The following is a 108,513-nucleotide window of genomic DNA, read 5'->3' as shown; positions in this document are numbered from 1 at the left end:
GAAAGAAAACCAGGAGTCGAGAAATTCAATTAAAGAATCAAAATTTACTAAAGAATAGTTTGCAGTGAAATTGGTAGAGCCAGGGACAAAGTCTCACGAGGAGATCGAAAGCTAACTCGTACCTTACACAAAATCTTACATCAATTATACCATTTGCAAGGACGTACATTCCATTATTTTACTCCTGATTGGCTAAAAGAACATAAAGTCACAACATATAGATAGTTAAATGGCCTATCAACATTAATCAGAGCACTTGTCGTCCGCGCCCGAGATTTACGTCTGAAGTGACCTCGCAGATGGTCGCGGGGTGTCTTCGAGTCGGCCTGGTGTGCATCCCTGGTTCAAAACCTAGGTAGAAGGTCAAATGCACACACAAAACACTGACGAACGACAGTCCTTCTCTGGGCACAAGACAGCTAGAGCACACATTATCAGGCCATTTAAACCAAAACAGAGTGATAAAATATTCACTCCTCGGGCAGAGGAGAGGGTTGAAATAACATACATTTCTTCCCTAAAGAAATAATAAATAGAAAATCACACTTCTACTATTCAGGTAGTATTGCATAGGACTTTAAACCATATACTTAATCATAGAAAAGTAACGATCAAACACAGAACATATGTTTAACATTCTCCCTGCCCCCTCTCATCACAGCTAAGCTTATCCCCAAAGGACCTTCAGACTACGTGCAGGACAGGGAGACTCTGGAATGTTCCTAAAAGAGACTAATTAACATTCAACACACATATGATTCAAAGTATATTTCAGTTATGCATAAAAAAAATAGAATTGATTATGTGATCATGCATATAGTTAATTCATCACTTTATTAAAGAAGTTAAGCAACAGAATATAGATAGATATTGATATAAAAGGATATATATATATGTATTGATATATCTGAAGAGACAAGGGATTTTTGACCCTCACCCTACATTAGAGACTATCTTTCCCTTACAGCCTGGTTTCATTCTCTTAACTTTCTCAAATACTGTGAATAAGGCTATTCTCATTACTGTAATGTGTCAAGACATTTTACTTTTATTATGCCTGTTGTTTATAATAATGATTCTTATTATTCTCACAAAGTATTTATTTTTTTATGCTATATAAAAGTGACTTCATATTCTATAGGCAGAATATAATTTCTCTCAGCACCAATGCCTAGATCCAATGCAATTGTCAGCAGAATAAAAAGCAGTAGTAAGTCTGGGGTATAATAACAGGTGAGAGCCCCTCCCTCAATCTTTTTTTGGGACACAAGTTTGGCCAGGATACAAACATTCATATAAATCGGAAAATGATGTTAATTTACAACACTTTAAACAATCCACACCATTGGAATTGAAATAATTTATTGAAACATTTTGTAAATCCAGTTACAAAAATTTTTTTTGTGACTTTCATCCTCTACACATATTTTGACTCTAAACTAATAATGAATGATGAGGCTTCACTCTTTGAGCTGACCAGCAGCTGACCAGATTCATTAAAAAGGAGCAATCTTGAACAGAACTTTGCATGAGATACCACAGTACTATCCTCCATTCCACTCCTGTTATTACTGTGTGTTATATTATTGATGAAGGGAGTCTGTATACATGCCATCAACACAACATCCATACAGTATCACTAACACTGAATAAATACCCAGCCCACCCACATTTATACACTCTCTTTTAGGCACACGATAATCATCCTTCAGATACATGTAGGCTTCGTTAAAAAGACAAACATCTCTCTTAAAAAAAATAAAATAAAAATACACACTAAAAGTATTTTTTGAAAGAATTTACAACTGACCTTTTTGCTTTATGAAATAGCACAAAGAGCATCACAGCTTTCACAAGTATCAGTATAGTTGCATTCCAGATACTATTTCCTGAAAGACCAGCCTCTTCTCTTGTTGCTATAGTAACCACAACACTGCACTGAATGTTGAGATATTGCTTATATCTTATGTCATCAATACTTTACTTGAGCTTAACCCAGAGTTCCTTATGCACAATACATGGGGACTAATACGGCAAGACATTAAGGCATTGAAATTCTGAGAAAAAAACGTTCTTTATTCTATTAACCTGATGAACCGGAGTGAAGGTTCTGTAACAAATTCCTTTAAGATAAACTGTAAAGAAAGCCACCTACACTGGTGGCCAAAGGTTTGGAATAATGTACATATTTTGCTGTTTTGGAAGGAAATTGGTACTTTAATTCACCAAAGTGGCATTCAACTGATCACAAGTATAGTCAGTCAGCACAACAAACACCTTATCCTTGAGTAATCATGCAAATTTGCAAATTTGGTACTAGATAATCACTTGTCATTATATCAAACACTGCTGAAAGCTATTTAGTTCATTAATTGAAGCTTTACATTGTCTTTGTGTTTGTTTTTTAGTTGCCACAGTATGCAATCGACTGGCATGTCATATAAAAAATAAATAAAATAGAAACAGCTTTCTCTAGAAACGCATCTGTCAATCATTGTTCTGAAGAATGAAGGCTATACAATGCTTGAAATTGCCAAAAAACGAAAGATTTCTTACAAAGGTGTACACTATAGTCTGAAAAGACAAAGGACAACTGGCTCTAACAAAGACAGAAAAAGATGTGGAAGACCAGATGTACAACTAAACAAGAGGATAAGTACATCAGATCAACACCAGTTTCATGTACAACAGTAAAGACAAGACTGAGGGCTGCAGCCTTATGGGACGAGTTGCAAAGAAAAAGACACTTTTGAAACAGAAAAACAAAAGAAAAGGTTACAGTGTGCAAAGAAACATTGACATTAAACAACAGATAATTAGAAAAGAGTGTTATGGATTTTAACCCCATTGAGCTTTTTTGGGATCAGCTAGACTGTAAGGTGCTGTGAGAAGTGCCCGATAAGACAGCCACATCTATGGCAAGTGCTACAGGAAGTGTGGGGTGAAATGTCACAAGAGTATCTGCACAGACTGACAGCTAGAATGCCAAGAATCTGCAAAGCGGTCATCGGTGCACGTGGAGGCTTTTTTGATGAGAACTCTTTGAAGTTTAAGAAGTTCTGAACATTTCTTTCAAATTGTAATAGTAATTTTTCACGTTATTAATGTCCTGTCTATACATTGTGATCAGTTGAATGCCACTTTGGTGAATAGAAGTACTAATTTCTTTCCATAAAAGCAAAATCTGTACATTATTCCAAACCTTTGGCCGCCAGTATATTTGACGCAGCCCTTGTACAAAGTAAGGCGGATAGGCAAGTTTTAACATTGCTCTAGACCTTTTAAAAAGGTTGCATTTACTTCAAGGTAATTAGTCTTTGAAGCCTCTTAATTTTTTTTTAGCATGTAACTTTAAAGACCGTGTATTGATCTTTTCACTTCAACACTTCAAAGAGTGTTCAATAAGTCTTGAAATTGTCAGACAGAAAACGGAAAGAAACAAAGCAATCAGGACTTTGAGGTATTGCCGATGAACATTTGTTGGCCAAGTAGCATTACACAATGTCCTAACCTGACACGATAAGATAAAGCAAAAATTGTTAAAAGCTATCTCTTAGGATGCATCCAGACTAATCTGTTTTTCATTTTTTGAACATCATCATTTTCCAAAGTATGTGGTTATGGAGAGTGTTTTCGAAAATCTCTGTTTTTGGTGGAGGAAAACAATGCTCTAGTGAGGGTGAGATACGTATTAGTGTGAACATTGCCTTAGTTTCTGTCCTTACCAGTGGCAAAAAGCGATGAGCGAAAGGACATAGTCCACTGTTGGTCACTTGGTTTTTATTTCTGTAATGTCGCAGTGGGTAGCCCCACCCACAGTGACATCTCAATGGTCCAAAATCCTGCTCCGCACAACTGTATATCAAACATCTAAATACTGTATGTTCTAATCACCTTTTATTGTACGTGTCACTTTCATTGTGAACAAACACATTTCTTGATAGAAACTTATAGCGCCAAGTTAGAATACTCTGTTAAAGGGGTGGTTGTTGACAAAAATTCAAATTATTTGTAAGGGTGAACAAACACATGATGTTTGTCCTCTTACTGGATCCTGTCTCTTCTCCTTTCATCTCATATATTCTTCAGTTCACATCCATGCTATTGAGTTCGTCCTTCAAAGGAAGGTCCAAAGACAGTCTTGTCTTGACAGTAATTGGATAGCACCAATCACCTAATCCAGTTGCTTCCAAAGCTGGACATTGATCGGACGCTACATCGTTTCTTCACTATCATGTTGATGTAGGCTTTCATTATTTTAGCGATCTCTCCAACCTGAAACAAAGAAAGTAAGGCAACTGAGAAAAAACAGAACACACTTATATTCAATGACAACAATCTTAATTTAAAGGTGCAGTGTATATTTCTAAATTGGGGGTGTGTGGGGCTGGTCGGGATGCTTAAACAAATGGAATGTTTTGAAAGTGTCACAGAGCTACTGTCTTTCTTCAGCAAAAACAAACAAAGATTTTTTCAGCTCTGTAGGTCCATACAATGCAAGTGAATGGTGACTAAAACTTTGAAGCTCCAAAAAGCATATAAAGGCATCATAAAAGTAATCCATTCAACTCCAGTGGTTTAATCAATGTCTTCTGAGGTGATCCAATCGGTTTTGTGTGAGAACAGACCAAAATATAATTTATTTTCACTATAAATCTTGACAGCAGTCTCCTTGGCGATCATGATTTCAAGCTTGATTACACTTCCTATAGTGCCATCTAGTGCTCTGCGCATGCGTCAAGCACTAAGATGTGTAATTGAGCTTGAAATCATAATTTTGTGCCTAGAGATTACATTTTGGTCTGTGCTTCAGAAGACATGGATTTAACCACTGGAGTATGATGGATTATATTTATGATGAATTGATAGCCAACATTCACTTGCATTAAATGAAGTGAGAATTTATGAGTGAACAAACCCTTTAACCACTGTCGTATGGATTACTTTTATGATGGCGTTATGTAGCTTCAAAGTTTTGGTGAACATTCACATGTATTGTGATGTAATTGTGAGTAAATGATGAGAGAATTAACATTTTTGGGTGAACTATCTCTTTAACATCATTAAAATTTTACACAACCATTAAAATGACAGGAAATTAATTACCTGTGGTGTCTCGAAGTACATGTCTCTACCATCAACTGTGATCTTGTAAGTGCTGGCGTGAGGAGCTCCAAAGAAAACGATGTGTTCATAAGGGAAAGTCTCCAGGGGTTTGGCCTCCCCTCTCTTATACACAGATACGTTCTCAGCACTTACGCTCAGCCAGAGATCATGAGTGAAACCACCTTCTTTACACTGCACACAGAGGAACACCAACAGATTAGCCTATCTACAACAAAGTACTTTGTATATTTTACAGGAACATTATTTTAGGATGTACTAGTAATTTAGTGGTGTTTGATATCATTGACGTGCACAGACCTTGCAAGGGACAGGGGCGGAAAGAAATGGACAGAGTGTGAAGAGAAATCTGCCAAGGACTTGAAATAGATAATGGTCCAATAGTTGCTGAGTGCTTAAATCTTCACGCTCTTAAAGGCACCTCCGCTTAAAAGGGCATCTTTAGATTTGAGAACGATAGGGGCCCCTGCAGCCCCCGTTCTGTGCACGTCAGAGCTTACTATGGAGGGTTTTGTTGAGGGTGTGTTTCCAAATTCAGTGTAATTAACAATTTAATGAATTACATTTGGCTCCAGTCCCCAGTGCTTACCTCCACATCAAATAGTGTTGATCCATACCCAGGCCACTCTTTAATGATGTTCATGTATTTGAGCATTGCTTGATGCTGATCGAGACCATGCAGCCGACTCCATTTCTCCATGACACTGGCCCTGGTGGCTGAAGTCTCTTCCTTAATCCACATTTCCAACATCTGTTCCTCCTGCAGGCTGCGCTGTTTCCTCATGGTGCCCGTCTTCAGCCCACGCCTCAGTGTGCCATCCAGGAAGCTCGTCCTCCTCCTTTCCATGGTATGTCCCGGTCCGGCCGCTCCTCCTACTTTAGTGAACTGAAGTATGCGGTTGCGCAAACGGCCGGTGGGGTAAACGCCATCCAAGTTCCAATTTACCCGAGACACGTCTCCATACAAGTACTGCAGCCGTAAAGCAGCCAAGTGCTGGAGGGTGTCCTCATGGGCAGGAAAGTGACCACTTATCAAACTCTCATGAGCCTACAGAGAAGGATGAGATATATTAGATAGCATGTGATTTCCTTTAATGCAGAAGTTTGAAAATTCCAAATGCAAATTTGGATACGATAACCTGGGATAATTTATTCACTTTCAACAGCAACAATGATTGGCTCTGTCCCAAATTAAGTCAAAATGCATCCTCAATACACCCTTTCCAATCCTGTCCTGATCCAGAATCCACTACTTAAAACTGTGGACTCTGTGGAAGACAGCAGGGGCTTATGTTGGCAATTGGGACAGTGCCATTGTGACCCTTACACTTCAGACCAACAAATTAGATTTTATCACATGAAAACCCAGTTAGAATACGACATATGATGAGGAATAAAATGGGCCCTATCAAGCTTGTCATACATTACCCTAATTTATCCTATTAGAGCTATAACAGTTCAACGGCAAAACAGTTGTGAGATACCAAATCTTAAGAACAAAATACTGCATAGTTTAAAAGATTAACTGGATTAGAATGGAATTGAATAGAACAGCGGTATGAGGTAAAACTATAAATTACTGACCTGCTCAAACATGAAGACAAACTCCACTCCTTCCTTGGGCATGCTCTCCACGTCCAAGAAACAATAAAGTTTAAAGTAAAGCTTCCATGGACCATCTTCCTCCACCTCACTTCCTGCCAGCCTGAGAAACAACCACAACAAATGTCAGTTTTTGAATATTTACAAAGTACCTCAAAATGATATTTTTCACATACACTTGCAGTCAAAGGTTTGGACACAATTTGTTTTTCATGATCTTACATACCGTTTGATTTAAAGGTTTAAATAAATGCTTGAAATTAGTTCTGCAGACGAATATAAATTGTGCCAACATTTGCATTTCTTCACAAAACATAAGTTTTATTGAACTTTTTTTTGGCCCAATAGTGAAGCAAAAGTAGGCAAGTGCCCATCCAGTATGGGGACTGCTTCAATACTCTTTAAAAAGCATCCCAGGTGGCAGAAAGTGTGCAGAGCTGTAATATAGGCAAAGTGTGGCTACTCTGAAGAAGCTTACGTTTACATAATCCCATTTGTGTTATTTGATGAATAATATTATAAAACTGTAATGATAAACAAAGAGTATGTGTGTCCAAACGTTTTACTGGTAGTGTACTGTAAGTTTTGGGGATATTAGGGGTGATGGGGATATTAACGACACACAAACAGTGTTTAATATCTGAGAGTAAACATGGGCAACTCTTTAGAGTCATTTCACCTCTCAAACTTGGCCAGCACATCAGCCACAATCACCCTGCTCTCCACGGCTCGGTCGATCGCGATGTTATGCTCAAATAAAGCAAACATGTTCCTGCTGTCCTCCATTGCCAAGCCTCGGATCAGTTTCTCTACCACCTACACAGGGTGAATAAATGATGACAGAATTTTAATATTTGGGTGAAAATTCACATTTTGCTATTCCTTTCACTTCTCCAATACAGTTATAATTGCCCCCTGTGTGAAATGTTCTGAGCATCAGAGGCTGAAAGCATCCCGTACCTCTCCTGCTGTGGTGTGAGAGTTGATTGAAATCTTGCAGGAGCCTCCGCCATGGCAGTAAACAGTGGTCGTCATCTCTCGTCTGTTCAGGAGAGCAATGATCTCCTCTTGGGAAGGCACAAACTCTCGTGTCTTTGTCTTCTTCAGTGATTCGCCAACGAAGACCGCAAACATCTCAATTTCTGTTCCAGGAAACAGCTCTTTTATCCTAATGAGTGATACATATCAGAAGATATTAAGGTCATAAATGTACAATGCCAGTACTTGGTTGTATAACCAAGCAAGTTATAATAAGTGATCAAAACAGCCAGTGCCACATTGCCGATGAAAGCGAAGTGGAGGGGGAACTACCCTCCCCTCCACCCTGGCCAGTAAGGGGGGGTCAAGGTGGGGCCCGACATGTGTTCTGCACTAGGGCCCATCAGATCCAAGTTACGCCACTGATCAAAAAAGTTCTATAATTGCCAAATAACAGTCAAACTTCATTAGTTCAAACCCTTGAAAGATTTGAAAAAACTTAAAATAAAGATCCAATGAAATTGTTTGGTGAGTTCTGTTTTCTTTCCTGTGTTTACATATTTACTTTTGAAACATGATGTTAGGGCATTACATATCGAAGGGCACCTACATTTTTTCCAAATAGACAATAGGCTTTTGTTTACATCACAGCCTTGAACCTTGATTTGCTACTTTCTATTGCTAGTCTGTGTCAGGTGGTATTAGGGGGAGGGACATTCTGATTTTACAGTGCAATTTATTAGACCAAATATTTAGGATACACCCATGAGGGCAAAATAATTCATCAATATTTTTGGTCCGTTTTCCAGGAAGAAAAATACAAATTTTTAAATGCGTAAATATGTTAAAAGATAATTTTGTCAACTTTTAGGAGTGCACTAGCATATAAATTACAGTACCTCAAAGCTAAAAGCCAAAAAAACTTCCATTTATATTTTATGGGGGTTTTAACAGTAACAAGTGGATGCTATTTTGAAAGAGTAGCTACAACACCTTTTCAAGTGGAATCTGAGGTATCTCAATATACCCCGGCTGGGCAGAAAGGTGCAGCTCATGCAGGTGAGCAGATGCCAGTGGGCGCAGTTAGCAGGGCTGTTGGGCTGAGGCACATGATTGGTTTGTTTGATCAGCTGACAGTAGACTTCATCTCTGAGTGGCCGCAGATCCTGACACGTCTGTAAGATGCCCTGAATGATGGGCATTGGGTCTGGCACAGCCTCCATCTCCTGTAATGAGTTAAAGATCTTCACTGCCTCATCTTGCAGGCTGGTGTAGCCCTTCTCCTTTTGTACTGCAGGAAAAGCAGAGAAAGACATTAAATCCATCATCCCAGAAAAACAAAGTTCATACGTAAAATGGTGTGTCATTATTGAACATAAATAAATAATCTTTAGAGATTGATCAAACAATGAGGCACAGTAAATGCACTGTATGAGAGAGTACATTTCGGGTCGAAAATTATAGGACTGTTCTGGGTTCAATTAAAAGTTAAGATCTTTCGACTGCATCTGCTGTCATTTATTACAGAAAATAGTTTGGTAACACTTTTCAATAACTACACAGTATAAAGTATTTGGGAAGCATTAGTTTATAACTAATTGATAATTTATACATTATTGTTCGTATATTATTAATACATTAATAGGCTACATATAAATAATGTTTCGCTTTTACTGTATAGTTACCGTAGCAAACAATATATCATTGTTTAAAGGTGCTGTAAGCGATTTTAACATTCTGAAGCTTTCACATGACTGAGCAGTTGAATTAGCCATGGCCCCTCATTCCAAAACCTCACCCTCCAAAGATCATTTTGAGACCAAAACAGAGCAAAAGAGCAGAATTGATTGTTCCTGTGGCTGTCAAATTCAACAGTAGCACAATAGTGCCCTCAACTGACAAACATAATGAATCATAGCCTCAATGATCCACTTCAAATACAACACTATGTGAACAAGCAAAATGATTGACAGGTGAAAAGCATCAATGTCTGTGGTCCATGGATACATTTTTGTTTGCTGTTTACAAAGTCCACACTGTCACAGAGGCCGGTGAAATATCTCAGGACACTTATTTCATTAATAGTTTTACAAAAACAGTTATAAACACAATAAGCATTAATATATGTCCAATTCACTGCACATGTAAATGTATAAATAATTTCTTATTAATTATGGATTTATGCATTCTTAATGTTTTTATACTTCTTTACAACTGGTTTGTATCAGCTGAGATATATTAGTTAGGTACAGTTAACAAGTTGTTTACTAAGGATGAAAAACCATTATCAAACTGCTTTTATTTATATGACCTTATTATATAATAATAAATGGTTTGCTACAGAATATGTACAAGCAATAATGCTTTACAAATACTTTCTACTGTGTAGTTATTATAAAGTGCTACCAATATTTTTTGTTTGTAAAAAGGTATTTGTCTTGAAATGTCAAGCATTGACAGCAGTGTTCTGCAGGGTGACATGCTATATATATATATATTATCTTAAACTATTTTAAACAGTATTTTCTTATTCTCATACGTCTTGTATATGCAGTCTTTAAAACCTCATTTACAGTGAAATACACTGAATATCCATACTCTTAAAAAATGTGGAACAAACATTAAAATACACAGCATTTCGAAATATTACAAATATTAACATGAGACTAGTATGATACAAACGCTTGCCTGCTTTGTTTGTGCAAAGTTATATGCAATGTTTCAACTCATAACCATGTCAAGCCAGTAAACCCTGTAATGTTTACATTATACAAGCAAGCCTAACAGAAAGAGGTCATCTGCCAAGAACAGTAGTCCCACCACTAAAAGGTCTCACGATTTAGACAACCTTACGTCTTAAATAATACACAATGGAAGAATGAATGTGCTTTAACAAAAATACAAGCTTAACATTTCTGCTTTTAAATCCTGTCTTGCCCCAAACACTTCCAAATATAAGTCAGTGCACTACTGTATGCAACTTATGTTTGTTGTTCAAACAAAATGATGGAAGAGTCTAAATAATTTTTTGTGGAATCATCAAAATGCCACAGATGCTGTCAACAGAGCTTAACTTGAATTGAACCCAATATTTGTTTAATCATAAAACTGAAATTATTATATATTGCAATGTATGTAACAGTCAAAAACAGCTTTCAATGTCCCCCGTTTCATTTCACAGGGAATGTAGGAATACAGCAGTATAATAGAAAGACTCACAGCTGACATTAACCTCCCCATATGGCAGAGGCAGCAGGGGCGAGTGTAGTGGGTGCTGAGTGTATCTCAGAATGGGGTTCCTCCAGTACATCTGCTCCACAGCCTCCATATTTAGACTGCTCTCCTGCACCATGAAAAGCAAGAGTGTATTAATGCTTTTATACATTCATGTAAGACAATGTATATCCACAGATCCCTGGAGGAGGAAACACAGCACACAAAAGTGACAAAATTATAACAGCTTTGCTGTTTTTGCCCTGCTGGAAAATCAAGTTATATCAGCTTAAGGTGGTCAAGCTTCGACCACATGAAATCAGAATTTGAGTTTTGTGGCTTTTAGGCCATATATATTAGCTTGGAGGCCATCACAAGCTAGTGTACTAACGTTGACACAGTTAACTTTTAGCAGATGTACACATTTTGAGACTTACAGTCTCTCTCTTTGGGGAAAACTGACTAAAAATATTGATGACTCTTTGCTGCACTACACATATTTTTGTCCAAGCAAATGCTCTCTTGAATGAGAATGTCCCTCCTGTAATACCACCAGCAACCAATTAGTAAGTAGAAAATCAAAATTCTAATCTGTGCTGTTACATTGGCTATTGAAATACGTTAACACAGGAAAGAAAAATGCGCTCATCAATCAATTTCATAGGGTCTTTGACCAGCTGGTAGTCCAGCTTATTAGCCACCTACACCAGCTCGGGTGAGATAGAAACTATGTAAAAACAGCTACCATCAGAACCTTATTCTAACTCGATTTTCCAGCATGGTTACCAATTAAAAAATGTCAAGGACAATTTGTTGACTAAATGTTGAACAAAGGCACCCAGAAATGATCAAGCAAATACAGGTTGAAACAAGAAAAATGAAGACATTCAGAAAGCAGAGAAAACAGGTTGATTGAATGCCACACAGAACACTCGTCCATGTACCTCACTTAACACTACAGTTTTTGACCCTGAGGGACTGCTGGGGTTGGAGAGGTATTGGCTTCCACAACTGAAACATGATCAGTAATAAAATAGAAAATCTGCTGTGATTATCCATGCCATGAATACCTTTAGAGTTACAATGTCATCTTAGGGTGATAGTACCTTGATGTCTCTGATGAGCTGCTGGGTAGGTGTTTCTATCGGAACCTTGTTGTCAATTGCCACCTGAATGGCTGAAGCCCATCTCATGGCTTCGTTCAGTAGCTTGGTGTAGAGACGGTAAGAATGCTTTCTTCCATGGACTATTATGTTCCAGTAACCTGTGGAAAATTGGAGGCATTGGGAACTGTCCAAAATAGGGTATGTCAACCAAACTAGGATCTCAGCCAACCCAGGGACCCCCTTATATATAATTGATGTTGATTATAGACATTTGAATAAATATCTCTTGGTCTCATTTGTGCACTCAAAAATCTCTTGTTCTTCAACAAATGTTTTAATTTGTGCAAAATAAACAACTTCATCCAGCATGTAATTTTCACTCACTGGTCTCCTTGAAGACCTTCTCATCTGGCTGAACAACAGAGCAGAGGCTGTTGAGAACCAGTGTGCCCAGTTTAGAGGCACTGCGCTCCGATGATTTGTAATAATCCAGTGAGTTGTTGGTCAGAACAAACCAGCGTTTCTTCAGCTTGAGAGAAGTGCTCTTCCCACTGGACTTCATCTCTTTATGCAGCCAACCTGGCAAACACATTGAGAAAGAGAAATCACTTAACAGAGCACTGTGACTCTTTGCCTATGAGCAGCAAGTCACCCGAAAATGATTTGACATCACATGAAGGAGATCAACAGGTGCAGCAGTCTCACTCACCTCTCACTATGAACTCCTGGCCATCTATTCTAGAGTCTCCTTTGGGTTTCTGCAGGAGGCCGATCCAGTGGTGCATCTCCTCTGGTGTTTCAGTGTTGCAGTGTATCACGCGATTAGCCGTTATTATAACAAATGAGTTAGGCCTGAGGGAAAGAGGTCTTATGAGTATTGGACAACACTTAGTTGAAATAGTTCACATAAAAAGGAAAGTTCTGTCATTTACGTTTCTGTCTTTCCCCTCACATAAACCTATCATATTTATCGAATTGGTATATAGCGAGTCATTTGGACCACTTAAAGGCTGATTTTTTCCCCCATTAAACAAGTTTTACTTCTAAAGAAATTCATTGTATTTTTGAAACATAAGTATAAAATAATGACCACTCACATGAGATGAGTACGCTAGTCATACCACTAACCTGTCTTATTCTACATGGGGCAGGGGCGCCTCATGGGGGCTGCCATTTTAGAATCACATGACCAGCCGAATACTACTCACTTAATCTCAGTAACCATCTTGTTATTGGACACTTTCACTCTTGGATTAAATTAATCATGGTTAATTATGAATAGTGAATTTCTATAATGGCATCTGTAACTGATAACGTTTGATTTTGAATGATGCTGCATCCACACCACAAGGTGTTACTGTAAGTCCAAGATGACACAAATAAAAAGTAACTGAGTGCACCTTTAATGGTACTTTTACGCCATTGTTTTGTCCTTTTTGGTGTTTGACAGCTATGGTGGCTATTAAATGTCGTTTTATGCAAAAGCGTAAATGTAAATATTAATAAAACAAAATTATTTTGTTTTTGTAACGGCATGGGGGTCAATAAAAGATGTTTTTGGATCAAATATTCTATTAATTCTATTTAAACAAGCAGAAATGCTTCTATCTGACAGAATACTAAAAATCCAGAAATAATAATAATACATTTGTATATAATGTATGTACTGTATATATATATATCAAACATGTTGTTTTATTTACACTGACATCACCGTGAAAATCGTTGGATTAGTGAGGCATAAACAGCATCAGTAAGTTTAACAGAAGCTTCTCCCAGCAGACTCTGAGCGAGACATGCACAGCAAGATGCTCATAAGTTATTAAAAAACAAATAGCTTATTCAAAAGCCAACAACGTAAGAATCCCGCGATTACAGGAGACTTAAATTATCTGCTTTTGACTTGAAAATGTAAACAACAACACTTGCGCACATGTTATAAGCAGGTAATAACGGCGGTATTGTGTAAAACTATTGCTATGCTATGCGATTATGAAATCGTGTAGTACCTGTCTGGGTTGTCTGAGGCACATACAGAGTCGATAAGCCCAACATCCAGTGTTCCCTGAGCATGACACATGACATAACATCATATGTAAATACAACAAACCACAGACCAACACATTAAACAACCCTTACAGTAAGTATCCAGCTGCATTATGAATGCATTGTGTATACAGTGGATATAAAAAGTCTACACAACCCTGTTAAAATGCCAGGTTTTTGTGATGTAAAAGAACGAGACAAAGATAAATCATGTCAGAAACTTTCCCACTTTTAATGTGACCTATAATGTGAACAATTCAATTGAAAAACAAACTGAAATCTTCGTGGGGGAAAACAAAAATTAAAAACTTTACAATAACCTGGTTGCATAAGTGTGCACACCCTCTTATAACTGGGGATGTGGCTGGGTTCAGAATTAACCAAATCACATTCAAACTCATGTTAAATATAAGTCATTACACACCTGCCATCATTTAAAGTGACTCTTTAAATGTTCTAGTAGGATTTTCCTGACATTTTCTTAGTTGCATTACAGAGCAAAAGCCATGGTCCGCAGAGAGCTTCCAAAGCATCAGAGGGATCTATCTCATTGTTGAACGATATCAGTCAGGAGAAGGGTACAAAATAATTTCCAAAGCATTAGATATACCATGGAACACAGTGCAACATCATCAAGTGGAGAAAATATGGCACAAAAGAGACATTACCAAGAACTCCAAGACGTCCCTCCAAAATGTATGAAAAGACGAGAAGAAAACTGGTCAGGGAGGCTTCCAAGAGGCCAACAGCAACATTAAAGGAACTGCAGGAATTTATGACAAGTACTGGCTGTGTGCTACATGTGACAACAATCTCCCGTATTCTTCATATGAATGGGCTTTGGGGTAGGGTGGCAAGACGGAAGCATTTTCTTACAAAGAAAAACATCCAAGCCCGGCTGAAATTTGCAAAAACAAACATCAAGTCTCCCAAAAGCATGTGGGAAAATGTGTTATGGTCTGATGAAACCAAGGTTGAACGTTTTGGCCATAATTCCAAAAGGTACGTTTGGCTCAAAAACAACACCCAAAGAACACCATACCCACAGTGAAGCATGGTGGTGGCAGCATCATGCTTTGGGGCTGTTTTTCTTCAGCTGGAACCGGGGCCTTAGTCAGGGTGGAGGGAATTATGAACAGTTCCAAATACCAGGCAATTTTGGCACAAAACCGTCAGGCGTCCATTAGAAAGCTGAAGATGAAGTTCACCTTTCAGCACGACAATGACCCAAAGCACACATCCAAATCCACAAAAGCATGGCTTCACCAGAAGAAGATTAACATTTAGGAATGGCCCAGCCAAAGCCCAGACCTGAATCCAATTGAACATCTGTGGGGTGATCTGAAGAGGGCTGTGCACAGGAGATGTCCTCGCAATCTGACAGATTTGGAGCGCTTTTGCAAAGAAGAGTGGGCAAATATTGCCACGTCAAGATGTGCCATGCTAATAGACTCCTACACAAAAAGACTGAGTGCTGTAATAAAATCAAAAGGTGCTTCAACAAAGTATTAGTTTAAGGGTGTGCACACTTATGAAAACCAGGTTATTGTGTTTTTTGTTGTTGTTTTTTTTCCTCAAAGATTTCAGTTTGTTTTTCAATTTAATAGTTCACGTTATAGGTAACATTAAAGGTGGAAAAAGTTCTGACATGATTTATCTTTGTCTCATTCTTTTACATCACAAGAAACTGGCATTTTAACAGGGGTGTGTAGACTTTTTATATCCACTGTATAAGGGCAGGCACTCACGACTGCGTTCTTGGGATTGGCCTGCTCGTGCTGGATCTGCAGAAGCTGTTCTGGAGTGGCACTGTGGACTCGACTCAGCACATTGAACCAGCCACTGCAACACAAGGTATCACATGAGTTATGTTCTACCACAAGGGGGTGCAACAGATAAATAAGAGAGTTTCACATCTACATTGTATTTATTCACACATATTCACTTAGTCAGATTCAGTGGCATCATCAAAATAAGTTAAATAAATATACAATTGATATGTACCTGGCATCCTCAGGGGATTCTGCATAGATTTGGTAGGTCCTCTCCTCCGTCACAATGTTCAGTGCATTCTCCTTCTCGTGGTTGTCCACAATCTCTCTGTGTAACAATACCACAAGCCGTCAGTGCATATACACAAAAACTTAGAAATACAACAGTAATGGTTGACTACTGGCCTCTGATAACATGAGGCATCTGCTAGTTGCAGCAGTTTTGTTATTTTAAAGATCCCATGAACTCAAAATTAAATTTTTGTGGAATTTAGTTAATGTCTATTACGATTAAAGCCACCTTATTATTAATGTCCTCCTAAGAAGTGGCAAAATGAACCTTAAGCCTATTTAAGAATATGAAATAAAGTCTTTCATGACTGGGAAAATGGGCCAAAAATATTGATGACTCATACTGCACTACACATATTTTTGTTCAATCAAATGCTCAAATGTTCAATCAAATGCTTGAATGAGAATGTCCTTCCCCTGATTCCACCTGCAATCAACTAGCAAGCAGTTGAGAAATACCTAAAGCCTACTGGCTGTATATATAAAAAAAGGAGATATGAGCCTTAATTTAAATGGGGAATACTACAGCACAGGAAAGAATATTACACTTGTCAAGTGATTTCATGGGGTCTTCAAAAATGAACAGCGAACACATCATCTGTGAACTGAGTTCTTACTTGACAGATCGGATGTCAATGGTTCCCTTCAGTTTGTCCTCACTGTCATTCTCGAAATACATGAGTTTGGAGTCTCGAAGGACGAACCAGCGCATCTTCCAGTTCCTGCGGGACAGAGTGGACATCCCTCCACCTTTCTTGTACAGCCAGCCTGACTTGAGAGAGTCCTGCTTTGCCCTGAACCACATGAAGGTCTCATCCTTCAAAACACACCAGCGCCTGCGCCATGGGATCATCAGCCCACCTTAAAGACAACAAATAAGAAACAGTCCAATTACATTGTCACTTTTTGCTTTAGTGTATCCATTAATATGTTCAGTTTGACCAATATTATCCAATGATATAGGCATGAATGAAGCAATTGGGAACAAAATAGTTAGAAACACTCACTCTTCATGTACAGGTAGCTGTGGAAATATGGAGGTCCACTGCCATTTAGTAGATGCACTCTACCATTTGACACCTCCTCGTCTGTGTCCACATATTCATCATTCTCCTCATTACTATCAATGAACTGTTGAAGAAGAGAGAGAAAACTTCAATAAACATAATTTTTTTATGCAATTTTATTTGATCCATTTGATGGCATTTTTTAACCATATGTAAACACAGTGTGCCGTCCATTTCTGTCAAATATTTCAATTCAATTAAGTAGATGAAATAAACTGATGGCTGAACAATGATGGCTGATAGCTATAAAATAAAATTAACATCAAATAGAAAATAAGCTGTTAATTGTAACGTAATCGCTACTTCAAGTTATGGAGTGAAAATATCAATTCATATTAGTGGCACATTCATTTCACCTCGAAGACAGCAAATACATTTGGTTCATTTGAAACTATTTTCATTGGTGAAATACATCAAATAATTGGCAAATATGTTTTGTATGAATCACAAGTTATTTAAAATTACTTAACACAATACTTGTTCATTGAACTGTTGTATAAAAGCAATATTACACTCGCAATTGTGCTGCTGTTGTTTCATAAATCAGCAATCTGTGAGTACCAGCAGCAACTTGGCACAACAGTACTATTGCTTGTGTGAATTTGCTTATATTTGTTAAATGTTATATAACAAATTTGAAAAGATAGGTAAAGTTTGTCAGACAAATTTTTATGTTGGCTTGACAAAGCCTGGCCTGAAAGTTTATAAAAGGTTTGAAGGTTTAACAGACCTTACAGTAAGATGAGACAGACAGACAGATAGATAGACAGATAGACAGATTTTCTGGCTCCACATTTTTAGTACCTGGGGCACTTATGCCACTTTCTATGATTTTCAACCCTTTCCCTGTATAATTTCAGACCCTATGATTTACAGTTGAAGTCATCAGTTTACATAGACCTTAGCCAAATACATTCAAAGTCAGTTTTTCACAATTCTTGACAATTAAGCAACGAAAACCTTCCCTGTCTTAGGTCAGTTAGGATCACTACTTTATTTTAAGAATGTGAAATATTTTAAGAATGTGAAATATCAGAATAATAGAAGACAGAATGATTTATTTCAGTTTTGATTTCTTTCATCACAATCGTCAGAAGTTTACATACACTTTGTTAATATTTGGTAGCATTGCCTTTAAATTGTTTAACTTGCGTCAAATATTTTGGGTAGTCTTCCACAAGCAAGTTGCTGGAATTTGGCCCATTCCTCCAGACAGAACTGGTGGAACTGATTCAGGTTTTTAGGCCTCCTTACGCACATGCTTTTTCAGTTCTGCCCACAAATTTTCTATCGGATTGAGGTCAGTACTTTGTGATGGCCACTCCAGTACCTTGACTTTGATGTCCTTAAGCCATTTTGCCACAACATTGGAGGTAAGCTTGGGGTCATTGTCCATTTGGAAGACCCATTTGTGACTGAGCTTTAACTTCCTGGCTGATGTCTTGAGATGTTGCTTCAATATATCCACATAATTTTCCTTCCTCATGATGTCATCTATTTTGTGAATTTCACCAGTCCCTCCTGCAGCAAAGCACTCCCACAAAATGATGCTGCCACCTCCATGCTTCACGGTTGGGATGGTGTTCTTTGGCTTGCAAGCCTCACCATTTTTCCTCCAAACATAACAATGGTCATTATGGCCAAACAGTTACATTTTTGTTTCATTACACCAGAGCACAAAAAGTAAGATCTTTGTGCCCATTTACACTTGCAAACTGTAGTCTGGCTTTTTATGGCAGTTTTGGAGCAGTGGCTTCTTCCTTGCTGAGCAGCCTTTGTGGTTATGTTGATAGAAGACAAATTTTACTGTGGATATAGATACTTGGCTACCAGTTTCCTCCAGCATCTTCACAAGGTCCTTTGCTGTAGTTCTGGGATTGATTTGCACCTTTCGCACCAAACTACGTTCATCTCTAGGAGACAGAATGTGTCTTATATGCTCCATTGGTTTTTATACTTGCATACTATTGTTTGTATAGATGATATTGGTCCCTTCAGGCACTTGAAAATTGCTTCCAAGGATGAACCAGACTTGTAGAGGTAAACAATGTTTTTTGACAATGCTTGGCTGATTTCTTTTGATTTTCCCATGATGTCACGCAAAGAAGCAATACGTTTGAAGGCCTTAAAACACATCCACAGGACCTCCAATTTAATACACCTCCAATCAAAAGCTAATTGGCTAATTGTCTAAAGACATAATTTTTTTGAATTTTCCAAGCTCCTTAAAGGCACAGTTAACTTGTGTATGTAAACTTCTGACCCACTGGAATTGTGATATAGTCAATTAAAAGTGAAACAATCTGTCTGTAAACAATTGTTGGAAAAATGTCTTGTCATGCACAAAGTGTATGTACTAATGGACTTGTCAAAACTACAGTTTGCTAATATTAAGTCTGTGGAGTGGTTAAAATGACTTCAACTTAAGTGTATGTAAACTTCTGAATTTAACTGAAAATAAAATGTATTTTCTTTACTTGTAACATACACGCTGGAGCACTGTGTGTTTGCTGTGGTAGGACATCTGGATCTCACTGTCTTTACCCTACATGTTAATAAAAATAAAAAGAGTATGACTTGGAAGGACAGTAAACGTCCTTCCAAATGTTAGCTGTCATGTCAAGTTTCATATTACACCCAAACATAACTCGAACTAGGTCTCTCGGTTTAAATATTCTCCAAGAGAAAACAATCAAGCTTTGTGGAATTGCGATCGGAGCAGGTGTGGATGGCACTGATATATGACTTAACATTCTCAGAATACCCTGAGGGGTAAAACACAATATATTTCAAATCATATTCAACTGATTCTCCCTCACCCTGCCATTGCAAATAAAACACGAGTAGCTAAATGAAATCCAAAACGATCAAGCATTTTGCAAGAGCAGGTGCATTAATTTCTGTATTATTACAAGTTTAAAGTTCTAAAGAGAATTAGTGTGCAGAGTGTTTTTGTTATGCTCCCAGCAACACCAGATCTCACTTCCCAGACACTGAACTGCATAACCTTGCCTACATGCAATTTTGCTTTCAGGTGAAATGTCTTCCTTATGGGGTGTTCACACAGACAATGATTTGCAGTGACAAAGCGACCAAAAGTCATTCATTTATAATGAGAATTGGCGATTTGAGGCAACATGAGTGACAGAGACTGTTGGACACAATGATGAGCACAGTTCAAACTTATGCAAATGTGAGGTGACTACCAATAAAAGAGCAGATAGTTAAATTCAATGCCTACTATCAACCAACAGTACAGGAACTTGGTGAATGGACTGTCAAACGATTAAATTCAAAGGGCATGCACACTGACATTGATTTGAAGCGTCAAAAACACTGGAAGTCATTCATTGTCGATGAGAGTTGCAATTTGAGGCCAAATTAGGGTCAGAGACCAGTGGAGTAACAAACAGTGTTGTATAAAGTATCCATTCATCATACTTAAGTAAAAAGATACCTTCATGAAAATTGACTCAAGTAAAAGTAGCTCATTAGAAAAATACTGAGTAAAAGTATTAAAGTAACTGATTTTAAATGTACTAAAGTATCAAAATTACAAGTAAATTGCATAAATTAAGAAACAACTAATTAGACCCATGACAACTTATTTGATTGGCGGTGCTCATCATTTACTCTCCCTCATGCCATTCCAGATGTGTATGGCTTTTTTTCTTCTCCTGAACACAAACAAACATTTTTAGAAGAATATTTCAGATCTGAAGGTCCATACAATGCAAGTGAAAGGTGACCAGACCTTTGAAGACCCAAAAAAGAGATAATGGCAACATTAAAGTAATCCATATGACTCCAGTGGTTTGAACCATGTTTTTTAAAAGAAACTGTTGGTTTAGAGTGAAAACAGACCAAAATATAACTCTGTTTTCATTGTACATGTTGCCATTGCATTCTCTAGGCACGATCATGATTTCAAGCTCAATGAGTCAAGATCATGAATTATACTTACTAGTTGAGTTGAGTCCGAGTCAAGTCAGAGTCTTTAAACAATCGAGTCCGAGTCAAGTCCGAATTAATCTGTTCAGAAATCTGAATTAAACTTGTAACTGTAAACTCAACATCAACATTTTTAGCTTATTTTAAACTTCACAACTAAGAAAAACAGTTTGTCAATATAAATGTAACAAAAAAACATGTTATGATTAGCATCATGCTGAACAGACTTCAAAGTGGTTTCAGAATGAATGCATATGCTTTAGGTTTATGAATACAAAACTGTCCTTCAACACACTTCTTATTGCGTTCTGTTGATATTTCAATTATTTGTTTAGAATAATAATTTGGAGTCATAAATTCAAAAGAATTGTCCTTCAAATGTGTCAGAGATATAGGCAAAAAAAGACGTGCATAAGTTAGCCAGTTGTTTACAATAATAAAAAAAAACATTCAAATAAAATGTCATAACCAACTAAATTCATCTCGTAACTTGAAGTTTAGCTTCATCGAATAATACATTTATTTTATAGTCTATAATTAAATTATAAACAAAACATTTTATTGCCCAAATTATCCTAATATTTTATTTTGCATAGTTGAATGTTGTGAATGGTGGACAAATGCTGTAAAAGAATGTATTTTAAGCAGCTCGTCAATGCTTTGAAAATAGTCAATCAATAATAAATAGGTGCCGTTTATCTGTTTAGAGTTGCTGTCTGGTTTAGCAATAACGCGCTCTCTTCCCCAGACTATTTAAAAAGCTACACAGTTAATTCATCAAACTATTATGAACCAGCTCAAGCTGACAACACTGCGTGGACCACAAGAGACTACAGAAGCCATCATGTGTAGATCATGCCTAAAAAGACTTAATATCCAGTATTAATATTAATATCCAGCAGGCTACGCAGCGCGAGTTTAGAGATTGCTGCGTCTTTGTTTTCACGGAGACGGGGCTCAGCGACAGAGTTCCGGATGCCGCTATTCAGCTAGACGGGCTCACCTCGTTTCGTGCCGACAGAAATACAGCTCTCTGCGGTAAGACTCGCGGTGGTGGCTTGTGTGTTTACATCAACACGGAATGGTGCAAGAACTCTATGCTAGTCTCTAGTTACTGTTCATCGCTGTTGGAGCTTGTGACTGTTAGATGCAGACCTTTTTATCTACCACGGGAATGCTGGTTACATAACCAGAGTTTACATTCCCCCCAGCGCTAATGCTAAGGAAGCGCTCTGTGAACTGTATGGGGCTACGAGCGAACTGCAGAACGCTCACTCCGACGGACTGTTTATTGTCGCCGGAGATTTCAACCATGCGAATCTCAAGACAGTGCTCCCTAAATTCCATCAGTATGTGGACTTTGCAACGAGAGGGGCGAACACGCTTGATCTTGTTTACACAAACATCCCAGGCGCTGCACGGGCGGAGCCCCGCCCCCACCTCGGCTACTCAGACCACATCTCTGTTATGTTAATTCCAGAATAGACCGCTCGTCAGACGCACAAAACCGCTTCAGAAGCAGGTGAAAACCTGGCCAGCAGGAGCCATCTCTGCTCTTCAGGACTGTTTTGAGTGTACTGACTGGCACATGTTCAGGGACGCTGCAACATATGGCGATTCTACCAACTTGGAGGAATACACAGCATCAGTGACCAGCTACATCAGCAAGTGCATTGATGTCACTTTCTCCAAGACCATCACCACACGCTCCAACCAGAAGCCGTGGATGACTGCGGAGGTGCGCACGCTGCTGAGGTCCCGAGACTCTGCCTTCAGAGCAGGCGATAAGGCAGCCCTAAGAACAGCTAGGGCCAAACTGTCACGGGCAATCAGAGAGGCAAAGCGTGCACACGCCCAGAGAATCCACAGTCACTTCCAGGACAGCTGTGACACGCGGCGCATGTGGCAGGGCATCCAGGCCATCACCAACTACAGGACAACATCAGTTGCCTGTGACAAAGATGCCTCCCTTCCAGATGCGCTGAACGACTTCTACGCTCGGTTTGAAGTGCAGAACGACGTGGTGGCGAGGAAGACCACCCCTCCTCCCAATGACCAGGTGCTCTGTCTTACCAAGGCAGATGTGAGGAAAACTCTATGTAGAGTCAACCCACGGAAGGCTGCTGGACCAGACAACATTCCTGGCAGAGTGCTCAGAGGATGTGCAGACCAGCTAGCAGATGTTCTTACCGACATCTTCAACATCTCTCTGAGCAGCGCCGTCGTTCCAACGTGCTTCAAGGCCACCACCATCATCCCCATGCCAAAGAAGTCTTCAGTGTCCTGCCTCAACGACTACCGTCCCGTCGCACTTACACCCATCATCACGAAGTGCTTCGAGAGGCTCGTCATGAGGCACATTAAGACCCAGCTGCTCCCCTCACTAGACCCACTACAGTTTGCGTATCGTCCAAACCGTTCAACGGACGATGCCATCGCCACAACCCTCCATCTGGCCCTCACCCACCTAGACAATAAGGACTCATACGTTCGAATACTGTTCATAGATTTCAGCTCAGCATTCAACACAATCACTCCCCAGCACCTGATTGGAAAGCTGAACCTGCTGGGCCTGGACACCTCCCTCTGCAACTGGATCCTGGACTTCCTGACTGGGAGACCTCAGTCAGTCCGGATCGGGAACAGCATCTCCACCACCACCACACTGAGCACTGGGGCCCCCCAGGGCTGTGTGCTCAGTCCACTGCTGTTCACTCTGCTGACTCACGACTGTGCAGCAATGCACAGCTCGAACCACATCGTCAAGTTCGCAGATGACACGACCGTGGTGGGTCTCATCAGCAAGAACGACGAGTCAGCATACAGAGAGGAGGTGCAGCGGCTGACGAACTGGTGTAGAGCCAACAACCTGTCCCTGAATGTCGACAAAACAAAAGAGATGGTTGTTGACTTTAGGAGAGCACAAGGTGAACACACTCCGCTGAACATCGACGGCTCCTCTGTGGAGATCGTCAAGAGCACCAAATTCCTTGGTGTTCACCTGGCGGAGAACCTCACCTGGTCCCTCAACACCAGCTCTATCACCAAGAAAGCCCAGCAGCATCTCTACTTTCTTCGAAGAATGAGGAAAGCACATCTCCCACCCCCCATCCTCATTACATTCTATAGAGGGACTATTGAGAGCATCCTGAGCAGCTGCATCACTGCCTGGTTTGGGACTTGCACCGTTTCAGACCGCAAAGCCCTGCAGAGGATAGTGAGGACAGCTGAGAAGATCATTGGGATCTCTCTTCCCTCCATCAAAGACATTTACAAAAAACACTGTATCCGCAAAGCAACCAGCATTGTGGACGACCCCACACACCCCTCACACAAACTCTTTACCCTCCTGCCGTCTGGCAAGAGGTACCGAAGCATTCGGGCCCTCACGGCCAGACTGTGTAACAGCTTCTTCCCCCAAGCCATCAGACTCCTCAATACTCAGAGACTGGTTTGACACAGACACACACACGTGTCCTGAGTTGCACTTTAATTACAGTCACTTTATAACTGTCTGCTACCTCAATAACTGCTATGTGCATAGAACACTATCTCATAGTATGTTATGTTTACGTTTTTAGAAACTGTCATCTTTTTGCACTACTGAGTACTGGTCGGCACTGCACTGTGTCTATTGTCCTGTTCATTGTCAGTAATTTGTTGTACTGTCCCGTACTTTGCACATGTTTGCACGTGCACTTTATATAGGTATATATATAGGTATTTTATATAGGTATTTTATTTCGTTGTGTTGTCTCATGTGGTCCTGTGTTGGTCCTTTGTTGTTTTTATGTAGCACCATGGTCCTGGAGGAACGTTGTCTCGTTTTGCTGTGTACTGTACTAACTGTATATGGTTGAAACGACAATAAAAACCACTTGACTTGACTTGACTTGACTAATACTATTTTTAAGTTTTTAACCACGATGAAACCGCAATTCGAGCACTGTCTTGGCTGCACAAATGGCACATGCAATTTTACCAGTTGTCAGGTCCCATGTTGTGAGAAACTGCCTTGTTTAGTTTCTGTTACATTGGATACATAGCGTCTTTATGATTTTGTCCTGCCAGCCAAATCGTTAGTCGATGTAATACAGTAGTTTCTGTAGTAACATTCAAGTATATTGGTTGACTGATGAGTTTGCCTGTGCACGTGTGTATGTGCGTGTTTGCTTAAGCACAGTGAAACAACTCTGGCTACGTCTACGACTTCTGGGGCTAATACAGTTGCTTGCAGACAGAGATGTGTTCACTATTTTCTGTCTTGTTATTTATTTTCATTGCATCACAAATGTCATGGATTCGGAAAAAACATCCTGAGTCCCAAGGACTCAATTCCGAGTCAAAACTCGAGTACCCCAACTCTATATCCTAGTGCTTAACAAAAGTGCAGAGTGCTAGATGGCGCTATAGCAAGTGTAATCAAGCTTGAAATCATAATTTCCAGGAATTAATGGTGAGCACCCCCTGCTGGCCTCCCTAATACCGCTTCCAGCAGCAATCTTAGTTTTCTCCAGGACGTCGCCCATCCAGGTACTGACCTGGCTCAACCCTTCTTAGCTTCAGTGGGCAACCGGTCTTGAGCTACAGCTTGATATGGCTGCTGTCAATATGTACAGTGAAAAAGTCCCTCACAGTCCAAAAAATGAGCAGGTTAAGTGAATTGGAAACTCTAAATTGCCCTTAGGTGAGAGTGTGAATGTGTATGTCTGTGTGTTAGCCCTGCGATAGACTGGCCACCCTCCAGGGTGTTTCCCTGCTTTGGGCCAAGACAGCTGAGATAGGCTTCAGCACTACATAGGACAAGCAGCTATAGAAGATGGATGGATGGATGGATGGATGGATGGATGGATGGATGGATGGATGGATGGATGGATGGATGGATGGATGGATGGATAGCACCTTGGTTAAATGTAAAAGGTAACTGCATTTGATTGACTTTTATATGAACAGGTTTCCTAGAAGGCGGGATACTGATAACACATAATTTCATCATTATTTCACAGCTTTCATAATGTTTAAGCCTAAACTTATCAAATGATTTTTTAAACAAATGTAAACTTTGGAATACACGTTATCTGGCACACACTTCACTTGTGATTTTCTTTTGATTAATCTTTTTGATCGGTTCAAAAGAATCAAATTTAATAGATTCAACTCAAATGGTTCTTTCACGAATCAGACATCACTATTGCTGATCTGCATGTATTTTTTCGCAAAAGTAACAAAAGGGTCTGGAGAAATGTATTGGAGTAAAAGTATCAATTTTAGTAAAGTACAAATATTGAAAAACTGTACTTAAGTACAGTAACAATGTATTTGTACTACATTATTATACACCTCTGGTAACAAAACAGAGCAGAGTTTAAATTTATAGAAATTAGTAATGATATAATGTGGCGACTGGGAATACAGACAGCAAAGCTCATGTGATACAATTGGATGCAGCAGTCAAGTAGGAATGCCTGCTAGCAACCAAAAGTACAGTACCTTTTGCGAGCTTGACAGACCACAGTTACTATTCACTTACATTATAACAAACAAACCATGCCAAGACTAGAAAAATTCACCTTTTGTGATTCATGGAAGAAAGAATGTCATATAGGTTTGAGAAGGCCTTTCACACCAAACGCGAATCTACACTGAGATTTTTTGCTGCAATTAACAGTTTGATTCTAAACAACAGTAACGAACATTCTCACCTGGAGCGAACATTCACTGCGAATCGCACAATGACAAAGTGAAGCTTTTTTTTTTTTTATTCTTCGCACAGCCATGAAATGTCACTGAAGTTACCAAACCAATTCAACTGGTGGTACTAAAACACAGAATGCTGTTTTGACCATCAACTTTAAATTCTGAAGGGTGAGTTAATAATGTCAGCATTTTCATTTTTGGGACACTAATTCCTTTCATCGCTTTCAGTGTGAATGCCCCTTCAGAAATGTATGGGTGCTTTGTGAACTCACCGAGTCTGAACTTCCCCTAAAGGACTCCATACTGTTGTAGGTACAGGAAGATCTACGTAGCACTTCCTCGTCCGTGAGGTGTCCGTCGTTTGTACTTCCTGCATCACCACAACTCCCCAATGCCTCCTCAAACTCCTCTTGGTCATAATCAGACTCAGTATCTGGTAGAATACTAAAGCTAGTCTCTTCCACTGGCAGTAAAATCTCTGTTTTCCTGGAGTTTTTATAAACCACTCTATAATATCCTTTGGTTAATGCTGGTGCTGGTGGAGGAGGGGGTGGAGCAGAAGGTGGAGGTGGGGGGATCTCTAAGAGTCTGTATTGTTTCATTGAGGAAATTGATTTTGGCCGCTCCATCTGTGCAAGTGAAGATGTGGCCACCAGACCTTCTGCAAAGGCAGGTGGAGGAGGTGGAAGACTGGAGAGAATCTCCTTGTCCAGAGGAATGGTAGCAGCTGGGGGGGGGGAATCACCGAGTGGTATGCCCTCGTCGTCCGCGTGGAAGCCTTCGTCCACTTCTTCCTCTGCCAGAGGTGCAGTGGTCTCAGATGAGTCATGAAGGTTCTCTTCGCTGGAGAGCGACTGCTCCAACCCTCCAAAGTCTAGCATCTCCAGGAACTCAGTAGCCACGCGTGAAGCCTCTTTCTCTAGGCGGTAGATCTCAGCGTCGCTCTTCTGCCGCAGTTCGTCTCTGGAGCTCTCGTTCAGCAAGGACACACCTTCGTCTCTTTGCTTCTGTAGCCGTTCAATCTCTCGCTCCAGCCGCAGGATCTCCTCCATCTGACGGCTCTCCTCTTCAGAGGAGTACTGACACTGGCTGTGGGACACTTCCTTCTGGAAAACAGTGAAGATATCTTTGATGTCAATAACCCACTTCAATAACACAAATCATTCTGTCAAATTTCTTTTTAGCATTCTTAACTATCCATTCAAAAAGAAACCTTGTAATAACATGTTTTTTGGACATGGTACCATGGTAATACCATTGTTTTTTTTAACTAGTACCATTGGCATTCTTTGAAGTATACAAATGTCATTCTCTACCTTGTTATATGGTTAGCTGATATGAAATATTTTTGGAAAGTTGACATCTTGCGGTGACACGTTATAATCCATCCAAAACTATTTTAAACAACCTTTTCTAATTTTAAATCATTATAATGCAAGCAGCTTTTATGACTTGATATTTATTTGAGACTACATGGAATATTTGTACTTTCAAAAATGTACTTGTCACATTGCAGGACAATTTAAAACTTATCAAGGAAAAAAGGTGGTAAGAAATGGTAAAAAACTTATAGGAATGTCTTGGGTTCAATACAAACTAACCTCAATCGACAGCATTTGTGGAATAATCTTGAAAACCACAAAGAAAATCCATTGTTCTTTGTCTATTAACTCTTTCCCCGCCAAACACGGAATTTTCTGTGTTTTATGAAAAAAACGCTTCCCCGCCAAACACGGAAATTTCGGGGTTTACGTGTTTTAGGTGTTATACGGTAAGGAAGACCCCTCCGCATGTTTTGAAAGAGTACGCAACTCTTTGATCAAAGAAACAGACTGCGATCGTCTCAAACATGAAGAAATGGAGTATGAGAAGCTCAAAATATCAGACATAAACATGCCTTTTCTCAGCTTTTTGTCTGAAATGTTGTTTTTTGACAAAACCGACCTCTGTTCAAGTCGCAATAAAAAAAGAACAAATGAAGATAAAATAAAATCGTTTTTTTTGCCTAAAAGCAGAGGCTCAGATCTTTATTGCGATATATAGCATCTTCATATATTCATGGAAGAAAATATTCTGCGGGCCATTAAAGTTTAGCGAAAATCGTCAAAAACCCTGGCGGTGGCTGGCAACTTTTTTTTAAAAACGCTGGCGGGGAAAGAGTTAAAAAAAGAATTAAAGGGATAGTTCACTAAAATTCTCTCATCATTTACCCACATGCCATCCCAGATGTGTATTTCTTTCATTAGCAGAACACAAATGAAGATTTTAAGAAGAATATTTCAGCTCTGTTGGTCCTCACAATGCAAGTGAATGGTGTCCAGAACTTTGAAGCTCCATAAGGCAGTATAAAAGTAATCCATAAGACTCCAGTGGTTAAATCCATGTATTCTGAAGCGATATGATATGTGTCGGTTAGAAACAGATACAAATTTAAGTCCTTTTTTTCCATCAATCTCCAATGTGGAAGAGAAAGTGTATATTTACAGTTAAAAAGGGACTTAAATATTGATCTTTTTCTCACCCACACGTATCATATCGCTTCAGAAGACATGGATTTAACCACTGGAGTCGAATGGATTACTTTTAGAAACCTTTTTTATTTTATTTTTATTTTGGTCACACATTATATACACAGTTTTTTGCATATATAAAGTGAAATGTATTAGTTTTCACATATCCCAGCTAAGCTGGGGTCAGAGTGCAGGGTCAGCCATGATACGGCGCCCCTGGAGCAGATAGGATTAAGGGCCTTGCTCAAGGGCCCAACAGTGGCATCTTGTTGGTGCTGGGGCTTGAACACCACTGCCTTAAGGAGCTTCAAAGTTCTGGAAACCATTCACTTGCATTGTGAGGACCAACAAAGCTGAAATATTCTTCTGAAAATCAAAATTTGTGTTTTGCAGAAGAATTAAATTCATACACATAAGGGAAGGTAAATGATGAGAGAATTTAAATTTTTGGGTGAACTATCCCTTTAAAGAAAGGCACTTACAAAATAAGTAAATGGGCCAGTCCATAAACATTAAAATATACACTGTTTTAAAGAGTATAACCACAAGACGTAAACATTATTCATGTTAAAATGATTTTAGTGAGATAAAATCAGGTATTTACCAGCACTCCAATGTTTATCAAATTACAGGTTCACCTGTGTTACATCATTATGACAATTAAGTTGTAATATTTGATATAACTTTACACACACAGCAAGGTTTGTTAGCGATTTTATCACACTAAAATCATGTTAACATGTATAATGTTTAAGTCTTGTGGCTATACTTTTGAAACAGTGTATACATGTACTTTAATGTTTATGGACTGGCCCCATTCACTTCCATTGTAAGTGCCTTAATGTAACTGCAATATTTGTATTTATTTTTTTAAACAAGGGATGAGTCGAAATTATGGTTTTGAAGGTGCCGTAAGCGATTTTGGTAATTCTGGAATTCCCAAAAGCTGAGCCGTTGGATTATCCATGCCCCCTATTTCCAAAACCCCACCCTCCAAAGATACCAAATGAGTTTATTGAGACTGACACGAGCCCTCATTGAAAAACATGCCATAAATATGGCATTTAAGGCTCAATAATTCGCTGCAACTACAATACTATGAGAACGCCAATACTTATTGACAGAAAGGGTCAGAGACTATTGCCAGTGGACACATTTTTGTTTGCTCTTTACAAAGACTACAGCTGTCACAGAGACAAAAATCGCTTAAAGCACCTTTAACTTGTATTCAATTCTGTAAAATGGTGACCTACTATTGATGTTGACAAAAAAAAGTCTATGGACATGTTATGCATCAGTTACTCATTTAGTAAAGTACCATACCAATGCCATCAGATACCATCACCATAACTGCCAAGGAGATTTTGTAAGGGGAGAGTTAGAATTAGGACAACAAAACAGACATATTCTTTCCAGAACAAGTCTATTTCATATTAATATGTAATAATAATTAATACCTTTTGACTGTGATTTTTCCCCAAAAGATTCCTAATAGGAGACAAGCAAGGGAAAATAATTATTTTTAGACAAGGTAGATTAAAAGCACAACCTTGCAGCCACATAGACTTTAGTTGACCTAAATCAAAGCAAAATATTTGGCCAGATTGAGCTTTACCTGCTATGCCCTGCCTCTCTGTCCTCAATCTCCTGCAATATCTGTAAGCTTTTCAAATCTTCCTGCCTCCTGTTAAACTCTTCCTCTTCCTGTTGTATCCGCAATGCTTTCTGTTGCTCCTCTCTCCTCCTCCATTCCTCCACTTGAAGCCTCTGTCTTTCCTCCTCTTTCTTTCTCTCTTTCTCTTGTCTTCTTCTCTCTTCCTCAAGCCTCCTCAGTTCCTCTTGCAGTCTCCTCTCTTCTTCCTCCCTTCTGATTCTCTCCTCCTCTTCTCTCCTCTGTTTCTCCTCCAGGAGCTGGCGGTAGAGCTGGCGAGCGAGCTGTCCACGGAGGTTTTTCTGGAGGACGACAGCAGCACAGCGGAAACGCAGGAAGACTTGCCTCCAAAAGTGAGCACGGTAGTTTTTTTGAATTGTGATGGTGCTGGCACGGACTTTATTATAGTGTTTTCTGTGAGAGGGACATCATAGATTAAAACACTAATTACACATTTGAGAGCCCTCAAGGCTTTGTATTAATGATTAGTTTATGGGTATATTATAGTAATTAATCAACATAATAGTCTTAAGACTCATTTAAAAAAGCATTTAGTCACACAATTCATACATTCAGAATCTCAATTGCATTTCAGTCACTATAATATAAAGTACTCTGGCTAGATTGTTATGTGATTGTCATAATGATTGATATTTGATCTATGAGAGCAGCTGTTCCTTTTCAAAATTCCCATACATTTTAACCAGACCACCCACAGGCTCATGTCATCCTAGATATGTTTGACTTTTTTTCTTCTGCAGAACAAAATTGAGATTCTTAGAAGAATTGTTCTGCTCTGTAGGTTAATACAATGCAAGTGAATGGTGGCCAGAATGTCGAAGGTTCAAAAAGCAGATAAAGTCAGCATAAAAGTAATCCAGAATCCAGTGGTTAAATCTTCAGAAGTGATATGATAGGTGTCTGTGAGAAACAGATCAATATTTAAGTCCTTTTTCACAATAAATCTCCACTTTTGACCAGCCCCGAACAGTAGGTGGCGATATGCACGAAGAATGTGAATCGGCAAAAAAATAAAAGAAGAACAATGCCAAAGTGGTGATTTATAGTAAAGAAAAAGGACTTCAATATTGATCTCTTTCTCACCCACAAATATTATATAGCTTCAGAAAACATGGATTAAACTACTGTCTTAATAGGCTTTTTGTAGCTTCAAAGATCTGGCCACCATTCACTTGCATTGTGAGAACCTACAGAGCTGAAATATTCATCTGAAAATCTTCATTTGTGTTCAGTAGAAGAAAGAAAGTTATACAAATCTGGGATGGCACGAGGGAGAGTAAATGATGAGCGAATTTTCATTTTTGGGTGAACTATCCCTTTATGAAAAAATGGTTTGTTAGTTTATAAATTATGTTCAAAGTTAAGTATTTGGACGCTTTCTGGTAGTCAAATGTTAGTGGAACAGGTCTATAGTAAATGTGATGAACTACACATGTGGTTACTCTGCTAAGGCACTTGTGTGAACTTGAGGGGAACTGACTTCACACATCCACTAAATATCACTTTGATGACAGCTAGTTAATATGCATTGCAAAATGGCAAAGAAAATAGCATTTTTTTTCACCCTGAAAACAATTTGTTTCCAGTTGCCACTTGCTTTGATACTTTGCGTTAAATTAACTGACATTCAGACATTTTTAAGTGTGACATTAGCATCCAAAAGTGTCCAAATACTTTGTGGCCACTGTAACTCATAGACCTATATAATTTTCAGTGAGCACTAAGCTTCCAGGAACCAAAAGTGTGTCTCAGTAGACCCTGTATCCACAAACAGATATTTTGATCTTGCTGTGTTTGATTTACCACAGCATAATCACAGAATCACTAAAACTAAATGTTGCATGCTAATAGCCCACTAAACTTGCAGGAATAACAGAAAGACTTATAAAAAAATTATTCAAATTTATTAACATTGCATGTGTTGATAATATTGTGCAGCATTTACTGTGGAACAAGAAATTTCTCTCTTGCGTGAGGATGTACAAAAGACACTTTTCATGGTAGAACACTAATTTATTTCCCAGCACTTTCATAATGAATGTAAACTGCTAGGATTTTATCTCAATACACTGATTCAATCAGCACTGGTAACCTATTCTGCATTGCAAACTTAAAACAGCACTCACATATTCGATTAGAGCAATTCAGCCAAAACTCAAAACAATAAAACGTAACTAAAGTCACTTGTCTTAGGTAACTCACCCAGCCCCATTCAACAGATCATGTTTATACACAAACACATACATGAGGTACTGTATAAACACACTCCCGAGACAATCCCAGACATTCATTGAAACCCACACACACATAAAGCTGTACTAACCTTGCCACATAACTTAGTATGTGGGCCCGGATCACCATTCCAGCCGCTGTGCGCACCTCCTCTCGCTCCTTCTCCAACCTTTGCTCCAGAGCTTCCTTTAGGAACACCTGCAGAACATGCACCGAAGAAGAACAAGAAGGAGAGATAGAAGAGGGCAGGTTTAGGTACCTTATGTGTAACTTTCCAGGCAGTATGAGCACTGCTCTAGTGTTAGGCTCAGTAGGCTACAGGCGAAAGGGAGCTGAGCTGTGGAGCTCTGCCATTGTGCTGAAACCACAGCTCTCTGATTTCCTGTTACTGCTGCAGCCTGGGCTATTCCAGACAGACTGATGTGCATGAACAGAGAAAAAGAGAGAGAGAGAGAGAGAGAGAGAGAGACAGAGGGAGGTGGGGAGGAGGGAAAAAAGTGGCTCTCCTACAAAGAGCAGGCCACACCCTCAATCTCTCTCTTTCAGGGGCAGGAGACATGAAAGTTTAACCCTTTACTGACTGACATTGACTGTCAGAACAGAGCCCCCAGGATCAGAGTTTAAAAGAAGGGATGTAAAGTTGATTATATGCATAAATTACTTTGGAATGAATAAAATTAATGAATTAATGCACAGTCAATACGTTTCCATTCACTTTCAAATTTCAATTTCTGTCATTCTAAAACAAGGATTTGACTCTTTTAAAATGCCATGAAAACACTTAAGTACTACCAGTCCGAAAGCCAGATTAACTGACCTACATAATTTGATTGTAGCTCTGCTTTGTCCAGTATGTGTACGCTTTAACCAGACTAAAACTGTTCTCGCCATTGTGCGCAATACTCTGAAAGACAGTAGTGATATTTAACATTTATATTTATGTATATTTAACACTTCAGCTGACATCCTTCCTTCTAATATATGATTACACAATGTGTCATATTTAATGGGACAGACAGATGAAGACAGTAGCTCGAATACCCCAAACCTGCCATAGCTTGACTCTAACTGCGAAATCTGCTAAACACAAAATTAAGATTTTTTAAAGAATATCTCAGCTCTGTTGGTCCTCACAATGCAAGTGAATGGTGACCAGAAATCTGAAAGTCCAAATATCACATAAAGGCATCATAAAAGTAATCCATAAGACTCCAGTGGTTTAATCAATGTCTTCTGAAGCAATCCAATCGGTGTTGGTTGAGAACAAACCAAAATGTAACTCCTTTTTCACTGGTCGTCTTGCCTTTGCAGTCTCTAGGCACAATCATGATTTCAAGCTTGATTACTTCCTAGTGCTTGAAATCATGATCGCCAAGTAGACTGCTGTCAAGATTTATAGCCATCTCTTAAAATTAGTTAAGTAGTTAGTTAATCTTAAACAGTATCCAAAAAACACAAAATCTACTGGTAACCAATGCTGGTCTTGTTTGTAGGGACAGCTAATATAAGTACCTGTACATGGTGGTATAAGTACCATTCCATCAGACTATGAGGATGCTCAGTTAATTTAGACGGTCACCACAGAGACAAGAGAAGGGTTCTATCAATTTACAGCAAAACACATGCTCTTGAATACACATACATACAGTATACACACAGCATTACATCTGGCCTCCCAAGGATTTTTTAAGCCCATTGTGAGATTTCCCGGAACGTCAACCCAGATGTTCCTGTAATCACTGACGCACAGCTGTACACACACACACACACACACACACACACACACACACACACACACACACACACACACACACACACACAGAGAAGGAAGTTTCCTGGTCCACATCCTTCCCCCATCCCACGCAAATCCAGAGCCTCGATCTAGGGAACAAACTTCCTCAACACACAATCGGCATGGATATAATTACACACAGATTGTTTCGAGTGAGAAAACACAATCCCAGCCCCCTCTCTGATACCCCCCTTCCCTCACCTCCACCTCAAATCTCACACTCACAAAAACACACATACAAAACCCAGTGTTGCCACTCAAGAAAACATGAGAAAGGCGAAAACACACACGTGCGCGCGCACACACACACACACACACACACACACACACACACACACACACACACACACACACACACACACACACACACACACACACACACACACACACACACACACACACACACACACACACACATTCATAAATCAAGCCTTGAAAGGGTTGTCACACCTCAGACCATGATAATAACCACAGCAGATTGTCCAACATGTCCAGCAATGGCAGACAGTCACAGGTCAATATTCCGATCTCTGACTATCAACTGATATGTTATCCAGATATTCATGGATTCAATTTAAACAACACTAACATGTTTTTAAAAGCAGGAATACATTAAGCTGAATTTACAAGAGAGTGTATTTATATAGCAACATGAAACACATATTACACATGTGGAACATATGGGTAAACTCTGATCAAATAACTAACATACATCTCCGCCTGGTCTTTCGTGCGGTGTGTTTGATCTTGTTCTCATTACTGCTTATTTCACTTGAAGTTGCCCTTCCAATGACACTGGTCTTGACTGTGATTCTGTCATATACTGTACATATAACAGATCTCTTGTCTTTTCTCTACATTTTGTATGGATTAAGACAAAGAGGATTCAAAGTCACTGAAGAGGGAAGGAGGACAACGCCGGGCTGGACCGACACACACCCGGTCCCCAATCAGCCTGATGGGGCACGCGGAGGATTAAGGGCAGCTGAAGATGACAGTTTGAGTGAGAGAGAATTACAGGCAGCTGCCCTATGTGTGGTTATGTTGATTAACCACATGTTGTTTTTGGTTAAATTGATCATTCAAATATTATTTATATTGTTAAGCTAGTTCTCGCCTCCTGCTTTCCCTTTAACTGTATTACAGTCACCAATTCCCAACCTGAAAGGAGAAACCAAGCAGGATTCAAATGCTTTTACTCAAATTTTAGCTTTTCGATGCGAGTATGGGATAGACAATTGTGCCAGTCCTCCAGAAAATACCAGATTAGCCTGTGCTAATCCAGGCTGGTTTAAACTGTGTCCTAATCAGGCACGATGCTTTGAAGTTTGCTTTGAAGCAGTTGGTATGTCCACACTAAACGTGAAACTAATGACAAACTATGATCTATGAGCGACTGTATTTTGCCATAATATCTTTAAAGATATCTACCAGTAAGAGTCAGCATGGAATTGTTCATCAAGCCAGCTTCTGTCATGAGGTCACCAGCTTTCAGTGGGTCCATGGCTGTTCAGATCAGAAGGTTAATTATCAAGTACTTGAGTATAATGTATGATGGGAGTAGTCTTGCAGAGCAGTGAATGTTATAGGTTAAAGTAGCTGACCTTGAGTACACTGGTGCTCTGATGCGCTGAGAACAAATTGGAGCCGGTCAGCCCTGTCCCCTCCACAGAACAATCAGGCTATTTTACAGCAAAACTATTTGTAAAGCATGACTCTATTCAGCAGTGTGCATATTTGAATTAATTTATCAGTGTCTTTATGTATGTGTGTGTGGGAGACAACAAGAGAAAGTGACATTCTAGCGATATATAATTTTATTTATGTATTCAAACCACCTACTGAGACTGTGATGAATGCTGATGAAAGGTATTTGCATTGCATGGCACTTACATATGATTTTTATTTTTTATGGCATTACTATTTCTATGATATTACTATTAAATTGCAGATTTGTTTCAGCAGTACCCATCCATACAGATATACTTTCTGAATCTATTATTACATGCCTCTCTGCAATACTTGATTCTGATTGGTCTATCACTGCATATTGCATCAAATTTGAATGACTGTTAAACTGTATATTTGACAATCCTAGGTAACTGATTTCCTACATAGCTGTGCTAGTTTCATGACTGTTCATGTTTCTTCTCACAAAATTAAATAATTTTAATTAAATCAATCAATCAATAAACATTTACATTCCATATCAGTATTTCCATTTGTTTATTTGGTCTGTAGGTAACCATGTAATAAGCAGGAAATACAGTATAATATACAGTCAGTAATATACAGTAATTTACTCCACTTTCCTATCAAACCAGCTTTGGTTGGTTAAAGCTGTAATGGGGAAAAAAAATAAGTTATTTTTGCAGTAATGACCAGCTGACTGCACGTTATCCCATTATTATTAACACTTTACAATGAGGTTCCATTTGCTAACATTAGTAAATGCATCAGGTATCATGAACAAACAATTAGCAATATTCTTTACAACATTTGTTTATCTTTGTTAATGTTAGTTAATCATAATGTTTGTTAGATCATAATGTTATAAAATACAACTTCAGATTTTTAAAATGTTAGTATATTTTGAAATTAACATTAACTATTAATTAATAAACATTAATAATGCTGTAGAAGTATTGTTCATTGTTAGTTCATGTTCACTAATGTTGTTAACAAATGTTAATTTTGTAAAGTTTTCCCATTATTCCTTACCATAGCACAGCTTTTTAAACATCGATACTGTGCATTTACAAATCCTAACTGTGTGCTGAAGTCATCTCAATGTTCAGTTGGAATTGCCTTTCTTTTATAATGACCCACGCAGTATCTCATAACCGCAAAGAGCACCGACAGGTCATCACTGTCCATCTCAAGTTATTTGATTTATGAGAGATTTTCTCTGCTCCAACAGACCAAACCTAAACACACACAATCACGGTAACAATGCATTAAGTGACCATCAAGCTAACAATGCAAACCCAGATAAGGAGATATCTAAACTAGCTCTCAGGAAATCCAGAACCCACAAAACCCTGACGGAAATAACACAGAGCATGCTGGAATCAATTAATTTAAAGAAAAGTGGTCTGAATCAAAGGACAAAAGAATGTCTTTTATTTACACTGCCTTCCTGTTCCTGAGAAACCTCAGAGCTCCTCTTACTGTAAAAACAGCCCGAGTGAACTGCTGCACTTAATGTGTGGTAGAGACTGACCAAGGAAAGTGAATAATTGACTGATTACAAGATAAGAATGAATGGACACTGTTGAACAGAGAACAGAAAATGTTATTTTCAGAGCGCCTGTGCTCCTGTTGCCAAACGGCCTTAAAGTGCTCCACTCTCATTTCAGGCCCGGCCGATCGGGATGAGTCATTTCAGTAGAGTAAGGGACCGCAAGGCAACCAACCAAGATGTGGAGGGTTTTTGAGGTGGGGGATGGGAGCCGTGAAAGAACGAGAAGGATAGAGGAAGAATGAGGAAACAAATGGAGAGAAAGAGACAAAGAAACCAGCAAGAGATGGACAAAATCCTCCATTACAACCTAAAAGTGTTACCATGTAATACATTTTGCCTAACTTGACCTGATGTTGGCTTGACAAAGCCTGGCCTGAAATTCACTATAAACCCACATGTTATTTTATTTTCATTCCTCAAACAAGGGCATTCACATGCTAAGCCTGTAGGGGAATTTAGAGAAGATACTGTAACAAGCGCTTGGAGAAACAACTGTACTGGGAACATCAGATAGGGATGTGTTACACTGGTGTAACAAGGCAGAAGTTGTTTAGGGTCAGTATTAGTTTTACTCACTACTGTATGTCTTACTATGGGTTAAAATCTTTTTAACCTATAGGGTTGAAAATTGGTTGAAAAGCCCAAAAGTCTGTATTGCATTTTCTTGTTCCTTCTCATTTACATTAAGGCTTTCAAATCATTCTCAACACATTAAGTTACTTTAGTTTAAAATGTAAAAAACTGGTGGATGCCAATAGTCCATCCCAGTGCATGTTTATGTGGAGTTAGGAACACATACCTTATCAGGTTACCTGAAATCCTCTCCATGAAGAAAGCTTAGCAAATGTCAGGGATCAACCCACAGACTTAATAAATGTCAAGCAGTTCAATATGAGAGAGAAAGAGCTTTTATCTAAAGCTTTTGCACTCTTTACCTTTTCACAGAGGTCTCAGCACAGATAATTTCAATTGGCACTTAGAAGTGCCTATCAGGGATTCCACATTATAAGTCAAGGTGGCTTGAAAGCATGTATACATGTGTGTGAACATACTGAATGTGTTACCTTAGTCTTTCCCAACTGCCACTCTTTCTTTGTGACATCATACTTCGTCAGCATATCTGCACATTTTTCCCTCTCATCCGCTGTGTGGTTTTTGTCCCTCAAGATCATTGTGTATCTGCAGAGGAAGTGGGCACAGCTTGAACACATACACGCATTCCACTCATTTTACTGTAAGCGAACATGTACCCATTAAACATTCTCACATTCAGTAAAAAATTGTTCATTAATTAAAAAATTGTTCATGTTATTGTTCATTAAAGGAATTTTCCAGTTTCAATACAAGTTCAAATCAACCGACAGCATTTGTGGCATAATATTGATTACCAAAAAAATATTTTGACTCGTCTCTCCTTATCATTAAAAAAAGCAAAAATCGGGGCCTGGGTAGCTCAGCAAATATTGACGCTGACTACCACCCCTGGAGTAGCGAGTTCGAATCCAGGGCATGCCGAGTGTCTCCAGCCAGGTCTCCTAAGCAACCAAATTGGTGCAGTTGCTAGGGAGGGTAGAGTAACATGGGGTAACCTCCTCGTGGTCGCTATAATGTGGTTCTTGCTCTCGGTGGGGCACGTGGTGAGTTGTGCATGGATGCCACTGAGAATAGCGTGAAGCCTCCACACACGCTATGTCTCCGCAGTAATGCGCTCAACAAGCCACGTGACAAAGATTTGTCCTCCTCCGCCCGGATTGAGGCAAGCCACTATGCCACAGTGAGGACTTAGAGAGCATTGGGAATTGGGCATTCCAAATTGGGGAATAAGGGCAGGGAAAAAAAAAAAAAAGAGGCAAAAATCGAGGCTACAGTGAGGCACTTAAAATGAAAGAGAATGAGGCCAATTTTTGGAGGGTTTAAAAGCCAAAACGTGAAGCTAATAATTTTATAAAAGCACTTACATTAATTCTTCTGTTAAAACTCTTGTATTATTTGAGCTGTAAAGTTGTTTAAATTGTAATTTTTACATTCATTTTAGAGTTTGTTAGTCTAAAATAACTAAAATCATGTTTATATGAATATTTTTTATGTCTTGTGGCAAAACTTTTGAAAAAGTTAGTATTTTAACATTCAGAAATTGCCCCCATTGTAAGTGCCTCACTGAAACCTTGATTTTTGCTTTATTTTAATTAAAAGGAAGTACGAGTCAAAGTATATTTTTGTGGTAATCAATATTATGCCACAAATGCTGTTGATTGAGCTTAATTTGTATTGAACCCAGAACATTCCTTTAAGATTCAAAGGACATAAACTTTAGCATTCCAAAAACTGGGCATGTGGACCTGATCTTGTGCTCCAAATTGTCAGTATTTTGCTGGACAGTCAGAGGTTTTGTGATGTTTTCTTAACTGTATCTCTCACCGGCTGAGGAAGTCATGGAAGGTTCTCCGTACAGGAAAACCTGCTCTACGGATCTTCACTGTCTCCAGCATTCCAGAATAACGCAGCTGATTCAGAACCACATCAGCATCAAATGTATTTGCATTCTGGATGAAAACAGAAAGAGATGTCCATCAGCAATGACATCAAATGGCTGTGCTGAATATTCATCGGATATGAATGGATCAATATTCAACAATTAAAATTTGTTATGTTTACATATTTTCTTCAATCCTATTTGTTCTATACAGAGACAAATGTAATTCCCTTAACCTAAAAATAACTCAAAGTGACTCTTTGTTTGGGGCCTGAGTAGCTCAGTAAGTAAAGAAGCTGACTACCACCGCTGGAGTGACGAATTCAAATCCAGGGCGTGCTGAGTGACTCCAGTCAGGTTCCCTAAGCAACCAAATTGGCGCGGTTGCCAAGGAGAGTAGAGTCACATGGGGTAACCTCCTCGTGGTCGCCATAATGTCGTTCGCTCTCAGTGGGGCGCTTGGTGAGTTGTGCGTGGATGCCGTGGAGAATAGTGTGAAGCCTCCACACATGCTAAGTCTCCGCAGTAGCACACTCAACAAGCCACGTGATAAGATGCGCGTCACTACACCACCATGAGGACTTAGAGTGCATTGGGCATTCCAAATTGGGAAGAAAAGTGACTCTTTGTTTGAGCATACATAGAACTATGACATTTTGGTTTCATGACAACCATAATAATGTGCACAGATGCGTTAGGGTGAGAAAATGTCTCGCTTACTAACGCAACCTCCGTTCCCTGATGGAGGGAACGAGACTTTGTGTCGATGAAGTGACACTAGGGGTCACTCTTGGGAGCACCATTCATCTCTGATCTTTTGAGAAATGGAATTTGCCTGCCACTCCCCTGGACATATGGGTATAAAAGGAGGGAAAATGCAGCCACTCATTCAGGTTTCCCACTGAGGAGCCCAGACAAGATCCTGGCCAATTCAGCGTGTACTTCAGTGAGGCTGTGCGCACTGAGTGTATGGCCCAGAAAGTGCGGAAACTGCTCTTTTCTTGAGAAGATGGGTATAGCAGCCCATCGGGCATGCGGCGAAACCAAAAGAAAAGGGAAATCAAGATTCTCCATCCGGCACTCCACCGGGGGAAGGAGTGGTCTCCTTACCTTAACTCCTGAAGTGCAGCTACCGAACTTCCATCTCGGGGGCGCTTTGAAGCCTTCCGCAGGTTCTTGGCTGCTTCCTGCAGGAGGCTCCAGAGCCGGGGTTGTCTCCGCAGGAGGATGCGCTTGGCGACGAGCAGACGGGGTGTAGGATCTAGAGGCGCGCCGGGGCAGGATGTGTTGGATAGCCTCCGTCTGCTTCCTCACTGTCGAAAACTGCTGGGCAAAGTTGCCGACGGTGTAGCCGGAAAGGCTAACCTGGGAGATGGGGGCGTCAAGAAAACAAACCTTGTCGGCCACTCTCGACTCGACCAGGTTGAGCCAAAGTTGGCGTTCCTGGACCACCAAGGTGGACATCGCCTGCCCAAGAGACAGTGCCATGACCTTCGTCGCCCAGGGTGGCAAGATAGGTCACCGAGCACAGCTCCTGCATCAATCCCGGGTCAGGACTACCCTTGTGCAACTCTTTAAGTGCCTTGGCCTGGTGCACCTGAAGGAGTGCCATGGCATGCAGGGCGGAGGCGGCACGTCCAGCAGCACCGTAGGCCTTAACCGCCAGTGACAATGTAAGCCTACAGGCCCTGGACAGGAGTCTCAGACGGTTCCACCAGGTGGAGGTGCTCTGCGGGCACAAGTGCACCATAACTGCCTGATCCACCTGAAGAATCGCAGCATACCCCCTTGCCGCCTCACCGTTGAGGGTAGTGAGAGTGGAGGAGTTTGCGAATCAGGTCCAGGCAGTAAAAGGTGTCCACCACGACCGTTTAAGCTCCTCATGCACCTCCTGGAAAAAAGGAACGCGGCACCGTAGAATCAAAAAGCTCGTAAGAGCGAGAGATGAAAATGGCTTGGCAGAGTAGTTTCAGCTCAGTGAAATACAACCGCTCGGCTCCGAAGAACAAATCTGAACAGGTGGCTGCATTTTCCCTCCTTTTATACCCATATGTCCGGGGGAGTGGCATGCAAATTCCACTCGGCAATTTTTATTGGCCTTTTCTCAAAAGATCAGAGATGAATGGCGCTCCCAATAGCAACCCCTAGTGTCACTGCATCGTGACAGAAGAGGAACATACAGTAGATGCTTCTTTCTATTTATCGGTCTAGATTTGATTTGTCATATAATGAGCAAAAGATGGCTGTGGGTAGAAATAAGCAGGTCAAATGTCATCCCCAGTTATTTGGAATTAAATATGTCTATTGTGCGAGGTGTTGCATCATGTTCAGTGGCTGGATCAGTAACGTCAGTGCCTGGTGTTCAGCTGCTCCCGCAGTGTCCTATATCATTAGCCCTTTTGATGACTGTGTTAAGGAGTAGGGCTCATTGTTGGTGGCCTGGACATCTGGTGTGGCTTAATATAACACAAAAAGAACAGAGCATTCCACTCTTGTATTCTGCCATGTTCCTCATTTCAGCCAACACACTCTGAACTGAAATCATGATGTTAGGCTGAATCGACCGCAAGCAGAGTTGCATGTCTATTTCTGGCCATTGTGGGTAATTTGGACAAAAGTAGGGAAGAGGTTAAGGAACGGAGGGTGAGCAGAAGTAAACCTGGGTCACCTAGAAGTCATTTGCAAAGCAAGTCACTAATATAATGTGACACATTTCCAGGCAAAACTGAATATTCATCAGAAAATAATGCAGGGCAGAAGTTGTCCATCAGGCTTTGATTGGATCATTATAAGTGAGCTAGATATTATTGGTTAAAGGGACAGTTCACTCAAAAATGAAAATTAGCTCAATTACTCACCCTGGTGCCATAATAGATGTGTATGACTTTCTTTATTATTCTGAAAGAAACAATCACAATGCATGTGAATGGTGGCCAAAACTTTGAAGCTCCAAAAAGCACATAATGGCAGCATAAAAGTAATCAACAAGACTCCAGAGGTTAAATCTGTCTTCAGAACCTAAATGATAAGTGTGGGTGAGCAACAGATCAATATTTAAGTCCTTTTTTACTATAAATCAGTACTTTCACATTTTTATTCTTTTGTTTTTTGGCGATACGCATTCTTCGTGCATATCGCCACCTACTGGTCGGGGCTGTTCAAAGGTGGAAATTTATAGTAAAAAAGGACTTAGACTTGATTGGTCTGTTTTTCACCCACACCAATCATATTGCTTTCGAAGACATGGATTTAACCAATGGAGTCGTATGGATTACTTTTATGTTGCATTTATTTGCTTGAGTTTCAGATTTTTGGTCACTATTCAATTATATTGTATGGAACAACTGAGTTGAGAAATTCTTCTAAAAATCTTAGTTTGAGTTCTGCTGAAGAAAGGAAGTAAAACACATCTGGGATCGCATGAGGGTGAGTAAATGATGATTGAACTTTCCTTTTTGAGTGAACTAATGTTTAATGTTTAATGAGTATCTCGGTCTGTCTTTTCAGGCTGTTGGTTGTTCCTCACAAAACAACCTTGGAATATGACACATGATTCGAATGGAATATTTTAATGGCACTTTTGGGTACTTTTTTATTTATTTTTTTAATGAAATTACTTTTTTTTCTCTTTAAATTCACTACCACCAAAGCGAAACATTGCCAAAGAGAATTGTAAAAATAGGGACTGTTTTTAAACAGGAACGCTTCCCCATATATCATTGGTCAAACAGATAGACCTGCCCTAAAGTCACTGTGTCAGGTGGGTTGGGATACTCAAACAAACAGCGATGTTTTGAAAGTTTTACAGAGACGCAGCGTTTACACTTTTGTGGAAATAAACCTACAAATGATCTACTTTTAGTTTTCCCTACATATTAAGCAGGGATTGTATGTTGTCTTTTAAGGGGTCCAGAGTAGGGTGATATGATCAAAGGATCACTGTTGCCTATAGTAAACGAACAAAAAGGTGTGGCAGGCAGAGCACCAGATGAGGCCAACTATCAACAATACAATAACCCCATTGGTAGATCTGTGCCAACCCGATTCTCTGCCAACTCTATAAATCAATTCAGTCAGAATCATTCCTGTAATATGGCAGCTCAAATGAACATTATTACTGCTTGATTGTATCATATAATGAAGGGCAGGTGCTGTCTCTGGCTTTTTGTGATCTTTTCTGCTGTTATCCCTACATTCCTCTGCTGCAGGGCATGAGTGTGATACTGCTCTCACTACTGCTGAAGCGGACAGCCGTGACCTCTGACCCCAGCGCAGGCGGGTTTGAGTTGGAGGAATGTGCTGGCTGTGTGGATGGGCCACTCTGCTCTGAGCAGACCAGCACAAAGAGACTCTATTTACAGAACGCAGAAAGAACACTGGGGAACACTCCATACTCCGAGCACTTGCTGGCTGTACAGATTCTTCTCACATTGAGATGCTGCCAGATTTTAGTTCTTGTGATAGTATGAGGGGAATTTTACCTTAAAGGGATAGTTCACCCTAGAAAAATACAAATTCTGTAATTTTTTACTCATCCTCATGTCGTTTCAAACCTTTATGACTTCCTTTCTGCCATGGTACACAAAAAGAGTTGTTAGGCAGAATATCAGAATGTCACCTTTCATTTATATTGTGTGAAAAAATAATTCACGAGGATCAAAACGCATTCATGATTCTGCATTGCATTCTTGGAACCAATGCAATTCGGTGTCATTGACTTCAAACAATCAATTGAGATTTGAGAGCTACAGAACATATATGGCAATATGGAAAATTATCAACAAATAACAACTTCTGTTCCCCAAACAAAGCTATCAGATGTCTTCAGAAGACTTGGAAAATAACACACAAGTCTTATGGACTACTTTTATCATTCTTGTATGCTGTTTTTTTTGTCCTTTTTGGAGCTTGACTGCCCCTAGTCACTGTATGTTTTCATTGTATGGAAATGTGCAGCATGCACATTCTTCAAAATGTTTCCTTTGGCATTCCATGGAAGAGAGAAAAGTCATATGAGTTTAGATTGACATGAAGGTGAGTTTTGGAGCATGTAATAAGAAGACAGAAATGAAAAACTACCAATTTATGTTTCAATCCTACCTTCTCCATGTTGGGTTTAATGCAGCGTACAAAGAAAGGGTTGGAGGCACTTAAAGTAGCCATCAGTGCATGAAGGGAATCCTAAAACACACAGACGACACACAGTCACAATACCACTAAATCACACCCCTGCATAGCAAATTAAAACCTCGAAAACCACTGTGCAGCAATCGCAGCTGCTATTTACTTGTCCGTCCCTCATCTCCTAGTGAAGAGGGCAAACATAGGCAGTGACAGGGTCAGTATTTACCCAGTCACATCACGGACCCTTCAATCTGGCACGCTGTCCCACAGCCTCAGACTGAGAGGCTCCAGCCCGGCTTTAATGACAGGGGAACCGGGGAACATGCACGGACTCTATCGAACCCTTGTGCCTGGTTTGTGGGTAATGCCCTGGCTTTAAGAGCCACAGTACAAGGGCAGTTGCCAAATCCGCTGTACGGCAGTTATGACACGCAAAGCCCTGTAACCCGCAAAGCAGCAGATACACAGGGACATAGACAAAGGGGATAAAACACATATATGCAAAGTACACACACAGACACAGAAGTACAGAAAAAGACAACAAAAAAAACTCTGCAAGATTTATACACAGAGTGGCGACAAAATGTATTTGGACAATATTGGAAACAATTAAAAATGCATGAATTTAATTGCACTACATAACAAAATATTAAGCACAAGTATCGACTGCGAGCATATGATGGTAGACCTTTTCTCAGAACTTACATCACTTTTCTTCACCATTTTTGCAATTACTATTAAAAAGATAGTTCACCCAAAAATCTCAGATTTACTCACCCTTGTGCCATCCCAGATGTGTATGACTTTCTTTCTTCTGCAGAACTCAAATTAAGATTTTTAGAAGAATATCTCAGCTCTGTAGGTTCTCACAATGCAAGTGAATGGTGACCAGAACTTTGAATCTGCAAAAATCACATTCAAAGTTCTGGTCACCATTCACTTGCATAGCATGGACCAATAGAGCTGAGAAATTCTTCTAAAAAAATCTTTGTTTGTGTTCTGCAGTAGAAAGTCATACACATCTGGGATGGTATAAATGTGAGTAAATGATAAGAGAATTTCATTTTTTCATCATCTCTTTAACCAACTATCTCTTCATATTTTGTAAGTGTTCCTTAAGTGTCTAAATACTTTTGGAGGCCACTGTATTTCCCCAAATATGGCCCCCCCCTAAAAGAAAGTCCATACACAACACCACACACACATTGGCCCACATTCTTTATCCTCTTGATTCTTTTAAAATGTTGTTTCACATTGTTACATAATTACAATTACATTCCAATCACAAGGCTTATGTAAAAAAACATTATCAAAATACGCTATATTCAGATCATAGATTGGCGTCTTTCTAAATGTCTCACCCTGAACTGCGAGCTGACGGTGGGCTTGCGACGGGCAGTGCCCATCTTCAGAGTCTCGTCTCCATTCCTGCTGCCAACACGCTCAAACAGATCATAGATGAAGTCGAGCCTGAGTCACAAAACAGACAGACAACATTAATGTATACTGCCCATACTGTAGAAATGTAGATCAGGGACAAATGCTTTAAATGTAACAATATTTGTTTTCTATGAGAAATATAATTTACATGCAGCATGGAATTATATTTGTAATTCCATATAAAAAACAATATTGTTTGTGTCACAGTACCACAGTATTACCATGTTACCATGTATCTTGCTTTGAAGTACCTTGATGCATCAGGTATACTCTGTATCCATCACTGTACTTATTTGTATGTAACAACATGCAACATGCTTTACAAGGAAAAGTGTCTAGAGTGAACTTTTGCAGATGGACATTCATTGATCCATTGCTTTAAATGCTGTAAATAAAGCAAATTATTTGTCACCTGCTGTCCTTCAGCATGTTGAGAATATCATCTCTGAATGTGTCTCTGTTCTTTTCTAGAATGCCACGTACATCATACAATACCTGACACACACAGAAAAATACAGGTATGAATGATTAAACACAGCATGTGAGTTAATATGTGCATTTGAATTCTATTTAGTACTGCACTATGGTACTCTGGCTTTGCAGTCAAAGACAGAGGTGAAGAACTTTGATGTCATTCTAGATTGTGATCTGAATTTTAAGTCTCATATGAATTATGATACTAAGACCTGTTTTTATCATCTTAGAAACATTGCACAAATTTGACCCTATGTTTCACTTGATGACGCAAAAAAATGTACTCGTGCATTTTTTTTTCTACCATTGTTTATTGTAATGCACTTTATACTGACTTACTAGTTGTATAGACAGACTGCAACTGATGAAGAATGCTGCAGCCAGAGTGCTTACAAGATCCACATCACATCAGTTTTAGCTCATTTGCATTGGTTACCCATTAAATACAAGATTTATTTTAAGGTTCTTATAAAGGTTTTTAAAGCACTTAAAGCTTTAAAACCATCATACATTTCTGTTTATCAAATTATGTTCCAACTCGCAGTTTGAGGTCATTCAATGCAGAATTTCTTGTCATGTAAATCTTCTGTTGAAGATCTTCTGAGATATGTTGAAGCTACTTTTAGCCATTTTGCACCAAAAATGTGGAATGCTTTACCAATTGAAATTAGACAAGCACCAAGTATTCACATTTTTAAAAAGCATTTGAATAAATTTCATTATGTTTAATTTGTATGTTTATAATTTAGATTTCCCTACATTTGTTTTCATTCCTTTTATTTTATTTGTTTTATCTTTGTACTATTTCATTTTTATTGCGATGATTTGTTTTACTTTCTCTGAAATTTTGAATTCTATGTTTTTATACTTCCAAATGTGAAGCACTTTGAGCTGCATATTATGTATGAAAGGTGCAAAACAAATAAAATGTATTATTATTATTATTATTATTATTGAAAGTCTGTGACCATACAGGAATCTGGGATTTAATGGATTTCTTGACTTGAAGAGACGATCAATAACAATGTAAAATGAAGAAGATATAATTAAGATTCTTCACTATTTGTAGGTCACTAATAAAATGTAAGCAAATTTGAACAACAAAAGGTTTTGCACAAACTTTGCAAACATTTTGGGGCACACACCAAATACAAAGACATTTTCAGTTCAACCTTTATTTCAAATTGTTATGCTGGTAATTTGTAAAGTGTGTTTGTTGCTACGTTTCCGATTGCACACAAATTTGTGTATGTGAAGAAAAATTATCAGTCTCTTATTTTTGCATTTGCTTGCAACATGCAATATTGATGAGAGACAGTAAAAGAGAGAGGATGAGTGAGCTGGTGCTGCCACAGTCTAATACAGTCACCTGTTGAGTCTTACTCTGTCATGGCCTCCATGGCGATAGATTCCTCCTCTGATCTTAACACCATGAAATACACTCCTGAGCTTTAGAGCATGTAGCATGCTGGGAGTATTTATATCACCAGCCAGATAATTACATGAATCTCAACATCTTCTTCCAGTTAAACGAACAACACATCCAAAGCTTATAGTCTGATCTTTCATTGTGTTGGCCTTGAGAACAGATGTTAAAGATATTCTCCATCAAAAAGCATTTGAAAGATTGGACATGCATTGTGGGGCAAGGTTCCACGTGGGATGTTTTGCACATGAGTAACATATCTCAGGCAGACGTGCACTGCAAAACATTTTAATCAGTTTTGTTGTCTTGTTTTCCAGTAAAAATATCTAAATGGCCTCAAAATAAATGACATTTACCTGAGAAGTAAAATTACTTAAGATATTAAGACTTGTTATCAAAGAATGTATCTTGGATTGAAATCTTATCTCACTGGCAAATTGGGTTGTTTTTTTCTTGCTTAAGCATAAATCAAGCAAACGTTAATGAGGTTTATGCTTAATACAAGAAAAAACTACTATGAAAAAAAAGCTTAATTGAAGATACAGTACATTCTTGCTTCTCGAGTAAATATACAGGATGTTTAGGTATTTTTTATTGTAAAACAAGAAGAAAAAAAGATTGAGAAAATATTATTTGTGGTGTGACGATATCTGCTCTTTTAACCGGGTGAGTGACGAGATGTCTGGACGGTGTTTGTGTCTAATTACATTTGGAAAAAAGTTCAATCAGACTACCTTCAATGATTGAAAATATAGACGAGGAGGAGAGAGAATGCAACAGACATGACAGAGAGAATGAGAAGTGTAAAGACAAATTGTAACAAGAGAAAGAGAGCTGGACAGCAGCTCTTATGTCTCTTCATTCCAAATGCTTCTCATGGGACTGGATGCTAGGCGTGTGGTTTCAAGCACATTACAACTGTAGAGACTTTGTGTGGTCCATGGTGAAAGAGCAATTCAACCTTTTTCTCTTTGTTTTCTGTTTGTACCCAAACTGCTCTTTCTCACTCTCCTAAAAAAGGCTCTATTTCAGTATGAAACACATCGATTGAGGCAGCACCTTTGCTCGGCTCATGGGAGGGGCACTGTACTCACTTTATCCCGGCAATCAAACCTCACGGATAGTGATACAAAATATCAGAGGAACCCTACTCAGCAACAGCTAATTTGTGTAAGGGGAGATGCATGGGCCATGCAGCCATTGCAGTGTTACTGAAAAAAGCTGGGGAGTGGCACCCTACTCTTGTGTATTGTGTGTGTAATGAGTCTGCTGTGTCTCTTGAGTCAATTAAATGAATTTAAATGTATAATAAAACTTGGCAGACTTTATCTTTACACCCTCACATATATATTTCACATATATATTCGATCCCCACAGCCACCACCATTGTGTCCTTGAGCAAGACACTTAACTCCAGGTTGCTCCGGGGGGATTGTCCCTGTAATAAATGCACTGTAAGTCGCTTTGGATAAAAGCGTCTGCCAAATGCATAAATGTAAATGTAAATATATATTATACACATAATTTAATTCACAATGCTTACATACAGTATGTGCTATACACAACAATTTTCTTCCACATACCTGGAAAAACATAAATTCTCTGCTATGTCTCATGATAATTGGTGTATGTAATTACCTCTCCTGCATAATGTTTAATGCCAAACTGGTGATCTGCCACTCTTGGTTTCACGTAGTAAGGGTTTGTCTGCAGAGACAACAAAATATAACACATTATTTCACCTGATTATCATTCCATTGTTTTTTTTTTTCCCCCACAGGCAGTGATCCTCGTTATTCCTGCCCCATTGAAACAGAATACTATACTATACTATACTAGGCCATCCTGTGCTATACATTAGTAGGCTATACTATTCTATTGCTATACAGTACTATAACAGACTATATTATGCTATGCTATTCTAAACTATACAAAATTAGATTATACTATGCCATGCATTTCTATGCTATGCTATACAATATATAAAATACAACACTATAATATGCTATGCAATAATATGCCATTCTACACTATACTATACTATTCTAAACTATACAAAATTAGACTATACTATGCTATGCATAACTATGCTATGCTATACAATATATACAATACAACACTATGCAATAGTATAATATGCCATTCTAAACTACAAAAATAGACTATACTATGTTATGCAATACTATACTATGCTATACATTGATATTCTTTGCTATTCACTGCATACAATACTACACTATACTATGTTATGTTCTAATATCACGTTTTCAAACTTTAAGGCAGAGCATGTCAGGGGAGGTGCAGAGACAGATGATAATTTCAATAAGTAAAAAGATACATAAATACAATAAAAATGCATTGTGAATGTAAATGAAAATTATTGGCATAATGGACCATAGTGCTTAATAGACTGTAGCTCTATGGCATTATAATATTGTTAATGTCGCGAGCACAACATGCATATCATGCGAGAGCGCATCCATGTACTGGACAGACTATGCTGCTCTATGACATTTGCAAATATAATATAAAGCCACACACCTCCGCCTCTGTTCATTCATATTCTGCTCCTGCAGATGTGCAGAGTTTGAGTAATGAACTCATCATTTGGCCAGTAATTAATCTTTTTGTTTGTTTTTTTAAATGCAAAATAATATGGTTAAATTAGTACTGTAAGAACGATATTCTGATACTCGCTGACGATGCAAGTGATGTGAGCAAATAAAACCGTCAATTAAACATCTGTTGCAACTGACATCTTCTGTCACCTCAGTGGAAAACAGTTGCACAAGATTATCTAGGGCGCAGAAAATATGATAATAAGCAGAACAAATTCCCTGTGTCCATTATTATGAGTTCAACATGATATCGAGTCGATGTGTCTTCATGTGTTTGTGACAAACTGCCGTTTCACATAGAGATGGAGATTGGCTCATGTGCTGCGAGTTTATCACAGATATAGGCTAATAACAGTCAGGCTAAGTGAGGACAAACAGGTATTTTTAATAAAAAATAATGCTGAATACGGTTTCACAGTATTAACAGAAACATTTATAGCTGTTAATCAACCATCACTGTTTAACGCATTGGACGAATGGCACTATAATATGCCTTTCTATACTATACATTTACATTTATGCATTTGGCAGATACTTTTATCCAAAGCGACTTACAGTGCACTTATTACAGGGATAATCCCCCGGAGCAACCTGGAGTTAAGTGCCTTGCTCAAGGACACAATGGTGTGGCTGTGGGGATCGAACCAGAGACCTTCTGATTACCAGTTATGCGCTTTAGCCCACTATGCCACTACCACCCACATTACGATACTATACAATACTATACTATTGTATACTAGGCTAAACTATACGATAATATATTATATTATACCATATTGTACTATGCTATACGATGCTACAATACACTATACTAGACTATAATATGCCATTCTATACAATATTAGACTATACTATACTACACTATAATATGCCTTTCTATACTATACAATATTAGACTATACTATACCATACTACACTAAACTGTACTAGACTATAATATACCATTCTACACTATACAATATTACACTGTAGTATACTGTGCTATACTATACTAAAAAGTCCTAAACATTGCACTCATATACTAAATACTAATATACTAAAAATGGATACAGAGTCACATGGACTATTTCACAAATTACATTCTTTCTTTTTTTTTTCTCTCCCCATTTTGGAATGCCCAATGCGCTCCAAGTCCTCGTGGTGGCGTAGTGACTCAATCTGGGTGGCGGAGGATGAATCTCAGTTGCCTCCGTGTCTGAGACCTTAAATCCACGCATTATATCAGGTGGTTTGTTGAGCACGTTAAAGAGGCATCCATGCACAACTCACCATGCGCTCCACCGAGAGCGAAACACATTATGCTGCCTCTTAAAATTTCTCGTTTTGGCCAAATTTTAAGGTAGCATCGGCTGTATCCTTGTCCGGGTAGGTGATCCCAGAATGCACCGTGATGAGATCGGTGGAAAAATAAATCCAAGATGGCAGACAAAGCGAGAGAAATTTAGAATATAAAATGACTTATAATCCATTAAATACTAAAAAGTATCGATAAATAACAGTTTAATATGATACAAACTGACTATTTTACCCGTGCGTATTTATGCTCATTATAGGATTGCATCGGTTCTCTCACGTCCTCTGTATTGAAATCAGCTGCGAGTTGAGTCTCATGCACTGCGCGTAAGAAGCGTTATTTGATCCTATGTAGAGTGTTCCAAATCGCTTTCTTATGAGGCATCATGTCAGTAAGGATGCTGCCATATAAGACAGCTGCCTACGTAGGCAGGTGACAGCAAGGCAGCTCAATAAGTTTTGGAACAGGACTGATGTCATTACTAGATTCCTATTTCTATTCTACTTATTCTGCCCATTACAACTGCACTATTCACCTGGCACACAAATCCCTTATGTGTACTGTATGATATTTTATTGTATATGTGTATAATACATAAATGTATCATTTGTATACCGTCCTGTATGTAATGTAATTGTGAAATCATAAGGGTTGCTCTGGCATGTTAACTGTAATTTTTGAAGTTTTAAATTTGAAAGTCAAATTTATTTTAAGAGCATAAGAACTTACCAGTCAATATACATTAATTCTATTCTGCAGGGAGTACACATAATAATAAAGGTGCATGAGAACTACTGGTGTGTATGGAGTTAAGGCAGACTCTATGTGGGCTTTCTGAGGACCTTTTTTCTCTTGTACTCATTGTTCCTGCAGCCGGCTTACATTACTGTATTGTACATGTGTGTTTGAGAGGTTGTGGGTGTGTGACAGGGTGTTGTCCACTAGCTCAGCGCTAGTCTTTATCAACGAGTTTAGTGAAGAGTTAACTCCCTCTGATCTGAAATGCATTGAGCAGAAGAAAGATTAGTGTGTTTTGAAGTAGGACTCACAGCATGCCGGCTGTGGAGTTTCTCCAGCAGAGTGTAGTCCGTGCCTTTAGGGAATCTGCTCTCTTCATTGATAAGAGCCAACATGCCCAGTTTCTGCAGGGTAAGAGCACAATTAGCTAAGCACACATGGGCTCTCCACATTAACCACAGAGTTCTCTATAACAGTGGAGAGCCATTTATTACCATTACTGTCTAATATGGGCTCTCCAATTACACACTATTTACTTGTCATGTAATGAAGCCTTTTGTACAAGTTAATGTCGCATAGTTAATAAACAGAAAAAAAATTTGAAGTCTGTCTTTCTCATTGACAGTGTAGAAGGAATAAAACTGAAAACATTTTGGCCTTTTGCCACTTTTATTGATACAGATACCCTGACAGCACACATTCAGCTCTCAGACATCCTTTCTATGTGAGCCTCTTTTCCCAAAAGGTAGCATTTTCACTGCAAAATACTGTATGATCTGCCATTTCTAAAATGTTCCATGACAGAATCACATTCAGTACATGTATTTGCAGTGTTTCTTCAATGTTTAGGATTTAGAATGCATGATAATCCAATTTTGTATTAAGTTTATCAGGTTTGTATATAATAATTACAACACAATGCTTTCTAGATGATGCACTCTTACAAACCTTTTAGTGAGTGCATGAGCACCATGGCATAAATCGGATTTGTCAGAGGACTGACTGTCCTCAATATCATTTTGAAAGTGATGAAATTGAATCCATTTCTTGAAACTGTGTAGTCAATATCTGGTAAATGTACTGTACATCAGTTAATTAGTTATTGACTTAACCGCAATATGATTCCAATAGACGATAATATGTCTAACTGTGCAGTCACATTTCCTACATGCTCAATGCAGCGTGTCTTGCATTTTGTCTAATTGTACAGCAGCAGAAGCATGTTCACATGCTTAACACAGTATTTGTATGTTCAAGTGGTAGCAAGTCTTTGATATTGGTCTGGGCTGACTAGATGTTCTGCACTGCTGTTGCTGCAGAGAAATTACAAATCAATATTTCATACCCAGGTTAACAAGCTAAATCTATCCGAGAGTTGTTATGACTAAACTTTAGTTACACTAGGAATATCATAAAATATTCAAACTTGCGACTCCAGGTGTGGTAGTAAGCGTCTTTACTCGCTGAGCTACCCAGGCCCCAATTGGCCTTATGTTTAATGTAGTTTGGCTTAATAGCTTTGGGAGACCACAAGGGGGCGATATAACATTTACTGAACTTAACATTGAAGAAGGTCAGTTGTGAATCTAGTCACCTTACACATTACAAAAGCAAACTGAACGATTAGAAACGGCAATGTTTATTTTGCAATTTCACTGGATGTAGCCTTGAATAGGTTTCATTTAAGGTGTCAAACCACAAAAAAAAACTTTTTGAAAATACATTGCCTAGGCTATATAAAAGATACATATCTACAATATATCATCAAGTGATGGCTAGAGTAAATAACCTATGACCTTTGATAATGATTTAGATAATAATTTAATGGAAAACTATGCAAGTTGCGTTCCGTGGCACTGCAGAAATTTAAGCAGCCTCCGAAGTCTTAAACAGGCACCACCAACAGATGCTGAGCTGCGGCGGCGGTGATGGTGTGTGTACCTTTATAGAAAGAATTGCTTCAAATTTTAGAACATGCTATTTTGTCCAGCTGAGGCGTCCGGTGTGCGACCGCCTTTAAGCTACTCTGCAGCACACACTTTACCAACGTTGTGTTTAAAAATATGCACGAAGAGACAAAGACTATTGTGAAACGAGTAGCCCTATTTATATCTGGAAAAAAAGCTAAACAGATCGATAATCATCTCAACGTAAATTTACACATTCATGCATTTGCTGTGTCCAAAACTCATGTGCTCATTCACCATTCAAAACATATTGAATGACGCATATGAGCGTAAATGAGTAAATTGAGACGTTAGGTGTATGACATTATAAACACGCTGTCTCTTAAATGATGAAAAACTACTTCTTGCAATCCAATGTGACCATTCAGACTGAAATGCTGAAAAAAAATTAATTCATGTTTTTTTGCCGTTTTATCTATCAATTTAATTGTTTTGAGTCGGATACACCAAAACAAAAATTCTAGGCTACTACTCCAACAACACAAATGGTTACTAATAAGTTTTGTGTGGTCACAGTGTGGGCTGATTAAAGGTTAAAGTTTAAAGAGCAACCTTTTCAATCAGATCCAGACACTCCGCGTTGTCCATCCAATCGATGGCTTCCCAGTGTATTCCCTCCCTGTACGAAGACACAAGAGAATCTCTTGAGCAGTTGAAACACACACATATAATGACACACACACATAATAAAAGTAAACAAAGGTGGTATTCTCCTCAGAGTTCATGTGATAAAATGAGCTGTGACTGGGCATTGCTGATCCCCCTCAGCCAGCACATTTCAACACAAGAACACAACTGTTTGGGAAAGAGGAGATCCATTCACGCATCTGGCAGTGTGCCTCCATAGTCACTATGACAAGAACAGGCAGAGACCCCCCACAGCAATCTCTCTATCAATCAACTACAAAAGTGAGCTGAGCAGATAACCTCTCCTGAACATTTACACTTCCAGTACTTTCTTCTTCAATGGTCAGTTTAATCTTTAATGTCAACTACTGTGTAGCAACAACTGAAAATAATCACGGTGAACAAGTTAGTTCAACTGTTGACATATTTTTAGCTAGATACCTGGATAATAACTCATCCAATTTAATAGCACTTTTGAAGGTAACTCTTTCGCCCTCTTGAGTAATGAAGTTTGTTACCGCCACAGCAAGTGAGAATGTAAGAATGCTTGAGGATTCCAAGCAGTCAGCCATTGCAACAGTGGCCGAACCAATGGTTAGAGTTTATGACGGGACTGTTTTCCAGGCCAATGGAAGACATGGGGAGTGTTCAGTATTTTTGCAATTCCATTCGGTCCCACTAGTGGCGCAAACATTAAACACTGCACCTTTAAGTATATACAATGGGATCTTATATAACTTCTTTCAATTTTGTCATCTATTGATCAATGTAAAAGATGGAAAAGAGTGTAGGCCAATCTAAGCTGGTTTCCAAGAGCAAAATTATGTCTAAATCAGAACAATAAATCACTTTCAATTGTTAAATCTGTGCCATGGACAGGGAATCTTTACTAAAGCACTGGAATTCACTTGCAAGACTCACCTGTTATATTCAAGCTGCTCCAGGGAAAAGATGTGCTTGTTGAAGTACTCCTGGAGCTTCTCATTGGCATAGTTAATGTTGAACTGCTCAAACCGGTTTACCTGGTGGGGAAAAAGTAATAAAAATATGATAACATGCCATCGGCATAATCTGTCTGTCTGGAACATTTCACCTCTGTGCACTATCTAGCAAAAACTCTCACCTCAAAGTTCTCAAAGCCAAAGATGTCCAAAATGCCAATGGACTTGAAGTTGTCTTTTCCTTTGATTTTCTGGTTGATTCGGGCGATGATCCAAGAAAAACATTGCGAATACAATGCCATGGCTACAGAGTCCCGGGAATCAACTGCCTTTGGAGAGCAGGACAGGGACAAATATTAATCCAGAGACATTTTTCCTTTAGTTAGCCTCCAACAGTGCAATTAAAACCACAACATCGACAACCACTCTCTCAAGTGATTATTAAAAACATTATTTTTGCATTTCGACATCACAAAAAAAAGAAAAAAAGTTGTATTTTTTTATACAGTCATATTATGGTTGAAACTAAAGGGTTATTTTCTGTAACCGTGCATGTCTTTAAACCATGGAGTGCAAAGATTTATTGTTTGAAAACCTAATGAAAGACAAGTCTTTCCTGATTTATAGCTGAGACTGTGTACGATACAATGTCCCCCAAAATATTTGAACACACAAAGATACGTTTGTTAGCTTTTTATATTAAGTTCAAAACTTAAATTCAAGACTTCATGAATCCACTATGAATGGCATTGGGTTTAGTTGAAGGTATTGGAAAAGTGTCTAGTATCTAGTATTTCTAGTATCATTTGTTTGCAGATGCCACTTGATTTTATATTTTTATATCGAATGCAATGAATGATACAATAAGAAATATTCTGGGTTCAATACATCAACAACATTTGTGGCATAATGTTGATTACAAAACAATTTATTTAGACTCGCCCCTCCTTTTCTTTAAAAAAAAGAAAAAAAGGAAGTTACAGAGAGGCACTTTCAATGGAAGTAAAAGTGGCCAGTTTTATAAGGGTTTAAAAGGCAGAAATGTGAAGCTTATAATTTTATAAAAACACACTTATTTTTCTGTTAAAACTTGTGTGTTATTTGAGCCATAAAGTTCATGCAGAAAAGGTTTGTAAGGGATTTTAGCACACTAAAATCATGTTTACATGCATCTTGTGGTTGTAAATTTGAAAGAGTATTTTAACATTCAAAAATCCTATTCACTTCCATTGTATGCGCCTCACTGAAACCCAGAATATGTATTTTTTTTTTTTATAGAAACGGAGGGGCAAATCATAGAAAGTTTTTGTGGTATCAAGATTGCACCACAAATGCTGTCAATTGAGCTTAACCAGTATTGAACCCAGAATATTCCTTTAAGTGTCTAATATGTTTTGGGGCCAATGTACAGTATGGAAACTATCTAACTAATGAGTGCAACAACAGTCACCTTAGCGCAAAGCTACAAATGAAACTAGACACATGTTTAACAATCAAATTTAGTAAAAGATTTTACACTTTATTTGACCAAGATTTCCATTTCCAAGCTCTTATAGTTAGAAGTTCCAAGCCTTTCCTACAAGCTCCTACCCAATCATTGTGCAAAAGTGATTAAATGTGGGGAAGCTGTTGAGAAATATCTTCTTCTGAAGTTTCAAGCCCTTATTAAACAGTTCAACTCATAAACCCAGTCCAACTGTTTAATGAATTACAGGAGGAGAAAAAATCAATTCTTCCAAATTAGCATCTGCTATTCCTAAGAATTCCAAACTCCCCTCTATTGTTTCAGCAAATCTATAATTCATCCGTCATATAAAATTCTGTTGGATTCTCAATAGAGTGCTGGCTCCAACAGAAAGACCTGAAAGAATGCCTGTTTGGGCAGGGTACGGCCAATGGTAGCTGCTGAAATCTTGACCACTGTGCTTATGCATGATGGGAAAAGGAGGAGGATGATGAATAAGGGCCTCCATTAAGACATGGCCCTGCTTTATGACTGCTGACACAGGCTGGGGTTAGTGGCTATTGTCTTTTGTGTGTCTACTGAGCCTGTCAAAAGGCTTGGGCATGTTGTACGCGCTTGTCAAGATTTATGAGATGTGGGCTGAGGTCTCTTAATTCTTTTTTTATGCACACCCTTTCCCCTTCTCCCCCATCAGTCTCTCTCTATCTCTGTAGAAAAAGTTCAAGAAAAGTGAGATTAGTTCTGAGAAAGGTCTGGTATTTCTACTCGTCACTTGACCATAAACTTGCATTGCGGAGAAGAGGAATTCTTTAACAATGAGTTTTGAAAGTCTTGTGGTCTCTGCACTAGTCCTTCACTGACTTGTCTCTTGTGTTTAACTTACATACTGTGTGACAGACTGCCCCATCAGGCGGCTGGTAACCGCTGTCTCCACTCTCTCTACCTCTAGTGTGCCTTTTCTCATGAGATCTTTATCACAGAGTTATTATAGCAGGAATTTGAGGGGACAAATAACAGGAAATGGTACCAAGTCACGCAAAGGCGTTTTGTCAGGCGTGTGGGTGTGAGCATGTTTTTAAATGACAGTCTGTCAGTGAAGTCGGGGGTGAGTCTGAGCATACAGTGATAAAGAAGCAGAGCAGGGCATTGAGGGCACATCAGAGACATGCCAGGACATGATCCAACATGATGAGTAACAAAAATGAATGAAAAGCCTTTACCACGTTTTGCAATCACTGCCCAAAGTTATGAATCAAATCTTACATTTTACAAAACCAAATTTACATTTTGAGATATTTAGATTGGTGCATTAATATAGAATGTATGGTCAGAGATGTGCGTTTATGGACATTTTACAATGCTTTTGAAAGTGACTTGTCCAATCAGAGATTAGACTCAAAACTACCTGTTTATGAAGAAGAAGAAGAAGAAGAAGAAGAAGGAGAAGGAGAAGGAGAAGGAGAAGAAGAAGAAGAAGAAGAAGAAGAAGAAGAGGTAACATTTCACAATAAGGTTCCACTCATTAATATTAGTTAATGCATTAGGTATCATGAACAAACAACTAACAATATCATTTTTAACAACATTTATTAATCTTAGTTAATGTTAGTTAATAAAAATACAATTGTTAGTTCATGTTAGTCCATAGTACCTCAACTAATGTTAGAAAATACAACTTTTGGTTTTAAAAATGTTTTACTTAACATTAGCTAAGATTAACAAATTCTATAAAATTATTGTTCATTGTTAGTTCATGTTAACTAATGTTGTTTACTTATGTTAACAAATGGAACCTTATTGTAATGTTTTACCAAAATATCTCTTTGGATTCTCACTTATTGCTCCAAACTTTCCCTAAATGATGGATGGATGGGTGGATGGATGGATGGATGGATGTCTTTCTTACCTGCTCCACAGTGAGTGGTGAGCAGATCTCCTCTCCTCTCAAAATCATGGAGCGCTGAGTCAGAACCTCAGACAGCTGGAAGGAGTCGAGCCCCAGTAGATCACTGACAACACTGACCACTGTCATTCAAATAAACACACAATGCATAAGACTTCAGTTACACGAATGTGTGCATGCATAGTTAATGGATTATCTTTTCATTTCTAACAAACAGAAACTAGGTTGAGAACACTGCCACAGTTATGTACATCCCTGTGGCCTGAAGTGTACACATTTTTCTGGCCACTTTTTTCATAATGAAAGTGAATGAGGACTGAGGCTGTCAAATTCCGTTCTGTTCTTCACACAACGCTATCATATGATATTAAAAGTCTTGGAATGTAGCACCCAAGTATGGACCACTTTTAAGATACTTTTAAGGTACTTTTTTGTCATTTTGGAGTCTGACAGCCCAAAACCCTTTTCACTTTCATGAAAGAAAGTCACAAGTGTTTTCATTTTTGAGTTAACTATCCATCTAACAATCTGAAGGTCAAAGCTGACACTGCTCTTAATCTGTACCCAGGTACACTGACAAAATTTACACCCTGGAACTACAACATTAAGACAGTTTACGGAGTTGTCACCCCTTTAAAATTAGGTCAAATGCATTCTGTGAATTCTCTGCACAAACTAGCAATTGTAGACCTGTACTCAAGACTCCTGACAGATAAACAGTATTCACTGAGATAACTATTAAAGAAACATGTACAACTAGCTATGCTTCAGACAGAGGCTTATCTGTCCCAAACCTCCTTTAGTGGTGATCTGAGCACCCCCAGCGGTCATGAACTCAATGTTGCCGATATGTAATACCACAGACAGCAGCTTGAAGACATCACGGATCTCTTCCTCAGTGAAATCCATCACCTTTAATGCTTCCTACAGTCATTAAACAGAATAAAAGCATGAGCCAGTTATGATGCGTGACTTTTTCAAATTATATCTGGAATTTATTTCTTTTTTTGGATTATTAAACAGATATTGTTAATAATGACAGAACATTATTGGAGACAGAAATGAGGAATCAGAAACATTGCAGGCCAAAATTAACCTGCATCAGCCAGATGGGCAGCAAGGCTCAATGTGCAAAAAGCATGTCACTGTGCCACAGTTGCAATAAAAGACATGTCTTCTACTTGAGTGTCTCATTGTGTTTTGTAGTTATCCTGTATTAAATATTGTTACTTGACCAATTAAAATACATTTGATTATAAAAATAGGATAAACATGCAATTGCTTTGAACAATCTGGATAACTCTTTACCGATAACTCTTTAGGAATAGTTCAACCAATAATGAAAATTCTCACATAGTTTACTCGCCCTCATGCCATCCTAGATGTGTACAATTTTTTTCTTCTGTAGAACACAAACTATGATTTTTAGAAGAATATTTCAGCTCTGTAGGTCCATAAAATACAAGTGAATGGTTGCCAGAACTTTGAAGCACCAAAAAGCACATAAATGTTGCATACAAGTAATCCATAAGAGAACAGTGGATAAATGTCTTTAGAATCGACATGATAGATGTGGGCGAGAAACACATTTTTTTTTTTACTATAAATCTCCACCTTTGTCCAGACCTGACCAGAAGGTTTTAATATGCACAAAAAATGTGAATTGCAAAAAACAGAAGTAAAAGTGAAAGTAAAAGTGGAGATTGACAGTTAAAAAAAGGGGACTTAAATGTTGATCTGTTTTTCACACACACGTATCATATCACTTCGGAAGATATGTATTTAACCACTGGAGTCGAATTGATTAATTTAATTTCATTTATTTATTTATTTATAAAGCACAAATAAACACAACAGAAGTTGACCACTGTGCTGTACAAATGAAGAAGTATAAAACAAACCACACACAATACAGTAACAGACAATAAAACACTAGGTTAGGGTTTAGAGAAACCAAAGTTATGAATGAAATGCAAGAGTTAAAAGATAAGCCTGTAGCTTAGATTTAAATTAATGTACAGACGTTGCAGACCTCACAGATAAAGGAAGACTGTTCCATATCCTAGGACCGGCCACTGAAAACGCACGATCACCTCGCAACTTCAATTTCGATCTTGGATATGACAGTATAATGCTGTCTTAATGTGCTTTTTGAGCTTCTGAGTTCTGATCACCATTCCCTTGCATTGTGAGGACCTACAGAGCTGAAATATTCTTCTAAAAATCTTTGTTTGTGTTCTACAGACGAAAGAAAGTCATACACATCTGGGCTGGGATGAGGGTGAGTAAATGATGAGAGAATTTTAATTTTGGGTGAACTGTCCCTTTAAACAAGCCCCTACCTACAGCTGTTCACTCTCAACAGTTTCCAAAAAAGAGATGATGTTGTGCCCTCTAGTGGGAGATCTTTAAAGCCTAACAAAAGACTATTGAATGAATCCTTGAATAAAGGGCACAGACAAACAAACAAAATATATTATTAATACTAACACAGCATTAACTACTATGTGCTCATGAGATAAGCAACAGTCATAGAGTCAAGAATGTTTAATTAATGTAATCAACAAACAAATACATGAGGAATGAGAATGTGATGTTCACATTGACTCACCATCACACTCTCATAAAGCTGTTTGTCATCCAGACTCCTGTCTTTCACACAGCCAGACTGATTCAGGTAATGATATGCCTCAGGACAATCAGCCAGCATATACATTTCTGACCAAAGAGAAAAGGAGAAACAAAGATTCAAGCTAGTTTAAGACAACCAGTACAAGTTTGGAAAGTTTGAATACCCTTGAGTGAATGTATTATTTTCATGATCTTTTGATCTAAAGGCTTATGCTTAAATAATTGAAATTAGATTTGTTGACAAGAGTTGGACTGAAGTTGGACATGAAGTTGGTTGAGAGAGTGCAGATCTGTAATCTTGGCAAAAGTGTTGCTTATAACTGTAGCTAAAATATAAGTTAGGATAGATTTTACATTTTGTGGTCACTACTCAATTCCCCTAATTCCATTTGGGTAACAGCAATTCATATTTTGTGTCATTTCATGACTTTTCTATTACTCTAAGATGTAGAAAGCAGTAATAATAAAGAATGAATAGATGTATCCAAACTTGAAGTGCACTTGGTCTGGTATGTTCAGAGAAATCTCACCTCTGTGCTCACGGTTAGCACCTGACAACAAGACATAGAAAATATGATAGTTCCTCTCTCCTGGATTCTGCCGGACAACTCGGTTCTGGAATATAATGTTAAAAAGTATTTAGGAAAAACGTATCTGTGAGACATGAATAAATGTGCAGGGCTATAAAGAACTATTACTAATGAAGCAAATAAAAAACAGCTACCTTTTCAAGTAAATAATCAATAATACAGCCACCCTGGATGTTGCCACTCTGAGAGAAGTGAAGCTGAATGAACTTGCCAAAGCGACTGGAGTTGTTGTTGTAAATGGTTTTTGCATTCCCAAATGCCTCCATTATTGGACTGAAACGGATGTGGAGGATACAAGTGATCAAATGGAAGGGAGACAACAATATAGAGAAGTATGAAGTATGTGTCAGAAATTCACTTTCTTAAGTATGCTTTGTTTGTTTTAGTGCCATATAGAGTGTGTTGTCCATTTATGTAAAATACTTCTATGTAATTGTTTGCTACAGTATCAGAAACAGAAGAAGCATGTTTGCCCCTGAATTTTAAACATTTCATATTTTAAATATTAATATTAAATATTCTTTTTAATAAGTTACCACTTTTGGTAGTTAATAGGTTACTTTTCTGACCCTGGTGTAAAGTATACTGTACGTGACAGTGTGTGTGTGTGTGTGTGTGTGTGTTACCTGCTTTGTACGATGGCCTGCTCCACCCGTGTGGTTCTCTCTGAGAGCGGAGAGCCTGTCGAGTTCTGACTCATGACAGACAGAAACTTCAGCAGCAGTTTGGTGCTTTCCGTCTTCCCAGCACCACTCTCTCCACTAATAAAACACATACACACACACACACACACACACACACACACACACACACACACAGCACATGTAAACACACATGATCCCTGCAACTGTCCACTTCAGGACATTTTTTTTTATTTCATTGTGGGACTGACAAAATTAAAAAACACGGCACTAAGAAAATATACCTGACCTCAATCCTAAGAGGTGTTATGCAACAAACCTTGCATTATAAATCAAAAGTAATCCATTCAAGATCAGTGGTCACACTCTGATTGGATTACAGTCCCTTGGAATCACAAACAATGTAATTCTTGTGCATTTAGAAAGCACAAATACCAACAAGTAGTGAGCTTTATATCATACGCATCTGATTAATCATCTTATAAAATTGCAATTTTAATTCCTTTAAAATCTGATTATACTCTATGACAAAAGCTGGTTGATATGTGATGACTTTAACTCAGAGATAGCATCGTTACCTGATGAGCACACACTGACTATCATGTCTCTTCCACAGACAGCGGTAACACTCGTTGGCTACAGCAAAAATGTGTGGAGGTAGTTCACCCAGGTGATGTCTGCTGTACACGTCCACTGCCTTTGTGTCATAAAGATCTTCTATTTTTTTATAAGGGTTCACAGCTGCTAGGATGGAGCCAATGTTAGTCTGCAAGGGAAAATGGGCACCAATGAGAACAAATAATGTGGAACCTTTTTGATGCATAATATGAAAGGATATATGAGAATTTAGCGGAAGAGAGAATTTGAGTTAGCTCTGTGGAAGTATTTTAGGTTTTACATTACTTTAGTACTGGCAAGCAATTCAACTGACCTATTGGGCAATATATTTTGTATTGTAGTTTTAAAATATCTAAGGCTTCCAAGAGCTGGTAAATTATAATCGTATTTATGTATGCTTTCTCATGGTCTTAACCAGTGCCACACAAAATCCTACAGAGCCCCTTAGATGACAGGGCGGGAATTTGTTTTCTGAAATAGTTTTGCGTGCTCTCGCAATAAGTTTTGCATTCCCTTGGAATAGTTTTGTGTTTGAGAAACCATAGTAATAATACAGAAAAACGTTAACTATTGTAATAAAAACCATAATGATGAGTTGTTGAAAAACAATATATTTTAACACTTGTATTACGGTCCCATCAACATTTACACACTTACTAACATGATTATCTTGCGCGGTAGCTCTTTTGGGGTTGAAAGATTGCGGTTTGAGCCCAGCTAAGCACACAAACTGACATGTGAGATGAGAGTGTCATAGAAGCGTGGTTGCTTCAGAAAATTTGCTTTTCACATCGAACTTCCTTTAAGGGCACTATCATTTAGGGTTAAGAGTTGGTTAGGGTAAGGATATCTTTGTTGTTCACCTCTCATCAGGATTTAGGACACTATTGCTTAGGTTTAGGTTAAAGTTTTTGGTTAGGGAGGTAGGTTTTATTCATTACAATTGTAATGAAGCACGTTGTTTCATTTCGCAAAAACATAATATTCATGAGATCAGGCTGGAATAAGTTTTTCTAATGCAAGCATGCCTTTGTGCATATACTGCATGTGGAAGAGTATAAAAAATGTAACTTACATAAATGAGGTCCTTTTGGTAACGCAGGTAGAGGTTGTGCATGATGGAGGCCTCATGTAATTCGGCCAGTGTGGACATGTCCTCCACTCCACCGATGCTGGTGGGATGCATGGGGAAAACCTTGAGCCTGTTCATCTCACCCTGATCCAGAGTGATCACCTTTAACACACAAAAACACAAACCGATGGAGTGATAAGCAACACATATTCAGTCTAAGTCCACATTTAAATTTCACAATCTAAATGTAATTCTGGAAATTATCAGAACCTTTAAGGATTATGAAAAATGTCAAATTATGCACTATATGAGGAAAAAGACATATTTAAGATTCAGCACTATTTCTAGGTCACACTAATCAAATAAGCGAATTTGTGACAAAGATCTTGTAAACTCCTTTGTACAAAAGGTCAGACTTCGTTTCTTCCATTGAAATACACAAGATACTTGTGGAGTTCATGCCAGCTCAAGTCCATGCTGTCATTAAAACACAAGGAGGCATACCAAAATCAAAGAAATTAAATTCATGTACATTTTTCCAATTCATGATATAGAGCTTATAATTTGCTATATAAATGTTTGTGTAGAAAATAGATGCATTAAATTAGAAAAATACAAAACAGTATTTTAACATATTAACTCCAACTGTACATACATTTTGCCCCTTGTTCATCGGAAAGGAGAAAGTGGGAACCAGGTTATCAACCAAAAATATTTTTTTATATAAAATACACAACATAAAACTGCTTTTCAGCATAACAAAACACATGTCGACAGCGCCATCTCTTTCTCTCTCTCTCTGGTGTCTCCGGCTCCTCATTATCTCTCTCCCGCTGATTGGGGCAACACAGCACCAGGTGTGCATCCTCACTGCCTGCCCAAGCCCTCCTCCTCGCCACAAACACATATCTCAACCTCAGCATAACTGCCGGCAGATAGACATCAACTATAGAAAATATGTTGTGGCAGGGCGGAGGGCGGGGCCGGGTCGTGATTCTACACACCCAGTCCCTTATCAGGCTAATCAAGCCTCCGAGAGGGATAAAGGCCGACTGCGGAGGATTGTGCGGGAGAGAGAGATAGTTTACGGATATGTCTGTCATGTGTGTGTTTGCGTCTTTTTGAGTTTTTCCATTAAAACTATTATTTATATTGTCAAGCCGGTTCTCGCCGCCTCCTTTCCATTGACTGCTTTACATATGTACTTGTTTATTTTGTTAAATAATTAGAGTACACATGCATTATCAAATGGCAGGTGTACACTTCAGAAATTAGCTGTGATTTATGCTACAGTGCACACAGATAGGGATGATTTACAGCAGTATATGTGATAGGTCTATGGGCCTGAAGCTTGTTTATTTTGCCCAGGCCTGCTCACTCTTGCCAGCTCTCTCTTTCTGCCAAGTTGGGTCATACTCCTGAAACCATACGCCCCCCCCCCCCATGTCATCTCTAGAGCGCTCCCCTTACTTTCACTGTCCTGAGCTCTTCCTCTTTGATCTGTCCTCAGAGATCCTTAGATCCTTGGACATGCTACATCATGTGGCTGACGTCTCTTTTACACACATTTAAATGAGTTCTCTTTAATATAATAACTTAATGTAACTGATGTCCTAGAGGATGAGGATTTCATTAATTTGCTGAATCATATGGACATTGTGTATTTATAGTAATGCACTTTATGTGCACTGTCATTATTCATAGACGCTAAATAAATCAAAGCATTTTTGAATGAGCGTGCGCACACACATAAATGCAATTAAGCACATTTCTTAAAGTTTATCGCCTTGGGGTTGTGAACACACATTCTTTGGCTAGATAAATCTTGAATTGAATGTCCAAATAAATTGTTCATATTATTTTAACATATACATTTTTGAGTAGATAACAGTGATAAAATTAAAGACCTATACTGTCTTCCTTTGGAGGATCATAGGCTCATAGACAGACTTCTGCAATTTAGAAAAAGTTTAAATAGTGTTATTTGCAAACGTTCATCGTTAGGTTATGGATTTAAACAACCCCCTAAATATACATATTAAAGGAATGCTCCAGAATCAATACAAGTTAAGCTCAATCAACATTTGTGGCATAATGTTGATTACCACAAAAAAAATATTTCTACTCATCCCTCATTCATTTAACAAAAAGCAGAATTCAGATTACAGTAAGGCACTTACAATGGAAGTGAATGGGGACAGTCCATAAGTGCTAAAGTACATGCTGTATCAAAAGTATAGTGACAAAACGTAAACATTATGTGTGTTAAGATGGTTTTAGTGTGGTAAAATTGCTTACAAATCTTATGTGTGTCAAGTTATATAAAATATTACAAATTTGTTTGGTTGGGTTTTCTCACTTAAACATATAACAACCACCAAGCAACAACGCAAACACCATAGCAACCACATAGCAACAAATTATAACACCTTAGCAACCACATGGTAACCACTCACAACATCCTAGCATCATGGTGGTGAGTATCATAGGGGCAAGTGCTACTCACCTTTAAGACGTGTTGAATCAGTGTGTTTTGCAAGTGTGTGTCATAGTTTTTCTTATAACTGAGAGGGATAAATCCATTAACCCCAAGTGCCCTTAAAGAGAATGATGTCATACAATAAAGATTGAATCACCACTGTAGGGCTTGTCTCTAGACAGATGGGTCTAATTGATAAGATATGACAGGGAGGAAACAGCACTTTGTCAGAATCCTCGCCCCATCAGAGCTAATGTAATCTGGGTGGAGATTGACACTAAAACCATTGTGTAGCAACACCTGAGGCTCTGTTCACCTAATAAGAAATCATAACCCCATGTTGAATGGGGTTCCCGGACTTCATAGGTTGCCTATTAAAGCCTGTAGACTGATTTTCATGTCAAGGGAGTGGGTCGGTTTCCCAGGAAAATCAAAAGGATGTGACGTTTATGTACGCTCCCGAGAGCCTTGCCTCAGTGCTTCCGCTATTCAACAGCGACAACAAACTCAACACTAGGTAACGTTATCTTAGAGATCAAATCCAGCAAAGAGCCGGCTCCCAGCACAAATGCATATTTAGGGCGCATCAAAATAATCCACATGACTCCAGTCAACAAATAAAGTTCTTCTGAACCCAAACAATTGATTCTTTTTAGAAATAAAAGAATACTTATATACTTTTAACTACAAATGTTTGCTTCCGTACATCTCTGTGACAAATGCTCATTAAAAGGTAATACGTAAGCTCATTGGTAAGGTCACGTGTCACGTGGAGGAGGCAGGAAGCGCGTCATTGTTTACAAGAGGAGCAGCGCTGCACAAAAGGGTCGTTTGTTGTGTGTATCCTGGGTGCTTCAACCTTCAGAAACCCCAAAGAAAATGCATGCCAGGAAAAATATACATTTTTCATTGATTGCTTATACATGATCATGAGTGATTGAAGCTCTGGCTTATCGTGCTGAACCTGGATATCAGTTCACCCCTACATTCTCTCAAATATTGGAGGGTGTGCAGTGAACATTTTACCCTTGAGGATTTCAGACCATAGAAAGAAACAAAGGGTCGATATCTGAATTCATCGGCTGTGCCAGTGCTGTTTTTCCAGTGAACTCCGGTATGTGTGAAAACATTGTCATTGTCATGTCTCCCTCTGGCTCTGCACCTCCCTAAGCTCTCCGCTCATCACCCGATTTCTAATTCACAGCACCTGCACTCATTTCACTCGCTCTTCACTGCCTGCATAGAGATGTTTGTGAACCTTCTCTTCTGTGTGATATCACCTGTACCACTGATCTCACTATGTAGACCCTGTAAATCCTGTGAATTTCAGTAAACGCTCTCGCACTTGGTTTCACTAACTACAACTTGTGTGGCTTGAATTCCTGACAGTCATATAGCCTATACATTTGTGATAAAGAAAAATCGCAAATGGATAACGCAACGGCATTGCTCTGAAATAAAGCATGGTTATTTACTGCATTCATGTTTTGTTTTTTTATTATTATTTGGAAATTATTTTGTATTGTTTTGAAATAGTTTTGGACTGTTTCGGTTTGTGAACAGCACTTGGTCTTTGGTCTGTGCAAGTTTATCTTGTAAACAACGATGCGCTTCCTGCCGCCTCGTCCACGTGATGTGTGACCAAGATGTACAGAAGCGAACATTTGTAGTTAAAAAGTATATAACTATTGTTTTGTTTCTAAAAATAATCAATCGTTTGGGTTCAGAAGAACTTTATTTGTCGACTGGAGTCGTGTGGATTATTTTGATGCACCCTAATTATGCATTTTGGACTGTCTGAAAATGGAGTACATTCACTTGCATTGTTTAAAGCAGAAGGCCTGAAAAGAAATCCCAAAAATCTTAAATTCTGTTTTGATGAAGAAACTCATAGATACTGTACATCTTGGATGGCCTGAGACTGAGTAAATTATCAGCAGATTTTAATTTTTGGGTGAACTATTCCTTTAAATTAAAAAAAATCTGAATACATTGTTTGTTGGTTTGTTCATTTTGCTCTACAGTAAAAGTTGTATAAAAGATATTTTACAATTTTGTCATGTTTTAATATTATTACTAGGGCTGTCAATCGATGAAAATGTTTTTTCGAATTAATTACATGGTGTCCCGATTAATTAATCGTGATTAATCGCATTTAATCGCATATACAAATATTTGCTGAGAAAGCCCTTCATATAACAATAATTCAATATATAATGATGAAATAATTATACATAGTTATCTTTAAAGATTTAAAAATTATATATATATATATATATATATATATATATATATATATACACACACACACACACACACACACACACACACACACACACACACACATACACATATATATATAAATAAAATAAAATGAATATTCAGATAATTAAAATGCATTACATTCTTGTGGCAGAAGAGTTCATCATTGATAAAACAATATAAAAGTAGCTTTAGAATACAATGCATTGTTTTCTACCATATTATTGATCATAAGACAGTCATTGGCATACAGTTCACAGCAATCCATTTCACAAGTGAATTTGTCAATCAGTTGGAGATTTATTATGAGGGCTTGTTTAAGGACCCATCAATGAACACCTGCCTCAGACATGCTTGTGTAGCGTGCTTTTGAACACAAGAACATAACGCATGTTTGTGTTGTGCTGCTGAATGGTTGTTTTCTTCACTGTATAAACTGAGTGTTGCTCATACAGCTGAAGTTTCACATACTGCCCTCTGGAGTAAACAGGTGGTACAACAAGCTTGCATTTCTCAGGACTCTTCCTTATTACAGTCAGGGTGGGCATTGCGATTCATTGCGTTATTTTTAGTCAGATTAATTGCACTGAATTAACGCGTTAAATAGACAGCCCAAATTATTACATTTTTCATGTGCTCGAGTTGACTTTCAATTGTTCCATCATACACCATTTTTAATCTTTCCATCAATCACCGAACCGCACATGCAGAATTGTGGGATCCTCACTAGCAGTAAAGGAATCCCAGTAGACAGGGTGTTAAAAAACTTGGATTCGGAAATGACTTGTTGTCTCCCTACCTCCATAGGTAGAATTTTTCAGGTTTCTGACACAGTTCATTTATGTATGATGAATCCATTGTTGTAAAAGCAGAGCAGCTCATACATGTCATAATTGTAGGAATGTGTATCATGTTAACGTTAACACTGTGTGACAGCAATGTTGATGGGAACCAAACAAAAGAGTCTTGACTTTTGGACCAGACAAGGAATCTACTGCTCTCTATGGATAATATATTAACCCAACAGGAAGCCAGAGGCTTTCGGGGTCAAAGTTCACCAACAAAAATACATGAGCTCCAGCCATCCACTCCCAAACGCTCAACATAGAGGTCAAGGATGTTGAAGCCATAAGACATTCCTGATTTTCTGGAGACACATTCCCCAAATTCCTGTTTTGGAGAATTCCTCTCTGAGCAAAAAAGAAAAGGAGATAACAAACAGACTGGAGGTTGGCTGGACACTATATGGTACATATAAAATGAAAAGTTCAAACAGGACAATAAATACAGCATGTCTAAATAAAATATAGAGAGACCCATTGGAGGCTCTCTTAACCCATTTAATCCCAATTCTTGAATATACCGCAATTAAACCATATGCATGCATTTTCTAAAAACATTTTTAAGTTGAAAAAAGATGGGAAACTACAGTCAAATATGTATTTAGTTAAAGATTCAATTAAAAAGTAAAAAAAAAATGGCCTCTTGGTCTTCTTAAGAAGACCCAATCAAAAATTCATAAACAATATACTCCAGGCAGGCAAACAAAAAAACACATTATTTGGCCTTTTTATGTGGCTTTTCATGGTTTAAATGTTGTATTTATGAATTCTAATATCTTAAGCTTGACTTGAGCTTGACTGATTCAATCAGACCCTCTGATAATCTGACTCTCCCACTCAAAGCAGATCTCATTTTCCTGACTCTTATTGTCCTCCGCTTTACAGGCAATATATCTGATGATCATGAAACACAATTAGATGGACATGATAACTTACTGAACAGCATGGCTGCTACAACGTATACAGCGTAATTGGAAAGTGGCCAACAGCACAAGTGAACATTTTAATTCTGACAGAGAAAGAGAAATGTTATTTCTGTCATTTTTTACTCAGTTCACCCTAAAGAGAAAGGAGGGTATGATAACAATAACAAACCATGTGTTAAAATACACACTAAAACTGTGATAACATTTATAAAATAGAATAGAGCAAGTAAATTGATAGTCTATTATCATCTCTGTGCCCCAGGTTAGAGTGTCCTGTTGTTTTCAACAAATAGGCACATACTGACATTAGCACATTACAGGCATTCAGACAGGACAATGGCTGTCAGTGACAGTGTGCCATTAAGTGGGAACATCACCTCTGGTTGCTAAGCAATGGACCATCCCTGAGAGTATTGGGAATCCTGGTGATAAGGTCATCAATAAAACATGAGAAAATTAAGAAGTGCCGTCAGTGCTGTCCTACACTGGATAAATAAATGGAATTTCCTGGAATCTATACTGATTATTACAATATACTATCACTTGTAAGATACCAAAATTCCACTAATGCATTATTGTGTGTAGCGGAAACCGATAAGGATTATCTCTCTTCCTCACCACTAAGACTTTTTCCTATACTTAGAGATTTAAAGGTGTACTCAATATTTTTTCCCTCATTACAAACGTTTTACCCATAAAGAAATTAATATTTAGAAAATTCTGTTTTAAGTTATTCTGTTTTAAACAGATGAAGTTGATGAAGACCTAATAACTGGCAGACATGACCAGCTGAATACTACTCACATAATTTTACCCACCAAATGTCAGACACTTTTTCTCTCAGAATAAATGAATAATTTCTGCCTGTGTATAGTATATTTCTACATGAAATAAGGTGCCAAAAACATTTGCGTATGCATGATGCTGCATCTGTGCCACTGTGTGTCAGTTAAAGGTGCACTCGCTCGTTAAAAAAGTTGTACTCTAAAATAAATAAATTGTAACTTTGAAACATATGTATAAAACCATGAGTGCTCACTTGAAATAAAGAATCTACTCATTTCAGTAACCTTATAAAATGTATTCTACATGGAGCGGGTCCCCTCATGAGGGCTGCCATGTTAGGATCACATGACCATTAGGGCTGCACGATATATCGAATTTATCGAAATATCGCAAACGTACATATTGCGATATGCATATTGCAAAGGCTTGCGTTAATGGCATTATTTTGTTTTTTTATATGCTGAAAAGTAATGTTTATGGTGACGTAGATAGCAGAGAACAGACCGGGTGTGCGATTGTCACATGGTGTGTGCGTGCAGTGTGCATATTAGCAGAGAGAAGACACATTTGATTTCAGTAAGTCATACTTAATCCTTCGATATACCTTCTGATGGTCATTCATGTTTCTTTTTTGTGCCATAAGAGAGAGAGCGCTCTGTGCCCCGCTCTGTTTGAATCTCAATCTGTCACACACAGCATTAAAGAGTATCAAAACATTTTTGCAGATAATAACGAGACCAAACGCCGACTTGAAACTGAAACTTGGCTTGTTTATTATTCATATGCTTTTTAAAAATAAAATACAAATATTTAAATATGAATTTTAATATCTGCTACATAGCTAGTGGCAAAAAGTATATATTATATAGTCTAAATGCAATTTGGAACAAAAGACAAATATCTTTTTGTGATCACTGGGATAGATAAATTGTTTATCTATCCCATATTTGGGCAGTGGGGGTAATGATGTTCTGTGCACTCTGATGTCGTCATCATAGGAATATCGTATCGCATATCTCATTATTCAACAACTTATCACATATCGCATTTTTCCTCCACATCATGCAGCCCTAATGACCAGCTGAATACTACTCGCTTAATCTCAGTAACCACCCTGTTGTAACACCACAATTAAATGTCAGCAATGATTCATTCAATCCATGAGTGACATGGATTGAATGAATCATTGCTGACATTTAATTGTTATTTTCTACAAATTGCATCTGTAACTGATAACTATTGATTTTGAATTATGCTTTCTCCAGGCTCTCTCTCTTTCTAGGTGGTCCAGAAAAGTTACTGAGTGACCCTTTAAAGTCCAAGATGACTTTCATAACGGCCAGCGCAACATAAACAAAAAATAACAATGTGCAACTTTGTTTTTTATTTTTCTTGGAATGGCTTGAAAAAGTTGTATTTCTTTATTCCTTTTTATTATAATTATTTTGATGCATATCATATACATGTAAATTACATACTATATTCTTTTAAATGTATTCTATTTCAAATCGTATTCAATATGTGCTTTCAAGGTCTTCCAAATATAAAGTGCACACACATCTTCAATGCACTCCGCGAGCAACCACACATTCTCCTAAACGTGCTTGTGCATGTAAGCGCATCTGCTAAATCCATTGATCCAAAGTTATTAAGCACACAGTCAATGCTTTCCTAAAGTGGCCTTTTCACTGAGAGCAGGGATGCTCTGACTGATGCATCATTGTGACTACAAGATGACCTAAAATACGTTAAATATGAGAAAACATCTCTATAAGACCAATAATAATACATTTTAATAAATAATCTATTTAAATAAATAGAACTCTACAGAAAACATGAATGCTTTCAACTCATTTTGTAACCCAGTTTAGGATTATGTTACAACCAAGCAGAGAGAGACTTACAGAGACACCAATCTGTGCAATTAAAAATATAATCATTACTTTGCAAGCAATATAGTCCTCGTTGAATAAATCACTTTTGTTGTAGCTCATCTTTGTTGAGTGATAACGTGTTGAATTCAATAATGTACTGGCATGTTTGTCTCTCAAATCTTCCATGCAATTGTCCGGTCTGAGGCTTTGTGTTTAAAAGACCACACCCTGTTGTATTGTAAAGCAATATATGAATATGTATGATAGTGTGGGTGGGGCAGGAAGGACAGGGATGGCCCGTTGTAAGCACACACATGGAGCCCAGCTGAAAATGCTATATTCTTCACAGGAAACAGTCAACTCTCAACTCATCCACTGTACCAGGGCTGAGACACTCCCTGCCCAAAGCTGTCCCACCAAAACACAAGGTTTGCTTTGAAAAACACTAACTGAATATAGACTTAGTGAAATCTGAGAGCCAAGATGAAATGATTCTGATAACTGTTTAATGCATTTTAAGTCTATAAAATTGTTACAAATACATGAATTGAACAGGATTAATACATAGTCCAATAGTCATTATCCAGCTAGAAATAAACATAATATGAACAGATAATTCTTTTCTTTTTGTTTTACACCAAATACAAATATTTACCTATTATTACCTTACACCTATATACTGTAAGTCTGCATCTGTACATTTAAAGCACAAAGATTTCTTGTGATTTCCTTTTTCTTTTTTAAGATTCATAATATAAAAAAGTCATTTTTAGAACACTATACTGTGGAAAAAGCTGGGGTAGATTGAATTTTTAAATTGTTGCAAATTAAATGAAATATGTCGTCTACCTTGACTAAGGTAACAGTTTATAGTTTTGGTAATGGTTTTGTTCTGAGACAAATTGAAAATGCACACAATTAGTTTTAAACTGTTGGAGATTATATCTTATGGATTTAAGATTATGACAAAAGGCCAAGTGAGGATACATCTCTGATAGTTAATAAGAAATGATCAATTAAACACTTGTTAACTTTTAAAGTAACTAAAATGGCTGTTAATTCATTATAATATTCTTTGCTCATTCTCTGTTCAAATTATTCTGTGGTGGTCAGCTGAATGGCTGAGGATTGTACTAATGTTTTGAGAAGAGGTCACATTCTGCATGCATCCCGTAGTGTTTGTCTGCAGGAAAACAGAGAAAGTTCTTCTAAAGGAGTCTGAGCTCAACCTTGACCTCATACCTGTGTGTGTTAACAGTGATAAATCAGTGGAGTATCAGTGGAGTGTCACTCTCTCCACACTTCACTGATCTCTGCCAATAGCTCACACATGCCTCCTGATCTTTGTTGACCTCTGCTTTGCCATGGAAGCCATACAAAGCTTGTTAAATAAAACCTGTGATGGGATCTCATGTACTTCTGTATTATGCAGTTTTTATGAACCAGGCCCTGTGCTACATGCTGGAAGCTCTGTAAGAACAAAGTCTCACTTGTGGTTTGAGATGTTAAAGGGACAATTCAAACACATATGAAAACTCTCATATTTCGCTACTGTATAGTCAAAGTCTTCTGAAGCCATACAAATTAATTTTTAGGTCATTATTCACTGATAATGTTCCCCCTTCAATGAGCTGTTAACTGAAGAACTGCTGATAACTTGAAAGCTTCAGCCCCCATTCATTGTAATTGCATGTAAAAGAGCAATCAGCGCAATCTACTATATATTGTCATATAGACCATTTTTATTATTTATTTATTTATTTATTTTTATCTTGAAAAAATGGTCAGGAAATTCTTCAAATCTTTTGTGTTTCACTAATAATTTCTGGGTAAACTAATCCACTTGGAAGTGATAGTAATGTTTTATTTTTGCTTCTAATTGACACTGAATAATATTATCTGCTGCACTTTGTGTGTACTCTGAAACCTTCTCTATGGTCACTAACTGTATGCTTAATTGAATTTAGACAGAGAGACAAGATGCTCAAGGCCACATCGGAAGTCATTTCTGTAAATGCATGGAGCAGATTAGAATTGTAGTATATGCATTAAAACTGGCATTAAAATGTTGCCAATGTAAGCAATCATGGAAAATGCAAATGGTGCTTATTTTGAATGGATGTAAATGTGGCACCGGAATAATAAGAAAGAAATAATTTGGTGCTCTACATTCTGAATGACACATTTCATGGCTTTCACATACACCATTAACTGGAGAACCAGAGCCGACTTTCTGTTGCAAGATGGTTCCTATGTCCTATCAATGTGTTATTGAGAATCCCATTTTCTATGCAGTCTGGTATTGAAGACGGACATGCTAACAAGGAGAATATCATTCCTGCCTACTTCCATAACAAGGTCTGTTTCATTTTGAAACCTGATTTCCTTAAGCTTTTCCACTGCTTTTTAAAACTGCATTTCCACTGAATCTATGGGGACACCCTTATGGCCCATGCATTCAACCACCGGCCCTTACGGTAAGTTTGTACCCAAAGTGGCTCAATGATTTTGAGGTCTGGGGACTTAAGAGACCACTGCTGTACCTTTAAGGATTATTATTCAGAGGAACCTGGATTAGAGTTGAAGTTACCTTTGTTTTCTTTCTATGCATCTTCCAAAATGTCTTGCCTAAAGTGTTAGGGTTCCTTTGATCTACCTAATCTTGGCATGGTCTCTACAGACCTTGTACTTTTCCACTTCTGCACTAAAAAAGTGCTGATTTTAATTTTCATATCTTGAGATATCTTTTATAACCCTCACAGTTACTGAATCTCAACATCCTTGAGCCATAGGTAAAACTCAAATGTGAAGTTCAAAGCAGGAAACCAAAGAACTTATAGGACCTGGAGGCATTTTGTGTAGATTAATTCCCACTCATGACAAACCAGGGACTACAAAACTATTACAAAAGGATGCAAACAGTCATTGATGCACAAGGAGTCTTAAAAGATACTTTGTGTAATTTCAGTTACATGTAAATGTCTGTTTTGTTAAATAGCTACTTCAGGGCAGTACTATATAAAATGCTACTTTTATAATCCCTATTATTTTAAAAACTGATAAACAACTTACAAATCCTGCAAGAGATTTGAGCAGAAATATAAACCTAAATTGCATTAAAAGATTCTGAATGAACAGAACAAAGCACATATATATTTCTATACTGTATATATGTATATATGTATATATATATATATATATATATATATATATATATATATATATATATATATATATATATATATATATATATATATATATTCTGACCTGCATTCCTTCGCTTTCTTGCTCATTGTGATTTGAAAGCAGGATTTCCTCCAGACACAAAGGCCTAACAGAGGGCCACACTGATTAAACGTGATGACTGGCTCCTTTACGGACATTCCTGATATTCATACTAAAGGTCTTTCTCTATCTGTGAGAAACTATAGATCAGTCACATTGCACCTGCATGAGCTTACACAATTGGAGACATTTACATGGAAACGTTTATCTCCCTCAGACAGTTGGCAAATCATTAAGAATGTGAAAAGAATATAAAAAAAGGAAAATAAAAGGAATTTTAATCTAATTTAGGTATTAAAGGGATGGTTCAACAAAAAATGATTCATCCTCATGCCATTAAGTATCTGTATTCTTCAAAAATATTTTAAATAATGTTCATGCTACTACTTTCCATGAAAAAATACAGTGATCAGAGGCTGCAAAGCTTCAAAAAGCATAACATATTAAAAAAAACATCTTTAATGTGATCTTATGAAGACAGAAATTAAAATTTAATTTATTTATTGTCCCCTTGGTATCACTGATGCCAAACCTGTGTGACATACATTGACATGCAGAGGTGGGTAGTAACACACTACATTTACACCGTTACATTTACTTGAGTACATTTTTGAAGAAAATATACTTTTAAGAGTAGGTTTAATAGTGGGTACTTTTAACTCTACCTCAAGTAAAGTTCTCATGAAAATGGTGTACTTTTACTTTGCTACAATAGGCAACGTTACTTTAGTTACATTACTGGTTTAATTAAATACGTTTTAATAAATGCGTAATATATTGAGAGATTAAAGAAGAAAAAAAATTGTGTTGAGTGTAAATGCCTTTTGCTCTGCCTAATACGTGCATGACTACTGGAGCGCATCTCTACACATGCACACTGCACAGCAACTTTGCGTTTGACAGATGCTACGTGTTTTTCTCATGGACAACAGAGAACAAACTCTGAATTTAAATAAGCCTAACGCGCTTCCAAATACAGAGATAATGTGCTGCTTACACTTAATGTACATAACTAATTATCTTAATTAGGGTTGTCAGAATTGTTTTTTTTTAAATCGCGGTTAATCTCATAATTTTTCACAGTTAATCGTGATTAATCTCTGATTTTAAAAGTTGTAAAATATGACTTTATACATACATATTTCCTGACATAAGGCATTAATTTGTTCTTTGGAAAAAATAACACAATAGAACAAATCAATACAGTATGTAACAAAAATGCTTTATTAACATTTTCCAAACTCCACAGTATAAAGACAAAAATTCACTAAAATAGCTCCAATTCGAGTGAAATTAAAAATTTCCCAAAGTCTAAGTGGGATGCTGACTGATTGAACGAACTAGTATTAATTACAATGCACGTTAAACCTAATATTTAATAAGAAAATATTACTTTATATTAATCAGTCGACAGGCTGTCTTTTTACTTTAGATATGTGATGCACATGATTTGTGTCAGGGCATCAAGTGCTGCATTGAACTATGTATGAAAAGCACGTCTTGTACTGATTTTAGCACAGGCACTTCCAATATAAAGATAATTAATCCAAACTCTCTGATCATTAGCTGACACTTCAATACCTCATGACAATGGGTACAAAGTTGAAATTATATTAAATTTGAGCGGAGCATCAACAGGGAGAAAACTATCTGCACAGCGAGCTTGTAAGAATTTACATGCATATGTGGTAAAATACTGACTTATAAAACTAAAGCTGAAGGGACTTCTCTTCACTGAAGTCCTTCATGCATCTTTTGTAAGAAGTTCTTTCTCCAGCACTTGATCATTGGCACAGACTCGCTGTTGTGTGTTTGAGTGCAATGTCCCATCTAAACACATCGCAAGGGTTCCACCCTCTTTTTACAACTCACACGGAGCTGAACAAAATGCCAGAATCTAACTGTCCATCTTACCTCTCCATAGTCGGTTGTGAAGATGAGGGTTCGGTCATCACAACAGCTGACGATGGAGGGCAAGAGCTGCTCCTGGTCTCGAACCCACACATGAGCTCCCTGAAAAATAGACAAAGATCACATGAGACAGACACTAACTAAAGCAAACTAATCAGAAAAGACAGATAATAGCTTAAGTTTAAACTTAAAGGAGTCAAGGTTTTGCTTGAAAGCATGACTTAGTTAGCTTTTGCTGGTAGAATATATACACCATCTGGGCCTTTCTCTATTGACGGTCAATCAAAGAAGCCATGTATTCTGACTATTTTCTTTCATCCAAGCTACAAAAAATGCTTGCTATGTTCCTCATATGTAAGTCACTTTAGATGAAAGCATCTGCTAAATTACTGAAGGTAAATGTAGATACACTGCCAATCAAAAGTTTGGAATCATCATGATATTTTTAGGTTTTTGAAAGAAAATGATTATTTTCTTCACTGCGGATTTATAATGGCATGCATAATGTTGAAAATGAATATTTTGGTTTAAATAGATGATTTATTCTTTAAAATTTGTTCATCCATATATCCTCTGCTTGCAGCAATGACCTCTTATGCATTCCAGCAGTCAATGTACACTTCCAAAGAACAGGAATAATATGTACTTCTACAAAGTGCTGAGAACAGAACATAATTGTACAGGGAGGATACCAGAGAACAATTTCAATTGATCCATAGAAGACTGACAGAAGTTGGCAGGGTTGCCCAAAGCAAGCAGTTATCTTAACCACAGCCCAACCCTTAAACACAATTATGATCTCCTAACTCACTGTCTCTATCCTGCACAGTCATTAAACTACCACAGCTATTTTGTCTGGCTACTCTTTCATTTCAGAGACATACAGTGGTGCATTTGACAAGGAGAAAGCTCCCTCCCAATAAGTCTAAAAGCACATTGTGGGTATACAGGCAGCACAGAACACTATTGATGCCTACAGGACATGCTGAAAACCAAAGCCTTTTGAGAGCACCAAACCCTGTACTTGTCTGTGTATAAAAAGAGATGACTTCTCATGTCAGTGTTAATAAGAAAATGCTGTTTCCTCATGCAAAACTCAATGCCATAATGCCAAGGTGCTTTGGGTGGTTGCTTACTGGTCCAAGTATAAAGAGCCCACCCAGAAGTTGCTATGATATGTTGATTACTAGATATGGCCCGGGTCCCTAATTTAATGTACATGTTTTATCAGGTGAAAATCAAAATTCTGGTCACTTAGAAAAGTAACAGCACATATTTCCTTAACAAGTATGATTTGAGGTATCATTCATGTCCGCAGCACAAATAATTTGGTATAAGTTACCCACCAAAGCTAAACACTTAAGATGAGGAGCTTGTTCCTATCGCCAAACCAAAGTACAACAGTAAAATCCACCACTAATAAATTCCTGTCAGTAACCAATGCCCTTCCTTGTCCGCATTAGTCCTGAGTCTCATTCCTGAACAAAACCCCAGAAGCTATGGCTTAACCCACATATTACTTCCTGTTTTCAGTTTATAATTAAAACAGCTGCAATGATAGGGTGGTCTAGATATGCTTTTGTCTATTTGTGTGGCAGCCCTTAAACAAAGTCACCAACTTCCATGTTTTTAATCGGAAGGCCAAGAATGGAGAAATGGAGATGCAAAAACAGGAAAACACACGTCTGTTAAGACCGGTAGTCCTTCCTGCTGTTGTGAGCATGTGTGTTCTAGTGCGGTCCCGAATACATCTTGAATATGGTCTCCATTGAAGCAAAGCCAAAAAAAAGTCATGCAAATGTAACATGGTTTTTGGGACATTAAGAACATGACAGTTCCATTTGCAACATTATAAAAACAATAGAAGCCAACAGAATGTTTGTAATGTTGCTGTTTGTTGAGGCAGTGTGAACCAGATTTTACACTGACAGGCATAAGTCCTCACAGTGCGAGCATTCAGACGACCAATGGAGTGTTGAGAGAGTAGTTTGTCCAACAGCACATGAAAACCAAAAGATCAATGGGAGCAGCTTCCACCAGGAAACCCAAGCCCCAAGGTCAGAGCTCAGGGATAACAATCCTCATCAACTATTAATAACGAGCTGTGCAACAGCCATGACATGTGCAACTGGGTCCTGTCGGCAGCCTGTGCAGGCACACACAATATATATCCACTCTTTCCAAAACACATTGTATGAAGATAATCACAGATACATGATACTGGAAAAAAGTATTGGTTATTATAAGGCCAGACTCTTTCAAGGTTTCAAGTGGTGTGTTAACACAGGGGTTGTCGCTAGACCTGGGCTGAAGGGGGTGTAGTCCCAAATCTTTTCAGGATAGCCTTCAATGTTGTAGAGACACAAGGGTAAAGAAATATAAATGAGCTTTCTCTGTGTTTTTTATGGGTCATAAATAGACAATACTAAAATTGCATGTAAAAACCCAATTCTGAAAAAGTTTGGAAGATGCAAATAAAAACAAAAAGGAGTGATTTCTAAATTCTGTGCTATATTGAAAGCACTACAACAACATATTATTTTATGTTATACCTTGTGAATTTCAATGGAGTTTTATAAACTTGGTTCAGGAGGAGCAAGATTATTTAATCCGACCATAAACAGTCGCTTATCTCTTACATGGTGTCGAGTCTTCTGGCATTCTAAAAACTAGTTGTTTTTGTTTGTTTGTTTGTTTGTTTGTGTGTGTGTGTGTGTGTGTGTGTGTGTGTGTGTGTGTGTGTGTGTGTGTGTGTGTGTGTGTGTGTGTGTGTGTGTGCGTGTGCGTGCGTGCGTGCGTGCGTGCGTGCGTGCGTGCGTGCGTGCGTGCGTGCGTGCGTGCGTGTCTTTAAATGCAAATGAGCTGGTGCTCCCCACCCCATATCTAGAACAGGATGGAGTTTTGACATCTCTGCTTCAGATAACTAGACATCATAAGCAATATGACTGACAGTGAAAATAGTGGTTTTCAGCCCTATATGTTTGAACCGGAGTCAGACACTGATGAGGGAGAGACTCCGTCAGAAGTAACAACTTTGAGAATGAACCAGGATGTTTCCAAATGGTAATTTGAGCTTTTTCAGCAGTTTTGCAACGATGTTCGCTATAAGGAAACAACACAGTGAACACACACAAACAAAATGTTGAACATGTTTTGTAATGTTCACTTATTAATTGGTGTACAGTTGTGGCAGTGTCCGTCAACAGTTGTAGGCAGGGCCTGTATAAAGTGTCGTCACTTTGTACAGAATCAGCAAATGGCTTGTTTTGAGACAGTGCTCATGATTAATGGGGATTAAAAAAAGGACTGGCTGGATTTGTATCATTATAGGGTGGTTGTATACACACACTTCCAACACACATTTATGTTCAAACACCATGTAAAAGTGAATTTTGCATAATAGGTCCCCTTTAATTGATGCATGATTTTTTTAAAAGCGTTCAACAATATGTAATAATTTTAAGCTCCACCCACATCGATGCAGAACTATTCAGCTTGACACATTGCTTTATACTCCAATATTTCAGTTTTCTGTAGAATTTACAAGCCATCATTATATACAAGTAGTTTTATTTCACCACACCATTGCAAACGGTGCCCTCATAGTATCTATTAAATACAACTATCAGGCACAAACTTCTACGATTTCATACGTCCTCGTTAAAACGAGACGAGTCACCCCGTGCAAATAATATAGAGTTTTGAAATGGCTCGCATTATGCTCCAAACCATACACTTAAGATAACAAACATCCGACTATGGTATTCATCAGGGCACTAAGTTTCATGTGCCTTCTAGTTTTATGACAAACCAACTTTAAATGACGTTGTTCGTATGCACACGCAAGCATGTTTCCTGACATTGTTTCACATCTGTTCCTGACATTTAACCTAGCAAACAATTACTTTCAGGCATCCGCAGATGCTACGTTTACCACATTTCCATGTTTTCTATTGGCTCAACACATCCCTAAGCAGCACAAATATGCTGTCCAGGTGGATGCAACGCACAGTCCAAGTACCGCAACTGTGGCGTCTTTTGGGCTATGCGACCAAACCTCCTACCACACCGCAACAGTGCTAATACGATGTTCAAGCACTGAAACCGTGGCATCTTTAGGGTCATAGTACAAACTCCCACTAAACGGCAAACAGCGTTAACGTGCTGCCCAGGTGCCACAACGTTCATGTGCCACAACCTCGGCATGTCTTAGCCTCCATTGCTCCATAACCCATATTATGCCAGTCATATCACACAAACCATCACCCACGTAGCAAGTGACAACAATCAGGCTGTTTCAGCCTGCAGCTCCGAATCAATACATTTAATTCGAACATAGCCTACCATATGCCCTCGAATGCCTTGCTCAACCCATTCGTACAGCAGAGTGAGTTCTTGCTTATTTGCAGAGTAAACTTTTCAAACAAAAACATGGGCTCACCTTGTTAAATGCAATGTAAGTCCGCACTTGAGGATTCATCCTATTTATTCTACCATCGAATTCTGTGCAGGCCCACCCCCGCAACTTCGAGCGAGCTCCATAACATTCAGCATAAACATTCTCACATGAATCATATGCTCTCCCATGGACCGCTCTGCTGTCCCGCGCCCGAGGATTCAGCACATTCACATCACAAATGCCACGCAAGTATGTATCCTGACATTGCCTCGATATGTTCCAGATGCCTTCATTTTTCCACGCAACCTGTTCTCTCTGCCAACACCTATCCCTCCTATCCTTGGGCCACTAGAGCAGATATCCACATGAGGCTGCCTCTGCTGGAGAACCCCGTTCCAGACCCATTCCCCTTTTCACTTTATCCCCATCACTTCAACCATTTTAATCTTTCCTACTCCGGAACCGTTACCTGCGTGAGGCCACCTCCGTAAACAAACTTCTTTCCCAAATCCCTCCTCAGCTAACCATAATTAAAACTTCTTTGGCACATCTTCACACCTCACACAAGATAAGCAAGCAACATCCCACACCCACCCCCCGCAACTCGTTTTTCAAACCTCGAGCCTCAAGCCCTTTGCCCATTTACACTATCCTCTAAGCAGGATTACATTAACTTGTGAACTACTGAATTATTATTTTGAAAATATAGACTCATTTCAAATCAGATGATTACAACACACTCCAACACCACTGACCACAGTTGGGTCAGATTAAGCGTTAGGACACTGAATTAATGTCAAAGATGTGCAAGTGACCAATCCCATGAGCACTGATGCTAATAACAGCTTGGATAGTCCTTTCCCTCTTTGGCCCAGTGAACACAATGGCTGTTTTTTCCAAAAACTAATTGGAATGTGGAATTGTAAGATCACAAAACACAACATTCCTCAAATTTCCTTCTCAGAGATGGTGTTGATGTATGGCTTCTGAATTGCATATAAAGCCTTAACTTTATTGGCATAATGTCATAATATCCATTACAGACAGTGACGTCTGAAGGATTCACATTCAGAAGTGGTTTTCCAGCAGGTCAATGCCAAACCACATACTGCCTGGATTACAAGTGCATGGCTGCGTAAACAGAGAATGCGGGTGCTAGATTGGCTGGCCTTCCCCTGTCTCCAATTGAGAAAGTGTGGCATATTATGAAGCAAACAATAAAGCAGTATCTATGGCAATACTGTAAATTCAACGACAGCAGTGTTACCTGGGGTGGCACGGGGGACTGAAACAATGCACAGCTAACAAAATTTTCACATGATTGTGCCCACTCTACCCATTGCAAATTAATTGTGACCTAGTAGGTAACTTTTTCTTATAAGCTCCCAGTGCAATACTTTGCCACCCCTCTAACTTCTGCTGATATCTGTCAGTTAGATAGAGGTACATCATATGGTTAATAAACTATGAATTCCTGTTGACTGTATAATATAATTTACAAGTAAATAAACACCTTTTAGTGTCACTCTGTGGACATTTCACCTGGAAACTGGAGCTCACACGTGCGCATACTTTCAACAACACTTACAGCTTTGGCCATTCGGGCTGTGATTCGAGTTTTGGTAAGCACAGACCGATCTCAGCGACAGAAATCGCCAAGTTCACAGTGCGATTATTCTGAATGCGTATGGTCTTCAGCTGCAATTTTACTTGGTCTATTAAAAAAAAAAAAAAAACATATTTCTCCCAGATTTGAACTTGCAATCTTTGTCACCCAATATCGGACACAATACAGTTCAATAACTGTACCAATGAGCAGCAAGGGGAAATTTGTACTTGCAGTATATAAAAATCGAATTTTATCTTTACTGTTTCATTGATTCTATTTTTTCAGTTGAACTTTTATTTTATTAACTTTTTAACCAAACCTTCATGGCAGCTTTAATAACTAATTTAAAATTTCTCAAACAAATGGACCTCTGGTTTGAATGATTTATATTTATAGGTAGGTTTACATTATCATAAGACACTTAAGGACATAGCCCCTGATGTCATTTATGTCAAGCGGCACCCATCTTCCAAACAATAATAAAAGCTTAAAAATAGCCTAAAGTGCCAAAGAGTAACATCCATTTTAAACTAAGGCAATTGAGATTGACATTTCTGGTAAGCATGTATTTAGAATATGCCATCTTCTTTTCTAAACTGTTCAATACTGCATTGTATCCAATATCAATATCTCTTTCAGGTTTCATTAAAAAGTCTTGCTAAATGTAGCTCTTTTGCAAAGGGCCTTTGGGACTGAGTTAAAAGATAAAAAAAATCAAATAAATAGAAGGAGCGGGGATGCTGAAACTGTATGTGTAGAACTTTCCACTAAGGAAGAGACGGGAAACAGCGTCGGCTTCAAAGGTAAAGTTCCTTTTTAATATATATCTTTAAACAGTCTTATCAAATGACTTTAATGCTGTTCTCCTCATGCTACTGCAATTAGACACAGGTGTTAGACATAATTTAGCTCAGGTGTAAGCGCCCTTACCGCTTTTCTCTCCCGGACGGGCGCTTGACCACGCCCCCGCTGCCACAGTATGCTAATGCGTTTCCCCATTGCTTGACAAGCAGAGGAAGACTATCAACAGCTAACAATAAATGTCTCTTGACATCTTCAATCATCACACACGTGTGACAAGACTTAACATGACTAAAAACCTCCATCAGTTAATGTGTTCCGTAAACATTCACTCCCCAAACAAAATCAGCTTTAGATGACACAATACCTTCATTTACATGAACACAAGTAAGGCAGCTAAAGATTTCAGCTGAAATCATGGATCAGATCTGTGACTTGCACGAGAGGAAATCGACTTAAGCACAAGGCACGGAAAAGCTGTTTCACGTGACATGATTTAGAGAACTGAGGATCTACAGATTTAAGAAGATCAGATGCAGTTGTTACATAATTTAAAATTACAGCATTTGGGCTTTATGGCACATGGTGCTGTGCTTCAATTACTTTTCTTTGGGGATGATTTTCTCTTACAGATTAAATGAAGTAGACTCAGAGCCTTTGCAACAGAGCTGACAAATGAATACAAAAGTGGTGGGATTACCCGGTCTTTATTTTATTTAAATAATAAATAACAAGATACTATAAGACTATTCAAGCTAAATGAAAACCATCCCAATAAATCTATGACAGTCTGTCACAAATTCAGGCTGCCGCAAAATCTTCCATAATAAAATTGATAATCCAATACTATTTACTATGAATGAATGGTATTAAGGGCACTGGAAACATTACTTGATATAAAATAATTGCTATAAGCATCCTGGCGTGGGCAAAACCTACAGTACGTTTTGTCTCATCTAGACATCTTTGGCTTTGATTACTGAAATCTAACATTATGTGGTGGTACAATGAGGACAAACTTTCCTGGAATTTTTCTCGGGGTAATCTTGATGTTTCCTGAAAACATCAATCAAATCATTTGTGGGATTTCTAACCACTAACCCTAAGTATTTAACTATGGTGTGAAACTCGTCCCTCACTGTTTGAGCAACAGACTTTTCGAAGTAATCAGATTGAAATTGGTGAACCAAATTTACCCAGCCATATAGGGATCAGAATTTAAAAGACTTGGAGGTGAGCTCTTTTGATTTGGGTAAGCAATTCCCTAGTAACAATCCAAAACACCAAAGTAATCAACTAGCTATGCCCTAGCAACCACCCAGAATAATGTAGCGATGTGCTAAAACTACAAAGAATACATTATCAACCATATATCAACGCCCTAGCAACCACCACAACACTGTAGCATTGTGGCAGTTTTTTCAAGAAAGTTTTTCTTGGGCAAGCACCACTTTCAAATCAGCATAGAATCATCCAACTAACAAATGTCTGTTTCTACTCGAAGACACTCAATATCAGGTAGCACCATTGCAAAACAAGTGACTTTAAAAGGGCAAAATGGACAGAGATTTATTACAGTTGCATACAAGTATAGGCAAAACTATTGCGCTCCATTCTTCATATTATTCAGAAAACATCAGCATAACCATCTCTTTACATCATGCTGAAACCCCAATGGAAGCATCCCTGGCAGGGATTTCTGTGTTTCATGTTTATTTTGAGTGAAATCAAAGGTGCAGAAGAATGCTGTCTTAGAATTTTCCCACTGTAATGGCAACGTTTGAGACTAGACTATGTTTCCACTGGCACTGCCATACCCTCTGTATGATGTCACAGATTATGTGGTGAGGTTAAAACATTTTCCAGAAGAGAGCTCCATGTCGTGCGCCTCTGAACGGACAGCAGTGTAAACCTGCTTTGTGCACAGGCTGTATTGTATAGACAACAGATGGTCACAGAAACACCAACCTCCGCCTCCCATTCTTTTCTGAGCTTCCCTCATTTCTTCCCCTCCTCCCGCTACCTTTCCATCACCTTGGCCATCTCAAAGCAGAATGATCATGTTCGGGTCGCAGAGGGCAACAGCGCGGAAATCCCTCAACAAAGGCCAGCTGGACAACTCTGAGGCAGGGTTTTGTCTGTCAAACTGCAGCACACGTGCAAACACAATCCCTTGTATCATTTTTTCAGGTATGAATCAGTTTCTTTCAGAGGTAACAAAGTTGTTGCTTCTCTGGCACATCAGAGAAAATTTGAATCTGGCTCATGTCATTTGCTTTCTTCAACATCACTTAGTATTCTTTCTATACTGTCACAGCCAATAAAAGTGGCAAATAGGTCCAAATCAACTGTTACTTTTGATAACACAGCAAATAGAAGAAAATAGCTCTAGGTGCCCTTTTATATAGAAAAAACAGTCTAATTCACTCTGCAATTCTAAACCCTCACAAAAGGACACTATTACCTCTGTGTTTAACAGTGCCAAATTTGAAGGAAATTTGTTCATTAATAAGCCTGAAACATTAATGAGACTACACCGTGCAAGGTGGTGTGTTTCTTTCTCCTTGTGGCATGAAGCCCAAGACGAAGAGTATCATGTGATCCAATCACCTCAACAAAAGAAAGCTAATCAACTTCCACAAAATTAGACAGTATTTGACTAATTGTCCAAAGCTCATTTAACTGTATTTTTTCCGATATCACTGCACATAGTGTTTGGCCTGAGATGACTGACTAAGCATGAGAGGGGCACAAGGAACTTTTAGTACTTCAGTTTGTTTGAGAAGACTAATAGGAGAACTCCAGGGGACTTTACCAATATTATAAAGATTCTTCTCCAAAGCAGCTGTTCACACTCTGTTTCAATGGTATTCCTGAACACTATTTAGATGTCAAACAGTAACACTTATTAAAATTATCATAACAATACTGAAACCTCAGCTGAACTCTGACTCTCCTTTTGTGCAGCTATGCAGATGTGAAGAGCACTACACAGTTATACTGAAGAGTAAATTTTCTGGGAAAATACTTACTGCAGGATGAGACATCATTATTAAGGTCTCACAGTTTAATCTGTGAATCTCATGAAACTACACTTTTTTTCATTTGATTCTCTTAAGGCAGAAGTCTAGCAAAATGATGTTATTCATCAACCATCCATGGTATTAAATACTGAGATAGCAGTCTTGTCAAATGCCCATCATTAGGATATGATATTGTGCAATACGGCAGATGACAGTTCAAACCTAATCGAAAGATGTCTATGAAACTGCTCTTGTCTATATAAAACCAGTCAGTGGCCTGAGAGCAGTAGGTTGAGTTGTTGCAGTGCGTCCAGTTCAGGGATTTGACTTGCAAAATATTGAGTGACCGGAATGAAGAGGAACTGGCCAAGAAATGAATGAGATTGGGTTGGAGTTTGATTGGACAGTCTGAAATTGGTGAAAGATCAAATGCATGACTGCTGACCATACTGGCTATTGCTCAAAAGTTCAAAGCCTTTCAGATCTACAGATGTGCTTTGATGAAAACATGGATGGCTCAGGATGGCCGACCGGTCATCCAACAACTGACTAGTCAGTTATGAGGTCCACAGAGAAAATCGTCATTTTTGTCTCCATTTTTTAGCTTTAAAATTTGTAGTGGCGGAGCTCTAAAGGGGGTTAATTTTGAAACAAGTTCACCCCCTTCAACAAAAATGTCAAGACAATCACAAGGCAATAAAAAGGAATAGTTGATTACGCTATTTATTTGTTGTATATTGTTCAGTTACTCTAAATATAACACATAAAATAATGATTTGCATTGAAATGATGTTATTATATGAGAAGAAATAGAGTGTAGTCTCCAGAAACAACTGATTTGAAAGTCCAATTCGCAGTTTTGTTCAAATTTGTATACTACAGAAATTACAGTCTGATTGCTCATTATCCCACAAATTACATGGATACTCACCAAATAAATAAATAAATGGACATGACATACTAACTTGAGTTGAATTATTTTATTTGTTTACTTGTAGACATCAAAGAGTGAAACGAAAAGTAGGAATGATGGCTCACAATATGCAGATGACCGGAGATGTATATCTTTATCGACTGCACATCTGGACGCTGGATGGCGTGATTAACTTATCAAAAACTCGTGGGTTCCAGAGAGCTGTGTAGTAAATATTATATATCAAAATTTAATGATAGAAAACCATCCATAAAATGAACACTTATTGAAATTAACACTTATTTTATTCAATGTTAACTCGAAATGATAAAATATTAGAAGACAGCTGAAAAAAGGCTCTTAGTAAATGTATATATCAGTCTTCAAAAAGACATGATCCTTAACCAACCTACTGTAGTTATATGGGGTTTTGTTGCATACTCAACAAAGAGCAAGAAAGCAACAAAATTCCATTCAATTTCAATAAGAACAGAGTGACTTCTGGCGGCACGAGGGGCAGTGACCATTTGTGACAAGATGGCAGCGTGGCGAGAATCATGATAATGTTCTCCTCTCCACCAATAGCTGGTGTGTGGTGAGCGTACTGGTGCACTAAGGCTGCCGTCGCATCATCCATGTGGATGCTGCACTCCTGGTGGTGGGTGAGGAGAGTCCCCTGTTCTCTGTGTAAAGCGCTTTGAGTGTAGTGTCAGAAAAGCGCTATATAAATGTAACATTCATTCATTCATCCATTGAGAAAAGTTTAACTTTATGCAAATGACAAGTGACATTCACAAACGACTACAAATGGGAGAAAAGGCAGCAGAGCTCACAACATCTGTCTACAGTGAGATGGTTGTGTCGAGTGCATGCAAGTTATAATGTTGTGAGGGATTTCGCTGTTCAGTATCATTTGACTGTAACCACATACATGGATATACTACAAATTTAAGGGATTTCGCTGTTCAGTATCATTGAAAAGAGTGAAAACAGTGTCAGATGCTGTCGGCATTCTGAGTGAGTTTGATTCATATTTTAATAGATTTTATGTCTTGTTTAATGATATGAAGCAACGAACACTACAGCAGGTTATTTAAAATGCTCTCCCTTTCAGAATTAAAATTTTTAGAGGCAAGAGAACTGATTCCTTGTCAAACTAGAATGATATCTAAGCTTTACCGGCAGAATAATCTGTGATCAGCATTTCAAGAGCTACTATGGCCAGACGTGCGGTCCACCAATAACTAGAGCAAGTAAGATCAGTAAGAACGCCACTATCGACATCCAGTGTTGGGCAAGCTTCTTAAAAATTTAGCAAGCTAAGCTACCAACCCCTAAACAGAAAGATTTGTTAAGCTAAGATTAAAGCTACACTTCAGAGAAAGTAGTAAGTTACACCACAAGCTACACACCAAAATTAGCTTGCTACATTTAAGCTACTTCATTTTTTTTACTCATGCTATTCTGTATTTCCATGGTGCTTCAAAGAATACCATGTAACTACCATGGTAATTGTATATATGATTACCATATCCATGTACAATTAAATGTACATGGTGCATCAAGATAATTCAAAGAAGACCATGGTACTGCTATGGTACTTCAATAAATGACTAACTTATTCGTATACCACTGTATTAAGATGGTGTTCCCAAATGAACCGCACTCACGGTTCCCTTTTGGGTCTTTTTAGGGGGGTCTGGGACCACATGGGTTGTTCACATATACACATTATACCGCTCTGGAGTACTCAAACGAACAAGAGTGAAAACGCCCTAAATGATGGAGGGTGCAGCAGCTGATCTGAAATTAGCTAATGGAGAGCCTGTGACCCTAAGGGAGTGACACTACCCAGACACCCTTAGACCAGACAATAGAGGAAGAGTGCTATTAGCATTGAGAGATGTTGACACTTAGTGGTATGAACGTTACAACTGGGATGTTTGACTGATGTGCATAAAGCATAGCCTGGAGACAGTGATTAAATTTAACAGCAGGTTGCAATTTACACAGAATATGAATCATACTTGTCGATTTATTTTCACTATGGTAATTGTAAAAGACTGTAAGCTTCTGTAGACTAGTATTACATTGATTGATCCTTTTGGAAAGAAAAAAAAATATGGAGTGAAAGTCTATTTGAACGATTGTCCAGAAACACTGGAAATATAGCAGAAAATGTGTATACTTTGAAAACAGAAATGTTTGCTCTTCCAAGAGTACTACAAACATAACTCTGGAAACAAAGTGGAAAAGTTCTGCTTCTGGATATCCAGCATACTTGCTACAAAGTTCCTGAAACAACAACACTGAGGGGGGAATTCACTAAGAATAAATTGCACCCGGTAAAAGCGCCATTTATTTGCATGCGATTTGCACGCCCGATTCACTAAAGGAGTTCTGCAGATCAGGCAACAGCGCAAATGTGGGCAAAATATCGCTGCTGAATGCAATTTGCAAGCGGAATTTCGATCTTGTGGGACAATTCTGAGTGTTATGCAGCAAACCACCGTTATCTGACACACTTTGGCAGGACAGAACAGTATCACTCCACTACTGTAATCCAGACTGAATCCTGAAGTGCCCTTGACTCCACTCATCTGGATATGCCATGTTATAATGCTTTTCTCCATCTTTTAATCATTATTTGATGAATTACTGCTGATATGATCAACAAACATCTTTTTTTCCTCCATTTTATTTTTATTTCAAGTTTATATTTTACCACATGTTTTCATCTAGCAGTAATAGCGCAATGTAAATTGTGCAAGGCAATTTTTGTGAATGAAGCGCAACTATAATGGAAAGGAGGCGTGTTTGCACGGAAAGGAATGACAATGCCTGCGCTGACTGCACCAGCAGTGGGTGGTTAGTGAATAAGATGCAGGTGTTTGTGCTGAAATACCATGTACAAAAGTGGCACAACTGTTTAGTGAATTTAACCCTGAATATCATTAAAAGATTTGATGCCAGAAACCTCTCAAACAGGAAAATGCAGTAATTTTCAAAAAGCATTCATTGTATCAACACAGTGCCTTGTAAATACGACTTGGTTACCAAACAGACTGATAAAAAAAAAATCAAGTTACGTAAAGGATGCAAATCAGATCAGAGCTTGCGAGATAGAAAAAGTGATTTCCAGTTTTGTATGCAATATGCATAATCTGTGGACTGAGTCAAGTGGATGTGTTCTGTTATTGACCCTAGGCTTTTCCGCAGGGGGAATGTCAAGTACTGAAGTGAAGTGCATAAATTAAATAAACAAGGCTCTGAAATGAACCATTTAGTAAACAGCTGTGGTTTAATACAGTTAGATTGCCAGTTAAATAAAGCTGGAGTCCAATTTAAGAACAAAATTATGAAACAGCTCACATCTCCATCAGAAAGTTGAGGCAAAATACACAGTACTGTCCATAGTCATCATTAGCATCTCAAAAGCCTTTAATGGGCCTGATAACACTATACTGTATTACATTTAACTTAATCTCCTGGAGAACACAAACTGTATTCCACAGCATGTCACAAACATCCCTCCAAGATGTCTTAATCAAAGGGGAATCACTCTGTGGCAGGGCGGAGGGTGGGGCTGGGTCGTGATCCTACGCACCCGGTCCCGTATTAGGCTAATTATGCCTCCGTGAGGGTTAAAGGCTGACTGCAGGGGACCGTGCAGGAGAGAGAGATCGTTTACAGACATGCCCGTCATATGTGTTTGTGTCTTTGTTTTAAGTTTCTCATTAAAACTATAATTGATATTATCAAGCCAGTTCTCGCCTCCTCCTTTCCATTGATCCCTTTACACACTCTAAAACAGGAAACTTTCTGGAAATAGGAATCCAGACTGCAACTAAAATGGTCGCAAATGCAACCAAAAATAATTGATTGCGACAATCATTTAAAATCTAGTCGCCACTGGCAACAGTCGGGTTGTGTGCGTTTATATGCAGTTTCGTCAGATATCATCTTGTGATTTATTGAATATATAACACCACCAATGTGTCTCACACCGCTTTTCACCCATTCTGTTATGATGAGCTCGCCGCACAGCACGCAACAACAAACCAGCGCAAGAGAGTCGTGAACAAATAACTCTTTTGAACCGGGTCTTTTTCATGAATCACTGAGAACTGAGGAGCTCAGGTTAGCAGTTTTAATCGGAGTCACTTTCTCAGCGAAACAAAGGTTTTTGTTGGTGTACTCAACGCACTATAATCCCTGTGTAATTGAATGTCCTGCAAGCTTGGCCACGCCCAGCACTTCTTCTGTAATTAGCCTGTGATTAAAGCCCACAGTGTAAATTTGTCCTTCCACAGCATACCTGCTCCCCCATGTGATGGAGCCTACTCAGGGGTCCGTCTCTTGTGAACAGATTACAGCAAATGGACTGACTGTGTTAATCAGAGCCTTTAAAGCCTGTCTGCTACACCCGTCTGCTCTCAGTGCCCTGAGCTACAGCAGCTGACAGGGGCACAATAATGCTGCACTGTCACTAGAAAGACAGGAAGGATAAGGTGGTACGGAATGAAAAGGTGGGTCTATCAGGCTAATACAGTATACTGGCCCTGTGTGAGTGATAGTTGTAATGTACATATGTCTTATTATGCAAACACATTCATACATTCTTCTTAAACTGGAGTAGTGTTCCTCCAAGTCATTTGGCATGCTTCATATTGGGTGTTACAGATCCCCCATTTTTGATGTCCCTCTCACAGGTACAAAGCAGAGGGAAGTGGTCTCATATGCTCAATAAAGGGAGGAAATATAATTTGTCAAAATGTACTGTGATGTGCTTTCAAACGTCCTGTTTTTAATTGTGGTATGTGTAATTTCTGCGCCACTAGCGACACAAAACTGAACTTTACAAATAATTAATGTCTTCATACAGGTTTTCGGTTGACAAAAATTATAGTCCTACCAAAAACCTATGCCATTGGTTGAGCCAGGCTCAGGCTGTTGACAATTCTAAAAAAACAAGAGCAATATTGTTTTTATCACAAAAGAGCGGCAGTGTTTACAGTGTCTTACTTAAAGTTGTCTCTGCATATTAAGCTAATCGTCAACACATACTGTAACTACAGAAAACCTTAAGATGGAAACCACAAGAGTAAACATATCTCCCCTTATCACCAACAAAAAACACTGTCCATTAACAATTATCTCAACCAGACGCCCTTCAACAGTCCTCAAGCTGCTTGACTTGTACACTGGCACAAGCTGGCAACTTTCACATAATTTGCCCCTCAGGCAAAATAAAAGCCTTGCTTCAATAGCTCAATTTGGCGATGATGTCCGGGATCCACAGCCACTGTACCACAGCAGGGGGACAGGAGCAGTGACAGATGGAGATACAACTGACTGACTATAGAGGTACAGTAATAAGAAATTAAGAGTGGAAGGGGTGTAGTCCACACAGGCCTCAGAGAAAGATAGTGTTCAGATGACAGAGGAAGCAGTATTTACACTCACACTGTGCCCATTATAGTGCATTGTAAATATGAGGCTCCAAAATTGTGAAACATTTAGGTGAAAATTGGCTCAAAAAGTGCTTTTACTAAAACAAAAACGATTTGGAAGTATAGTCATTTAAATGTACAAAACAAAGAATTCCCTGTTGGAAAAATCTGAGTCAAGCTGGTTTGTAATGATTATTATTTTTTGCCTCATTTATCCTGTCAATATCTACACATACAGAACACTGTCTCTAAAAAACATGTTTTAATAAATGACTCCTGAGAATAAGCGATCCTTTCAGACTGCTGCTAATGTCCTGCTATATGACCATGTGAGATTGCTGCTATGTAGCCCCACTCCTGCTCAACACTGGCTTAACTACAGCAGTCTGGATTGAAATAATATAACTCCTGCACGTGTGAAAGAGGACAATCCATCATTCTTCACACCAACCTGCAGCATGCCGAAAGCATTTAGCCTAATCTTGTGAATGATTAGAACCATAATAAGAGAATATAACAATACACGAGACATACTGACCCCTGAAATCTTTGAAGAGCCATTTAAGAACTTCTTTGACAAAGCAACTGAAACCCAATATTTCCAATATATGAATTCTCAGAAAAGATGGACTATGAAAGATTCCACATTCAATTATGCATAAACTCTACAGGGCTTAACAATAAGCATTTTTGTTTCTACTGGCCTGGGCTGTGTTTCCCAAAATCATTGCAAGCTTAAATTGATCGTAGAGATCATTGGGCACCAATGGTTTCTACGATCTAGTTAGCTTATGATGCTTTGGGGAAATGCAGCCCTGGTCTGACCAAACAAAACAGGCATAGCAGGGAACAGGAACATCAAAATCAGTTTTATTGTTTTGTTTTTCCCACCAAGCACACCCAAAATAGTAAAAAGGAAAAGCTGATTTCAGTTGCTATTAACATCTTGACAATGTGAGAGGTTGCCTGAGGAAGTAAAAGACAGACATGAATGTGTAATGTACAACTACATGTTTGCAAAATTAGTTTTAAGTGCCACATTCTACGTTTCGCTGCAGTTTCCTGGTGATTTAAAGAGATAGTTCACACAAAAATGAAAATTCTTTCAGCATTTTCTGACTCTCCTAAGATCCCAGATGTGAATGACTTTCTTTCTTTCTTTTTGAAGCTCCAAAAGAAAAGATAGTCAGCATAAACATCATCCAAACAACTTTAGCGGTTAAATGAACGTCTTATAAAGAAAAACGATTAGTATTGGTGTGAAAAAGTTCAATATTTAAATACTTTTTAACTAACAAAACCCTTTCGGTTAGCATCAGAATGCACTAGGGGTGGGGGATACGAACAAAATCTTATATCCCAATATTACTAATTTTACATCATGATAACGATATATATATAGTTACACTTAAAAAAAAAATCTATAAAAATGTGTTTATTAATTCAATAAATATATTATAATGCCTATTATATTTTAATCCAGTAACTGAATTAAATACTCATTAATCATTTTCTCTTTATTTGGTACTTGACAAATAAAAAGTAAAAAAACTAAATGAATTGGAGGTATTCAAAAAGTAGTCATCAAACTTACCACAATGCAAAATTTCACATTTTAGACTGATGTTGTTGACTAGTATTAGTATAATAATAAAACTTTCCTCAAAAAAATTGACATCTTCTGAAAGCAATGCGACAAAGGAAATAATTAATCTTATTCATGAGTCAAGTCAATTTTATTTGTATAGCACCTTTCACAACACACATCGTTTCAAAGCTTTACAGAAGATCAGCATTAACAGACGATAAAACTGTTATGTCTATAAAGTCGATGAATCACCATTGTGCAATTTAGATAAAATATGATTCTTAATCGTGTTTAAAAATAATTAAATAATAATTGTATTAATAACCTCCAAAAATATGATTATGAGTAATAAATATCAAATATTTGAATATTTGAAAACAAAGCCAGTTTGTTTAACTGAATTTTATTAAGGGTGATGAGTAAAAAATCTGCATGACAGATGACATCATTTTTGCCACATGACATTGTTTTAGCTGTTTTCCTCGTCAGTATTGGTTAGGGATGTGCGGATCGATCCTAAAATATCGCTAATTCCGATATTGATATTGTATCAAAAATATCGATCCTCACACTAAAATATATATATATATATATATATATATATATATATATATATATATATATATATATATATATATATATATATATATTTTTTTTTATAAACTAGGAATATTATAATTTGGCTACCATGAACATTAACAATAAGCTTCAATGTGAAATAAAAAGGATTAGGCTATATTAGCAAATATGTGTGCAGGATGTGAACTATTTCTTCTTCCGCTCATCTTAACATGCATTCTGAAAGGCACGAGCAGATAAGCACTTGCACCTTCACAAGGCCCATTCAAACAAGAGGGATCAGTGCCTTGTCGAGGTTATGATAGAAAATCAGAGAAACAGCTTCTGGAGTAAATTCACACAAAAATAACAACATATATAAAAGGTGACATTTCTTATAATGAGTTTGTGGGTAATTGTTGTTAATAAATAATTAAATAAAATAGTTAGCCATGGTTTTACTAAAGTACTCCATCGACCCCAGAGGGTTAATCAGCAGAAGGTTCTAAAAATATTAAAAACAACAAAGCGATACTTCTCTGCAGTGAACTGACAGAAAAAGACGAAAGATATAGGCTACTTTTAAAATATTTTGTGAAATATTACGTGAAAGTACCCTGAACTAGAGAATGACTCCCACATATTATGCATTGATAAGCTTAGACCGCATATCTGGTCATCAAAATGAACAGTCAACATTAATACAACAACGGTACATGATTTAAAAAGCAACTTATCATATGGGGACAGAGGGGTGGTGAAATGTGGGTGCTGGACTAAGCGCTACGGGGGAACAGCTTTAGCTGTGAGCCGAGCTGAATAATGTGTGGAACACGTCAATGAACATTGACCGGAATTTATAGCCTCGGCTGATGTAATCATTAGATGCACCTGAGGCCAGGCTATAAATGGATACGTCACCAGGTGTCGTAAGATACTTCTTTTTGAAGAGCAGTCCTGGGACGTCCCCGTGCGGCAAAGCAGCGCAACATCTCGTTCCGCTTTTTTCAGGGAACAAGGGTTACACATGTAACCCGAGACGTTCCCTTTACAAAAAGCTTCACTACGATGTTGCGCTGCTAAGCGCTACGGGGAACGTAATACCCACGCCGCCGCACTTGGGGCTGTCCGGACCCCTACGGTTGTGCAGTGTACTCACGAAAACGCGAGAGGTCTCAGACATGAGCTTCAGATGTCGACTCAAGGGCATAAGAGCCCGGAGTAGCATAAACATCTAAACCATTCAATTTTGATGAATGTGTGCGGAGAGGACCAGCCTGCCGCATCACAAACTTGTTCAGACATGAGCTGAGATGTCGACTCAAGGGCATAAGACCCGGAGTAGCAAAGCATCTAACCCATAAAGTTCGATGAATGTGTGCGAAGAGAACCCTATCGCACCACAAACTTGTCATAAAAACTGATGAATGTGAGCGGAGAGGACCAGCCTGCCGCATCACAAACTTGTTCAGGTATGAGCTGAGATGTCGACTCAAGGGCATAAGAGCCCGGAGTGCAGAACATCCAAACTAAAAAAGTCCAATGAATGTGTGCGGAGAGGACAACCTGCCGCATCACAAACTTGTTTAGGCATGGGCTGAGATGTCGACTCAAGGACATAAGAGTCCGGAGTAGCAAAGCATCTAGCCCATAAAGTTCGATGAATGCGTGCGAAGAGAACCCTATCGCACCACAAACTTTTCATAAAAACTGATGAATGTAAGCGGAGAGGACCAGCCTGCCGCATCACAAACTTGTTCAGGTATGAGCTGAGATGTCGACTCAAGGGCATAAGAGCCCGGAGTGCAGAACATCCAAACTATAAAAATCTAATGAATGTGTGCGGAGAGGACAACCTGCCGCATCACAAACTTGCTGCAGAGGGAGACCTCTATCCAAGGTTTTAGAGGAGGAGAGCCCTCTGGTAGAGTGCGCCCTGAAACCTACTGGCGAAGCTTGACCGCGCGCCTCGTAGGCCCGGGCAATAATGAGGATGCCTCTTTGAGGGCACCCCGCCCACCAAGCCGTGGCAAACCGCAGTGGCCACACAGAACCAGGCAGTGGCGAGGCAAGTGCCCGCTGACAGTTCTTTCTACAGAAAATCCAGAACTGAAACAAACTGGCAGTTAGCTGGTTCTGTAATAAGAACTTTAGAAGGAAACGTATGCAGGCGCATTTGCGTTACTACGTTCAGCCCCTCCCAAGGGGGAGGGGGGGGACTGGGCGACTCGGGGAGAAGTAGAGGAGACATTGCGCTATCAACAGAGGCGAAGAGGTCCTCTTCTGCCCTGTAAAATCTACCCAGATCAGTTCCAAGTGGAGGGAGCCCTAGCACTTGAAATGGTCTCGATAATCTCAAGAGAAAACCCTGTGAACCTCATTTGGTACCCTTAGGGGCCAGACATGAAAGGTTTCACAATTCGGGCCAAGGATGAGAAGGTCCTCCCTGTTCGGAATCGCCCAAGGCGAGCCGTCGAGGAGAGGAATTAGTTCCGAGAAACATATCCTGTTCGGCCAGCGCGGCGCCATTAATAGGAGGCAAGACCCTTGCTGGTGAACACTGCCAAGACTCCCGGGAGCAGATAAACCGGGGAAAGAAATACATAAAGACGCATTCTGGGTCATGTATGTGTCTTAACGTCCAGACCCAAGGGGGCTGGGTGATTTCAGGGAGAAGTAGAGGAGACATTGCGCTATCCATAGAGGCGAAGAGGTCATCTTCTGCCCTAAGATCTCACCCAAACTTGTTCCAAGTGGAAAAAGCCTGGCATTTAGGAGAAAGCCCTGTGTCCCTTAGTTGGTACCCTTAGGGGCCAAACATGAAAGATTCCACAATTCGGGGCAGGGATGAAATATTGCCCTGTGCCTGAGATCCTTCCTGTTCGGAATCGCCCAAGGCGAGTCGTCGAGGGAAGAGATTAGCTCCGAGAACCAAGCCCTGTTCGGCCAGCTCGGTGCTATCAGTAAGAGGCAAAAACCCTTGCTGGCTGAACTCTGGGCAACTACTACCTTAGGGTGGATTTCTTAACTCCCCGTTGGTATTTCCTGTCTGAACCGTAAATCTGCTCCCGTATCACGGGCATCCAGGGATATAACTGACCTGAGTGACAGGAGCTTACCCTGGGCCCTAAGGAGAATCCGGCGTGTCAGAAATACAGCTGACAAAAACGTGGGTCTCCTTGAAGATTTATGTAAGAGGCTACCGCTGTATTGTCCACCAGCACCAAGACATGGCAGCCTCAGGAGGAGGTATTTCAGGGCCAGAAATACAGCCATCAACCCAAGACAGTGACTGTGACAACCGAGCTGACGACCCTCCTATCCCCTTAAGCTGGACGACCACTTAAGGCCGCTACCCGCCCGTCAGGGAGGCGTCTATCGTTAGCAGTCTGCGACAACAAGACGCACCTAGAGTGGGACCCAAGGCAGAAAACCGGGGTCTGAACCACATAGAAAGGAACGAAGCCTGAGGCGCGTAACCCTATTTAGCCCAGGGGTTTTGGCCCTTGGAAGAAATCCCCTGGCTTTTGGCCACCACAAAAGCGGTCTCATGAGCAGAAGGTCCAGAGGGCTCACCGTGGACGCGTTAAGCCCTGAGACCTGGAAATCGTTGATACTGATAACAGTGCAACCTTGACCTAGCCTGACTTTGCTCAGGGTGATCTGAATGGACTCAATCCTAGCGGGAGACAGTTGTGCCCGCATTGTGATTGAACTCCATACGATGCCCCGATAGACAGTGTTCTGAGTGGGAGAGAGGACGCTTTTCTTGGCGTTGAGCCTCAACCCCAGAGAAACAGATGAGCTAAGACGATGTCCCTGTGCTGAACTGCCAGTTCCTGGAACTGCGCTAGGATCAGCCAGTCGTCTACGTAATTCAGAATGCAGATGCCCCGAGTCGCAAGGAGCCAGCTACATCATGCATTGTGAATGTGCGGGTAAAAAGGGCTAGGCTGAGTGAAAGAATCTGACCCTGGAAGACTTCGCCCCCGGAAGTGAACCTCAGGAACTTTCCATGTTGTGGCAGAACTTCTAAATGAAGTATAGAAGTGCGTCATTAGATCGATGGTGACCAGCCAAACGAGTTGTAGGGCTTGAGACACGACCGTCTTGACAGGCATCATCTTGGACTTGAACACCCACGGGTAGTTCAAGCTTTAAGATCTAAGCCAGACGCCACCCCTCACCCTCCATGGGAAACGGGAAGTATTTAGTGTAATAACCTAACTCTCTCTCTGGAAGGGGAACACATACCATGGCCCCTTTAACCAGGAGATTGAGTTTTTTGGGGTTTTTTTACAAAAAAAAAGAAATCCGGTTTACGGTAGTGAGAACACGCCGTTGAAACACGGAAAGCGGCGAGAGAATTAAATCCTGACGCCCTTATAAGACCCACAGAAAGAATATATCCGGCAGAAGTTTCCACGCTGCCAGGATCTCTGAGATGGGTATTATATTTTAACACTTCCTGTTGAGGGGTTGTCGGGTGTTTCAGCGTCCTGAATAAAATGCAGGAACAGCTGAAAACACCCAATTTTGACGGAAGCCTCTGCAACCCGAAACACCAAGAGGTGGCGGGAATGGAGGGGCTTCGAGGGGGTACCGGGAGGGGTGAAGTGAAGCACGCGCCCCGTCCCGAGGGGAGCTACCCCCCAATCTAGGCGCAAGACTGTCAGGGTTTTCTCTTACTAGAATTTAAAGTCCTGAGGTCTTGCTTCGGAGGCTGGCGAGGGCGGCGAGACTGTCTCCAATCCCTGGGAGGAGGAGCACGACTCGCCACGCTTTGCTTTTGAGCCTCCCTTCAGTCAGGACCGAGGTGGGTCTGAGGCTTGCTCGTCAAGCGCAGAACCCACACCCAGGTCGTCCAGGAGGTCAGCCTGGTACGCCTGAAAAACAGCATAGTGTGCAGAGCAGCACCAGCCTGACCTGCTGCTTGATAAGCCCTTCCCACTAAAGTGGAGGTTGTCCTACAAGGCTTTGAGAGGAGAGAGGGCTTCTTAAGTGACGATGCCGAGCCCGGCAGAGATAGCCTGCAAGCGTCTCTTCGACCGGGCGGCATCACTGAATACCCCGTGCCTCAGCACTCACGATAGTCGAATATAATGACGTCGAGGGTATGTGAACACGGGAAGAAAATATATATTTTTTTTTTTTTTTTTTTTTTAGAAATATATATATATAATATTTTCTAAACAGAAGAGAAAAATAGAACAACGTTCACTGCACACTGCCTAACTGATTCTATCTCCTAACAGAGGAAAGAAAGTTTTGACAGGGTGTGTGAAACACACAGAAACAGAATCGCTCTGAAAAAGAGTTTCTGATCGACACCTGGTGACGTATCCATTTATAGCCTGGCCTCAGGTGCATCTAATGATTACATCAGCCGAGGCTATAAATTCCGGTCAATGTTCATTGACGTGTTCCACACATTATTCAGCTCGGCTCACAGCTAAACTGTTCCCCCGTAGCGCTTAGCAGCGCAACATCGTAGTGAAGCTTTTTGTAAAGGGAACCACTGTTTTACAGAATGTCATATATTGCCAAAGAGTGCATTGAATGATTTGCATCATAAAGAAACTGAGAAGTGACAGCTTTGCTTTGTGTTGTGAGATGAAAATCACTAAGCACTCTACAGTACAAATCAGCAGAGCTTCATTCTGAGAGATATGGGGTGACACCAGCCATGGCTTGGAATTTGGGGTCAGGGTTAAAGGGACTAAGATTCTCAGAACAGGAATGTATCTGGAAAGGAATCTGGTGTTGTATGTGAGGCCATCTTTCAGGGAAAATCTTATAAGCAGGAATTCCTTTTTTAAAGCAGGGCAGCTGTTGTTTCAGGTGACATCACTTCATCTTTTAAGTTGCTCCTCTGATATGGACTTTGTGGTTATTTTTAACCTAGCTAACACTTGACTGAGCCTGAAATGTATTTGTGCTTCTGTAAATGAATGCATGCGCTGCTTGACGAATGAACTGCATTCTTCAGGCTGGTATGCGAGCAAGGTACATAAACACTCCTATACACACACACACACACATTTGTAAAAATGAAAAAGAGGAAATTGGACATACTATAAATATGCCAATGTAAGAAGTGCAGAAAACAGTCTGGCTCCAGAAGTAAAAATCCAATTCATTATCTCCATATAGAAATTGTTTTATACCAATAAATTATAAACACTTTATGACAACCTGCCATGAGTTCGGATGTTGTTAATCAATGGTAGATGCTTTTACAGAAGCCATAAGTTGGTTTGATTTCCACTCTTTCTACATTCTATTAGAACTTGCACAGATATGCATAACAAAGAATATTTAAAAAGGTTTCTAAAACACACCAAATATCTTAAGTGGAACACATGGGTTAAATCTCACTTTACAGCACCGATGAATCCATCACAGATGTTGAGTGCTGAGCAGAATAGGAAGCCCCACACTTCATAAATCTCTCCACATAAGGATGAACCCACCAATCGGTCTGGGACCAGCAAACCTTAGTCATTATGACCTCAGGATCTATAGGCATGGATAGATATGCTCCAGCATGATCTAAGTGACACAATCTCAGTATTCACTCGTCTAGTGACTCAGCAGCTGGCAGAGGAAGGATGAGGGCTTGTCTGAGTGAGAACACGGCCTGAGGGGGAAGCTAGGGATTTAGCAATATCATTACACCTTGACCCAAGTGAGGGTTTAGAAGGAAAGGAAGGCAATGTTTTGAAGGAGATTTGTATTGCACAAAGCACCTAAGCCCAATGCAGATGAAGAGGCAAAAAGTGATTAAAAGATCTCAATATAGTTTAGAATAATCATATAACAAATAACTATACACTAAACATAAAGAATCAAAATCTTATCATATTGTGTCCTGGATATTGATATCATGTTTCATCGCCAGGTCCCTGCTGATTCTCACCCTTTGCTTTAACTAACATATACAATGAGTGAAATTTAATGGGGAACATTCTAAGCCCCGTACACACATTTACTCTTTATTTCTTGTCCCTAAAAATGCACATTCTGCAGGGGAGAGAGTTTATATGAACTGAAGCAGTGCTCATTCCATCATATCATTCATAAAAGATGATTATCAATTTATGAATCAAACTGCTGACAATTTCTTTCCCATGCATACATTTTTTTATTATATCCATGTATGTTGTTACAAACGGATCAAAGAGCAGTGAAATCGCTCACAGAGACAGCTATTTCATAACGCTTCATAAATAAATCATGGAATTTGTTACGTTGTCACATCTATAGAAGGCTATTTTCTAAACCTCATCATTCTGGCTGGATCCCCACATGTGAGTCCCAGCTCTTAATCTTGGATGTCTCTCAGACCCCTTCTGTCCTCCATCCGCCAGACAGATATTTAATTACTCATCACATTTACTATTGCCCTCCAATCCTCAGCTTGAAACACAGACTGTATTCATGTATAGGTGGCTTTGTTCGGCCACACTGTTCAGATCACAGAATCATCTCTCCTGTATTATGAAATGTTATTTGTGTCTTCAGTCAGAAAAGTGACAGAGCAGTAGATTAGATCCTGTGACTCGATATTAACTAAATAATGGGTAGAGTGCAATCTCTAAAAAAACAAATTTAATCCAATTATAAATAATCCAAAATATATGTCAATTATCACTGAACATTTTCACTCTGTTGCATCTCACTCTTCTTTCCACATATTCCAACTGGTGCGCCACATTTGATTATAACAACACATGAAAGAACCAATGGCATTTCACATGAAGACGTCAAACCTGGTTTGGCCATTTTAAATATGAACCTGATCACAAATGAGATTTCAGAGCTTGGGGGGAGGGAAAGATTACAAGTGAATAATGGCTTAAATTTCAGTTTGGCAAACGTGATCACTATAAACTGTCCTTGTATTGAAAAGAGCTGCATCTTTATTCTTCAAAATGTCTGTTCATTGGGAAAAATAACAGCATACAGCCTTGCAATGACATGAGGATGAATAAAACAATTACAGAATATTCATTTTAGAACACACTCAGACTAACCCTTCAAGGGCCGATAAGAGCCACAAAACAAGTAAAAAGCACTATCCAAATAAAACTGAATTGAAAAAGTGTCTTGACTGTACACTCTCTACTCTTTGGTGATCTATAGCATTGGAATGGCGATTTTACAGAATGTTACACATTAGTAGCATCTAGTTTATGCTGCTGAAGTGGGGCTATGCGTTCTGTGTGAGGTCTGAACATTCATTGCCAGAAGGTCTGTTCTCATGCTGACACTGACTGAAAAAACAAGCAGGAATAGAGACTCAGACAGAGGGAGAATTTCACATCATAGGCATGAAACATATCCGGTGGGTCTTCACTGGGGCAAACATGAGTCACAAGGCATTTCTAATCATTTTACTTAGGATCAAAATGGCATTTTGTTCACTGCTGTTTTGCAAGCATGAGGTGTTAAATAACCTTTGAACTTGTAATGGTTGTGAGAGGATATCCACCTGGAGTGACAGAGTGCCCCTTAAAGATTTAACACCTAATTATGAACCGTGACATTCCACCTTTTACACTAAACGTTGTCTGTAACTTATAGGCAACGTTTTCAGAGTTGATTCCGAGAAAGTAAAGCAGAGTATAAAAAAAGAACAATACATACAGCTACTAAAAACGATATAGCCCTACATAAGATATGGATTATTGGATATAACCATGATATCGTTTTGCCCTTACCTCAACAAAGAAGGTATCCATCTCTATTCAGTCCTGTCCGAATTTTCGTGATCAGGATACCGCTTGACTCCTTACACTTTATAGATGCTCTACATTAACGCGCTTAACATGCACGAGCTAAAGTTCCCATCGCACTGTCCGGACAGTAATTCCTGACATAAAGCCTAAACTTTCCTTTTTGAAACACTCTTGACAAATGGATTCGGAAACCGCTATAACGTGTAGATCCCTCTGGTGTGTATTAGAAGAAGCTCGTGTGAATTCTAGCGACGAGCGGCGTGCGCTTGTGTATATCTTTGTGTCGAGAAAACATTGAGACAACCGGCTCATTTGGGTATGACTGAAGGGCGGGACTTGGTCAAAGAACACCGCCCACTAGACACACCCGTGTGTTGGAGCACCAGACTGTTGCTAATAATGTCACGAAGGGACATCTTAGTATCATCTTAGACATAAAGCTTTATTCAAGGAGCATTGCAAATGATGTTATTGGTAATGTGCTTGTCACATTTTTAACTATTTTATTTGTATATGTTCGCCGTATTATTTCAACTTATCTCTATTGGGTGGTTAACAGTGAAGTCTGAACAAATGAATACATTTGGAAATGAACAAAGGAAATGAATACATTTGTGTTTTTATGTTGTCAGTAAGTCTATGACAGAGTACATTGTAAAAGAAGAAATTACATTTTATCCAGCTTATGGGGATTTTTGAGTTCCAGATACAACAAAACGTGAAT

General features: G+C 38.8%; 1 protein-coding gene across 1 annotated transcript; it reads right to left on the bottom strand.

Annotated features, from left to right (window-relative positions):
• Positions 1 to 1,351: 1,351 nt before the first annotated feature.
• Positions 1,352 to 107,899, bottom strand: LOC127658592 (unconventional myosin-X-like). The gene is made up of 39 exons (XM_052147969.1): positions 107,772 to 107,899; positions 80,708 to 80,806; positions 66,343 to 66,501; positions 65,228 to 65,415; positions 64,635 to 64,769; positions 64,143 to 64,281; positions 63,949 to 64,033; positions 63,399 to 63,505; positions 61,582 to 61,711; positions 60,791 to 60,909; positions 57,602 to 57,748; positions 57,400 to 57,500; positions 56,404 to 56,470; positions 54,196 to 54,288; positions 50,873 to 50,941; positions 47,747 to 47,829; positions 47,256 to 47,364; positions 45,871 to 45,951; positions 40,716 to 40,840; positions 39,362 to 39,476; positions 33,353 to 33,459; positions 31,022 to 31,422; positions 27,120 to 27,913; positions 17,140 to 17,263; positions 16,750 to 16,993; positions 16,074 to 16,169; positions 15,818 to 15,911; positions 14,033 to 14,088; positions 12,733 to 12,875; positions 12,408 to 12,602; positions 12,024 to 12,181; positions 10,924 to 11,047; positions 8,698 to 8,995; positions 7,687 to 7,894; positions 7,406 to 7,542; positions 6,709 to 6,829; positions 5,714 to 6,172; positions 5,107 to 5,298; positions 1,352 to 4,275 (listed from the first exon to the last, which is right to left on the bottom strand). Exons 1-39 carry the CDS (start codon positions 107,790 to 107,792, stop codon positions 4,171 to 4,173), a joined length of 6,228 nt encoding a protein of 2,075 aa, XP_052003929.1. The 5' UTR covers positions 107,793 to 107,899; the 3' UTR covers positions 1,352 to 4,170.
• Positions 107,900 to 108,513: the final 614 nt, after the last annotated feature.

The sequence above is a fragment of the Xyrauchen texanus genome, chromosome 18 (assembly GCF_025860055.1).
Source record: "Xyrauchen texanus isolate HMW12.3.18 chromosome 18, RBS_HiC_50CHRs, whole genome shotgun sequence".
Classification (NCBI taxonomy): Eukaryota; Metazoa; Chordata; class Actinopteri; order Cypriniformes; family Catostomidae; genus Xyrauchen; species Xyrauchen texanus.
The sequence above is the reverse complement of the archived record's forward strand: the minus strand, read 5'-3'. Positions and strand labels throughout refer to the sequence as shown.

What these genes read in the sequence shown, in the direction of transcription:
- LOC127658592 (XM_052147969.1), bottom strand. Translation starts at nt 107,792, where the DNA reads ATGGATACCTTCTTTGTTGAG. An exon ending in GAGCAGCTTGAATATAACAG is followed by an intron (nt 56,471 to 57,399) that starts GTGAGTCTTGCA and finishes GTCTTCGTACAG; the next exon opens with GGAGGGAATACACTGGGAAG. An exon ending in AACATGCTGAAGGACAGCAG is followed by an intron (nt 47,365 to 47,746) that starts GTGACAAATAAT and finishes TTTGTGACTCAG; the next exon opens with GCTCGACTTCATCTATGATC.